General features: G+C 38.8%; 2 protein-coding genes across 3 annotated transcripts; one reads left to right on the top strand and one right to left on the bottom strand.

Annotated features, from left to right (window-relative positions):
* Nucleotides 1-9,083: 9,083 nt before the first annotated feature.
* On the bottom strand, nt 9,084-48,632 carry FANCB (FA complementation group B). The gene is made up of 9 exons (XM_059158085.1): nt 48,519-48,632; nt 40,579-41,596; nt 35,677-35,829; nt 30,080-30,172; nt 24,303-24,431; nt 21,658-21,821; nt 20,573-21,030; nt 20,217-20,454; nt 9,084-19,689 (listed from the first exon to the last, which is right to left on the bottom strand). Exons 2-9 carry the CDS (start codon nt 41,524-41,526, stop codon nt 19,278-19,280), a joined length of 2,595 nt encoding a protein of 864 aa, XP_059014068.1. The 5' UTR covers nt 41,527-41,596; nt 48,519-48,632; the 3' UTR covers nt 9,084-19,277.
* Nucleotides 48,633-48,805: 173 nt separating this feature from the next.
* Nucleotides 48,806-110,620, top strand: MOSPD2 (motile sperm domain containing 2). Of its 2 annotated transcripts, none has more exons than XM_059157565.1 (15): nt 48,806-49,091; nt 49,253-49,322; nt 69,066-69,221; nt 70,832-70,918; nt 72,588-72,742; nt 76,242-76,302; nt 78,988-79,026; nt 91,441-91,565; nt 94,317-94,493; nt 95,479-95,591; nt 97,674-97,770; nt 98,859-98,955; nt 99,741-99,870; nt 107,460-107,562; nt 109,667-110,620. In XM_059157565.1, the coding sequence occupies exons 1-15, from the start codon at nt 49,083-49,085 to the stop codon at nt 109,706-109,708; spliced, it is 1,461 nt and encodes a 486-aa protein (XP_059013548.1). In that variant the 5' UTR covers nt 48,806-49,082; the 3' UTR covers nt 109,709-110,620. The 2 variants fall into 2 exon arrangements, with proteins under 2 accessions (XP_059013548.1, XP_059013546.1); XM_059157563.1 differs by lacking the exon at nt 109,667-110,620 and adding an exon at nt 108,087-109,624 and having other exon boundaries at nt 48,808-49,091.
* Nucleotides 110,621-144,179: the final 33,559 nt, after the last annotated feature.

The following is a 144,179-nucleotide window of genomic DNA, read 5'->3' on the forward strand; positions in this document are numbered from 1 at the left end:
TTCTGTCTCTTGCCTGCTGTGAATAATGATGCAATGAACATAAGACCATGTTCTTCAAGATAGTGATTTTATATCATTTGGATATAAATCTCCAGAGGGATTGCTAGACTATATGAATTTTAAATTTTTAATTAATTTCCATTTTTAATTTTTTGTTGACCCTCCAAACTGTCTTCCATAGTAGAAGTACTATTTATGTTCCCACCAACAGTGAACAAGATTCCCTTTTCTCTACATCCTCAACAATGCTTGTTACCTTTTATCTTTTTGGTAAAAGCCATCTTAGCAAGTCTGAGACGCTATCTCATTGTGGTCTTGATTTGGATGCCCTTGATGACTGAAGATGTTGAACACCTTTTCACGCACTTGTTAGCCATTTGTATGTCTTATTTGGAAAACTGTCTATTCAGATCCTTTGTTCATCGTTTAATCAGGTTTTTTTTTTTTTTTTTTGGCTATTGAGTGGCATGAGTTCCTTATAAATTTGTATATTAACACCTTATTGAATACATGGTTTGCAAATATTTTCATCCATTCTCTGTTAACTTTTCATTTTATGAAGGGTTTCCTTTGCTTTTCTTTTCAGTTTGATGTAGTCCTGCTGGTTTATTTTTGCTTTTGTTGCCTGTGCTTTTGATGTCAATTCCAAAAAATGATTGCTAAGACCAACGTCAAAGAACTCTTCCGAACTGTGTTTTCTTCTAGGAGATTTACAACTTCAGGTCTTACATTTAAGTCTTTAAATTTGAGTTGATGTTTATGTAGAGTTTAAGTGACCAATTTAATTCTCTTGCATATGTCTATTCAGTTTTCTCAGCACCATTTATTGAAGAAATTATCTTTTCCCTATTGTATATTTCTTGGCATCTTTGTTGAAAATGTCTGTTTTTCTGTTAGTATCATACAGTTTTGATTGTTGTGACTTTGTAATATAGTTTAAACTCAGGAAGGGTAATGCCTCTAGTTTTGTTCTTTCTCAAGATTGTTTTGGCTGTTTATGGGTGTTTTGTGGTTCCACACAAATTTTAGGATTTTTTTTCTATTTCTGTGAAAAATGCCATTGGAATTTTGATAGGGATTGCATGGATTCTGTAGATTACTTTGGGTTGAACAGAGATTTTAACATTATTAATTCTGCCTATCCAGAACACATAACACATTTCCATTTATGATTTCTTTTATTTCATTCATTGGTGTTTTATAGTTTTCAGTGTACAGATCTTTCACCTCCTTGGATAAAGTCATTCCAAAGTATTTTATTCTTTTTGTTGCTATTATAAATTGGATTTTCTTACTAATTTGATATTTCATTGTTAGTGTATAAAAAAGCAACTGATATTTGTATGTTGATTTTGTATCCTGTAACATTACTGGATTCATTTGTTAGTTTTAACAGTTTTTGGTTTTTTGTAGAGTCTTTTGTGTTTTTTATATATCACGTTATTACAAGGAGAGATAATTTGACCTTTTCCTTTTGAATTTGAATGCTATTTATTGCTTTTTCTTGCCTAATTGCTCTGGCTAGAATTTCCAATACTATCTTGAATAGAGGTAGTGACAGTGGAACTCTTACATTGTTCCTGATTTAGAGAAAAATCTTTCAGCCTTTCATTGTTGAGGATGATGTTAGCTATGACTTTGTCATGTATCTCCTTTATTACATTGAGGTCATTTATTTCTATTCATACTTTGGTGAGAGTTTTTATAATGAAAGGGTATTGAATTTTGTCAAATGCTTTCTCTGTGTCCATTCAGATAATCATGTGATTTTTATACATCATTCCATTAATGTGGCATATCACATTCATTGGTTTTCATATGCTGAACCATATATTCCTTGCTTCCGAGGAAGAAATATCCTATGGTCATGGTGTATAATCCCTTAATGTGCTGCTGAATTCATTTGCTGGTATTTTCTTGAGGATTTTTTAATTTATATTCATCAGGGACACTGGCCTGTAGTTTTCTTGTGGTGTCTTTGTCTGGCTTTGATATCAGAATAGTATTGGCTTCATAAAATGAGTTTGGAAATATTCCCTTCTCTTCAATGTTTTGGAAGAATTTAAGAATGTTTGGTGTTAATTCTTCTTTAAATATTTGGTAGAATTCACTTGTGTGGTCATGTGGTCCTGGACTTTTCTTTGTTGGGAGGGTTTTTGATTACTTAATCCTCATCGTAGCTACAGGTCTATTTGAACTTTCTATTTCTTCATGATTCAGTCTTCTTAGGTTATATATTTCCAAGAACTTACTCATTTGTTCTAAACTATCCAGATTGTTGGCATGTAATTGTTCAGAGTAGATTTTTATAATCCTTTATTTCTGTGGCATCAGTTATAATATCTTTTTTTTCATTTATCATTGTATTTGAGTCTCCTCTTTTTTTCCCTTAGTCTAGCTAAAGTTTTGCCAAGTTCATCTTTTCAAAAAACCAACTTAGTTTGATTGATCTTTTCTATTGTCTTCCTAGTCTCTATTTACCTTTGTTATTTCTTCCTTTCTACTAACTTTGGGCTTAGATTGTTTCTAAGATTCTTAGATCGTTTCTCATGGTGTAAAGTTGTTTGAGATCCTTATTTTTCTTCATAGAAACATTCATTGTTTTTTTTTTAAAGATTTATTTATTTGACAGAGAGAGAGACAGCGAGAGAGGGAATAAAAGTGGCAGGCGGGGGGCGGGGGAAGAGAAGCAGGTTTCCCGCTGAGCAGGGAGCCTGATGCAGGGCTTGATCCCAGGACCCTGGGATCATAACCTGAATGGAAGGCAGAGACTTAACAACTGAGCCATCCAGGCACCCCTAAACATTCATTGTTATAAACTTTCTTCTTAGCATCATTTCTCATGCACCCAAAAGTTTTGGAATCTTGTGCTTCCATTTTTGTTAATCTCAAAATATTTTCTGATTTTCCTTTTGATTTCTTCTTTGACCTACTGGTCGTTCAGGAATGTGTTTTTCAATCTCCACATATTTGTGAATTTTCCAGATTTCCACCTGTTACTGATTTCTAGTCATACTACTGTGGTCAAAAAAGACACGTGAGGGTGCCTGGGTGGTTCAGTGGGTTGGGCCGCTGCCTTCGGCTAAGGTCGTGATCTCAGGGTCCTGGGATTGAGTCCCCCATCGGGCTCTCTGCTCAGCAGGGAGCCTGCTTCCGTCTCTCTCTCTGTCTCCCTCTCTGTCTGCTTGTGATCTCTCTCTGTCAAATAAATAAATAAAATCTTAAAAAAAAAGACATGTGATATGATTTCATTCTTCTTAAATTTGTTAAGACTTGTTTTGTGGCCTAACATTTGATCTATCCTAAAGAATGCTCCATGAATCCTTGAGAAGAATTTTATTCTGGTCCCATCACATGGAATTTTTTTTTTAAGATTTTTATTTATTCATTTGAGAGAGAGAGAGAGAGAACAAGCAAGAGGAGAGGTGGGCAGAGGGAGAGGGAGAAGCAGGCTTCCCACTGAGCAGGGAGCCTGATGTGGGACTTGATCCCAGAACCCTGGGATCGTGACCTGAGCCTAAGGCAGATGCTTAACCTACTGAGCCACCCAAGCACCCCTGCATGGAATGTTTTGTATATGTCTGTTATGTCCATTTGATCTAAAGTGTTGTTCAGGCCCAAAGTTTGACTAATGATTTTCTATCTGTATAAACTATCAATTATTGAAAGTGGGGTACTGAAGTCCTCTACTATTATTGAATTACTCTCTATTTCTCCTTTTAGGTCTGCTAATAATTACTTTATATATTTAATTGTTCTGATGTTGGGTGCATATATATTTGCTACTGTTATTTCCTCTTGATGAATTAACCCTTTATCATTACATAATGACCTTTTTCTCTTATTATATATTTGACTTAAATTGTATTTTATCCAACATAGTTATTACTGCTCTTTTTTGGTTTCAGTTTGCACAGAGTACCTTTTTTTCCATCCATTTATTTTCAGCCTACATGTGTCTTTAGGTGAAGTTAGTCTCCTGTAGGCAGCATATAGTTGGGTCTTCTTTGTTTGTTTGTTTGTTTGTTTTTATTGATTGAGCCACTTTGTCTTTTGAGAATTTAGTCCACTTACATTTAAAATAATTATTGATAGATAAGAAGGACTTACTATTGTCATTTGCACCACTGTTTTCTGGGAGTTTTATAGATCCTTTGCTCCTTCCTCTCTTGCTTTCTTCCTTTGTGATTTGATGATTTTCTATGGTGATATGCTTCGACTCCCCCTTCTCTGTGTCTTTTTCTGTATCATAAGATTTTGCTTTTGGGTTACCATGAGGCTTATATAAAACATTTTACAACAGTCAGTTTAAAGCTTATAACAACTTAATTTGCACACAAAAGCTCAACATTTTTTACTACCCCTCTCTCAATTTATATTTTTGGTGTCACAATTTACATATTTTTATATTTTGTATCCATTAACAAATTATTGTAGCTACAGTTATTTTCAATATTTTTGTCCTTTAACCTTTATACTAGTTATTAGTGATTCGTACACCACTATTACAATATTAGTACATTCTGAATTTGATTATATATTTTTTACCAGTAAGTTTTACACTTCCATATGATATCATCTTACTAGTTAGTATCCTCTCCTTTCAACTTGAAGAACTCCCTGTAGCATTTCTTGTAAGATAGGTCTGTTAGTGGTGAATACCTTCAGTTTTTGTTTGTCTAGGAATGTAATGATCCACTTATATTTAGCCCATTTTTTCATTTGTAGTCCAAACTTTAGTTTAGTCCAAACTTTCATTTCTGAAGGATAATTTTGCTGGGTAAAGTATTCTTGGTTTTTTCCTTTTAGCCCTTTGAATATATCATCCCACTCTTTCCTGATCTGCAGAGTTGCTGCTGAGAAATCTGCCATAGGTCTTATAGGGAGGTTCCCTTAACCTGGGGCTGGGGTTCGTATGTGAGAAATTTCTTTTGCAGCTCTCAAGATGTTCTCTGTCTTTGATTTTTGACAGTTTTATTATAACGTGTCTCAGTGAATTCTTCACTTGGCTGATTGGGGACCTTGAAGCTTCCTATATTTGTATGTCCATATCTTTCCCCAGGTCTGAGAAGTTTTCAGCCATTATTTCTTTAAATAAGCTTTTTGCTCCTTTATTTTCTTTCTAGGATCCTATAATATGAATATTACTTTGCTTAAAGTTGTTTTATAGTCCCATAGGCTTTTTTCATTCTTTTCTCTTTTTTCTCTGCTGACTGGATAATTTCAAATGGTGTATCTTCTAATTCACTGATTTTTCCCCCCTTTTGCTTGAGCATGCTACTGAAGCTTTCTTTTCCATTTCTAAAATTTCAGTCATTTTATTCCTCTGCAAAATTTATTTGGTCTTTTTAGTGCTTTATCTCTTTGTTGAACTTCCCATTTTGTTACTTTATTGTTTTCCTGATTTTTTAAAAATTTCTAAGTTCTTCTGTAACTCTCTGAGCTCCTTTAGAACAATTATTTTGAATTCTTTGGAAATTTATGGCTCTCCATTTCTTTGGGATAAGTTACTGAAATCTTATTGTGTACTTGGTGTTGTCATGTTTCCCTGACTCACAGCAATCCATGTAGCCTTGTGGTATGTTGTCCGCACATTTGAAACAATCACTTCTTCCAGACTTTATGAATTGACTTTTGTTAAGAAAAACCTTTGCCTGTGGGTCAGGACACGTTGGAGCATGTTGTGGCTCTTGGTCTAGTGGTATGGGACTCCAAGTTGGGGGCATGTGGTACCTCTGGGTCTGGGGGTGTGTGTGCTGTCTTATCAGCTCAGGCAGCTGTTTTCCACAATGATAACTGTATGATCCTTTGCAGTAAGATATGCAAGGTGTCTGTGATGGCTGCAATGGGTGTTGGGGTAGAACCTTCAGGTCCAGAGGCAAGGGACCAGAGCTGACGGTGTGCACATGCTCAGCTGTGGGAAATGGCTACAGGTGCCTGTTTGGTGGCAGGGGCCAGTTGCTAGCATTTAAGCACTGGCAAGGGCCAAGGCCAATTTCAGAGGCCAGGGCCTACTGTGGACACAGAAGCATCTGTAGGTTCCCAGGGTGTTTAGCATACCCTTGCATAACTGCGGGGGCTAGCCAAATGTACACGCATGGCAGCAAGGTCAAGTAAAAGGAATTAGGGCCACTAACGTGCACGCATACATCTACAGGGGCTGGCTGCAGGCATATATGTTGATATAGGCCTGTGACAGGGTCAGGCCCAGCCCAGGCACCCAAGCAGCTTTGAGGCTCTTGATGTGCACTCATGCTACTATAGGAACTAGTCCTAGACAAACACACACACAGAAGTGAGGATCAGAGATAGGAGTTTAAGCAAGCAACATACAAGTGAACAACTACAGGGGCTAGCCACTAGTGCATGAGGTGGTGTAGGCCTATGACAGGGGTTGGGACCAGCTCCTGGCACACAAGCAGCTGTTGCTGTGCAAGCATATGGCTGCAGGGGTTAGCTGTGGGAATGTCAACTGTGCGCAATGAGCAGTGGAAAGTGGTGATAGAAATGAGGTCGGCAGCATGCAGGTGAAGGGCAGCTGTATTGCTGAAGCTTCTTAAGTGGACTCCTGAGCTCTTTTGGAGCTATTTTCACTTGCGGATAGCTGTCCAGTTGTTGTTCTTTCTGTGGGGATGGAGACTTTGGTATCCTACTCCACCATCTTGGTGATGTCATCTTATTGTTAGGCATTTAAGTTCTACAAATGATTTCAACTCAAGAATGACAATTATTGTTTTACACAATATTTATTCATATATAATTTGCTCATTGTATCTTTTCCTATGGTCTTCATTCCTTCCCACATTTTTGTTTCTATATAGTTTCATTTTGGTCCTGCCTGAAGAAATCCGTTTAATATTTTTTTTAGTATAGGCCTGCTAGCAATAAATTCTCTATGTCTTTATCTTCATTTTTGAAGCACATTTTTGCTACACATAGAATTCTAGACTCAGTTATTTTTTATAAGCAGTTTAAAAATGAAATTCCATTGCTTTCTGGTTTCAATTGTTTCAGCTGGCTGCCAGTTATACTGTTGTTCTGCTCTTAACTACTGTTAAGATTTTCTAATTGACTTTATCTTTGCTTATCAGCTATTATTCCACAATTCACATGTGGTTTCCTACTTTTTTTCCCCCTATCTGGAGTTTTTGAGTTTCTTGAATCTCTTGGTTGATATCTTTTCATCAGTTTGGAATAGATTCTCAGGTCTTTTAATAATGCATTTGTCCCAATCTCTCTTTTTCTTCTTGGAATTCAATTACATGAATTTGAGTATGTTTCATCTGTCTCTCTTCTTTTTTCCACCTTTTTTCCTCTGCTCAGTCTGAGCATTTTCTATTGGCCCATAACCCAGTTCACTAATTCCACACCCTGCTATGTCCCCTCTATTGCTAAACTCATACTTCTTAAAATTTCAGATACTGCATTTTTCAGTTCTAATCTATTTGATTATAGATTCCAGTTGTCTTACATTTTCCATCCTTTCATGTATTTTGTCTTTTTCCTGTACTTTGAGTATAGAGTTCTTAGCAGCTAACTTCAGTATCAGCAACACCTGTGGATCTGTATCTTTTTTTTCTTAATTACTATACAGTCTTGCCTCTTTGCTTATGTAGATATTATTTTATTGTGTGGCAGATAGTATGTATAGAAGAACCACAGAAGTTCCATGGAAAAGGTTTCCCTTTTATTTCATTAGGCAGTTAGGTTGAGTAGTTAATCAGCTCAATACAGTTGGAAATTGAGCTTGATCAGAGACCGGTTACAAATTTAGTAAGATTCAATCTACTTCTGGTCTGTTCTTGTTCGTAGATTCTGGAAGTACAGATCTCAGCCCTAGAAGAGATGGTTCTGACCTTCGGAACTTTATAGCTTAGCCCTTTAAGCTTCCTAGTTCGTTCAACTTCAAAACTTGGCAAATGTCTTGAAGGGGAAACCAGCCATGTCTTTGAAGCAAAGCCCCTCCCTGGAAGCAGTGTACAATTGAAAGAGATTTCAGTCTTCCTTTTAGAAGTTTTTGTGCTGGCTGCCCTCTTTCTTGTGTAGCCACAGAACTATGAAAATATCACATAATCAAAATTATGTGCGTTTAACCCTCCTTAATGTTTCAATTCATCACTATAGCACTATGCAACTCCAAAAAGACTGCTGACTTCTCTGTCCCCAAGCAGAACCCCTTTGCCTAGACCAAGCCTGATCCACAGGTAAACAAAAGGCTGGAAATATCAAGTCACTTTGAACCAACTTCCCCTTTTCTGTATTTTTAATCTATCCAGTCCTTGTTTCCACAGCTTTCTGCAACCTTTAAAATGTGATCTTTGTAATGTATCCAGTTTTGCCTAACAGGAGAGTGGGCCTGTGGCAACCTATTTCATTTCACTGTTACATGAAAGTCCAGTTTTTTCAATGCTATTTTACTTTGTGTTTTGCCCACTGTGTGAAGTTGCACATGTTGTTAAATGTTTATTTGCATTTCCTTTTCTATTAATTTCATTTTAAAGTTTCTTTGTTCCCTTTTCTATTGATGTCTTTTCTTATCATTTTTCAAGACATTTCCTCTGTATTATGAATATTCATCTTTGAGAAATGTCACAAATAATGTTTTTCCACTGCTGTCTTTTGACTTTTTTTTTTTTGAAATAAAGATGTTTTGACTTTCTTTTAATGTGAACAAATTTTAGGGCTTCTGATTTTTGTGGAATACATTGATAAGTCTTCTCCCACTCCAGGTTAACCTGGAAGGCATCCCTTGCTTTTCATACAACTTGCTTTTGTTTTCTTTCTTTATGCTTAAAACTTCGATCTGTATCAAATTAATCCTGGTAATAGGCTCATTCTCCCCTTTCACAGGTGGCTACTTGGATTTCCTAAGACCATATTTTCCTCACTGAAGTGGAATGTCATTAGTATATCCTTACCTGGCAAAACAAAAAGTTGACAAATCTATGCTGATCACTGCCATTTCTAAAATTACACCTGCTTACGTGATCAAAGTCTAGAACCACTGATTGAAGAATCTCAATGTAACATGGGAACATGGAAATCCTCCCCTCTACCACATACACACACAAACACACTCCTGGTTGGCTCTTCACTTAAATTTCTTACAACTACATTTCATTTATTTATGTTTTCTTTTTTAAAAAATTACACTAATATTAGTTAAGTACCAATTACATGCATAGTACTACGCTAGACAGGATATAAAGTTGATTGAGACAGAAAATGGACTTTGCCCGTAAGGAAGTTAAGAGTATGAGGTTTTACATTTTGGAGCTAACAGCCCTGATTTCAAACTGGAGTTAAGCACAGTACCTGCCTATAATTACTTAGTGATTAAATTATAATTACAGTCGCTGGAAAGAAATATAGTATACTACAAAATTGTATACAGGGGGACTTGACCTGGTCCTGGAGAGTTAGAGTTCATGAAGAAGCAAATTAAGAACTGAGATCTGCAGGGTGACTGAACGTGAGGTGAAGGAGAGTAAGACTGAAGAGAAAGCAGCACAGGTAATAGGAAAAGCACATGCGCAGTTTGAGGTAGAAAGCCAAATGCTGTGTTTGAAGAAACGATAGGACGTCAGTGATTAGTGTCCACAGGAACAGAAGGAGAATCCTAGCTAAGTGCATGAGGTAGGCTAGATACACCATATTCCTAACATGCCACATAGAAATTCTGAGTTTATTCTAAAAGTAACATGGGAAGCTACTGAATGAACACTGAAAGAATGGAAAGGTGATGAGGGGCTTTTCTGATCAGATTTGTACTTTGACAATTGTTTACTGTTTGGAGAACAGGATTGGAAGGAAACAAGAGTAAAACCCTGGAGTCAAGTTGGAAAGCGCTGAAATAATCCAGGTGAGAAATAATGGTAGCATGGAATGAAGGGGTAGCAATGAAAATGGAGGGGAAAAACTTAGTAAAATTAAGATTTAGGAAGACGGACTGACCAAATCTTTATCACCAACAACCATCTGCCTTTACTCCTATACAAACATCTTGCTATTTTTTCATGGCCTTCACAATGACCGATCCACCTTCCTCCAAAGTACCCATGATTTTTTTTTTTTAATTTTAAAACAAATGTAATGGATAATAAGTCTGGTATTAGTTTCTTAGAGCTGCCAAAACAAGATGTCACAAACCGAGTGGCTTAGAACAGAACATATTGTTTCACAGTTCTGGAAGTTAGAAGTCTGTAATCAAGTAGTAGGCAGGCTCATGCTCCCTCTAAAATCTGTAGAGGAGTCCTTAGCTTCTGATGGTTCACTGACAATCCTTGGAAGCCCCTGGCTTGCAGTTACATAAATCCAATCTCTGCCTATGTTGTCACACTGCATTCTTCCTATGTCTTCACATCTTGCAAGTTATAGACACCAGTTATACTGGATTAGGGACCCACCCTACTACGATCTCATCTCAACTTAACTAATCATGTCTGCAATGTGACTGCAGATGTGAAAACAAAGTCACACTCTATGGTATCAGGATGGGAGGGGAGTTAGAACGTCAATGTATCTTTTTGGGGAACACAAATTCAAGCTTTAACAAATGTTTATATAAAAACGTTTAAGTAGTAGTAAATAGTGAAATGTCTCCTTCTCATAACCCAGGCCTAAGCCAATCCATACAGGGTATTCAAATGGCCATAGACCATTGTGGGACTGAATGTGTGACTAAAGTGGGCAGTAAGTCACGAGGCAAGATTTCCCTTTCGAAAAGAAGGTTCCTTGCTCTCTGTAAGTTCTTTCTGGATAGAGTGATGTGCAGATGTATACTCTGGAAGTCTTGCAGCCTTTCTGTACTGTGTGGGGAGCCAACCTTAGAACAAAGATGAGACATCCCTGATATCCTGCTGACCTGCTAAACCAAATCAACTCAAGCCTGCATACCACCCACCAGTTATAACCAGGACATCTCTTTCACTGGTAAATTTGGTTTGAGTTGGGTATTCTTTCACTATAAGTCCTAATGAATAAGGGGTGCCCTTAGGCACTGTACAATCATCATCTTTCCATTGTTCAGTGTTCAGGGTAATTTTCACTATTAGGAATTAAAGAGAAGATATCCTTCCACAATGATTATGGACCTCAGGCATGGAAGATAATCTAAATTGGAAAATGTCAAAGAAGAAAGTAAGAGTCTTATGTATCCTTTGGTTTTCGCTTCATCATCAAAGATGCTGGAACACAGATAAGGTAAGGCAATACTTCTGCGCAGAATTTATATCAATGGAAGCACAATGCCAGCAGAGAGAGATCACTTTGTATTTAACCACTCAAAAAAACACAACAGACTGTGAGAACATATGGAATAACAACAACACTGTATTTTGAAAACTTGAATTTTCCCCAACATACAAGCCTTGACTTTGACAATAAGATAGAGTGGCTTATCACCCTCCACCACGAGTGACGTCCATGAATCAGCAGCATCAACATCATCTCTGTGCTCGTTAGACCTGTAGCGTCAGGCCCCACCCTAGACCTGCTGAACCCCAATGCAGAGTTGAACAAGATCCCCAGGTGACTTATATGTACACTAAAGCTTGAGAAACAATGGGTTATTACATTGTTAAGAGAAAGATGCACTGACAAAGAAAAATCTGTGAAGATATGCCCCCTGAAATGGTCAAGTTAATTCACTGCTTCCAGTAAAGTGGTAGCTCTCAACCCTGGATTTACATCACAATCACCTGGACTTTTACACCTTTGCCAAGGCCCAAGGCAGAACCTAGAACAACTGGATCAGAATCTTTGGGGCGGGGCATAGGATCAGCAAATTGCTCCACGAAGTCCTCAGGAGATTCCTACGTATAATAACTGCTGAGAATTATCAGTGTGGAGCAAAGGCAGAGGAGAGGAGGAGGGAGATTTAATGTTTAATGGGCACAGTTTCAGTTTTGCAATATCAAAAACTTCTAGAGATCTGTTGCACAACAATGTGCATATACTTAACACTACTAAACTGTACAATTAAAAGTGATTAAGACCATAAATTTAATGTTATTGTTTACTGCAATAAAATAGATAAAATCATTCAGATAATCAATTTAAGGAAACTATTTGCTTTAACCTACATGGATATATTATTTTAATTTTCAGAACAAACTTGTTTTGTTCCTTTTGTTTCTAAAAGGGTTTTGGAGTGGTGCCTGGGTAGCTTAGTCAGTTAAGCAACCAACTCTTGATTTCAATTCAGGTCATGATCTCCAGGTTGTGGGATCGAGCCCTACCTGGGGCTCTGCACTCAGTGGGGAGTCTGCTTGAGATTCTCTCTCCTCTTCCTTTCCCCCATTCACCGCCCCCCGCCCCACTAGCGCTCACTCCCGCTCTCTCATTCAAATAAATAAATAAATAAATAAATCTTTAAAAAAATTAAAATAAAAAACGGTTTGGGATATAATTATTTTATGGGTTCACCGATAAGGCCAGTTTTTCAATCAATAAGAATTTCGAAACTGCATGATTTAAGTTACTTTAGACCCCTTTGCACTGAACCAAGTGCTCTGGTTTGAACTTCTTCACATATACGTTTCTCTCTGCACCTTCCTTTATGGGGTATGAACAGGTCTAGCAGATGATCCCTGATTCAGGCAAAATTCTGTTATGTTACAACAACACTTTAATCCACAGCTACCTCCAACATGAACACCTTCAGTTTTTAATCAGATTCCCAAAAGTCCTGCTCCCCTAAACTAAGAACTCTTGCTCTCAGACGGTGCCCCTCAAGGGCACACTGCCTTACAGGGCTATTCCCATGGAACCCTGGGTATACTTGTAGGAATTATCTCAGTGTAACATGCGACTCTATGTCACTGTCCCTCCAATTAAGTTTGCAAGCTCTTTAAAACCTAAAAAGGCTGGGGCGCCTAGGTGGCTCAGTGGGTTAAGCCACTGCCTTCGGCTCAGGTCATGATCCCAGGGTCCTGGGATCGAGTCCCGCATCGGGCTCTCTGCTCAGCCTCTCTCTCTCTCTCTCTCTCTCTCTCTCTGCCTGCCTGTCTACTTGTGATTTCTCTCTGTCAAATAAATAAATAAAATCTTTGAAAAAAAAAACAAACCTAAAAAGGTTTCGTGTTCATCTTTATATACTCAGCACCTGCTTATACACCTGGGCATGACAATGTATTCAATAAAAATGTCAATAAACACATGACTGAATGAAAATCTCTATATCCTCTTCCACTTCATACACCACTGATATTTTGAAAGAGGTGAAATGTTTTCTAATTGGCACATCATTTGGAAGGATTAAAGCATGGCAACAATTAAAAAAGAAAATAGAATCCCACTCCTTTTCTTCTTAAGTGATGTAGTAGTCATACGGAACAAAGACCTAAGTTTTCTAGGCTAGAAAGCTTACAACTTTTCCTGCAATTCCACTCTCCACCACAGTGATTCCCTGCCAACAATAAACAGAGAATTTTAAGACCTTCTAGAGATAGCTCAAAAAGAAGTTACTTACGGATTATTTAAAGAACTGACACTTTCACTTAAGGAACCCCCAAATATGACGGAGCAATGGTAAATTGCAATATTTCTGGAGAGCGATGGTTCTAACAAAGACAACTGAAAGGAACTAGGAAAGAGAGACTCGGGTATTAGATATAATTGGAGGGAAGCAGCCAAAAGATAAAACTCAGCGAGGGCCATCAATTAACTCTAAGAACTTGTCCATCACAGGACTGAAGATAACATGGACCACATTTTGCCTGATATTTCAATTATATGAACAAATTTATATTTTTGTTGTATTGTGCATTTCTTATAATCTTTTCTTCCTCAGAGATAATTTCAATGTGATCTTCAAATCTTTTTTTTAACAATAGTTGTGTTTTGTTCATATAAAACTGTCAGAGGACATGGCACTGTTCTATTACAAACTGACTTTATAAACCATATAAGTTAGAATTATTTTTCCTACTATTTATAGTTGCAGGCTAATTCTTTTCCCTTCCAGGTGACACCAGCTATAGGAAACACCAGACCATCTGCACACCAAACCCCACCTCCCCTATTCTGGCTCGACACATGTACTACCTGTTCACTTTCTCTGAGAATTTTGCAGATTATCAAGAATACATTTGGTCCTGGCTCCCTTCAGGTACTATTGCCTGCCCCAACTCCCAAAGATTTTACACATTTACCAGAATCTTTCAAGTGTGAGAGCATATTTGTTTCCTGTTGGGATAACTGATAAGAGGATTTTATTATTGCACTTGGCATAAATAAATTACGTAGTAATTCTAAACCTTAAAACATTTCATTGGGCTTACAAAAACTACACTAAAAATTCACATGGTTTTGTTGTTGTTGTTATGAGGTTGAAATGAATGATGTTAGAAAGGGTTATCTTCTGTTCCTTAGCATATGTTAAAAGGCAACTGTTCATGTTCTAGTACATTTATTTGTTACCTTTGAAAAAGGTACAAGCTCTAAATTAGTAATGCTGTGCATCTATTTGGTATAGTAGTACTACTCTGTTTCCAAAACAGTCCTATCATATCAAATCTGTTTTTCCTAGCACAAAGACTCTTAGAAAGTCAAAATTGATGAAGACTATTCTCTTCCTACTGGAGAGGATACAGCTAGGATTATAAACACACTAGATATGGTCCTTACATGTATAATCTTACCTTCTTGTCCACTACAGTTCAATTAAAAGTTTTCTACAAATTAAAAATAAAAAGCAAAATTTGATTAAAATAAAACAGGAAACATGAACAAAGGTTAAATAATCTGACACAAATCTCTAATCCACTGAGGAAGGCATCATTGAGCAAGTGGCCTGGTGTAATACCAGAGGGAAGCTCAGCTAAGGAAGAGAGAAAAGATAAACAATTTTTTAAAAATTAAAGCCTATCTGAGTGAAATAAGTAAAGCAGAGAGAGAGTCGGTTATCATATGGTTTCACTTATTTGTGGAGCATAACAAATATCATGGAGAACAAGGGGAGTTAGAGAGGAGAAGGGAGTTGGGGGAGATTGGAAGGGGAGATGAATCACGAGAGACTATGGACTCTGAAAAACAATCTGAGAGGTTTGAAGGGGCGGGGGGTGGGAGGTTGGGGTACCAGGTGGTGGGTATTAGAGAGGGCACGGATTGCATGGAGCACTGGGTGTGGTGAAAAAAATAGTGAATACTGTTTTTCTGAAAGTAAATAAATCAATTTAATAAAAAAAAATTAAAGCCTATCTCAGATATAAACTACTATCAGGTACAGACCAAAATGAGTTAAACTAAAAAAAATCGAAAAGGAAGGCCAGGGAGCCACTGCCCAGAAAGGAAAGGAATAGGAAGCTCTTTCCCACTCTTCTTTCAGCAAGCCCAAGCATCCTGTTGCTGCAGTAACCTGTTCCTGTCCTGGGAGTCCACAGGTCCAACAGTCAATTCTGTTCTCTGGCATTCTTTTCCCCATGTCTAGCAGCGAGAAATGTTTTCAAGTGCAGTTAACCAAAACCTTGATTTGTGTTAGAGGGGATTTTTTTTTTCTGAAGTAATAAGTGGTCCCAGGAAAGGGTGGGATTTAGGTTTGATTCAGCAGCACAATAAAACAATTTTGCAGGCTGTAATATCAGATTAATTCTAAGCCTAATTTCCTGTGATTTTTAAATTAGGGCCACCCACTTCCCCACAGGACTGAAAAGCTGCTTCCTCTCCCAAAACCCAAATTGTTTTAGGCCCTCAGTTCAATTAGGCCTAATTTAGGTCTTGAGCTCACCCCAGAGCAGTCACAGTTGCCAGGCAAATATCTTACATTAACTGGCTTATACTCTTCAGGACTAACCTCTGCAACTGGGGGTAGGGTCTACTTTCCCAGTCAGATGAGCTGTAGAAAGAAGTTTCTTGCACAAAATGAGAGTTCCGATACAAGAAAAGGAAGAAATCAATGTGGAAAAGGCAATCAACAGTGCACCTTACACTTCCTTCCCATTCCTGACTGACTGACTGGACATCTAGTGCTAAATGTTCTAGCTGGTTACTAATGGCATGATTTACCGGCCCGTAACACCGCTTGTACTTCTGCGGTAAGTGACAGCTGCTGTGAGGACTTGGATAACTAAAGATAAAGCTTAAGATGCTAGGGGCGCTGGGTGGCTCAGTGGGTTAAGCCTCTGCCTTCGGCTCAGGTCATGATCTCAGGATCCTGGGATTGAGTCTCTGCTTGGCAGAGAGCCTACTTCCTCCTCTCCCTCTTTGCCTGCCTCTCTGCCTACTTGTGATCTCTCTCTATCAAATAAATAAATAAAAATAAAATCTTTTAAAAAAAAAAAAGCTCAGATGCTAAATAATTTGCCTAGCAGAACTCAGGACCATTACATTGGTTTTGATTATGCACAAAAAATGGGGCCAGTGAGGGCAGAGTAGGTTTCTGACTTTCTGCCCTTATGACCACTCACTGTCTGATAATGCCTGTTACCCTACTCAATAAAAAGGCAAGTCAGGATTATTGAAAGAAGATCCCAGAAAGGGGCCGGACCAATGGCACAGTGAAGATATTCAACATGGCAGGATTTTATAGGAGAGGGTTATTTTGCTGAGGCAGAAAGCAACTCAAGTAACAGATCCAGGCAACTCAAAAAGGGAAAACAGAACGAACCAAAGGATTCAATTAAATACAGTTTCTGGATCAGCATTCTTTCTGTTACACCATACTGGCTCTGGAAGCAGAAGCCTAACTTTGTCCAGATGGGGTTACCTAAGGAATAGTTTTCACTCTCAAATTCTTAGAATGGAAAATAATGTTCCGCAAGTTTGAATATAAGGAAGAGAAAGGATACCTCTCAATATTTGGAACTGTCCAAGTTTTAGGCAAGAGAGAAAGCATCACATAGGTTCCTAATCTGGACAGCTGACTCTGCCTTTATCAGAAAGAGCAGGAAGAGAAGTAAGTTCATTAGATCTCTTTTAAATCTGTGAAAACTGAGTATATATAGTATAAAGAGATGTTATCAGGACAATAAAAGATTCACTTATATAGTTTTAGAATTCTAAAAGGATCTGCTCATTTTGAAAATCTTTATAACAAGGGTATATAGCATTAACTTGCTTGCGTGAACCCTCTTAATTTGGTCTAACATTTTGTTCATACTGGAGACAATACTAGTAATTACACTTTATGGGCTGCTGTACGGGTGGAGCCATACGTATGTATGGGTATGGACATTTGCATGTATGTGTGTCTCAAGCTTACTACTGTCTGGCATATAGTTGAAATTAATAAATGTTACATTTCTTCCTCCACCCTCGACCTACTCACCGAACAGAATAACATCATACCTAAGCTGGCTTGCATGCATTCCTTAGTTAAGAGATCAGGGGGACAACAGAAAGTTTTGTGTCCGAAAACTGTGATGTGCTCTTGTTCTAAAACAACTCATTTTCACTTGAGTGTGGATTTGGGAGAAGCATGTTTTTGAGGGGAAACTCAGAATCACGATGAGGACAGTGGTCAGAGGAATGTGCCTACGGGTACGCGCAAACACTACTGAATCACGAGAGAGTGGCAAGGGCAACATTCCCTCAAACTTTGGCTGTTCTTGTTGGTAGTAAACAGGAAAAATATACCGGAGTACAAAACTCACTTGCAAAGAGGTTATTTGCTGTATATAGATGACTACTTTTTGGTTGCTTTTATAGATAAAAAATCAGCAACATACTTTTTTGTGTTATCCTAACTTTCCTACAGATAAACTATTACAATTAAGTTTTGTGTACTTTTTGACAACCTCCATTTTTCAATTTAGTTCCTATATTTCATACATGGTTGTTGTTTCAGAATATGTCACAGGTGGTTTCAATGTACCTACTGACACATACTGCTTCCAGATCTCCATAATTAATCCTGAAATTATACCATTTCCAGAAAGTCTGAAATCTTTTCTGTTGACGTTTCAAAGAACTAGAGCTATAAGGTTCTATCTCCATCTATAATGGACTACTAAAACAAGAGGTAGCATATTATAAAGACAATCATAAAAAGCAAGACAGGAAAATAATAACCTATATTTCCTAAACCCCATCTGCAACACCAGATCATTAAGTATGAGCATTTTGAAGGCATGGCGGGAATCAGCACTTCAGAGCTGTGAGCATGAAATGCCACTTTCTATAATTATCTGTTTCTTTCAACTCAGATCAAAACTTCCATCTCACTTAAGGATTTTAGAGCAAAAATAATCAGAAACATTCCTCTTGGACCTATCCTTTTGTGTCTTCCCCTCTACTGATACCCTCTTATAACTCCAGCATTCTTATTTTTCAAAAAAAAGAATAGGTTACATTTTTACCCCTTTGAAATATTTCACTGGACCCCTTAACAATCACTTTTTAACTGTTAAGTGAATTTCCACTTATTTTTAAATTTCTCAGTCTCTAAGGAGCATCAGATTCTTTAAGTTATTTTAGTTAGAATTCTATATTTTAGCTTTGCCCAGAGTTGAAATTACAAATGGCTTAAAGGCATTTTCATTTTTTTTCAAATAGCGGCCCATGTGGTATGCTTAGCTTTTTGAAAGAAATGTGCTTTTCAGAGAAATGCCCTAAAACTTTCATATTCCTATAGACTTACACAATTTCAGAGAAGCTCTCTAACAAAATTTAAGTTACCAAGGGGTTCAAAGATTTTCATTTTAACGGTCTCACCCACTCTGCAATTTCAATTTCCACAGGAGCTTGGTGTTTACAGAAACTTGTGAATCCTTCTAACCTTGTTTATCTGTTTGAAGCTAATTTTTATATGCTAGGTTTTTACTAAACAGGACACAATAAAAGGACTATTTAAGTTGTTTGAAGATTTAGACCAAAGTACTGTTAGATCACTTCTGCCTTCACTCAAGTGGTAACTCTAAGGCAGGACTTCTCAACCTTGGCATTACTGGCATTTTGGGTAGGATCCTTCTTTGCTCTGGGAGCTTCCCAGGGCCCAGTAGAATATTTAGCAGCATCCCTGGTCTCCAACTACTAGATGCGAATAGCACCCCAACCTCACCCTCCCTACCCCCAATTACTTCTCACGACCCAAAACAAATGTCTCCAGATCCCGCCAAATGCCCCTGGGTAGGGAGAGTGGAAAGAAGAAAGCAAAATGGCCCCAGTTGAGAACTGCTGCACTGAGGCATGCTATTTCTTGCATCAGTACCTACAATTCTACAGGCCTCAATCTTTATTTTTGCAGAGGAGGCATATAATGTAAAATGAAAACAAATTTGGAACCAAAATGTCCTGATAGAGAAAACATATTTTAAAATATAATCAAATTAAGACTATAATTATAAACCAGCCAGTTTCTGTGCAGCAAGGTCTGATCTCAGCTGAACCTCAGCTAACTTCAAAGTCATTTCTCTATAAAGGGCACCACTCACTTTTAGGTCTGTCCCCAACGTTCGCTTCTTTTCTCTCTGTAGTTCTTTTCTGTAGGGATGGACGTTTTCCTCTCTGTCTGATAAAGCCGCCACACCACTACTCTTTTCTTTGCTTGCTTCACAACTTTGCACCAAGTTGTTTTCAACCTTAACTAAGGCAGAAGAAAGAGAACGATGGGTAACCAATTCCTTCTCCAAAGTTAACGCCAAGTGATTAATTAGGAAATCGACACTTCCAAATTTTAGATTTTTGAAGAAACAGTTTATAGGGAGAGCTCTGATGAGATTATGAAGGCACTGGAACAAAACTGTTTGATTCCTGGAATAAAAAACCAAACACAATATTACAAAACTTGGGACAGCATGTAGCAGTTGTATACAACTTACTGTAGTAATTAATACTCATTTATAAATACTCTCATGATGAATAGAACCAATAATGCCTGCATGAGAACTCTGACATAATTCAGTCTGTAGCAATCAAATATACATATCCTATACCAAGTCAGTTAATGTTTATCACTTGCTTCCTGATTATTTTTTTTCTCTGAGTAATAAGATTAATATTAGGTTTTTTAAAATGTCACTGAAGGGGAAAGGTAAGTGGAAATCATCTTAAAAGAACTACCAGGCCCTAATCAACCAAAAAAAAAAAAAAAGCCAAAAACAAACATCAGGATAAAACAGCTTTAGTTTCCACATGAGGCCACCTGTCTACTGAGGCTATACCAGGCAATGACCTGGACATGTCCCACAATGACAAAGATCTCTACTGTGGAAATGGCTCTTGGACCACACGGATATGCACTAACTTCTCTGGATGTATTCCAATTTGGTATGCATTACCTGGAATAGATGATTAAAATCCCTTCAAATGGTGTTTTTTGTTTCCACTGGAAGAGTGTCCCATAGAAACTCCCTGGCATCTTGCAAAAGCAAATTTCTGGAAATTCTTTGATATCTTCACATTTCATGTATTCCTGGAGCCACGTCTTCATTGAATTCAGAGAATAGTTGGATGATGTGATTTGAAAACAAGTTTTTTTAAACACTGTGAGAAGTGCAAACAGATCTTCCATGTGTTCTACAAGGAAAACACGTCACAAGCTCTGTCATTGAACTGTCCATTATCACATAAAAAGAGTTCTTAAAATTTTCTAATTCAATTAGACATATGATTAAGAAGTACCAACAAAAATTACCTATAGGTTTCTTCTTTGGAAATATCAGCAGGTATTGCCTACTTGAAAGGTCTTCTAGGCTTAAAAAAAGTCTGCCACACTGAATGTAACGAGCTTCAGAAGAGTTACCGTTTTCCCTCTCCCTAATTTGTAGCAGCACAGTACAACAAAAACTACCGAACACTAAAAGTGGTGAAAGAGATGTTACAGCAGTAATGACCTGTACACACTCTTTCTCAGATGACTGTTCACAAACAAAGCTTTCCTCTTCCTTTTCCTCTTCCTCTCCCTCTTCCTCCTCACTGTCAACAGTCAACTTGATCCTTTTTGCATGTGATCCTGTTTCACATGGCAGTGAGCATGGTACTGGGAAAAAATCCCTACTCAATTTGATCACCCTATTTTGACACTTAATAAGCCGACAGCTGAAGCTATGAGCTTGATCCAATAACAGTGATAAAGCCACATGATTCAGGGACCTGTAAAAAATCCAGAGTTGAGTTGAGTCTAAAAGCTCATTCTTTAAAATCAAAAAGATCATTAAATGTTACACAAACAATAACAAAATTTCTCTCTTTTCCTAGGAAACATTGTAAAACTATATCAGAAAATCAAGTATATAAACCAAACACATTTTTAAAGATCCTGCAATAGCACTTTTCTTGAAATAGGAAAGTAGAAACACTGTAAATATGTTGAACTGTAGGAAAATAATTTTCTCAAGAGGAAGGAATGGTAAAATAATGCTGGATTTTATTTTTGAGGGAGGTTCCCCCTTTTCTTTTTAAACAAGAAAAAAAGTACTCATTTTTTAAGAGTTTATCTTGGTAATAGTTTAGAAGGCAAATAAATCTAAAGTAAAACCTGCATTCTATACTCCCCTAAATAATTTGAATAAAATCTGCTTTTTAATATAGAACACTGTGTATTCCTCAGCAATGATACTGTTTGGGATACAATATTGTGAAAATTAATTTCACCCGTTTCTATTTACTTTTTTTAATATGGCTAATTAGAGCATTTAAAATTACTTCTGCGGCTTATATTGTATTTCTGTTGGGTAGTGCTGTTCTAGACCATCAAGATAATGTTATCATGATACTTACAGCTTCAAAGATGGGGTATTCACTCCAACAACTAAGCTGTCATCTATTACACGATACCATATCTTCTCTACTAGCTGTTCTGAATCTTGAAAATTGTCTGGTATCTTTTCATCAAAGGTACAGACAGGATTTTCTTCTTGACCACAAAGAGTAAAAAGATGTGCCTTATAGAAAAATATGTTAAATAACTGATTACCAAAAATACTACCACATGTGGCAAAACTACAAAAATAATGTAAGTCACTTTGTAGTTAGGTCTTATAGCTTATGTATCTTAAACTAAACTGCCTTCTATAGTATTTTACATTGCAGATTATATATAAATCACTAAAACGAAATCTATACACGTTATATGTAATTAACTATCTACTCAGATCAGGAAGCATGGCCTGATTGGAAATAAGATGAGGTATCCAGGGGCGCCTGGGTGGCTCAGTGGTTTGGGCTGCTGCCTTCTGCTCGGGTCATGATCTCAGGGTCCTGGGATCGAGCCCCGCATCGGGCTCTCTGCTCCGCAGGAAGCCTGCTTCCCTCTCTCTCTCTCTCTCTCTCTCTGCCTGCCTCTCTGCCTACTTGGGATCTCTGTCTGTCAAATAAATAAATAAAATCTTAAAAAAAAAAAAAAGATGAGGTATCCAACACAGAGCCAGGAAAGACATAAACTTGGAATCCATTTCGAAAAAAAATATGACAGTTTGTGTCCCAGGCATGCTGAAAAAAATCCAATCATTATTAAAGTGACTTGTACTAAACCTAAAACTGTATAATTTTGTACAAATAAAACTGGTTCTCTTTGGACTGATGATCAATTACGGCTAAAATTGTATCCTTAAAGTCCAGGCCATACTCATTCATTTCCATGCACGGATGGATTTGTAGTAACAATTGAAATGGTGGGAGGAGGAGGAGTAATAATCATGATAATTCACAAAACTTACTGAATGCTTAGTATGTGTCAGGCACTGTTCTCAATGCCGTTCATGTTTCAACTTGCTTAACCTGTACAAAAAAACCCCTCTAGTACCCTAGGGTTGGTATTATTATCTACACTTTTCAGATAAGGAAAACAAGACACAAGGAAGCTAAGTACCTTGCCCAAAGTCACACAGCTAGCAAGTGGCAGAGCTGGGATTTGAACGAAAACAAACTGGTTCCAGAGCCCATGCTCTATCTTAACCACTACTCTGTATTGCTCCTCTAAGTGGGCAGCAATTACTGAAAAGATAAGAGCACTTACATTCTAGTGGACAAAACAACTTCCTAGGAATCTGATGCTTCAGCTGGTCACTGTGACCTGAGGCAGGCCTTTCATCTGAAACCTGGGGAAATTTTTGCTACCTGCCAGTATTGTTCTTAAAATTAAACACATAAACAGCCCCAAATGGTGCCTTGCAGACAGAAGTTTCAGTGCAGTAACTTCTAAACATTTCTTCCTCTTTTCTAATATTGGCAAAGTCAGGGAGTCTGGGTGGCTTAGTCGGTTAAGCATCCAACTCATGATTTTGGCTTAGGTCATGATCTCAGGGCTGTGAAATCAAGCCCCATGCTGGGCTATGCACTAGGCATGAGTCTGCTTAAGATTCTCTCCCACTCCCTTTGCCCTTCCTCTCTCTCTCCTGCTCAATAAAACTAATAACAACAATAATAATAATGTTGGCAAAAGAGTTGGGCTAAGTTAGTGAAGGGACAGGAGACTTCAAAAATGACTTTCATGAGCTTTCCCAAAAGACTGGAACTGTGACACAGAAAAGCAACATGATGTGCTTCTGTTATGATTCTTACATTAACGGAATCATATTTTGGACCCAAGTCCTCACATTGTTAAGACTGAAATACAGACACACGGGGTAGACTACTATGAAGGAAATCAGAGCTAGGCACTAAGCTCTTGACTTGAGGGAAAGAAACTTACCGGAGTAAGTCTCTCAATGCTAGCTTTTCTTGATTTAAATGTAACTTTGCTATGCTGTCTTTCTCTGTACGGAATTAATGTGCATAAATACTATTTTTTTTATGAAGTCAAGGGAGCTTTTGCTAACTTTCTACATTACTGTACTGATATAAGCAAATGCAAGGTACTTAAAGAGGTTCCTACCCTGACAACCACAAGGAAAATGAGAGTAAAATTATAAAAAGCAGAAATAAACACTAAAAAAGCAGAGCAATTTAGGGGCATTAACCAGAGGAATAAATACCCTTAGAAATGAACATTGCAACAGACAAAAAGAACAATTAGAATACTGATGAAATTATGTATTCATTAATGAAAGGCTGAATAATACTCTGCATATTCTGTTTAAGGAGTGAGAAAATACATAATTCACTTACGGGTAATTTCTATGCAAATCATACAAATAAAAAAGTTTAATAAAATCGTTTGAACAGGAGGATTTGTTCCCCAAGGTTCCCGATAACTGAGATTTTAATAGCCTACAGAATAATTAGCAAATTGGTAAAATATTAGCTCATTAATCAAATATTTTCAAGTCACAGAAGTCTAGCATTATAATGCCTGCCACTTTGCTTCTTGGATCATTGAATGGCATTTTCTAATATATCCAAATATTCCAATTAAAGCAACACTTCAATAGCTTGCAGATTTTTTAATTCATAAAATGATAAAATGGTCACGTGATTAATTTTACCTTCTCTGCACTTGATGTACTATCATCTTTCCCTTGAACCAGGTTTATTAAACTTTTGTAAGATTTTGAAATAATTTTTTCCTTAAGCAAGAGATGCTGCTGCAATTCCTGAATACAAGTGAAACCAACCTGTAAAGTAGAAAGAAAACCCATTGTCAGAGACATTTCAAATGAAATCTGACAATACCATTAATCCAGAAAGTACTTTCTCCAAATTTGCTTATTAAATTCATTTTTCTGTAGAAAAGCAGAGAATACTTCTCAGAGCAAAACTATTTTCTTCACAAATGTTAAGTAATTATAAAGGAAACGAACACGGCCAGAAACTGCAATAGAGTTTATGTACCCAACTGGGAGAATGCCAACATGTTAGCATGCATTTCCCCACTGAATTAAGTAATCAATCGATATAAATATGGATGCCTAATCAATAGGACTAAAAATCAAGGGCTACCAACACTCCTACCCCCACAGGTAAACTATTTTTCTTGTTGTTGAAATAGTTATTGCTTCAAAAGGCACAGACATCATTATGAGTAGAAATGGTCACTTTTGATACTATTTAATCCTGTTCATATAACATTTAGAGCAAATTTTAAAGATAACACATAGCTCCCAAACTGTCACAAGTTTATTTTTGTGCTAATAAACTCAGCATTAAGGTGGGCTCTTAACTACAGGAAACAAAGATTGGCTCTCAACTGGGCAGGGAGCAATCCATTGTTTTTACTACACCAGATCAAGAGATTTCACTACCAAGGACAAAACATTCATGAAATGTATTTTGCTACTGAAAATATAGTCATGTCACTGAACTAATACAAGCGATTTCATTTCAGATGGATATCTGAAACTGTTCAAGTATTAGTCCAGCTTTTAATCTAACATGATTTTCTAGATTGAAAACACAAAACACATCCTGTTTCTTAATCCCTTTCTTTCAAATTACAGTTTCAGTCAGGTAAATTCCTTTTCTTTTTATTGGTGAACAGAAGCATGAAAATGAAGACTGAATTATATCTTATCTCATTGCCCAAAACATGTAAAGTATCTAACTAGCATTTTAAAACTTCACCTGTTGACCTATTTCTGCGGGCTCCCCATTACTCACACTCATTCGCTGAGTAATTTATGACTTAGGGAAGGGAGCTGTACATATCAGAGGGGGAGAGCCAAATGGGAGAATCCTGGAGGGGCAGGGAGTAGAAGAGAGGAATATGTGGGCAAACTGACAGTGGAGGCACCCTCAAAAATAATCTGTGTTCTCTCTTCCCTACTCTCCTCAAAATACCCCCTGCCCCATTCCAGGACTGAACGGTGAATCACCAGACTACGTAAATATTCTATGCTGTGAAGTTTTGTTATAAAACTATAAAAATAACCATATGATGAAACATTTAAACAGCATAAAAATACTTCTCAACTTCTCTTTCTAGACCCTCAATTCCATTTGCATAGCCAACAGATTGTTTACCTTTCCAGAACCTTTCTGTGTAGGTTAAGGAATCCTTGCTTTCTTCTCATGACAAACAAGCAAATAAAACCTATCCCAAACCAAATACAGGAGCATACTGCACTGCAGGACAACAAACCTTGTTTTTTTGGTCTTTTTTACTGTGATCTCTCTCATACACACAGAAAAGGCATAATACAAAAAAAAAAAAAAAAAAGAGTTTACAAACTACCCAGGGAGTTACCCAGGTAACCATATGTAGTCAGCTGCCCATGGGCGCTGACCAGTCAGGGACTTCTCTTGTTTCGATGGAGGCAACACTACCCTAGCCTTTTATTTTTTTCAGTGGGAATAAAGTTTTATTGGAACACAGCCACACTCATTCATTTGCATTATTTTAGGTGGGGGAGTTGTGACAGAGACTATGTGGGCTGCAAAGCCTGAGATATTTACTATCTGGCCCCTCACAGGAAAAGTTTGTTAACCCCTGGTCTAGACCCTTATCACACTCTGTACCCCATTCTTCACCTTCTCCAACTCATGTGACAAATACCTCCACAATAGTCGACTCCTCTCCCCACCTGGTGGGACTCTAGGCTTCTGCCTACCCACACTAATGCCCTGCCCCAGGGCAGAGAGGGTCTAATAGGACCCTGACTGGCCCACAGCTGTGCCGCCAGCCCTGCCAACAATGAGAATGGCTCAAGGACAGGGTGTGAGCTTTTACCCTAGCCTTTTAAGGTAACTTTCTAGTATGTCTTCATAATTTTGCCATTACTATATCTCCTAAAGAATATTTTTAGGTTTTTGTGGTTTGCTTTGGAAACTTTTATGAATGAAGTCATTCTGTATGTGCTAGGTTTTTAGTCATCCCATTTGTCACTAGTAGCTGTAGTCTGTGACTTTCACTGCTCTGTAGCATAATATCATTATGACCACACCAGCTCGCTTTTCCATTCTCCTGCTGATGGACATCTGGATTATGTCCAGGCATGCATGGACTATTACAAACAGGGCTGCCGTGAACATTCCTGTACATGTGCACAAATTTCTCTAAGGTCCTGGTTTCCCCTTTTCCTCTCCAACTGGTTCCCTTCCAACTTGCTGGAAAACAAATTCCATAAGGGAAACAACAGTGAAACAGACACTGGTTCTAGCTCTGCCTGTCCCTTAACCTTTCTGGTTATTTGTTTCCTAATATGTAAAATGGGGGAGGAGGGGTAGACTTGTTAATCCCTAAAAGACCATCCAGGAGTGCCTGGTGGCGCAGTTGGTTAAGCATCTGCCTTCAGCTCAAGTCATGATCTCCAGGTCCTAGGACTGAGTCCCATGTCGGGCTCCCTGCTCAGTGGGGATTCTGCTTCTCCCTCTCCCTCTACCCACCCCCCAACCTGTTCTCAAATAAACAAATATCTTTAAAAATAAAATAAAAATAAAATAAAAGGGCTACTAATGTTTGGAAATATTTTTATGCAAATTGGGAGCTAGTGATAACATGTGGATGGATACTTGAAACAAAACGGACATGAAATTCTCACTTACCCCTTCCATATGCTCCTGCCTTCTCTCTGTGTTCCTTTCTTATTTTACTTCTATGAGTCTGTGCTACTTCCTGAGTACTTTTTTGGGGATTTTAATTTATCTTTATTTTTTTGTTATGCTCAGTTAGCCATCGTATAGTACATCATTAGCTTTTGATACAGTATTTAATTATTCATTAGCTGCATGTAACAACCAGTGCTCATCTCAGCACATGCACTCCTAGTAATTTTTGTAACACAGTTTGATTTGCTTCTTTGCTCTGAATCTCTTTGAGTGAACTCTTACAACTCAGCTGATGAGACTTTTTTATTTCAATGTATTTTTCGTTCATAGATAGGCTATTTGGTTATTTCCTGGGGATAACTGCTCACAATGTCTTATTTATGTGCTTAGTTATTCTGTGAGTGGTTCATTTTCTTTGAAAAATTACTAAGAGGCCTAGGATAAAATGTGTATTTTGAGAAAGGATTGTATGTTTGTTTCTGCCAGCTGTCTAGAGTACTACTGCTTTCAGTTAAACACAAATGCTCCCAGGGCAAAAGTATTAATAGTGTTCTCTGGTTCTCTCTGGGTTCCAGCCTCTACAGATTGGCCTGATAATTTATTCTTATATTTTCAGCATTTCGAAGCTTTTAGGGGAAATTTTAAAAACATATTTCAACTAATATTTTAACTGGTTTTTATCAGAATACTTGGTCTAAATAAATTAGGTAACACATTACCTAATTTACCTCTACATTACCTCTACATTAGTAGAGGTAGAATTTCTGAAAGTCATACTTCATAAATGATTTTGGCAACATTCCTAAATCAGTATAAAGATCTACTGTTTTTTGACAGCCGCATGCTATTCCATACTTCAAGTATATTATAACTGATCTACCAAACACCTAATGATGGATATTTAAAATAACTGCATTTTGTCATCCTTAAATACTATGTAAACTTTCCTAAAAAATCGTCTTTGTTCATTGTACAAGTATATCCTTAGAACAGATTTCTAGAAGTAAAACTGCGAGCGTAAAAAGATATGTCCAATTCACATTTTAATTAGCAATAATAAAATGTTGAGGTTGAGCCACTTTACATTCTTGAGAATACTATTTCAGAACGCATATCTACATTACGGAAGTCCATCCTTTGTCTCTTGTTACAATTTCTATTTACACAACTTGTCTTTTTATATGATTTATTTTGTCCAGAGAATCAAAGTTTTTAATGTATTGGTCTTTTCCTTTATGGTTCTATGCCCACTATGATATCTTACTATCTATTGACCACATTAATATTTCTGTTTAATAAGCATTTAGTAAATTCACTTTCATAATTAAAATAGTTGCAAAAAATTTCTTACAGAACCCTACAAAGTACAAATATTTACTATCTGGCCCTTTACAAAAAAAGTTTGCCTGGGATAGAGGAAAAAGTTAAATGACATACAAGGAAACAGACAAATCCACAAAAAGGGACAATTGGCCTGGCCTCCTCATTAGTATCATCGTAAGAAAGTGGGGAAAGGCATTATTCTAGATAAAAAGACCAAGAAGACATATAATAATCAAGTGCAGGTGTAAACTTTGACTAGATCCTGAAAAAAAGCATCTGTAAAAAACATTTTTGTGGTAATTAAAGATGTCGGAATATGGAAAGAGTAAATAAGAGTAAGAGATTATTATTAATTTTCTAACTGTAATAATAGTATGGTGTGTTTACATAAATGAATGTCCTTATTTTTTAGGCAATCCCTGCTAAAATACATAGGAGTGAAGTTATGATATTTGCAATTTTCAAATGGTTCTGCAAAAATGTACATACACACATGCATATGCATATAAAGCACAGATGAGAAAGATAGAATTTTTTTCAAAAGTACAAATAGTTAAATCCACATGAGGACTAGAGATAACTACAGTGTTGTTCTTTGAACTTTTCAGAATACTTAAAAATTTTCATGAAAGGGGTGCCTGAGTGGCTCAGTTGTTAAGCGTCTACCTTTGGCTGAGGTCATGATCCCAGAGTCCTGGGATCAGGCCCAGAGTCGGGCTCCCTGCTCAGCAGGGAATCTACTTCTCCCTCTGCCCCTGCTCGTGTTCCCTTTACTGCTGTCTGTCAAATAAATAAACAAAACCTTTTAAAAATATTTTATGAATGAAAAAAGGCAGGTTACAAAAGAACGTGGATCTTATAATCACATTTCTATGTAAATTTGCATATGTTCATTAAAAAATCTACAAGAATATACATGTCAAAGTTGTTAAAATGGGTTATATCTCAGTAGTGGACTCATAAGTAATTATTAGCTTCTTTTAAATATTTCTTTGTACAGTCTGAGTATTCTACAGGGACTATACATTACCTTCATACACTTTGAAAAAACCAAAAGCTCTTTTTCAGAGAGCTTTGTATGGAAAATTTGAGGGCAAACTGTTCATGTTTGGGACATGTTATGAGTCACTATATTTGATGCTCCTTTAAGAAATACTATGAATGTTAAGACCAGAAAGAAATATATTTTCAAAAGCGAGCTTCATATATTTTATGAGTATTATGAAATTTAGAATCCTACTACAAAAAGGTATCATTTTTAGATAATACATTTATAAGTAATGTCATAATACTTTTTACAGAGGTATTAAAAAGGCAATGATCCTTTGAATTATCATTTTTTTCTCAATCACTGTGTTGTTTACACATTAAGATCCTTTCTTTCAAGGTTCTTTGCATCTTTTAGAATAGCACTAACCCAAAAAAGCAAAAACAAAAAGCAAACATAGATACTAACTTTCAATCCTCTTTCCAGAGGTGGAACCATCATATAACGATTCCGTTCTTTGTCTTCAAATGACTCATCTTCATTGCAATCCAATGTTTTGTTCTAAGAAATTAAAAAAAAAACACTAAAATGAAATTTGGAAATAAATTGAAAATTTATAAGATTAACAAAATACAATTAAAGTTTATCCAAAGGGCAGTTTTTCCCCATCACTTCTTGTAACTAGAAAAAACTACTAGTACTATTACCACCGACCTAACATTTATATACTGCTTCAAAAAGAACCAGCTTCCTTTCTGATCTACCACTTGTAGGCTCTCTCTTTGCTTAGAGGACCCCTTTCAATATTTCCTGTAGAGCTGGTTTGGTATTTGCAAATTCTTTCAGTTGTTGTTTGTCCTGGAAGCTTTTAATCTCTCCTTCTATTTTCAATGATAGCCTAGCTGGATATAGTATTCTTGGCTGCATGTTTTTCTCGTTTAGTGCTCTGAAAATATCATGCCAGCTCTTTCTGGCCTGCCAGGTCTCTGTGGATAAGTCAGCTGCCAATCTAATATTTTTACCATTGTATGTTACAGACTTCTTTTCCCGGGCTGCTTTCAGGATTTTCTCTTTGTCATTGAGACTTGTAAATTTTACTATTAGGTGACGGGGTGTGGGCCTATTCTTATTGATTTTGAGGGGCGTTCTCTGAACCTCCTGAATTTTGATGCTCGTTCCCTTTGCCATATTGGGGAAATTCTCCCCAATAATTCTCTCCAGTATACCTTCTGCTCCCCTCTCATTTTCTTCTTCTTCTGGAATCCCAATTATTCTAATGTTGTTTCGTCTTATGGTGTCACTTATCTCTCGAATTCTCCCCTCGGAGACCATATACAGTAACAGTCACCTTACAGGCAATACAATGGCACTAAATTCATATCTCTCAATACTTACCCTGAATGTGAATGGGCTAAATGACCCTGTCAAAAGACACAGGGTATCAGAATGGATAAAAAAACAAAACCCATCTATATGTTGCCTCCAAGAAACACATTTTAAGCCCGAAGACACCTCCAGATTTAAAGTGAGGGGGTGGAAAAGAATTTACCATGCTAATGGACATCAGAAGAAAGCAGGAGTGGCAATCCTTATATCAGATCAATTAGATTTTAAGCCAAAGACTATAATAAGAGATGAGGAAGGACATTATATCATACTCAAAGGGTCTGTCCAACAAGAAGATTTAACAATTTTAAATATCTATGCCCCTAATGTGGGAGCAGCCAACTATATAAACCAATTAATAACAAAATCAAAGAAACACATCAACAATAATACAATAATAGTAGGGGACTTTAACACTCCCCTCACTGAAATAGACAGGTCATCCAAGCAAAAGATCAGCAAGGAAATAAAGGCCTTAAACGACACACTGGACCAGATGGACATCACAGATATATTCAGAACATTTCATCCCAAAGCAACAGAATACACATTCTTCTCTAGTGCACATGGAACATTCTCCAGAATAGATCACATCCTCGGTCCTAAATCAGGACTCAACCGGTATCAAAAGATTGGGATCATTCCCTGCATATTTTCAGACCACAATGCTCTAAAGCTAGAACTCAACCACAAAAGGAAGTTTGGAAAGAACCCAAATACATGGAGACTAAACAGCATCCTTCTAAAGAATGAATGGGTCAACCGGGAAATTAAAGAAGAATTGAAAAAAATCATGGAAACAAATGATAATGAAAATACAACGGTTCAAAATCTGTGGGACACAACAAAGGCAGTCCTGAGAGGAAAATATATAGCGGTACAAGCCTTTCTCAAGAAACAAGAAAGGTCTCAGGTACACAACCTATCCCTACACCTAAAGGAGCTGGAGAAAGAACAAGAAAGAAACCCTAAGCCCAGCAGGAGAAGAGAAATCATAAAGATCAGAGCAGAAATCAATGAAATAGAAACCAAAAAAATAATAGAACAAATCAACGAAACTAGGAGCTGGTTCTTTGAAAGAATTAATAAAATTGATAAACCCCTGGCCCGACTTATCAAAAAGAAAAGAGAAAGGACCCAAATAAATAAAATCATGAATGAAAGAGGAGAGATCACAACTAACACCAAAGAAATACAAACTATTATAAGAACATACTATGAGCAACTCTATGGCAATAAATTTGACAATCTGGAAGAAATGGATGCATTCCTAGAAACATATAAACTACCACAACTGAACCAGGAAGAAATAGAAAGCCTGAACAGACCCATAACCAGTAAGGAGATTGAAACAGTCATTAAGAATCTCCAAACAAACAAAAGCCCAGGGCCAGACGGCTTCCCGGGGGAATTCTACCAAACATTTAAAGAAGAACTAATTCCTATTCTCCTGAAACTGTTCCAAAAAATAGAAATGGAAGGAAAACTTCCAAACTCATTTTATGAAGCCAGCATCACCTTGATCCCAAAACCAGACAAGGATCCCACCAAAAAAGAGAGCTATAGACCGATATCCTTGATGAACACAGATGCGAAAATACTCAACAAAATACTAGCCAATAGGATTCAACAGTACATTAAAAAGATTATTCACCACGACCAAGTGGGATTTATTCCAGGGCTGCAAGGTTGGTTCAACATCCGCAAATCAGTCAATGTGATACAACACATCAATAAAAGAAAGAACAAGAACCATATGATACTCTCAATAGATGCTGAAAAAGCATTTGACAAAGTACAACATCCCTTCCTGATCAAAACTCTTCAAAGTGTAGGGATAGAGGGCACATACCTCAATATCATCAAAGCCATCTATGAAAAACCCACCGCAAATATCATTCTCAATGGAGAAAAACTGAAAGCTTTTCCGCTAAGGTCAGGAACACGGCAGGGATGTCCATTATCACCACTGCTATTCAACATCGTACTAGAGGTCCTAGCCTCAGCAATCAGACAACAAAAGGAAATTAAAGGCATCCAAATCGGCAAAGAAGAAGTCAAATTATCACTTTTCGCAGATGATATGATACTATATGTGGAAAACCCAAAAGACTCCACTCCAAAACTGCTAGAACTTATACAGGAATTCAGTAAAGTGTCAGGATATAAAATCAATGCACAGAAATCAGTTGCATTTCTCTACACCAACAGCAAGACAGAAGAAAGAGATATTAAGGAGTCAATCCCATTTACAATTGCATCCAAAACCATAAGATACCTAGGAATAAACCTAACCAAAGAGACACAGAATCTATACTCAGAAAACTATAAAGTACTCATGAAAGAAATTGAGGAAGACACAAAGAAATGGAAAAATGTTCCATGCTCCTGGATTGGAAGAATAAATATTGTGAAAATGTCTATGCTACCTAAAGCAATCTACACATTTAATGCAATTCCTATCAAAGTACCATCCATCTTTTTCAAAGAAATGGAACAAATAATGCTAAAATTTATATGGAACCAGAAAAGACCTCGAATAGCCAAAGGGATATTGAAAAAGAAAGCCAACGTTGGTGGCATCACAATTCCGGACTTCAAGCTCTATTACAAAGCTGTCATCATCAAGACAGCATGGTACTGGCACAAAAACAGACACATAGATCAATGGAACAGAATAGAGAGCCCAGAAATAGACCCTCAACTCTATGGTCAACTAATCTTCGACAAAGCAGGAAAGAATGTCCAATGGAAAAAAGACAGCCTTTTCAATAAATGGTGCTGGGAAAATTGGACAGCCACATGCAGAAAAATGAAATTGGACCATTTCCTTACACCACACACAAAAATAGACTCAAAATGGATGAAGGACCTCAATGTACGAAAGGAATCCATCAAAATCCTTGAGGAGAACACGGGCAGCAACCTCTTCGACCTCTGCCGCAGCAACATCTTCCTAGGAACAACGCAAAAGGCAAGGGAAGCAAGGGAAAAAATGAACTACTGGGATTTCATCAAGATCAAAAGCTTTTGCACAGCAAAGGAAACAGTTAACAAAATCAAAAGACAACTGACAGAATGGGAGAAGATATTTGCAAACGACATATCAGATAAAGGACTAGTGTCCAGAATCTATAAAGAACTTAGCAAACTCAACACCCAAAGAACAAATAATCCAATCAAGAAATGGGCAGAGGACATGAACAGACATTTCTGCAAAGAAGACATCCAGATGGCCAACAGACACATGAAAAAGTGCTCCATATCACTCGGCATCAGGGAAATACAAATCAAAACCACAATGAGATATCACCTCACACCAGTCAGAATGGCTAAAATCAACAAGTCAGGAAATGACAGATGCTGGCGAGGGTGCGGAGAAAGGGGAACCCTCCTACACTGTTGGTGGGAATGCAAGCTGGTGCAGCCACTCTGGAAAACAGCATGGAGGTTCCTCAAAATGTTGAAAATAGAACTGCCCTATGACCCAGCAATTGCACTATTGGGTATTTACCCTAAAGATACAAATGTAGTGATCCAAAGGGGCACGTGCACCCGAATGTTTATAGCAGCAATGTCCACAATAGCCAAACTATGGAAAGAACCTAGATGTCCATCAACAGATGAATGGATCAAGAAGATGTGGTATATATACACAATGGAATACTATGCAGCCATCAAAAGAAATGAAATCTTGCCATTTGCAACAACATGGATGGAACTAGAGCGTATCATGCTTAGCGAAATAAGTCAAGCAGAGAAAGACAACTATCATATGATCTCCCTGATATGAGGAAGTGGTGATACAACATGGAGGCTTAAGTGGGTAGAAGAAGAATAAATGAAACAAGATGGGATTGGGAGGGAGACAAACCATAAGTGACTCTTAAACTCACAAAACAAACTGAGGGTTGCCGGGGGGAGGGGGTTTGGGAGAAGGGGTTGGGATTATGGACATTGGGGAGGGCATGTGATTTGGTGAGTGCTGTGAAGTGTGTAAACCTGGTGATTCACAGACCTGTACCCCTGGGGATAAAAATATATGTTTATAAAAAATTAAAAAAAAAAAATTAAAAAATTAAAAAAAAAAAAAACTTAAAGTGAAAAAAAAAAAATAAATCACTATACCTTGAAAAAAAAAAAAAAAAAAAACAAAAAGAACCAGCTTACTACATTTTTATAAAAAATCCCACAACTAAAGAAAGTAAGAATGATCTTCATTTTATTAAGGAAAAACACAGACTCAGATTATTTTATGCAGATCTGAAACTCCAGGGGTATTATTTCCCTTCTGTCCAAGATCTTAAGATATTATGAACTATTACTTCTTTTAATAAAGCAGGTTCATTTCATTTGACTCCTTAATTAATCCAATGTACCAGTGTTTATTGGTATAAAATGTGATTTTCAAAGCAATAATAAGTTAATTTACAATGTTACTATCACTATATTCCAAATTTACATCAAAAGCATAATTGTATAACATTTCCTGAAAGGGGATTCGATATATAATTTTAAAAATTCAATCTATGTATTTCTAAAGTTCAAAATGTTTACTGTAAGTATGAAATTATAAACATTGACACAGTGGGTCAAAAGCTTTAAAGCTTCAACTTTCTAAAATGGTTCTTTAAAAAAATCATTCTTAAAGTAATATATATTAAGTATACAGAACTTACTGAATAGTTCACGTAGCCAAGATCTGTTATTGTAAATGAACTCAGGCAATCTGAATTCAAGGACTCTTGAAAAAGTAGCAGTACTTGTTCACTTCCAGTTCCTATAAAGTCATCTATCAGTACTGATCTAATTTTTTCCCACTTAGCAGCAACCTGAAAGAAAGAGAGTAGAAAAGAAAAACAAAACCAGACGTGAAATAAACTGAATCCTTTTGGTGCATGTAGGTGTAATGTGTCCTCTTCACTCTTATAAACAGTAATGAAAATGGTAAACATTAAAAACTAAAGATATTGGGACACCTGGGTGGCTCAGTTGGTTAAGCAGCTGCCTTCGGCTCGGGTCATGATCCCAGCGTCCTGGGATCGAGTCCCACATAGGGCTCCTTGCTCGGCGGGGAGCCTGCTTCTCCCTCTGCCTCTGCCTGCCATTCTGTCTGCCTGTGCGCTCTCTCTCTCTCTCTCTCTCTCTGATAAATAAATAAAATCTTAAAAAAAACCCTAAAGATATTGGGGGATCGGACAACATAAAGAGTTATAACAGTTTTACAAACAGCAAGATACTGAAATTTAATGTTCTGTCAATGTTTGTCCAGGGTCTGTCATATTTCTGCTTTCTATATTAAGATTTTATTATGATTTATAAATTCTAAACTTCTCATGACTATTTTGGAAACTTTAGGTAATTAGAAGGTAGTGGTAAACACTCACAAATCCTCAAAGCAGAATAACTTTTCTTAATACACTAAACTCTGTTAGAAGAAAACAAAGCCGATATTAGGGACACAGGATGGGAGGGATCCTATTAGTGAGGCACCTAGAACCATCCTAGTCAATTGGAATGATTTGATCAGTTTATACCAGAACATGAGACCCCAAGTTTAAAACAGAAGACAACTTCGTAAAGGTCCATGAAGCTGAAAGCCTCCACATTGGTCCCCTGGAGAACTAACACCATGGGGATTAGCTACTCCTTCTCCCTTAGACAGAAAAGCTAAAACTCCCACTTAGAATCCTGGCAGTAGCACAGATAGATGATAGCGGGTGGCATGTATTAGAGCAAGACTGTAAGTAAGACTTCAATCTATATAACCAAATACTAATCTTTCCTATATCAGGCTGATTTGCAAAGCCAGGATGTTTTATGCATGCAGGGAGAAAGCTTATTTGTATACCCATCTCCTCCCTTCCTCCTACCCCCACCCCCACTCCCACCACGAGGATCAGGAACACAGTGAACTATGTGAAGACATTAGAGGTATGAAATGTACTCAACAGGGGCACTTGGATGGCTCGGTTGGCTGAACGCCCAACTCTTGATTTTGGCTTAAGTCATGATTTCGGGGTCATGAGATGGAGCCTGGCATCAGCTCTGCACTCAGTGGGGAGTATGTCTGAGATTTCTTTCCCTCTACTCCTCACCCCACTCTAATAAATTTTTTTTAAGAAGAATGTGCTTGACAAGCAAACATGATAGAGCTATGTACTCATGTAAGCACACACACACACATTTATAATCTATAGCTCTAGAATAGTGCTGTCCAGAATATAGGAGAGAGACAATGTAAGGCATATATATTTAAATTTTCCAGTAGCCAATAAAAGAAAATTCTCTAGCAGCACTGAAAAGAAAAAAGGTGAAATTTTATATTTAATTTGATGTGCTATATCCAAAAATTGCATCATTTCAATGTAATGTTATCAATAAAATTATTAGATATTTTCCTATCATTTTTTACTAAGCCTGTAAATCTGGTGTGTATTTGACACCTATAGCACATTCCAATTCAGACCTGCCACATTTCAAATGTTGAATAACTACATGTGGCTAGATGCTATCATATTAGACAGCACACCCCTAGAACATACAAACCACTATCTGCAACATACCAATATCTGTTTTAGGTATACTTGACAATGATTCAGTTTCGAAATACCTACTACATAGATTCTGGTCAAAACTTACAGAGACAATTTCTACTCGAGAGAGAAAGCCTAAGAGAAAAGTTAATCATGCATTTGTCTAACTCAGCTCTGTTTCAAGTTCTATCACTCTCTATCAAGTTCTATTAAACATTATACCTGGGGCTTTTATGAAAGGCTGATCTGAGAACATGCTAACCTTGATTTTTAGTATTTATTCTAATTTATGTTTGTTTGCACTTTACCTGTCTTTTAAGCTGCCTTAATTCTTTTATAGAACGAGGTAGTAAAAGGATGGTTGGATGAATCCATAGCCAACCCAAAGTAAGATTGTATCTATTGTTTTTTCCCATTTGGGAGCAAAACTGCTATCAGAGACACCATTTTATTATTCAATAATGTATTCACTTTATTATTCAAAACCTCTTACATAATACCACAAACAGTAAATCCCTCTCAGAACTCAATGTTAGAAAAAAACTTCCCCTTGACAGTATGTTTCAATCAGTTGTAAAACCTGCTAAATTTGTTTTTTTGTCCTAACTACTAAACTAAGTATAATTCCTCAAAGAAAATCACTTCCCTTAACCCAGGTTTTCTGACATGGTCATCTCTCCTCCTCCTTAGTTTGTAGATTCTTAGCCTTTATTTCTGTTTTTAAAGTAACTGCATATTTTACCTTAATATATTTCTTAAGTAGGTGAATATAAATTTAACACCAAGGTTAAGGCAAGAGCTGCAAAATTCCCAGAGTAGCAAGGTTACCAAAGGAATTTATGAGCACTTAATTTGTGGATATCAGGGTGTAATTCCAGAGCTTTTGATACAGGGCATTTGAAAACAGCTTAGACATACAGAATCCCTGAAGAAGTAGCTTAAGAGGTGTGTCAGTAGGGACTTAGGTAAGTAACTTGTGCAAAGGATGATGGTGCGCTGTAGAGAAAGAAACCTAGAACACAGTTTCAAGGCAGGAAAGCCAACAGTATACAGGCTCACTTACAGAGTGGCACAGTATCCCTCTTTGGGTAATGTGTTAGCAGCAGAGCTTTACAGCGTCCAAGCAGGCGACTCACTTACAGTGTATAAGGACAATATTACACTGAATTAATGAGGCACAAGGGGACTGTTTTTCCTTATCCGGGTGAATAAGGGACTTCAAAGGTCCAAGTCAATGACAACAGTCCTAGCCCTTGTATAACATAATAGCTACTTACTGAGCTTCTCCTGTGTGCCAAGCACTGTGCAAGACACTTTACAATGTCATTTTCTTTAATTCTCTGCTCTCAGAGACAGGAAAGGAGTTCACAAAAATTCAACACATTCCTTAAGGTAAGACAAGTAAGTGGCTCAGTTGGGATTTAAACCCAGGTTAAGTGAGCTCTTTCCATTACCCGGACCCCAATAAGGATTATAGGCCATGCTAGATGTTTCCCTGCTACCATTTTGGGAAAGGAAAAGAGAGTAGAGAAAGACAGAAAATGTTACTTTCCAAATAACCTTCAAATAAAAGTACAATATGCTTTTAAAAGATCGCTTTCGGGGCGCCTGGGTGGCTCAATGGGTTAAGCCTCTGCCTTCGGCTCAGGTCCTGGGATCGAGCCCCACATCGGGCTCTCTGCTCAGTAGAAAGCCTGCTTCCTCCTCTCTCTGCCTGCCTCTCTGCCTACATGTAATGTCTGTCTGTCAAATAAATAAAATCTAAAAAAAAAAAAAAAAGATCGCTTTCAAAATAAAATAGGGTACTTTTAAATTACTTTTCTTTGAAAAATTTAAATTTACTTATTTCTTTTAGAAAGAGAGAGCAAGTGCACACAGGGAGAAGAGCAGTGGGAGAGGAGAGAGAATCTTTTAAGCAGGCAGAGCCAGCGCAGAGCCTAACCCAGGGCTCAATGAGATAATGACCTGAGCCTAAATCAAGAGCTGCATGCTTAACTGACTAAGCCACCCAGGCACTCCTTTTGAGAATTTAAGTTCTGTATGTATCACAGAGGTTAAATATGGTTACATAACCCCTATAAACACAAAGGTGATTTACAAGGCAAAGCCTGATAAAACACAATTTCAACCTGATACTTTCATACACACAAACAGAAACACACAAAGTAATGATTCACCTAAAAAATGGATGGCCTGGTTGGTTAAGAGTCCAACTCTTGATTTTGGCTCTGGTCATGATCTCAGGGTCATGAGACAGAGGCTGGCATTGGATTCCACACTCAGCACGAAGTCTGCTTGAGATTCTCTCTCTCCCTTGCCCTCTGTCCCTCCCTCCACTCACACACTCTAACTAAATAAAATCTTGGGGTGCCTGGGTGGCTCAGTCAGTTTAGTGTCTGCCTTCGGCTCAGGTCATGATCCCGGGGTCCTGGGATCAAGCAGTGAGTCAGTCTCCCTACTCAGTGGAGAGGCTGCTTCTCCCTCTCCCTCTGCCTGCCACTCTACGTGCTTGTGAGCTCTCTCTCTCAAATAAATAAACAAAATCTTTAAACAATAGAAATAGTTATATTAAAACAAATAAATATATAATAATTGTAGCTATATATTTATATATTTCTAAACAACTCAAAGTTTTTATGACTCAAAATGGCAAGGCAAAACCTTCATCAGGTAGTATTCAGATAACTTAAAGAAATAAGAATGATGCAATATATATGATTTTAAGTGCAGCACTAAAAATTGATTTGGATAATAAGACTCCAGGATAGGGGTGCATGGGTGACTCAAGTCATTTAAGTGTCTGCCTTCAGCTCAGGTCATGATCCTAGGGTCCTGGGACTGAGCCCCACACTGGGCTCCCCGCTCAGCAGGGAGTCTGCTTCACCCTTCCCCACCCCCACCCCACTGGTGCTTTCTCTTGCCATCTCTCTCCCCCAAAAAGAAACATTTTTTAAAAAGACTCCAGGATACACTCTCTGAAACATATAAATGTGTAAAAGGTCTAAGGCTACACCAATGGAATGATTTTAAGAATAAGTACTCTACCTGAAAGTTCTTTTTCCAAACGGCACAAGCATCACCAGACCTAAAGGATACGATGAAAAAGTCTCCTCTGCCTGAATCCATAAGTTGAACTGCACAAGGATCTCCAAATGGAAGCTGGCACACGCTTTTAGGAGTCCCATTTTGAAATAAAATCAGCTGATTCTTTCGAGTAAGGGCAATCAGAGACATTCTTAACTGATTGTTGACAATCTCAGTTGCACAGACATGCACATAAGTTATTACACTGGTATAAGCAGGAGGGATAATGTATGCATCACTTACTACTTCTTCATTTTCAAGGGAGTATACACAAAATTTGGTATTCCAAATTGCATAATCTGATTTTGAAAGCTTTTGAGTGGATCCTTCTTCAGATAAAAAACATGTCTTCGGTCCTAATAAAACCATACCTAGATTTTCAATCTCCCCTGCCCACTCAACAGAGGAAAAATTAAGAGACACAGTAATAACTTTGCCTGTTTGGGAAGAGATAGAGTAGAACGTTTTGACATGTCTCCATAAAACTAATGGACCATTAAGGACCCTTACACCATCCTTCAACTCATGGCTTAGTCTAAAGCTCAAACGCTTTTCAAATTTATTGGTACTGTGAAGAAATAGAAGAAAATATGTGAAGATGTTATTGTTTTTATTGCATTGTATCATGATATAAGGGAGATTAATTCCAGTTCTGAAATCGGACACACAGTTGCAACACATAATTTTTAAATCAGAGTTTTCTTCCTTTAACATAAAGGATCCAGTGGACTTCTGAACAAATGCTCTTGTTCTTCTGTCAAACACCATTCTCCTGACATGTAATACAGGTGTTTTTGCAGGCCCTTTACCTGCAAAATGTCCCTGAGACAGCTGAAAAATAAGGACTTCCCCATTATAACACAAAAGCATTTCTTGTTCCTTAGATGACACGGCTTGTTTGCTAGACATTCCACAATATCAAATCTTTGTGTTGGTCCAATTTTCGAATGCAAATGGATTCCAGTTGATGCTTTTAAACCTAAAAATGTAATGAGAAAAACTACCATCAAGAAGGCAGTTGAAAACACACTTCTGCTAGAGAACTATTAAGTTTTATGAACATTTTAAAGCTTTTTATGCTATCTTAATAATGTTATACTTATCAAAAAAACTACATCCTAAATATCATCTTTGTACAGTTAAAAAACAGAGTTTACAAACAATGCAAATAACCACATCACAAAAGGTAACTGAATGTGTTAACAGCATCTATTAAAAGTTGTGGGTGGTCTGCTGAAAGTGCCTGAAGACGTTTTTCTGGTTTAGGGAATTTCTTAAGGGTTCCATTTCTGTCTCTCTTTCAAACCTAGCAACCTAATCTAATTTTCCCATTTTCTTCCAACCTCACCCCTCTGCCATTTTTTACCCTGTTGACTCAAACCTGGCTTTTTTTTCTCTCACCCTTACACCCTCCACAATGACAACTGAGTAGTCAACAGCTCAGATTGACTGCTACCACAGCCCAGGCACTTGGGGTCCTGCTTTCCTGAAACAGGAGCTCATACAGACTCTGTGGCCAAAGTAAATGAAAGAAAAACAAAGGATTCTATGCTCTAGTTTTAAAAAAATCTCCATAGGAGTAATAGAAATAAATATTAAATCATACTCCACAAAAACAGTGCAGCTTTGGGACATTAAGTCATTATTCCTCTTACTAGAGGTATGACTTTGGCCAAGTTACTTAGTCCCTCTATGCCTCATATCCACCTATAATGGGGTGAAGTACTACCCCCACAAGGTATTGAAATTAACTAACTCACTTAAAATAGAACCTCACACACACATACACACACACACATACATATACATATATATATATATATATATATATATATATATATATATATAGTGCTTGATAAAGCTTAGCTGCTACAGTTGTCCTTATCATCACCATGACCAGCTCTGGTTTATACAGTACCCAGCCTTTGAAACGTCAGTACAGTTGCATACTTAAGTTTGTGAATGCTGAAAGGTCCCTCTCCACTATAGATAACTCTAACTCATATTCCTTCTTTTCTCCCACTTGTGGATCATTTACACCAGAAAATTCAACTATTTCAGAAAACTACATCATTTGTAATTAAGTAATGTTTTCCTCTGCTGAATGAGAAACAAACTGCAAAGGCTTAGGTTTTGTTCTTTTATTATAAAAATCTACCAAGAGTCCAATTAGAAAAAAGTTACCACTGAACCATCTACAAATTTAACTTAATGTAGCGTTTTGTAGAAATGACTTTAATTTAGAGGCAATTCTATTAAAATGCAGACTTGATTAGTCAGCATCTACTTTCAAACTGGAGATTCTGTGGCTTATTGTCTAATTTCCAAATACATCATTTGTTGCGTTTTTTTAATTAAGATTTTTTATTTATTTGACAGCGAGAGAGGGAACACGAGCAGGGGGAGTGAGAGAGGGACAAGCAGGCTTTCTGCTGGGCAGGGAGACCGATGTGGGGCTCGATCCTAGGACGTGGGACCATGACCTGAGCAGACGCTTAACGACTGAGCCACCCAGATGCCCCCATTTGTTGTAGTTTTAAACGATGTTCACAAATTCTTTGAAATTCCTTCCATCAATTAATTCTTCTCTCCTTGAATGAGGGCTGGTCATTATGATTCACTTCTAGCCAACAGAATATGGCAGAAGGGACAACGTGAGACTTCCAAGACTGGGTCATAGAACATTGTGGCTTCCTTGTTGACTTGATCCTTGGATCACCTGCAAGAAAGGAAGCCACCTGCCGTATTATTAAGACACTCAGGCAGGCCCATGGAGATGTGTACACAGCAAGGAACTATAGCTTCCTGCCAATGGTCAGAAAGAGACTGGGGCCTTTTAACAACAGCCATGTGAGGGAGACTTCTTGGGATCAGATCTTCGATCTCCAGTCAAGCCCCTGGAGAGCTCCTGAATCAGAAGAACCAAGCTAAGCTGCTCCCAAATTCTTGATCCTCGGTAATTTTGAGATATGTTTGTTGTTTTAAGCTGCTAAATTTGGGAATTATTTGTTATACAGTAACAGATAAATACATTTCTCTATGGTAATTTGTTTAAGTTGATGATACTGTTTTTGAGAATTTCACGAAACCTATTACTTGAAGCAACTGGAGAAACTGTATAATACAAACTAGCAGAAGTCACTGGCTTACTGGTTTGTTGTTAGGCAATTAATGCAAAGATCTGGGACAACAGGTATCATAAAGTAGTTTCAGCTTAAGGAGTAAAGAAGATAAGTAGGTAAATCAAAGGTGTGGCTTTTACTTATGAAACTATCTTTTAGTTTAAAGGTAATATTGTATTACAACAAAATGTATGAATAATAATTTATTTAAAATTTCCCACAGATATGTCAGGTCTCTCAGATTTTTAAAAGAAATTTCCTTTTTCAGCATTAAATGATACATGGTTCTTTTAGCATTAAAATGATATAATCTGGGGCATCTGGGAGGCTCAGTCAATTGAGAGTTTGTCTTCGGCCCAGGTCATGATCCCAGGGTCCTGGATTGAGCACCGCATGGGGCTCCCTGTTCAGCAGGGATCCTGCTTCTATCTGTGCCCCTCCCCCTGCCCGTGCTTTCTCTCTCTAATAAATAAAGAAAAATCTTAAATAAAATTATATAATCTGAGGTAAGTGTATAAGAACGTGTCTTTTACTACCTATTTGCATGAAAAGATTTTCATATTTCTTAAGTACTAAAAACAACCAAAAGTAACCTCTATACAGAAAAGGATTTTGGGAGAAATGTGTGACACCCTTAATAGAGAGATAAAGAATAACATTACAGAGATAAAGGGCTCAATAAACGAGATGAGAAACACACCTGACAAAATAAACAGCAGGCTGGAAGAAGCAGAGGAAAGAGTTAGTGGGCAGAGTAGAAGGCAGAGTAATGGAAATTAATCAAGCTAAACAAAAGAAAGAAAAAAGAATTCTGCAAAACAAGAACAGACTTGGGGAACTCAGTGACCCCCATCAAACATAATAACATTTGTTATTTTACTATTAAATGTCACAACTAATGTTTAATCAACGCAATGCTCTGGTTCTCCAGTATCTGAATATGACAGGAGAATCTGATTGCTAAAAGGTCAGCACAATATCCCCCTTTACTAAAATCTAGAGTATGTATTGTTGCACCTTGATAAAGTTATGACTTAAGAAAATCAGACCTCTAACACTCTCTTCTTTCAATGCTACCAGCAAATAACTTAGAAACTACTATCTTCACTCTGTTCCAACTACCACTACAGTACTTCAGGCTTTCAACTCTCACTTAGGCTGATGTAAAAGCTTCTTAAATTGATCTTCCTTTCTCTAGGCTCTCCCCTCCAACTTAGCAATTTATTTATGCGACCTCACTTACTGTTCTAAAACACAAACTTGATCTGGAAACTGTCCCCTTCCTCAAAAACCTTGCATGGACCCTCTCCCCCTTCTCAACAGATATATATGTGAATTACTTCCTGGAAAGATTAGATGCTAAACACTGTGAACTGAACATACGAATGACACAGAGACAAAAGACTGCAACCCACTGTTATAAAGTTTATCATGGCATTCAAAGCCCTGTTATAATCCTAACCCATACTTGCAGCATGAGCTCTAGGCAAAATGCAAACTTATTCTCATGGATTTAGATTCAAATAGATTTAAATGACTGTTTTATGAAAGGTCTTTATTATTGTTTTTTTAAATTTTATTTATTTATTTGACAGACAGAGATCACAAGTAGGCAGAGAGGCAGGCAGAGAGAGAGAGAGAGAGAGGAAGGGAAGCAGGCTCCCTGCTGAGCAGAGAGCCTGATGTGGGGCTCGATCCCAGGACCCTGAGACCATAACCCGAGCCGAAGGCAGAAGCTTAACCCACTGAGCCACCCAGGCGCCCCGAAAGGTCTTTATTTTTAAATACTAGTGCAAAACCATGCACATTTTAAATATAAGTTATTTAAAATTGATCACCTTCAGAGTTAAAAATTAGAAGTCATTAATATATTTACCTACTAAGAAAAATTTTTTTCCTCAAACTTTCTATAATCTCAAGGCTTACTGAATTTGCATACCTGTGTACATTTTATTTTATACTGATGCAACATCTGTTTTAAGAGTAAGAGTTTGTAGCATATGTTCATTAAAAAAACCTTTGAGCATATGGAATAAATGCTGATTTTAAAAAACAGTATGGAAACAAATGAGACTAAGGTCAATTTAGAGGTTCTAAGACCACCATAAACAAGCCCTGATTAATCAAACCCTGATTATCAGGGCACCAGACTTACTATTCCAGCCTGTTGGTCATCTGACTTTTTACTTATCCTTACAACAGTGGCTTACACCTTTACGACAGAAAACAAACAAACAAACAGGTAACTCAAACCGGTTAAGTTTTACCTCCTATTGTAGCTAATGGGGTGGGGAAGGGGTTGGAAGATTATTTATAAAATACTACATAATTAAATTGAGTTTTTCCTGTTCTGTATTACCATACATCATAGGTGATTGTATATATTTTGTACATAAAAAGACAATAGATGAGTATACTGGGGAAATAATACATGCTGAGAGAAATACAGTAGATTGGCAATAGATTATCACTCTAATCCACTCTTCCCTACCAGCAGATAAAATCTAAAAATGTCTCTAAGAAACTGTATCAAGCATGGCAATAGAAAGTATCTTTGGAAAAAAAGGTAGAATTAAGATACTCAAATAAAAATTTCAAAAAAACCTAAGACCTCAAAACCTCAAAAGAAAACCCAAGAATACTAAACATTTTATAAGCATAATACGGATAGATGGACTTTTCACAACCTTTAGGACCTTATTTACCTAAGTAAATTAACTTGGCTACAGAGTAGGTCTGCTGTTAAAAACGTTTTTCTACCTATATAACTGGAAATCATTTGTTGGAACCTACCCATAATCAAGCTCCATTTTCCCTTTTCCAACAACGCTTAGGGTATCTGAGAAGTAGGTGAACACAGGGGAATGGTGAGGCACTAAGAGAATTAGGAAAGACTACGTTAAAGGTTTTCTGTGTCAACCTAAGGACTTCTCACTTTATCTGAACAGTGATACATCACTGAAAGATTTCAAAGACAGAAATCACAGGACTGTACTTCTGAATGACAAAGATCCTGGTGACAGTATTGAAGATGGGGGTAAGGTGAGAAGGGAGGCAGAGCCCATCAATTAGGAGATAATTATGAGTTCTTAATTAAAAGATGTGCCTTTGGAAGGCAACTTGGCAAGTCACCTGAAATACATATATCCAGCAATTTCATTTCTAGATATGAACCCAGAGAAACAATCTTACATACTAATGTACAAAGACATTGCTCTAGAATATTCATTGTGCTATTGTTTGTAACAGCAAAAAAGAAACTTCAATGACCATCAATAGAGGAATGAACAAATACAAATGGAATATCATACTACAGTTAAAAATGAATCAGATTGGGGCACCTGGGTGGCTCAGTGGGTTAAGCCTCTGCCTTCAGCTCAGGTCATGATCTCAGGGTCCTGGGATCGAGCCCCACATCAGGCTCTTCGCTCAGGAGGGAGCCTGCTACCCCCTCTCTCTCTGCCTGCCTCTCTGCCTACTGGTGATCTCTGTCAAATAAATGAATATAAATCTTAAAAAAAATGAATCAGATCTATGTATATACCACCATGGCTCAATTTCAAAAATCAAATAAAAAAAAAACTGAGTTGCAGAAAAATGTATTCTGTGGTACATTATGTATCTAAATCAAAACACAAAAACGACATTATGTATTTTCTGTTTACCTACAAAGGCTACATTCCCTGAGTGCTTCTCTGCCAGGTACCATTCTAAGCACTTTGGACTCATTTATTTCTCACTACATTCTTATGCTATAGGCACTGTTATCCCATTCTACAGATGGGGAAATTGAGGCATGGAGTTTAAGAATCTTCTCAAAGGCCTAAAAATAGGAAGTGACAGAGCCAGGATTCAAACCCAGGCAGCCCTGTCCAAAACTTAAAGAGCAAAGATTCTGTAAAGATTCATGCTAAATTCCAATGACTATTTATTCTGGAGAAGGGGAGAGATATCAGGTAGGGGAGTGGAGCCAGAAGGAGACTTCAGCTAGAGCTGCAATGTTGTTTTTTAACAATGTATTCAATTATTTTTAAACAATATGTCCATTTCCCCCCATAAAAATCTGTAGCATATTAAAAAAAAGTCTCGGTCAAAGATGCTAAAGTGTCAAACACGGTTGACTGTAGATGGTGAAAATATGGGGACTTTTCTTCCTGCAATTTCTCTGTAGTTTTTATTATCTTCCTTTTTTTTTTTAAGCCCTGTATTGAATCGTTTGAATGCAAAACGACTTCCTTTCACTACTTTAGCCAACAACTACAGAATTGTTCCAGTGCCTTATAAACCTAAATCTTTCTGAAGTTTGGCACTTAATGTCATTGCACTGGATAACTGTCAGAGGGGCCCCCCTGTGCGTTGCAGGCTATTTAGCGATACCTACTAGTTGCCAGTATCAGGCCCCATCCGGGTTGTGCCAACCAAAAACATCTCCAGACACTGCTAAATGTCCCCTGCGAGACAAAATGCCCCAAGTTGAGAACTACCCCAGTTCATAAACTTTTAAGATGCTTTGCACCTTTTAAGTTTATATAACTGCTTTAGTTTAAGGATTTCAAAAACATGATCCTTGTTAAGTTTCTCACACTCCAAGTGGGAAAGATGCGGCGAGGGTGAAGAAAGCTTCAAGCGAAATCATCCTATACAGCAAGGACATGATGCACATAGGCCGCGGCACACTCGTTTCCATCCCCTTAATCCACAAAGACGGGAACCAACCCAGCTCTGCCGCCCAGCCCCGCGAAGGCCAGGTAGGGATAAGGGACGACTGGCCAGCCCTACCTCACTGCGCGAGGCCCTGCGTCCCAGAGCCGCCACTTTCCCGACTCCCTACGCGGGCGCGGGGTCCCTCGGCTCCAAACCTCCCGCCCGCGCGCTGCATCCTGGGAGATCCCGGCTGGAGGCTGCGCCGAAAGCGGAGGAGGCGGAGCCTGCCGCACCTTCCCGGAGACGGTTGCCAAGGGAGGCTAAGGGGGCGGGGCCTCCAGGGAGTGTTGTGAAAGCGAAGGGCAGGCGGGGCTTGTTAGGGCGGAGCTCCGCGCGGGAAGCTCCCGTGACCCGGCGGTAGGCGGAGGCGGGCCCGCAGTGCAGGGGACGTCGGGGGAGCGGAGCCCAAAGGAGAAGCTAATGGAAAGCCCGGCTGGGGCCTGGTTCCGCCTCCAGACCCAGGCGGCCACAGTGGATTGGACAACGCAGCGACGCTTCCGCCCGCCTCCCGGTGTCACGCGACCGTCCCCACCTCCCGCCCTTCTCTCTTTACCTCCCGGCCCGCCTGGCCAGTGATGAGATATTCGGACAGGTGGAGAAGTGGACACGGCGATCGAAATCACGTCCACGACCGCGACCATGACCGAGGTGAGGAGGCACCCACGCCGCTGCCGGCCCTCCCGGCAGACCCGGAAGCTTCCTCTGAAGCCCGGGGGCTCTGCGCCCAGGTGTAGGTGGGTTGGGCAGGGCTGAAGGGAAGCGGGGTGGTGCGCGTGGTGTCTAAGCGTCCCTTCGTGTCTCCCTTTCAGTATCACGCCCAGAATAAAGCCAAGCTCATTTCTGAGACCCGACGGAGATTCGAAGCCGAATACGTGACAGGTGGGTACCGCGTTCTCGCTGTTGAGGCAGGTGTGCATGAGCGTCCCCAACTTTCCAATTTCCAAAGGTGTTTGCAGGTGTCTTTGGGAGGCTTTAGGAACCATTTCGACCCTCACTGTAATGATGCCCTGCACGTTTCCAAGGTTTTCTTTAACATAACACGCCATGCACACTGCTCCCAACTGGTCAGGTGATACGCCCGTTGCTTCCTAAAGGGTTAATGTAAGCTGGAAATTGGTCAGTTTCTAGCATCTCGAGTTCGTGGAACTTGAAGGACACTTTCAAGGCCCATGGTACAGGTGACACTGCCCAGTGCACGGTTTTCTGCTGACCTTTCACCAGCAACAATAGAGAAAAAGAATCTGGAAACCGCCATAATGCTATTCACGTGTACTTAATTGGGGATACAAATTCCTTGGATATTTTACATAATTCCTCTTCATACAACCCAGTATGCTACCCACGGAGTAGGCTTTTCCAGGGCTGGAACAAGTTCTCATTCATCCCACACTGTACCTAGACAAAGTACCTGTGAGTCCAGAATTGATTTATTGGTTGAACATTATGTGTTCATATGGTTGAACAGATGTCCCACATACTTGAAACTGATGATTTAATCCTTGTACAGTAATTTTTAAAACCTGCAGGATGATTTTATCATAAATATGAAATATTGAATCCTGGCCCTGCCACTTAATAGCTTAGTTGTCTTTTCTAAGCCCTGTTTCCTTATCTGTGAAATATGAATAATTAGGTTAAGAGGAGTAACTGAAAAAACACAGATCAAACTTTCTAGCATGGGGTTAACGTATTGTAGGCTCTCAATGAATATTTTGTCCCAAGTTGATTTGGTTGCTGTGGAAGGGTTTAAGCTTCTGCATCTTAAATTCAGTGCCCTGTAGAGATTCTCTGCAACTTTAAACTGCCCTAGATTAAATGTCAATGATGACCTAGAACAAGTAAGGAAATGTGTTCCAAGTAACCTGGTCAGTAAATCTGTTCATCCTGTCAGTTTTCTTCCCATCCCAAACTTTGCACCAGAGAGTTGCAAAAGCACTTGATTCACGTTTAGCCCAGAGATCTCATTTAAATAATATAGGTGGTTCCAGTAAAAAGATTGCTTTCTATAGAAATGTTCTTATACTTACATGGTTTATAGTATTTTAAGAACCCAGAACCTGACCTAATGGGCTAGTGTCTTCCCATTAGTCAGGTACTCATGCCCAATGGAGGAAGCAGGATATACGTATACGTGTGTGTGTGTAGTTATGCAAGTTTAGCAATAGATAAGATCTTAAAAGTTATCTTGGTCCAGCCTTCTCCTCTTTAAAATGAAGAAAGTAAGATCTAGAGAGATTAAGTGATTCACTCTGAATCCTTGGTGTTAATGGCTAGGACTTGGGCTAGTTTTCTGAATTTTGCTGTAGGGAAAATCTTTTGGCAACACCATCCTGTTGCCTTAGATCATGTCACTCCCCAACTTAAAACTCTTCAATACATTCCCACTGTGTTTAGAATAAAAATCTCAATTCTTAAAAATTTTTTTAAGGATTTTATTTATTTGACAGAGATCACAAGTAGGCAGAGAGGCAGGCAGAGAGAGAGAGAGAGAGGAGGAAGCAGGCTCCCTGCCTAGCAGAGAGCCCGATGCGGGATTCGATCGCAGGACTCTGAGATCTTGAGCTGAGTCGAAGGCAGAGGCTTAACCCAGTAAGCCACCCAGGCGCCCAAAAATCTCAATTCTTTATGGTGGCCTACAGTGCAGGGCCATATATGCTGAAGCTCATGCCCGCCCTTACATCCTAATTTGTAACCACTCTCTTCGCTTAGTACAGATTTCACCACTGCCCACAGTAAGAAACACATCACACATTACAACACATAGCAATCCCTCACATACTTACACATGCACACATAACTGGAACAAAAGTTCCTTAAAGAATATTTATTCAGAAAACCCATGACCCCTGTTGTAGTGACCCACAAAATTGACATCACATCCTATATGACCCAGGGTTTGAAAAACATGACCAGCCACACTGCTTCTTTTATGTTCTCCAAACAGAGTGAATCTGTTTTTATCTTGGGACCTTTCCACTTCTCTTTGTTTGGGAGGCTCTTGCCCAGATAGTGTTCATGGCTAGGTCCTTTTTTTCTTTTTCCATCTTGGTTTTAATGTATCTCAGAGGCCTTTGCTGATTACTGAATAGCCTCCCTTTCTTGTTTGTTTTGTCCCCTTTACAGCTCTTACCATAACCGGTAATTATTGTGTTCATTTGTTTACTTATTGTTCATTTCCTCCAGTAAAATGTATATGGGTCTGGGGAAGCCAGGGCAAGGACTGACTCACTTCTGTATACTTAGCACAGTTTTCAATATAAACTTAATATAGCAATGCTTAAATATATACATAGGAAGATTAATCTGAGTCTGCCTTATGAGTTGTCCTAATTGGTTCCCCATCCCATTTCCCCACCCCCCGCAAAGTCTGGCAAAGAGCAGCCCTCGCAATATGTTTCATAAAGACAAGCATTATTTCCAAGTAGAGCACTCTATGGCATTAGCTATAGAAAGGGTTTTGTTGTTAAATATACACACATGGGTTCATGTGAATGGGTTACCTGCACAGCTGTTGTAAATACTAATTTAATTAATTTAAAGACTTGAATGGGAAAGGAGAAACCTGCAAAGACTTTTCTACCTTGTTTCCTGAGATACTGCATCAGGTAAAGGTAAAGTAGGCAAGGGGTAAAAAAGGATTTTTGGTCTGCCTGTATTCACCCTTTCAAGTTTACTTTTTAGAAATTGACTCAAGTGCTTAGAGAACCTGCACTTTCCTGATTCCTCTTTCATTTCACCCTTTCTGTTGTCACTAACAATATTTTGTTTCAAAAGACGCGTAAGGCTGACTTAAGCAAACAAACATGACGTTTTTCCTAAAAGAAAATATTATCTGCAAATACATCACTTTAAGCACTAGCTATACTCCAGAAACTTTTTTGGAGGTAGGTACTTGGGAATTCCAAGCACATTTTTGTTTCCATAGGAATTAAGTTGCCAATTATGGATAGATCTGTAGCTGTCAGAAAGAATAAAAGTTCATAATTGTTTTATGCATTACAAGTGGTCCTTTTTTCCCTCACTGTTTCTGTGAGAAATTCCATGCTGAGTCTCAAATGAGAAACATTTCCCATTCTCTCTTCCTCCTTCTGGTGGCCAAGGCAAGAGACTACTCCCTTGTGACAGTAATTTATTTGGTTCCTCAAATACTCATTATGTGCTTAATTCTGGAAGTAGTGTGTCCTTACTAGAGAAAGAACTGAAGAAGGATAGAGCCCCTTCCTGAACTACTACACTCTAGTAGAGGCATTAAGACAGAGCTAACTGTTAGAATTCAGGAAAATTGTATCAAGAGGAATAAGTGCTAAAATCATTTTTGTAGAAGTCAAAGACAAGGAAAAAAATCACACGTGGTTGGGGTGATTGGGTTAGCACCAAGTGAGAAAACAGAAAAGGTGGAACTTTGGAAAATGGTAGAACTTGGGAAGGTAGAGAATGTGATCCAGATGGATCAAAAAGTCTGAGCTAAGGCGCTGTAGTGAGCAGGTACAGGGCATGTTCAGGAAGCCATGGGAAGTCCGCTTTGATGAGCTCTAAGAGGAGGGTAAGCACACCTGCTGAAAACAGTGGGAATGCAGTGTAGAGAGCTTTGAACAAAAACGATGTTTGTACTTCAGTGAGTTTGGAGAGCAGTTGAGGGATTGGTGTGTTTTCTTATTTTAGGTTTGTTTCTTGACTTTACAAGTGTATGAATTCATTTGAATAAATTTGGATGATACCAGAAAAGCCAGAAAAGTCTCCCATAAGCTAACCATCCAGAGATAGCTCTGCTAACAATGGAGGCATTTTTTTTTTCCATTTGGTTTTTGGTTTTATTCTTAATGGGCTCCACACCCAGCATTCAGCCCAGCAGGGGGCTTGAACTCACGATCTTGTGACTGAGACCTGAGTTGACATCCAGCTGGGACACTTAACCAACTGAGCCCCCAGGTGCCCTCTATATGTTTTTTTTTCCCTGTATGTTAAAAAGTACTTAAAAGACTATCGTGTATGTAATTTTAGGGCTTGCATTTTATACTTGACATGATCAAGTTTATTTTCCCTAGATTGATGAAGTAAATAGTGTTTTTACATTACTGTTTAATACTCAGCTCTGTAAAAAGAGCATTTTCTTTTAAATACTTCCTATTTGGATATTTATATTCCTTCCAGTTTTTTGTGCAGTAGTTCAGATTGTTTCCTTAAGATTCATGTCTAGAACCAGAATTATTGGTTTCAAGAGTATGAATATTTTTAAGACACTTCATGTATGTGCTACCTTTTCCTCCCCAGAAGTTGCACCAAGCTTCATTCCCACCAGCACATGTGATAGTGTTAGTCTTACCACAGCCTTACCCACGTGCGGTGTCATTACTCCTTAACTGATGGTTCTTTGTTTTAGTTTGCATCCTGGTTGCTAGTGAGAGTAAATTTCTTTTCAGATACTTACATCGGTTTGTAGTTCACATTTTTTTTTCATTACTATGGCTTTTTAAATTGGTTTGGGCTTTTCTTATTTATGTCACTTTCACTTTTTTCATTTCTAAAAATTTTTTTTATTGTGTGATGTTAATCGCTGTAAAATACATCATTAGTTTTCAATGCAGTGTTCCAAGATTCATTGTTTATGTACAACACCCAGTGCTCCATGCAATCCGCACCCTCCTTAATACCCATCACCGGGCTCACCCATCACCCCACTCCCCTCCCCTCTAAAACCCTCAGTTTGTTTCTCAGAGTCCACAGTCTGTCATGCTTTGTCTCTCCCTCCAATTTCGCCCAATTCACTTTTCCTTTCCTTCTCCTAAAGTCCTCCATGTTATTCCTTATGTTCCACAAATAAGTCAAACCATATGATCATTGACTTTTCTCTTCTTGACTTATTTCACTCAGCATATCTCCTCCAGTCCCATCATGTTGATACAAAAATTGGGTATTCATTCTTTCTGATGGCTGAGTAATATTTCATTGTATATATGGACCATATATTCTTTATCCATTCATCTGTTGAAGGGCATCTCAGCTCTTTCCACAGTTTGGCTATTGTGGACATTGCTGCTATGAACACTGGGGTACATATGGCCCTTCTTTTCACTCTATCTGCATCTTTGGGGTAGATTACCCAGTAGTGCAATTGCAGGGTCATAGGGTAGCTCTGTTTTTATTTTTTTGAAGAATCTCCACACTGTTTTCCAAAGTGGCTGCAACGACTTGCATTCTCACCAACAGTGTAAGAGGGTTTTTCTTTCTCCACATCCTCTCCAACATTTGTTGTTTCCTGCCTTGTTCATCTTTGCCATTCTAATGCCTGGTGTAAGGTGGCATCTCAGTGTGGTTTTGATTTGAATCTCTCTGACAGCTAATGATTTTGAACATTTTTTCGTGTGTCTGTTAGCCATTTGTTTATCTTCATTGGAGAAGTGTCTGTTCATGTCTTTTGCCCATTTTTGACATGATTATCTGTTTTTTGGGTGTTGAGTTTGAGAAGTTCTATATAGATCTTGAATAACAGCCCTTTGTCTGTAGTGTCATTTGCAGATATCCCTTCCCATTCTGTGGGTTGCCTCTTTGTTTTGTTGACTGTCGTTTGCTGTGCAGAAGCTTTTGATCTTGATGAAGTCCCAAAAGTTCATTTATGCTTTTGTTTCCTTTGCCTTTGGAGACATGTCTTGAAAGTTTTTTCATGTTTCCAATTTATTCAAAACTACTCATTCCTTTGTGGTTTCTTTCATTGCCATTAAATAATTTTCTCTCATTTGATAATTTCCTTTTAATTTTTGCTTTTTCTTGGTTTATTATTTTTTACAATTTGAAATATCTTTTAAGTACAGATTATATGAAATATTAATAAAGTGAACATCCATGTACTTAACACTGCCATTCAGGAGCATTTGTGTCCTGCATTTGGTGTTACTCATTCTCTTGCTTTTCATTAGCTTTACTGTCTATGATGTATTCTTCACCAGTACTTTATTAAGTTTAGCTGTTTTTGAACTTTAAGTGAAAGCTGAATGTAGGAGCACCTGGATAGCTCAGTGGGTTAAGTCTCTGCTTTCGGCTCAGGTCATGGTCTCAGGATCCTAGGATGGAGCCCTGCATCAAGCTCTCTGCTTAGCAGGAAGTCTGCTTCCCCCTCTGTATCTCTGCCTGCCTCTCTGCCTGCTTATGATCTCTCTCTCTCAAATAAATAAATGAAATCTTTAAAAAAAAAAAAAGCTGGGGTGCCTGGGTGGCTCAGTGGGTTAAGCCTCTGCCTTCAGCTCAGGTCATGGTCTCAGGGTCCTGGGATCGAGCCCCACATCAGGCTCTCTGCTCAGCAGGGAGCCTGCTTCCCCCCCTCTCTCTGTCTGCCTCTCTGCCTACTTGTGATCTCTCTGTCAAATAAATAAAATCTTAAAAAAAAAAAAGCTGAATGTATTTTCCATGACTTGATTCTGCTACTCAAGAGTCATTTGTATTGTCTAACATAAGTATAATTGATTGCTTTTGATAGCTGCATAGTAGTGCATGGAATGAAAATATTGGCTGGTGAATTTGGGGTTGTTTCTAGGCTTTGCTATTATGTGCAGTGCAGCTACAAACATTTTTAAACATGTCTGGTGCCTAGACTTCCTCTAGGGCAGTGGTTCTCAAAGTTGGTCCAGGAACTGTAGTTCCTTCATACCATTTCAAGGAGCTTGAGCTGTCAAAACAACTTTTATAACACCAAAGCATCATTTTCCTTTTTCACTGTCATTCTCTCACAAGCATACAATAGCGTTTTCCAGAGGTTGCATGGCATGTGGTGATGTCCTTGCTCTGACAGCCATTAGATATGTGCTTATGTGTTCTCATGTTTAAAACTTTTCTCAGTTCCAATACCCAATAGAATAACTACTGGTAAATATAACCCATATAAACAAACAAAAACCCTTTGGAGTCTTCAGTTATTTTTAAGAGTGTAAAAGGGGTCCTGAGACAAGAAGTTTTGAGGACTGCTGCTCTAGGGTTTGCACCCAACAGTGAAATGTGTGGGTCATTGATGAGGCACATGTTCAACTTTACTAGGTAATGCTGAACTGGTTCCCAAAGTGATTATTCCAGCTTTCATTTTAACCAGTGGTCCTTGTTTTTCCACTCTCTAAAATTTGGTGGTGGTGGTGGTGTTTTTTTTTTTTTTTTTTTTTAATTTTCGCCCATCTGATTAAGGTGTAGGGATAACTCATTATGGTTTTAATTTGCATTGCTTTGAGTACCAGCGAGACTGAGCATTTCTTCTTATCTTTATGGGCCATTTGGCTTCTGCTTCCGTGAAAATCACTCCTTCAACAGGCTATTGGCCTCTTGTTCCTCCATATAAATTACAGGATCAGCTTCTTATGGTTCTGCAAAAAACCAGCTGTTGTTGGAATTTTGAATGGAATTGTATTAAATTAGAAGACGACTTCTGGGAGGCTTGACATCATCAGGGCTGTGTCTTCCTAACCAAGAATCTGGGATATCTTGCTAAACTCTTATAGAAAGATTTATAGTTTTCTCCATAAAGTTTAACTCACTTTTGTTAAATTCATTCCCAGGTACTTACATATTTTATTTTTGTGGTGGTTTAAATGGTATCTGTTCAGAAATTATTTTCTGATTGTTCATGGTTAACAAAGTACATTTGACTCTTTTACATTAATATTGAATCAAAAACCTTACCAGCTCTTACTAATTTTGACAATTTATCTCTAGATTAGTTTGGAATTTCTCTGCAGGTACGGACATCAGCTTGAAATAATGACATTTTCTATCTTCCCAGTTCTTACAACTTTAAATGCTTTTACTTTATACTGGCTGGACTTTAGAACACTGTTGAATTGAAGCAGTAAGAAAAGCCTACTTGTTTTGTTCCTGATCTTAGAAAGATAGCCCCAAACATGTCACCATCAAGTATAATCTCTGTAGATATCCTTTATGAAAATGAAGAAGTTTCCATCTACTTATGATTTGTTCGTTTGGGTTTTTGTTTATTGTTTTGTTCCCATCGCTACTGATGGTTGAATTTTATTTACTAAATGTATTTTCTTCATCTGTTGAACACATTTATTGTATCTGATGAGACATTCACTTGTTTTTTTTCTTTTTTAATCTGTTAATATGGCAGCCTCTATTAATCAGGTTTTTAAAATACATTTTTGTTTTCAGTTAGCTGACATTTTATCTAGGAGTTTTACATCTGTATTCATAAATTAACCTGTAATTTTCCTTTCTTATACTTCTCTTGTGCAACTTTGACATTAAGATCATGCAGTCTTCATAAAATGAGTTAAGAGTGTTTCCTCTTTTCTACTCCATGAAAAATAGTCATTGTGTAGTTCTGACCTATTCTCCATGGTCACCTCTACCCCCATTTCTTACGGTTTTATATTTCATCTGAAATATAACCTTTAGGTTATTCTTTAATGTCTTTCTTCTGTCTTCCTTCTTTTTTTCCCCATTAAGCAATTAACCTTGAAGAGTGCCTTCATTTTATTAGGATGGAGGAGACAAAGTGATTAGAGAAGTAGAAGAACCAGGATGATCTCAGAGAATTTCAGGGACAGGATGATTAGCAGTGATGGGAGGGAACCTCTGTAGGTAAAGGGTGCATAAAACGGGGATTGTCCTTATCAACTGCCCTCTCTGGAGAGGAAGAATATATTTTTAAAAATCTTAATTTCATTCTACCTCAAGACAGTAATGTAGAAAGGTTGAAAATAAGGAGATGGAAAAAAGTGTACAAAACAAAGTGTACTAACCAAAAGTGATAAAGGAAAATGACATTTAAAGTGTAACTACACTATTGAATGTTTTACATAAGTTCTCTGGATCCACTCAGGCTTTATTCCTCTTTGTATCTGCAATACCTGTATCCATTTTGAGCTAGCCTATAGTGGGAGATCGTAAGTTAGTCCTCAAAGCTAATGAGTTATGTACTATCCCTCAATAGTGGAAGCCTTTAAAAGATAGGTCAACAGACACTTGCATTTTCTTAAATTTTCTTCCATCTTTAACATTCTCACAGTTAACCTTTTAAAGTTGTCATGATCAGAGCAAGAGGAAGAGATTTTAGGAGTTTATCAATTTTTGTCCTTTTTTAACCTATCTAAAAATACCAGCCCTCTGTCATAGAGACTATAAGGTTATAACTTTTTGATACTATATTTTATTTTTTATTTAAATTCCATTACTTAACATAGAGTGTATTATTAGTTTCAGAGGTAGAGTTCAGTGATCTGTCAGTATGATACCCACTGCTTATCACATCACCTGGGTACCCTATTTACCCCCTCCCCTCCAGCAACCCTCATTTGTTTCCTATGATTAAGAGTCTCCTATGTTTTGTCTCCCACTCTGATTTTGTCTTGTTTTATTTTTCCCTCCCTTCCTCTATGATCTTTTGTTTTGTTTCTTTAATTCCACAGTTGAGTGAGATCATATGATCATTGTCTTTCCCTGATTGACTTATTTTGCTTAGCATAATACCCTCTATTTCCTCCATGACATTGCAGATGGTAAGATTTTCTTTTTGATGGTTGAATAGTATTCCGTTGTGTATATATACCACATCTTCTTTATCCATTCGTGTAAGATTGTAACTTTACCTGGTGACTTGAGTGGTAAATTGGTGATGGGATAGAGAATTGATAGACCTGCTTATTTTTGAATCTTTATTCTCAGTAATGACTTTTATCAGTGCCTGGCAAATATTTTTTTTACTTACCTCTTTAAATTGTTGATACCTATTCTTCATATATGTTCATCCTGAATGTTAACTGAGATATGCAACTTTAAAGAGTCTGTCACTAGTATACTGTCACTTGTTAGGATATCAGCTTGTATTTAGTGAAATGTTATTTAAATACAATGGAATATTACTCCGCCATCAAAAAGAATGAAATCTTGCCATTTACTACAATGTGGATGAAACTAGAGTGTATTATGCTGAGTGAAATAAGTCAAAGATAAATATCATATGATTTCGCTCATATATGGAATTTAAGAAACAAAACAGATGGGAGCACTTAGGGGGCTCAGTCAGTTAAGTATCTGCCTTCAGCTGACGTCATAATCCCAGAATCCTGGGATTGAGTTTACCATAAATATGGACAAATTTAATACTTATTAACAGAACAGATTTTTAAAAATCTTAATTGCATTCTACCTACAAGACACTAATGTAGAAAGGTTGAAAATAAGGAGATGGAAAAAAGTGTACAAAACAAAGTGTACTAACCAAAAGTGATAAATATCTTGGCTGCACTTTTGTTAGACAAAATATTTAGAGCGAAAAACAGTACATTTAAAAAGGAATTCTCTGGGACGCCTGGGTGGCTCAGTTGGTTGGACAACTGGCTTCAGCTCAGGTCATGATCCCGGTGTCCCAGGATCGATTCCCACATCCGGCTCCCAGCTCCATGGGGAGTCTGCTTCGCTCTCTGACCTTCTCCTCGCTCATGCTCTCTTTCACTGTCTCTCTCTCAAATAAATAAAAAATCTTTAAAAAAAAAAAAGGAATTCTGTTGATTAATGGAACTCTGAAAAGGTATAACATTTAGAACTAACAACATAAGTATCTCACAGTATAGCCTTCACATATATAAAGCAAAAGCTCCCAAAATTATGAGAGAAATTCCAGAAGTACACAAACATGTTGAGGATTTTAACAGACCTCTTTCAGAAATAGATAGAGCAAGCAGGCAAGAGATCCTTAAAATTTTAAGTAAACTCTACCCCCAACATAGGGCTCAGACTCAGGACCCTGAGATCAAGAGTCTCCTGCTCTATGACTGAACCAACCAGGCTTCCCAAGATTTTAGATTCTAACACAATGAACAGAGTTGATCAAAGATATATATATATATATATATGAATGTATAGTCCCTTCTCAACAAATTGGGAATATATATACTTTAGAAAATATATTTGTGCTCTTGGAGCTTTTGCAAACTTTCACCACATTATTAAGTCATAAAAGAAGTCTCAGAAATTCCAGAGCAGCTACATCATACAAACATGTTTTCACACCATTAAGCAACCATATTAAAGTCACAATCCCGAGTTTTGGCACCAAAAAACAAAAACAAAAACAAGTCTACCAGGTACTTAAATCAAATGTTAGGAAACTAAAATAACACACCTCTGAATAAGCCACAGGTTAACAACTTCCTTGTATTGTGTGTAATTCTTAGCTCTGCTAAATAACAATTGGGTTAAAGAGGATATCACAATGGAAATTACTCGTTAAAGCTGAGCAACAGAATATCTGTGGTTTTACATTCGTTGATTAGAAAACAAGGCCCAAATTAAAATCAGCTAGAGATTGAATTCAAGGAGCTGCAAAATGAGCATAAGTAAATACAGAGAAAGTAGAAGGAAACAAATAGGAGCGGGTATTCATGATATAGGAAAGAAGCTACTCAATGTAATAAACATAAACTGGTTTTTTGAAAGAACTAGTGAAACAGACAAGCCTAGGATGACTGATTAAGTGCAAAGGAAAAAACGCAAAGACACAAGGAGCAAAAAAGCAGACATAATTAAAGATGTGGTAGAGATTATAAAAATCATAAAAGAATACAATCACCAGCTTTATCACAGTAAGTTATAAAGCTTAGATTAAGTGGAAAACTTAATGGAGAAGAGAAAAATCATCTCACATTGTCTCAATAAGAAGTAAAAAGCCTACTTGGATCAGTAACCATTAAAGAGGCTGAGTCGGCAGCCTTAGGTCCCTACCACTGGCCCTGTTGCAGAAAGACGTGCACACAAATAAGGCCCAGGCAGTTGGCTAGTCCCAGGACACAAAAATGATAATCAGAAAATGTAGCAGAGGAGCTTACTACCTTGATAACATGCTTCTCAATGACCTTTCTGAATAGGTCTGATTCAATAATCAAAGCCACATACAAAAAGTAAACACTGAGAAGTCTTTCATCTCATGTGCCTCTTCTGCCCCTTCTCTTTTCTCTTTAGCTAACCATATTTGTTTTCTCTTTCTTTTTTCTATACTTAATTGAGCAAATAGAAATATATATGCATTAACAAAATTAAATGAGGAAAAGCTTTTATTTCAATGAGGAAACCACACTGGCTATAATTCAACGTTGTGCAAAGCAAACAAAACTTGGCGCAAACAAGGAAATCTTTCTTTGCTCTAAGTAGATCTTCTAAAAACTTACAACAAATGGTATGTCTAACTGAAACTTCAAAATAACTCCCATAAAGTCAAGGGAAAGACAGTGATCTCCACTATCATTTCTAAAATTCTACAGTATATTGTCGCAGCTGGTGCGACAAATCGACCAGGAACGTGAGGGTAAGAGGATGAAGGAAAGAACTCGAGAAGCAAAGAGATGGGGGCAGGAGGAGCACTGAAGAGGATGTCCAACAGTGCTAAGTTTATTCAAAGCATTAAGGCTGTATATATAGTGATAGGAGAAGCAATACACCTGTGTCTAGTTAAACAACCACAAGTTCCCATAATAAGTTTCACATTTAACTATAAGCAGACCTGTGATGCCAAACAGCTGATGCCAGTACAATTGTTCTGTATTGATACAGCAAACCTGAAAGTAATTTATGGGCTGTACTAGGGCAGCAAAGACCAGCAATGAACTTTTGACCCCAACCGAATTGTTCTCATTTAACAAGCATGTGGGAAGTCACGTAGGTGAGCGCACAACACATAGCACAGACCCTTTCTCAGTGCTACTCAACTTTTCCCGTCCTAAACCTTTTGTTAGGTTATTCGGACTTTAAAGGAGGCACAAGTCAGGGCCTGGTTTGGTCCTTGTCTCAAGCCTTATTGCAGCCTCCCACAGTATATAAAATAACCTAGTTACCAATATGGCAAGGAAAATAAGAGGTATAAGGTCAGTCACTCATGTTATTATTGGCTCATATAGCAACACAATCTCTAAACTGCTTCAATCTAATAGAAGAAATTTACAACATTTTTTTTCTTTTATCAAGACAGTTGTGTTCCTAAAGAACATCGAAAGAAGACCTGTATAAGTAAATGGAGATACATATCATCTAAGATAGAAAGCACCTCCCTTCTCTAAACAAATCATAGGTCAGCAAAGTTTTCTTCTTGTACAGCCCTTGTACTAAGAATGGTTTTTGTATTTTTAAAGGATGACTTAAAAAAAAGAAGACTCAACAACGGCATCCATCTTTGCCTTCAAAGTCTAAGATATTTAGATATTTACCATCTGGCCCCTTGCGGAAAGTTTTTCAACACCTGTAATAGACCGGTGGATCTCTAAGTATGATCCCTGGACCAGCACCCATCAACATCCTGTAGGAGCTTGTCACAAATGCAGATTTTTGGTTCCCATCCATGAATTAAGCACTCTGGAAGTGGGGTTGTGTAATCCCCTTTTAAACAAGCCCTCCTGGTGATTTTAACAGGTGCTCAAGTTCGAGAATCACTGCTGTAGCCTAGTGGCTTCATCCCATCTCAAAAGAGCACCAACCTCTTACTCTTTCACCAGATGACTTCACAGGAAAGTGGAGGTTTAGGGTAGGTTGTGGCCTACTACCATTCCCTTAAGGATGTCCTTAAGGGAATGTTTCCTTATTTCAGCCTGATCACTCCTGACAGTAATACAGTCCAGCCGATAGAAATGGTCCAGCCGGTACAGATGCTCTTCCAGGGCCCTGCCAGGACTTGAAGTGGATCAGTGCTCAAAGTCCTGGAGAAATAAGAGGGTTTAGGAGGTTTTAAATTACTATAATGTTTGACAGTTGTATATTTGCTGCTTTTGAACATCACTACATTGTCTAGTTAGGAACTGTTCTCTAGTTTTCATTATCAGAATACTTGTGTATTTTTTCCAAACTTGATCTGAATTTTATTTAGGCACATTTATAACTACAGTATACTTCTAAGATTTTCTCAACGGATTAGTAGGTCAATTAGAATTTAATCTTACATTCATGGATAGCATTCTACCTTATGTTAATGAAAATTTATTTATATAGTATTTAAAATTTTCAGAATGTTCTTGATCTTCATAAGGCTACGGGTAGGCAGACCTTATCTTCATTTTACAGAGAAGAGAATCAGGCCTAGAGTGACTTGCTCAGTCCCTGTAGATAGTAGCATGGGTCTTCTGATTCCATCACTCTGTCCCATATCCTGAATTTGGCTAGACGTTTTTTCATATTCATTACCTTTAAAATACAGTTCTGACCTGTCGGTAATTTCACCAGCCGACAAATATGGGGAAGAAAAAGTTAATAGTAAAATTCACCATTTTACAAATAAAAACTGTATTTATCCTGCAAACCTTAAAAAGTTTTTGGAGTGTATATGTGAGAGACAGTATGAAGGGGTGCAAGTGAGGGTGTGTGTGTTTGTGTGCGTGCGTGCGCGCGCGCATACACACAAAAGAGATGAGAAGCTGAGAAAGAGAAGTCATCTTTACCCTGAAACATGTAGTACTGTCTTTCTGAGAGCTCAGCCTCCATTGCCATTTATCTTTAGTTCTTTCTCTGTCAAATTCTAAACTTGTTTGGTAGTGATCCACTGTATAAGTATAGGACCTATCTACACAGCAAAATTCATATAAGAAATAAATAATGGAAAGACACAGTGAACCATAAGTGAACCATTAAGGTTTCTTACAAAGGAGTGGCCAAAATGAGCGTTGAGCTCTTTGGGAGAGCTGCAAAGTTCAGGCTTAAAAAGCCATTACTTGATTGTGGAGCATAACAAATAGCATGGAGGACAAGGGGAGATGGAGAGGAGAAGGGAGGTGGGGGAAATTGAAAGGGGAGGGGAACCGTGAGAGACTGTGGACTCTGAAAAACAACCTGAGGGTCTTGAAGGGGCGGGGCGTGGGAGGTTGGGGGAACCAGGTGATGCGTATTAGGGAGGGCAAGGATTGCATGGAGCATTGGGTGTGGTGCAAAAACAATGAATACTGTTACGCTGAAAAGAAATAAAAAATTTTTAAAAATAAATAAAATCTTTAAAAAAAAAGCCATTACTTGAGATTAATGTTGGTTTGCGATGAAGTTTTCACTGGTTTTCCGCAAGACAAAAGTAGTGAGGATAAGGTATTAAGAGAATGTAGGCACAGGGATGCCTGGGTGACTCAGTTGGTTGGACGACTGCCTTCGGCTCAGGTCATGATTTTGGAGTCCTGGGATCGAGTCCCACATCGGGCTCCCAGCTCCACGGGGAGTCTGCTTCTCTCTCTGACCTTCTCTTCACTCATGATCTCTCTCACTGTCTCTCTCTCAAATAAATAAATAAATAATCTTAAAAATTAAAAAAAAAAACATTTATAAAGAGAATGTAGGCACATAAATACCTGATCCCGTCCTTGTTTTTACGCTTTAATTATTGGAGAGGTAAAGTCTTTCAAAGTGATTTCTTGAGTAGGTGGGAAGGGCAGAGGTGTACGTGCACAAATGTGTGTTTGAAAGCTCTGGTTACCTTTCGCGTGTACCTCTTTAGTTTATTCCTATGATATCTGCATTTACCAGAGGACCGGTTTTCTGAAGACCACCTCACACTTTTGAGGGTTGCCTGGGGGCCGTGCTTGAAAGCAGCAAATTGTGTTTTCGTTGGCCAAGCTTTCCTTTCCTGGAATGTTCAGTTGACTCTCTCTGTCTCTGTCTCTGTCCCTTTCTCCCCCCTCTCCTCCCCTCTGCCCCTCCTCTCCCCCCTTCAGCCCTCCTCTCTGTCCTGACTTCTTCCTGCCTCCCTCCCTCCCCACCACCATACACACTCCTCTCCAATCCTCTCCTCTTTTTCCCGCTCTCTCTTTCCCTGTCTCTGTGTAGAGGGGTAAATGTTGAACAGGCATTTCATATATAAGCACAGGTCCTGACAATAACAGTAAGTAGTCATTTTGATACAAATGGAGATTTCTAATTTCAAAGACTTGCATCCTTAAAAGCTATCCAAAAGCAGTTCGCTTTACATGTCGTAGTAACAGGCACTGTCTCTTTTATGGTATCCCTAGCGGTAATACCAGCAGTGGTTATAATGATAGTAACAACAGTCATGGTTTGTTCGTCTTACTATGGCTAATATTTATTTTTTACCACTTGCCATACCTTGTTCTAGGTAAGTTGTTCTGAGTTTCGTCTTTGGACCCTGGGGGTTGCCCAGGATTCTGCAGGAGCCCGTGAGGTCAAAACTATTTTTATAATAATGCTAAGAAGCCATTTGCCTTTTTTTTTTTTAAATAATGCTGATGTTTGAGCTGATCAGAAACCAGGATGGGCAAAGCTGCCAGCTCATCAGCCCAAATCAAGGCCAGTGGTCATAGTAGTCTTCACTGTGGCCACTCTCAGTTTAAAACAACAAAAAAAGAAGCCTGTTTTATTTTAGAAAGCCCCTGATGAAGCAGTAAATTAGTCACGTTCTTCGTAGCCAGCAAACTGCGCTTATTCAGACTTTGGCATTTGGCAGAAATGTTCTTGAAAATGAGGGAGTCTAGCCTGTAAGTCCCAAGGACAGCGCTGTATCGGCGGAGCGGAGAGTGGCCGGACTGGAGGTGCTTTCCCGGGGCTCAGGTGCTCTCAGGGGCCTCCTGATGGGAAACAGTGTCCGCTCGTTCCTATCCAACTCCTGTTTAGAAATTAAAGAAAATTTGTACTTTGCATATGTACTTTTGAGGAACAGAGCCAAAAAACATTTTCCAGGGTTTACCTGCTATAGAATCAGTCATCATATAGATTAGAAATTAGAGCCCAGATATCCAAGGTAACACAATACCAGATGCACGATTCATGGTTTAATCTTTTATTTGATGATGCTTTAAACTTCCAAGTACTTTCATATATATCTTCCATATATACATTTTCATCTGATCTTCACACAGCCCTGTGATTATCTAAAGCAGTTTAAAGATAAGGAAATTGAGGCTCAATGAGGTATCTTTGCAGTTTCTATTTTCCTGCCTTTTTGGCTGTTATCTCTGATGGATTGAAATAAGGCAGAGCAAATAGGAGATAAAATCTATAAAACTTGGCATCTAACAAGATGCAAAAAAAAAAGAGAGAGAGAAAGGAGCCAGGGAATTTTCTAAAGTTCCCACTTGGGCCCCTGGGAGGGTAGCATTAACTGAGAAAATGAAAATAGAGAAGGATTAGATTCAGTGATCCTGCAAGCCTTTTCACTGGCACTAGTATAACCTGCATTGAAGGAATCCTACATTGTATGTAGGCTGTGCTGTTACACATTGTCCCTACATGGGAAGTTCGGGCACTCTGATTGAAGGGAGGACACGTGAAGTGCCTTAAGAAAGGCTTAGTTTATGTCCTGTAGCTGGTCACAGGAGGGAAGGAATTCCTTCTGGGCTGAGGGGAATTTTTGTGGAAGAGGAAGCATTTGAAATAAGTCTTACATAATGGTAGAATTTGGATGTGCAGGGGTGCTTGTGACAAAACCAAGATCACTTACAGAAAAATAAAGCAACATGTGGAAAGAAGAGTATCAAGTACCATAGCTTATATGTAAGCAGATAAGAAATTACTCTCGGAAACAGTTATTCCAATAAGTTATGGGAAATATTAACTGCTACACACATGGTCAGTTTTCCATTTTGTATTTCATTTTTTTTTCTTTTCTTTTCTTTTTTTTTTTCTTTTTAATTTCCTTTCAGCGTAACAGAATTCATTATTTTTGCACCACACCCAGTGCTCCATGCAATACGTGCCCTCCATAATACCCACCGCCTGGCTTCCCCAACCTCCCACCCCCTGCCCCTTCAAAACCCTCAGGTTGTTTTTCAGAGTCCATAGTCTTTCATGGTTCACCTCCCCTTCCAATTTCCCCCAACTCCCTTCTCCTCTCCATCTTCCCATGTCCTCCGTGTTATTTGTTATGCTCCGCAAATAACTGAAACCATATGATAATTGACTCTCTCTGCTTGACTTATTTCACTCAGCATAATCTCTTCCAGTCCCGTCCATGTTGCTACAGTATTCGTCCTTTCTGATGGAGGCATAATACTCCATAGTGTATATGGACCACATCTTCCTTATCCATTTGTCTGTTGAAGGGCATCTTGGTTCTTTCCATAGTTTGGCGACCGTGGCCATTGCTGCTATGAACATTGGGGTACAGATGGCCCTTCTTTTCACTACATCTGTATCTTTGGGGTAAATACCCAGTAGTGCAATGGCAGGGTCATAGGGAAGCTCTATTTTTAATTTCTTGAGGAATCTCCACACCGTTTTCCAAATTGGCTGCACCAACTTGTATTCCCACCAATAGTGTAAGAGGGTTCCCCTTTCTCCACATCCTCTCCAACACACGTTGTTTTCTGACTTGCTAATTTTGGCCATTCTAACTGGTGTAAGGTGGTATCTCAATGTGGTTTTAATTTGAATCTCCCTGAGGGCTAGTGATGATGAACATTTTTTCATGTGTCTGATAGCCATTTGTATGTCTTCATTGGAGAAGTGTCTGTTCATGTCTTCTGCACATTTTTTGATATGATTATCTGTTTTGTACGTGTTGAGTTAGAGAAGTTCTTTATACATCCTGGATATCAACGTTTTGTCTGTACTGTCATTTGCAAATATCTTCTCCCATTCCGTGGGTTGCCTCTTTGTTTTGTTGACTATTTCCTTTGCTGTACAGAAGCTTATATTTCATTTTTTTAAAATGACCTTGCCAGGGGCACCTGGGTGGCACATTCAGTTGAGCCTCCAACTCTTGGTTTTGGTTCAAGGTCATGAGATTGAGCCCCAGGTCAGGCTCTGCGCTCAGTGCAGAGTCTGCTTAAGACTCTCCCTGCTCCTTGCTCCTAAAATAATTAAATAAATCTTTTTTTTTTTTAATTAAGACGATTTTGCCAAACAGATGTCTTAAGTACAGCTTTTTTCTTTACATATAAAACTTCATTTTTTTTTGTGGACCAAGGTAAGGATTTCCAGTTGAGGCAACACAATTCTTCCTAGATGTTGGTTTATAGTTTTAGTTAGGGTCATACAAAATATTCTACTGTGGTCTTGGCCTGCCTGGGTGGTGGCTCACATGGTTAAGTGTCTGCCTTTGGCTCAGGTTGTGATCTCCTGGTCCTAGAGTCAAGCCCCACATGGTAGGACTCCCAGCTCAGTGGGAAGTCTGCTTCTCCCTCTCCCTCTGCTCCTCCACCATGTTCATGCTCGTGCTCACTCTGTCTCTCTCAAATAAACAAATAAAAAGATTTTAAAAATATTTTTAAATTTATTTGACAGAGATCACAAGTAGGCAGAGAGGCAGGCAGAGAGAGAGTGGGGAAAACAGGCTCCCTGCTGAGCAGAGAGCCCAATGCAGGGCTCAATCCCAGGACCCTGAGATCATGACCTGAGCCGAAGACAGGGTTTAACCCACTGAGCCACCCAGGAGCCCCTAAACAAATAAAAATTTAAAAAAATATTTTACTGTGGTCTTATGTTTTAATTTTACTGTGGCTTATTCAAAGTAAGCCTGCCATCCTTGGGTGACTTCTCCTCTCAGTTAGAAATCCCATCAGTCCTTTACACTATTTTCGTCTGAACTGCATCCTTCAAGTAACTCTCTTCTGTAGCTTCACTTTGTCTTGTCTGAATTTTTCTCTCCCGGCATTGGTGTTACTGATCACTGCAGAATTTATCTGACCTGGCTGTTTATTACTGTTTTCCCCCCAGATAAGCCAGATAAATATGATCCACGTGATGTTGAAAGGCTACAACAAGATGATAACTGGGTTGAAAGTTACTTAGTTTGGAGACATAATATTGTCGATGAAACCCTGAAGATGCTTGATGAGAGTTTTCAGTGGAGGAAAGAAATGTGTGTCAATGGTAAGACGTTCAATTTAACCTTGACAGTGTACGGTCCCTTGCATAAATGTTAGCTTTACATTTATCAAATAGCGTGTTTGCAGATATTCTTGGTAATCGTCATAAGTACCAAAATATAATGTTTTATAAAAACCCACTAACCCTTTGAAAGGACCATCTTACAAATATCTTCAAAGTGATACCATTCTTAGGGAAATGAGATCACCAGGGAGCAGAACTACATTCAGACTTTCACTCAGAGCAGTCTCTAATCTGTGCATGCTTAGTTCAGTACCATTAAGCCATACCAAGACTGCATCATCTCTACTTGTTTTGTTTTTCAGTTGTTGCCGTATGTCTTTCTCTCTCCCCAGAGTTCCTTGTGCTCATAGGTGCCCCCTGGAGCATTACAAAATAATCAGGGTCCCTAAAAAAGTAGGCTTATCCCCAAGGATGCCTACAGCAGCCTCTGCTTAACTTACTGATTTCAAGACCCAATTCTAGATTGACATTTTCCCCCAAAATGGGAGTTTTAAATCTTGGAAGTGTTTTTTTTTTTTTTTAATAGTCTTCAAGTATATGAAGAACCCTTGACAGGAAAGATTACCCATTATCTCTCTCCTAAATATTTAACAGGCGGAATCTGGCGTAACTACTGGTTTTGATGAAGTACAAAGAAGGATTTCTTGACTTTGAGGGTTACAAACCCTGGAGTGAGTGAGTCTGGAGACTTAAGACAAAAAAGTCAACAAATAAATCCAGAGCAGATACTCTCCCCAGTCTTCATACTTAGAGAAAGAATCCATGAGAAGGGGAGTATTTAAGAGATAATTTGATTGAAAATATAAAAACCATAGATCATTTCAACAAATGGTGAAACATTTATTAATCAAGCAAAGAAATGTAAATCATTGAACTAGAGAATGAACTTTAAAGCTCAACAGTAGTTTTTCCTTATATGGAATTGCTAGTTTCCAGTGACACATGGCCAAGATACGGTAAAGGGGTGGTGCAGAAAGGTAGAGTCTTTGAAAGTTCTCGGGGAACTACTGGTGAATGAAACAAAAGCCTTGGCATTTGCTGCCTTGCTGTCTTCTCACTAGAGACTGGGCAGACCCTTGTTTTGTTCCTCCTGCTAAAGGATCTAACTTTTTTTTTTTTAAGTATTTTCCACTTGCCCCAAGATTATAAAATGTGTTAGACTCTATTGGATATCAGTCTTCGTAGAAAAATACTTTACTAGAGAAACCGTAAGTGATTTTTAAATCAATCCTGAGGTTGTAATGTGAATATTTACTAGCACGTTATCTTGAAATTGTCCAATAGTGATAGTATTTGTTGAAAGTCACTATGTGAAACACAACCAAGACATAGGAATGTGTCCGCATAATAATAGCTGATGTGTCACGGGAAATGGATTTTATTCTCATTTCTTTCATCCATGTCTTTATGTAATATGTTTACTTAGTAAGAAACACCATTTTTTTATTGCCAGAGGTTCTTTCCAGATATTTGAATGAGCTTATCTTTTTTAATATCAGACCTACTATATAACATCACCTTTCCACTGTAAGTGTTCTTTTTAAAAGGCCTCGAAGTTACAACCACTCATCACGTTTATCCTTTTTTAGACCTGACTGAATCCTCCATTCCCAGATGGTTATTGGAAATTGGTGGTATTTATCTCCACGGTTATGACAAAGAAGGCAACAAGTTGTGTAAGTATATTTAATTGATGTACTGGCTATTCAAGATTTTGAGATGCATTTATCTCAGCTGAATTAATAATAGGCAGAACCTTCTTCATATGTGCCACACATCAAGTTTCCCATAATTGGGGACCATTAGGACCATGTTGATGGAGTGTCAGACACTCAGTTGTATGTACTGTTCGCATTCTGATAAAGTAGGCCGTGAAGGCAAGTGCCGCATCCTATCACATAGCCGAGGTAATGTCATTCAGAGCAGTTATCTTCTTGGTCATTTAGTGATACTAAAATTCAACACAATATTCTCATGGAAAATCTTTTCAACGGTTGCTAAGGGTTTTTCAAGTGCAAAGTCTGTCCCTGTCCTGTCCGTGACCCCCTAACCCCGACCAGTCTTCTCCCCTTAGCTTCTTGTGAAATCTGTCATAGCAGAAGGGCTATCGTAGGCAACCGTCCCTACGATTCTGATGACTACCGTGTTATTCCTTCTCTCCCCTTTGTCCAGAATCCAGCTTGGTTTGTACCAAGGCTGTGACTGGGCAGGAGTGTGTGATCCGTACCCCGAGCGCTTGCTGGCCTGCCCGCCTGCTCTGCAGCTTGTGCTCCATTCCCTTTTGAACAGCGTTCTCCCAGCATTTCCCGCTGTCACCGGCTCTCTTTCCCAGTCTTCATTTCCATCTTTCCTCTTGTTCCCCGTCCCTTACATGCGCTTCCCAGGCTTCCTTCCTTTCTTGGCTTGCTTCCCAGCTGATAGGATCCCCTTGGGTGATCTCAAGGACCTTGCCTCCCCACAGACGGTGATGACTCCACACGGTTCCCAGGGGACGTGCATCTATATACCCCGCTACCCTCTTGACCGGTCCCACTGGACTGATTGCCGGCCACCTTCCCCACAAAAGCCCCACGGGGCCGCATCCACCGCCGGCCCTCCTTCCGCGCCACTCAGCTCAGGCCCACAGCCTCTGTCCCTTCCGCACCTCCTCTCCCGCCACAGCTTCAGTGGAGCCCCTTCCCCGCTTCGGTCATCACTTCCTTAGGTCAGACGCTAACGGCCTTCCCGGGGCACAGCCTGTTGGGTTTCCTTCTTCGTCTCTTCCTTTCTCCCGTCTGTGCTGCTGCCCCCGAGGGATGTCTGAAGTAGGAAGAGCACACCTTAGCGTAGGACTTGGACTCTTTCCAGCCCAGCCCTTGTCTCTTGAGCTTCTTGTCTCAGCACTGGCCACATTTAGCCCTAGGTGCCCTGCGCTGCGCTTTGTGGCACTCTGCCCGCCCAGACTCGTGCCACTCTCGTGCCTCTGTCCGGGCTGCTTCTCCGCATGGGATGTTGTTCTGGTCTTCTCAGAACCTCTGGCTTGCTTTCTGGTCACGCACAGTGAACAGTACTGATAGGTTATTACCAAATATTGTTTGTTCACCTGTATTTTCTTTTCCCTCTTACTCACTAGAGAAGTTTGCTTCTTTTCCAGGGTGGGGGAGAAGACTTTTCCCCTTCTACCCCTCTCTCAGTTCCCACGTGCACACCATTTCTTATTTAAAAGAAGGAAGAGATGTTTTTATTCTGAGCAAGCAAATGAATTGTAAATGAAGAAAAATGTCAAGGGAAAGGAATGGTCTGTGTGTATAATCATACTCTAATGACAGATATTTTTCTTATTTTTATCCTGTGTTCTGTTAAAAGTCTGGATCAGGGTGAAGTATCACGTAAAAGACCATAAAACCATGTTGGACAAAAAGAAGCTTATCGCATTCTGGCTGGAACGTTATGCTAAAAGAGAAAATGGGAAACCCGTAACAGTGATGTTCGACCTGTCAGAAACTGGCATAAATAGCATAGTAAGCATTTCTTTAATTCGCAAGCATTATTGATCGTCATGTCCTCCCCGGCCCTCCTCCCAACCAAATACTGCTGTATGTTTGAGCTGACCAAGGTGTGCTTGGGATTTGTTTTCCTTGTGTATTGGGAGTCAAGTCGGACATCAGATAGGATTGCAAAGAAAGAAATTTGCTTCGGTAGTTGGCATGGATAACTGTGTGTTTCCTAGAAATGTTCTTCATGTGACATACAAAATGTCAGTGTGGGCCGTGGAAGCAGGCAGGGTAATGAGTAGCTGTGGTAACACTGAACTCTTCTGTCAGAACTAATATCCCGCAGCACCTAGCCCCATGCCTGGCACAGAGTAGTGGCTCAGGAGACACTCGGGGAAGTGATGCCTGCTCTCTGTAGTACCGTTAGACTCATACCTACCGTGTTTGGCAATCATGAGATGTTCGCCTGATTTCTGCACCTACAGCACTTGGTCATTTTTTTTTTTAAGATTTTATTTATTTATTTGACAGACAGAGACCACAAGCAGTCAGAGTCAGGCAGAGAAAGAGGAGGAAGCAGGCTCCCCGCTGAGCAGAGAGCCCGATGCGGGACTCGATCCCAGGATCCCGGGATCATGGCCTGAGCCAAAGGCAGAGGCTTTAACCCACTGAGCCTCCCAGGTGCCCCCACTTGGTCATTTTTTGGGTGATTTTTGTTTGCTTGATTTGGTTAGTACTGGAAACCAGCTTTCTTCAGGTAATTTTGTCCAGCTTAAAATATAAGGAAAACCCAGCAGACTTTAATTTGGGCCCTCATGACCTCAGTAACTACAAACCCCTCAGCAGCGATGGGGATCCTTTGGCGCACTGATTACAGCTGTTGTCTCTTACAGTCAGACCTTAGCTACTTCTGGTGGCAGTGAAGTGGCCTTCACGCACCTGCCTGGGGCAGTAATGAAACCTTTTTGCAGAGCCCCTCAGCAACATATGTTAAGAATCTTAAGGTGTCCGAATCCATATTCGTTGACCTGGTAATGAAGTTCTGGAAATCTCTTTTAAAGAAACAATCTGGAGTACAGAAAAAAGCATTGTGTGCCAAGCGTTTTTTTCAGAGTATCATTTATAAAATAGTGAAAACTTGGAAAAAAAATTTTTAAAAATAAGATCGGGAAAACTTAGAAAAAAACGTACATGTCAGCATGGCCAAATGGTAAATTATTGTGTATTAATTGATAGAGTATATGTAGCTATATAAAATGATGTTTATAAATAAGTTCTAGTAATATTGGAAAATACCTTTTTTTTAGATGAATAAAGAGCAGCACTCGGTGTTTTATGCAAACAATGAATCATGGAACACTGCATCAAAAAAATTTAAAAATTTAAAAAATAAAAATGAATAGTGAAAAAGGGGACAGGGTTCTATGCTAGTGATACCTAGCCTCCAAGAAAGGAACTCTTAAACATCAACAAAAACAACAACAACAACCTAGACAGAACAAGAGGTTATTTTGGGTGGTGGAAGCACACATTTTTATTTTCATCTTTATCTCTAAGTATATTTTAGGAGTCCATTACCCTGGATCTTTTCAATCTTGTTTCCATTTCAGTGAGTTGTAAATACAGAGTAAATTGTTTTATACCCAAAGTCTAAATCAAAATACCTAGATAAATAGGTATTCCATAAAAATCATGATTCTGTCATCCTTTGTATATGATAGTTTCTAATTATTAACCTGGAATCATAAACAAATGCTAATGTTTTTTATTGCCAAACATAGGGGCAAGGAATTGACTTGAATGGTCTGATTTTTTTTTTCAAACTACTTATATGCTGTCTCTTTATCTTTAATTTATAAATAAGGTTATTTGCATTACTGTTTAAATCATTATTAATGTTTTAAAATACTGAATCCTAATTGAGTTATTTTTATATATGACTCCCTCATGATTCACAGAGGATTTAAGTTGGCTTCTAAATAGTATGCAGAATTGTAAGGCAAAAAAAAAAATTAAAAGCTGTTTGTTAAGAGTTGGGCCACTAATTGGAGTCCAATCTTTCATCTGCTTGCCTGAAAGAAATGGAATCATTTAAAATTATTTCAGTGGCCATACTTTAAAACCAATATCTTAGGAGAACTTTATTCATTCCTGATACTTGAACTAGAGAGAAAAGTATTTCATGTGTCCCCAAAGGGAGGACATTTTACATTATACTAAGTAGTCCTTGAAGACATCCTCACAGATTGCACAGCAATAGGTTTCATGGAGCTTTTTCTTATAGTACCCACTGATATACTTAAAACCAGTGGTATCCTATCAAATCCACTTGAATTAGCAGTAACTTGGGATTTGATAAGTAAGGCTATTCAGTTAAATGATGAAAACAAGAATATTGGATGAAGACTTTTTGGGCAAAGTCTCTGGGGACCACAGATCTTATACTGAGTAACCAAATTTTTATACATCTAGATATTATGAGATATTTCTTTGACTCTTAAATTATTAAACTCGGTGCACAGTGGATATAATGATTAGTTGTAAAGGTACTATTATATGCTAGGATTTATTCCATAAAAAATACTTAAGACAATTAAGGATGCTTACTTTCAGTTTACTGAAATTAAAGATGCTCAACTCGTGTCCTGGAAATGACTTCATAGATTCATCTCTGGACAACTCACCTTTCAGTAATTGATGGGTTTAAGTTTGCATGATTATCTTTCATCCTACAGTCCATATAAGACGGCTGATCAGGATTAGTAAATCGGCTTGCAGCCATGGAGTAACAGGGAGTGAAATGATCCATGTGAATGAATAGTGGCCCTCATAACCTAATTTCATTTTGCTGTGTTCAGTGCGGTAGAACCAACAGATAGTTATGTTCATAAAGTTTCCCAGGAATTGGGCTCAATGAACAACACTCAGATACAAACTAAAAAATTCTTACCCTAATTCGAGGTCCCTAAATAAGAGGGAAGAAGCTAAAAGTGAAGTAGATACAGCACACCAGTATGTTCAGATTAGATGTTGCGGAAAAGATTGATAAAACATACTTTATCATAACTGTTACAAGTTGTAGAAATCATGTTTCAAAAGCAAGTATACCAGGATTGATGTTACATGTATTATCATTCCAAGTAGTGAGATTGGAAACTGTATACATGTTTCAGTAATTCCTCAACTGTTTAACAGATTTTTAGAATTTCTCTATAGGCATTGCTCTTAGCTCCACTTTGTAATGTCATGTTACTTAAGCAGCCTAAAGTATCTCACAAGTTAGAGGTAACGGAATGATGTTTAAGCATCTGATTTCTTTTACTTGATTTTAGGACTGATTGTTGTAAGTAGCTTAATGACTTAAAACTTTAATCCCTGGCAATATAGAGAGGTATTTAAATATGAGCTTATTTTTTAAAGAATTGTCTCATTTGTATTTAATAGTTTATCACCTTTAGAAATGTGCAATATAAAATTCTCTAATGTACATAGTCTTAAAGATTTAAATGTATAATCTTTGTTTTAGGACATGGACTTTGTACGCTTTATCATCAACTGCTTTAAGGTTTATTATCCTAAATACCTCTGTAAGTAACTTACTCCTTCATAAAAATACAATATATAGAAGCTATAAGCAATGGCTGAGATTGCTTTATATTATTATAGACTTTAATTCATGAAGTGTTATTTTCTGATGAGGAGCTTAAATGGGTGCATATAAGTTTAAGTGTGTTATCCTAGTAGCTATAAAGGAAATTTTTCATAATCCTTGTCCTTTATAGTTTTAAGAAGTTAAGTTCTAAACTGCATCGATGGCATCCTTTAATACACACACACATACAAGTACATAAAAATACCTTTATTTCGAAGATTATTCCATTTTTACTCAACTCATTTAAAATAATATTTATTATATGGAACTTCTTAAGTTCTTCCATGGAAGAAACAGGAAAGCAGTATTGATAAAATATGCCTTGTGGTAAGCAGTACTCATATATAAAATAAACTGTGTTACTAATTGTTATTTTAAAATTGTCATTAAGAAAACATTAGACTTGGGTGCCTGGGTAGCTCAGTGGGTTAAGCATTTGCCTTTGGCTCAGGTCATGATCCCAGGGTCCTGGGATCGAGTCCCACATCAAGCTTCCTGCTCAATGGGGAGTCTGCTTCTCCCTTTCCCTCTGCCCTCCCCCTGCACATGCACACACACTCTCTCAAATAAATAAATAAAATATTTTAAAAAAATTAGACTAGCATACACTACATTTAAATCTGGCATTTAGAGCTTTTTTTTTTTTTTTTAAGATTTTATTTATTTATTTGACAGAGACACAGCAAGAGGGAACACAAGCAGGGGGAGTGAGAAAAGCAGAAGCAGGCTTCCACTGAGCAGGGAGCCTGATGCAGGGCTCGATCCCAGGATTCTGGGATCATGACCTGAGCCAAAGACAGACACTTAACGACTGAGCCACCCAGGCGCCCCTTAGAGCTTATTTTTAATTGATTCTTGCATTAATTACCTGAATGAAGAACTCCTAAATCTTACGTATTCATTTTTGATTTATTGGATTTATATGATGGTTTCCCAGTGGAGAAGTCAAGATGCTGTCCCACATATTAAAAAGTCATATATTTTAACTCCAGTGGACTAAAAGTGAAAAAAGACAACAGGGATATCAGAAAATGGAAACTCACAGGTCTGCCTGGGCACAGCCCTGGCCAATACCACAATTAGGGTCTTTTCAGACTCCTGACTTGGGTGATATTAAAGCTTAAAATCCCTAACTCCTCTTACTTTAGCATGCTTTTACATTATTATTCATGTGAAGTAAGGAATAGAGAGCACGCATGCTGGATTTCAAGAATCAGTGCATTTGCTACCCCTGTGCTCTCATGTCTTCAGAGGGCGTACTCATGAACCTTTTTAGGTAAAGAGAATGTCTGGTTGGGAAACCTGGAGGATCCACTGTTCTTCTGAATTCATCCTGGATCCACCATGTACCCTGATTCATTAAGTTTTATAGTACCAGTCAAGTGGCCAGTAGGGAATCTCAACCCCTTATTACTAGCTTGTTTCTTTTATATACGAAATGAAAATAAAATATCCACTTGTTTATTGAAATATCTAAAAGTTTGTGAAGAGCCATTTATAACTAGTATAGATATCATTATTACCTTATAAAACATATCTAAGATTCTTTTGAGAGAACTATTAATACATTCATGGGTCTATATAAAGATGAATTAGAACCCTATTCATTCCAGTGAACTAGAGGTCATGTGACTATATCCTGCCTACATAATGCAGTTTTGCAGACATTAAATTTGTAGAATCTTAAACTGATTTTGCTTCAGAATCTGTCCTGAAACAACCATTATTTCATAAAACCTTAAGTCCACATCTTTTTAGGCATATCATAGATGAAAACTGAGGCCTTAAGCACCAGGCTACCTCTGTGAAGATACCTTGTTTCTTATGCATACTTTATTTGCCCTACATTAATATAATCATTCTAGGAGGTTCTCTGCTCAGGGCAGAATGAAATTACATTTTGATTCATTTGGAGTAGAACAATGAACTGGATATTAAAACTTCCTTTGTGATTTCTGGTTCTTTCTCATAATTGTTAATAGGGCTATTCAATTCTTCATCTAAATATGCAAATAATACTTCTGTATACTTGGGAATTATTGTCTTCCTGGGGCTTGTAGTATGAAGAAAAGTATAAATTCTGTTTCTTAAAAACATAATAGTGTATTAAAGTTGGGATCAGGGGAAAATATGCGAGTGGTTTAACAATATAATCTCTAGAAAATGATCAAAACCAATAAATTAGACATTGAAATCATTTTTAAAATTTTTTAAATTTAAATTCAATTAACATAGAGACATTGAAATCATTTTAAAGTTCATGGAGCTTCAGCACTAATATGACATGCCACATCCAAAGACACCACTTACCCATTTAACTGTTTTCTTTTGTACCTTTCTGCAAATGGCAAAAGCAATAATTGAAAAAGAGAATAGACTATTTGCCAAAGGACAGTGATAAGGCAGTGGTCATTTCCAAAAAGCTGCTCTGGTTGGGCCCCTCATCAGTGTGAGAAGTTAACTTGGTTCAAGCACCACTCACACTTCACCGAATTAGAACGGAGTCAACTAGCTCAGTTTTGAGTTAGTTTTAGATCACCAGCTTTTTCTAGACCAGGTATAAGTGTGATACTACTATATTGTACTAAATCACATTCAATGAACTTTTTTTGTCTTTCAGCAAAAATGGTGATCTTTGATATGCCTTGGATAATGAATGGTGAGTGTATTACTTATAATTTGCTAAAACAAAATCGGCTTCCTTTTTTCCAATTTAGTCATATTTCTGTGGTGGTTTAAAAAAATGTTTATGTTGTGCTTGGTGTGTCCTCTTAAGAGGCTGGAGCTAGAACACTCAAAGGCTGTTCCTAAACAAACCCAGTTGACATTCTACCCCTGGTTCTGGACAGGACATGCATTAGCCTTCTCTGAAAACAGTGTCAAGATGTTCAGCCCATTCAGGTACAACTAGAGCTGGATGCCTTAGCTTGTCGCCCACAGATGGCCATGTCACAGAACGTAGGCATTGGCTAGATTTTCTCAAGGGCTTCTGGTGTTGAGGAAGGTGGGATGAATCTAAAATTTACTCCAAATCTGTGTAGTCACATTATCCTTCCAGAAGACAGTCATGATACATTTTTTTGGTAAAAAAAAAAAAAAAATCATTGAAGGAGTGGAAAAACACTCTCTACCGGCTTTAACATGATCATACATTTAATGTTATTTTCAGAACGTACATTTTTATGTGTGTTTGCCAGAGTTAATTGTTATATAGAAAGCAGTAGAGAAAACCGGTGAAACTAAACCTTGGTTCTTTGAAAAGTTAAATAAAATTGACAAAACTTTAGCTAAGCCGATAAAGGACAAAAAGATTCCAGTGATGAAAACCAGGAATGAAATAAGATACATCACTGCTGACCTTACAGAAATTAAAAGGATTATAAGGAAATACTGTAAACGTTTGTATGCCAAGAACTTAGATGATATAGATGAAATGGACAACTTCCTAGAAAGACAATATACAGAAATAATTCAAGAAAAATCTGAATAGAAATATAACGAAAGACCTTGAATTAGTAATCAAAAAACTTCCCACAAGAAAAGTCCAGGCCTAAATGACTTCACCAGTAAATTCTAGCAAACATATAAAGAAGAATCAACACCAAACCTTGACAAACTTACAAAAGATAGAAGAGGGACCACTCCCCAACTTGTCTCATGAGGCAAGTATATTCTAGTAACAGCACAGAAAAAGAAAACTAGAGACCATTGTTCCTTAAGAATACAGGTGGACCGACCCACAATAAAGTACTCACTGAGCCTAGCAGCATATAAAAAGGATTATACACCATGACCAAGCACGATTTATCTCAGGAATACAAAGTTGGTTCAAGATATGAAAATCAACCCATGTGACTGAGCGTATTCATAGACTAGAGGAAAGAAAGCACGTGATCATCTCAGACACAGGAAAAGCATTTGACAAAACCTAGTACATTTCCATGATAAAAGCACTCAAGAAACTAGGAATAAAAGGTGTAAAGTGTTGTAATATCTGCAGAGTTAGGGAGACCACAGTTGTCCACGCAAGACTCCTCTCACTTCTGACACCTGTAAGTTCAAGGGGTTTCCCAAATCACCCTCAAGTCCACTAGAATTACTCATAGACCTCACAGAAAGCTGTTAATACTCTCAGTTAAGGTTTACTGCAGGAAAAGGATTCGGATTTGAATTAGCCAAGGGAAGAAAAACAGAGGATGGAGTGCAGGGAAGTACCACATGTGGAACACATTCGTTTCCCAGCATTGCCAACCAGGGAAGCTCACCCAGACCCGCAGTTCAGAGTTTGTATTAGGGCCCAGTACGTAGACCTGACTGATTAATCACATGCTTGAGGTCAGTCTCCATTCACTCCAGAGTTCTACTCATACTGTGTGACCGAAGTCCCCACCCTAAATCATACTGTGATTTAGGGTGACCCGAAGCCCTCAGGGAAACAAGGACACTCCTGTCAGGCCTGAAGATGACCTTCCAAAAGCTGAGGGCAAAGGGCAGACCTCTCTTTGGGTAGAGTTAATTCTTGAATATATAGAAGAGAACTTTCTCAGCCTGATAAAGGGCATTTATATAAAACGTGCATCTGTGGAAACTCAGAGCTAACATCATACATAGCAATGAAAGAAGGAATGATTTCCCCCCCACAAGATCAAGAACAAGACAGAGCAGTCTGCTCTCACCACTTACATTACCAGGGCACTTAGACCAGAAAGTGAAATAAAAGGTATCCATATTGGAAAAGAAGTAATGCTTTTTATATTTCCAGGTGACATAGTCTTGTATATGGACAATTTTAAGGAATACACACCAAAAAAATACACACCAAAAAAAAAAATCCCTATTAGAAGAACTAGTAAGTTCAGCAAGATGGCATGATACAAATCAATATACAGACTCAACTATATTTCTATTCATTAGAAATGAATAATCCAAAAATGAAATTAGGGAAAAAAAAATCCATCTATAATAGCATCACAAAGCATACTTAGATTACTAAGTAATCTAATTTAGTAAAATACTAAAAATTAATAAAAGAAGTTCAAGACTCATACATTGAAAACTACAAAACACCATTGAAGGAAATTCAAGACCTCGGTAATCAGACATCTCTTGTTCATGGACTGGAAGACGAAATATGGTTAAGATGGCAGTACTTCCTGAATTGATCTACCAATTCACTGCAGTCCCTGTCAAAATCCCAGCTGCTTTTTTTTTTTTTTTTTACAGAAATTGACAAGCTTGTTCTTAAGTGCACATGGATGTGTAGGAGACCAAGAGTAGTAAAGATAGTCTTGAAAAAGAACAATGAAATTAAAGAACTGACACTTCTTAGTTTCAAAACTCAGTACAAAGCTATAGTAATTAAGATGTGGTATAGACATAAGGATAAATGTATAGATCAGTAAAATAGTGTTGGGAATCCAGAAATAAACCCTAATATTTATGCATAATTGCTTTTTTTTTGACAATAGTACCAAGACATTTTACTGGAGACAGAACAGTCTTCTTTCAGTTTTTATTTTAATCAGGCAGTGCTCATCATGACAAGTGCATACCTTAATCCCCATCACCTATTTAACCCACTCTCTCCCCTCTGGTAACCATCAGTTCTCTATAATTAAGAATGTTTCTTGATTTGACTCATTTTTTTCCCCTTTGTTCATTTGTTTCTTAAATTCCACATAGGAGTGAAATCATATAGTATTTGTCTTTCTCTGACTCACTTCACTTAGCATAATACTCTTCCAGCTCTATCCATGTCATTGCACATGGCAAGATTTCATTATTTCTCATGGCTGCGTAATATTCCGGGGTGTGTGCGTGCGTGCGTGTGTGTGTGTGCGCGCTCACGCGCGCCACACGTTCTCTATTCATTCGTTAATTGATGGACGCTTGGACCGCTTCCATAACTTGGCTGTTGTAAATAATGCTGCTCTCAACATAAGGGTGAATGTATCCTGTTGAATTAGCAATTTTGTATTCTTTGGGTAAATACCCAGTAGTGCAGTTGCTGGATCATAGTGTAGTTTTATTTTTAACCTTTTGAAGAACCTCCATACTGTTTTTTTTTTTTTTCCAGTGGCTGCACCCGTTTTCATTCCCACCAATGGTGCATGAGGGTTCCCCCTCTCTAACGCATCCACGCCAATTCCTGTTGTTTCTTGTGTTGTTGATCTTAGCCATTCTGACGGGTTTGAAGTGATGTCTCATTGTAGTTTTGATTTCCATTTCCCTGATGATGAGTGATGATGGGCATCTTTTCATGTGTCAGTTGGCCATTTGGATGTCTTCTTTGGAGAAATGTCTATTCGTGTCTTCTGCCTATTTTTAGTTATTTTTTGGGTGTTGAGTTTTAGAAGTTCTTTATATATTTTGGATGCTAACCCTTTATCAGATAATCATTTGCAGGGTGCCTGGGTGGCTCAATTAAGTGTCCAACTCTTGATTTCAGCTCTGGTCATGATATCAAGCCCCGAGTTGGGCACCATGCTCAGCAGGGAGTCTGCATGAAGTTCTCCCTCTCCCTTTCCCTCTGCCCCTCCCCCAACATGTTCTGTCACACATTCTTTCCCTTCCTTCCTCCCTCTCCCTCTCTCTCTCTCAAATCTTTAAAAAAAGATAATGTCATTTGCAAATATCTTCTCCCATTCATTACGTTGCCTTTCAGTTTTATTGATTGTTTCCTTCACTCTGAAGAAGATTTTTTTTTTTTTTTTTGGCTGTAGTCTTAGTGGTTTATTTTTTCTTCTCTTTCCCTTGCCTCTGCGGGACCTATCTAGAAAAAAGTTGTTACAGACAGTGTCAGAGACGGTACTACCTGTACTCTATTCTAGAATTCTTATGCTTCCAAGTCTCACATTTAAGTCTTAAATCCACTTTGAATTTATTCTTGTGTGTGGTCTTAGAAAGTGATCCCCTTTCATTCTTCTGCATGTTTCCCAGCACCATTTGTTGAGGAGACCATCTTTTTCCCATTGGATATTCTTTCCTGGTTTGTCAAAGATTAACTCTGACCATATAATTGTGGGTTTATTTCTGAATTTTCTGTTCTGTTGTGTAGTGTTTGTGTTTTTATGCCAGTACTCTACTGTTTTGATCACGTATCTTTTGTAATATAGCTTGAAGCCTGCAATTATGATGCCCTCCACCTTTGGCTTTTCTTTTTTGAGATTGCTTTGGCTATTCGGGGCCTTTTGTCATTCCACACAAATGTAGTAGTATTTGTTCTAGTTCTGTGAAAAATGCTTTTGGTACTTTGTTTAGGGATTGCATTAATTGTGTAGATTGCTTTGGGTAGTATAGACATTTTAACAGTATTTCTTCTTCCAGTCCATGAGCATGGAATGTCTTTCCATTTCTTTGTGTTGTCTTTAATTTCTTCCATCAGTGTTTTTATAGTTTTCAGGGTACAGGTCTTTCACCTCCTTGGTTAAGCTTATTCCTAGTTATCATATTATTTTTGGTGTAAATTGTAAATGGGAGTGTTACCTTTAATTTCTCTTTCTGCTGATTCATTATTGGTATATTAATTGCAACAGATTTGTCTATGTTGATTTTGTATCCTGCGACTTTACTGAATTCGTTTCTTAGTCCTAGCAGTTTTTGTGGAGTCTTTCAGGTTTTCTACATGTAGTATCATGTCATCTGCAAATAGTGAAAGTTTTACTTTTTCCTTGCCACTTTGGATGCCTTTTATTTCTTTTAGATGTCTGATTGCATGTGGCTAGGGCTTCTAGTACTGTGTCGAGTAAAAGTGGTAAGAGTGGACATCCTTGTCTTGTTCCCAACCTTAGGGAAAAGGCTCTTCCCCACTGAGGATGATGTTAGCTGTGGGTTTCCAAATATGGCCTTTATTATGTTGAAGTGTTCTCTCTAAACCTACTGTGCTGAGGATTTTTATCATGAATGGATGTTGTACCTTGTCAAGCACTTCTCCTGCATCTATTGAAATGATCCCATGGTTCTGTTCTTTTCTCTTATTGATGTATCTCATTGATTTGCAAACATAGAACCACCCTTGCAACCCAAGAATAAATCCCACTTGATTGTGGTGAATGGTTTTTTTAATGCATTGTTGAATTTGGTTTGCTAGTGTTTTGTTGAGATTTTTGCATCTATGTTCATCAGAGATATTGGACTATAGTTCTCTTTTTTGTGGTATCTTTATCTGGTTTTGGAATCTGGGGAAATACTGGCTTCATAGGATGAATTTGGAAGTTTTCTTTCTTCTGTTTTTTGGAATAGGTTGAGAAGAATATGTATTAACTCTTCTTTAAATGTTTGGTAGGATTTGCCTGTGCAGCTTTCTGGTCCTGGACTTTTGTTTATTGGGAGTTTTTGATTACTGATTCAATTTCTTTGCTGATAATTGGTCTGTTCACATTTTTATTCCTGTTTGAGGCTTGTTCATTTATATGTTTCTAGGCATGTTCTTCTGGGATGTCCAATTTGTTGACATGTAGTTTTTATAATATTCTCTTACAATTGTTTATTTCTGTGGTGTTTGTTGTTATTTCTCCTCTTTTATTTGTGATTTTATTTATTTGGGTCCTTTCTCTTTTCTTTTTGATAAGTCTGGCTATTTTATGGGTTTTCTCCAAGAACCAGCTTCTGGTTTCATTGACTGTTCTGCTTCTTTAATTTCTATATCATTTGTTTCTGCTCTGATCTTTATTATTTCCTTCCTTCTGTTGGTTTTAGGTTTTGTTTATTCTTTTTCTAGCTCCTTTAGGTGTAAGGTCAGGTTGTTTATTTGTGATTTTTCTTGCTTCTTGAGGTGGGCCTGTATGGCTATAAACTTCCCTCTTAGAAATGCTTCTGCTGCGTCCCAGTGGTATTGAATCATTGTGTTTTCATTTTCATTTGTTTCCACATACTTTGTTTCTTTGATTTCTTGGTTGACCCATTCGTTGTTTAGTATCATGTTATTTGACTTCCATGTATTTGTGCTCTTTCCAGATTTTTTTCTTGTGGTTGACTTCTGGTTTCATAGCATTGTGGTTAGAAAAGATGCATAATATGACTTTGATCTTTTTAAATTTGTTGAGTCGTGTTTTGTGGCCTAATATGTGATCTGTTCTGGAGACTGTTCCGTGCGCATTTAACAAAAAATGTGTATTCTGCTGTCTTTGGATGGAATGTTCTGAATATATCTGTTCAATTCATCTGGTCCAGTGTGTCACTCAAAGCCATTGTTTCCTTGTTTATTATCTGTTTGAGTGATCTGTCCATTGATGTAAAGAGGTGTTAAAGTCTTACACTATTGTATTAATTAGTTCCTTTATGTTTCTTCTTAACTTTTTTGTGTATTTGGGTGCTCCCATGCTGGGTGCATAAATATTTACAATTGTTATTTCTTCCAATTGTTATTTCTACCAATTGTTATTTCCTCCTTTGTGATTAGTGTCCTACTTTGTCTCTTGTTAATCTTTGTTTTAAAGTCAAGTTTGCCCAATATAAGTATTGCTACTCTGGCTTTTTTTTTTGGACAACCATTTGCATGATAAATATTTCTGCATCACCTCACTTTCAATCTGCAGGTGTCTTTAGATCTAAAATGAGTCTCTTATAGGCAGCATATGCTCTTTATTCATTCTGTCACCCTTTGTCTTTAGATTGGAGCATTTAGTCCATTTAATAAGAGTAATTACTGATAGATATGTATTTATTGCCATTTTATTACTTGTTTTGTGGTTGCTTCTGAAGATTTTCTCCAATCCTTTTTTTTGTCTTTCATGGTTTGTTGATTTTCTTTAGTGATATACTTGGATTTCTTTGTCTTTATTCTTTTGCATTAGTGGTTTTTGATTTGTGGTTACCATTATGTTTATATGTAAATAACATTTTCTGCATGTAGCAGTCTATTAAGTTGATGGTCTTTTAAGTTTGAACCCATTCTTTGTTCCTTTATCCCCTCATTTTAAGTGTAGGGTGTCATATTTTACATCCTTTTATTTGGTGCATTCCTTGACTGATTTCTTACAGAAATACTCATTTTTACTGCTTCACTGTTTCCTACCTTTTACTATCACTTTTGGTCTCTCCTTTCCACTTAGGATCCCCTTTAATATTTCTCCCAGGGCTGGGTTATTAGTAGTCTTGACTCCTTTAGTTTTTGTCTGGGAAGCTCTTTATTTCTCCTTCTATTCTGAATGATAGCCTTGCTGGATAGAGTATTCTTGCCTTCAGGTTATTCCCATTTTGCATTTTGAATATATCATACCATTCATTTCTGGCTTATAAAGTTTCTGCTAAAACATCCACTGATAGCCTTATGGGGTTCCCTTTGTATGTAACTGTCTTCTTTTGTCTTGCTGCTTTTTATATTTTTTCTTTAATCACCATATTTTGCCATCTTAATTAAAAATATGTCTTTTCTTAAAGATTTTATTTATTTGAGAGTGGGGGAGAGGGACAAGCACCTCTGCAAAGTGCAGAGTCTGATGTGGGGCTTAGTCTCATGACCCTGAGATCATGACCTGAGCCAAAACTAAGAGTTGACTGCTTAACTGATAGAGCCACTCAGGCACCCCTACAATATATCTTGATGTGGATCTGCTTTTGTTAATTTTGTTAGGGGTTCTCTGTGCCACCTGACTCTGGGTATCTTTTTCCTTCCCAGATTAGGAAAGTTTTCAGCCACTATTTCTTCAAATAAATTCTCTGCCCCCTTTCCTCTTTATTCTTCTTCTGGGACTCCTGTAATATGAATGTTACTATGTTTGATAGAGCCACTGAGTTCCCTAAATCTGTTCTCATTTTGCATAGTTCTTTTTTCTCTCTTTTGTTCATCTTGATTATTTTCCATTTCTGTCCGAGGTCACTAATTCATTCCTTTGCTTCTTTCTGTCAAGTGTGTTTCTCATTTTGTTTATTGAGCCCTTTGTCTCTGCTTTGTTATTCCTTATCTCTGTGTTAATGGTCTCATGGATGCCTTCCACTCTTTTCTTAAGTCCAGTGAGTATCCTTGTGATCATTGCTTTAAATTCTCCATTGGGGGCGCCTGGATGGCTCAGTCAGTTGAGCATCTGACTCTTGGTTTCTGCTTGGATTGTGGCCTCAAGGTCATGGGATCAAGCCCCTTGTTGGGTTCCACGCTTGGCATGGAGTCTGCTAGGATTCTCTCTCTCTCTCTCTCCCCCTCCCTCCCTCTGCTCCTACCCTTGCTCACACTGTCTCTCTAAAATAAATAAATCTTTTTAAAAAATAAAAATAATTAAATAAAAATAAATTCTCCACTGGACATGTTACTTGTATCTGTTTCACTTAGATCTCTGGCCTGGGCCTTGTCCTAGTCCTTCATTTGGGGCAAATTCCTCTGTCTCCTTTTTTCCACGTCCTCTATGCCCATTTCTGTATGTTAGGAGAGGCAGCTTCATCTCCTGTTCTTGAGGGTAATGGCTTTGTGAAGAAGAGGTCCTGCAGTGGCCTGCTGTATAGTATCTCCTGTTCCCCAGGGTCTGGCACTTCTGGGAGTGTCTCCAGTTTGTGCTGTGTGGGCTCCGCTCTTGTGTCCTGTCCACTTTACCCTTCAGGCCAGTCATCTGCAGAGGCTCTTTTTGCCTGCTATGGGCCGTGTTTGGTGCCTGGCCTTAATGTAGCCCATTGTAACTAGTCATGCTCTGGTCTGTTTGTGAAGTGAGACCTGTTGGTGCTGCCACAGGATCTGAGGCCTCACAAAACTCCTGGGTCAGGAGATGCAGTGTTGGCAAGTGTTTGGGCCAGTCTTCTCGAGGAGGGAGCCTGCAGACCTGGGGCTAAGGCAGCTGTGACTGGGAAGGGCCTTTCTTCTAGAGCGTATGGGTGTGGAGGAGCTTGGGTGTAAGCAAGTTAGGTAGCAGGTGTCCCTGCTATGCTGGTTCCTGCAGGTGGCCCTGGGTTTATGCTGAGGGGTGGGCAAGTGAAATAGTATCAGCCAGTTTCTTTGTTACCTGAGGGGTCTCTCCATGAATGCTGCCTGTCTGGGACTTGCTCCCAAGGTGAGCAAATAACCTCCATACTGTGTGCCCCAGGCGTTCTTGAGATCTCTGTTTCTACACTGTGTATCAGTGGGCTGTTGGTCCTTCCTTCTCCCCAAGAGCAGCCCCAGTGTCCTCTGAGCTCTCCCAGAGCCAAGCACACTGACATTTAAAACTCTAGGCTTTGGGGCACCTGCATGGCACAGTCATTAAGCATCTGCCTTTGGTTCAGGTCATGATCCCAGGGTTCTGGGATTGAGCCCCAGATCAGGCTCTCTGCTCTGTGGGAAGCCTGCTTCTCCCTCGCCCACTCCCCCTGCTTGTGCTCCCTCTCTTGCAGTGTCTTTCTCTGTCAAATAAATAAGTAAAATCTTAAAAAAAAATTAAACTCTAGGCTTTAAGTCTTACTGATTGCAAGAACTCGAGAAATTCAGACCCTCTCGCTTTCCAAGCCAGTTGCTAGGGGGGTTTTATTGTCCCCGCATGCGTCCCTATGTGCTAGTCTGTCTCTTGCCTTTCTCCATGACCAAGGCTCCATCCCCACTGTGGCAGCCATAATCTGTTTCTTTCCCAAGCCAAGTCTCTGTATTGCCTACCTTCTTCAGTGTGGCTTCTTCTCTACCTTTACTTGTGGAGTTTGTTCTACCAGTCTTCAGAGAGGTTTCTGGGGCATTTTAGGATGATTTGATAGTTATCTAGTTGTATTTGTGGGACGAGGCAAGCCTTAGGGTTCTTCTACTCTGCCACTGGTCTTCCAAGATCTCTCTTGAGAAAGAATAGTCTCTTTAATAATTGAATATCCTGGGGCGCCTGGGTGGCTCAGTGGGTTGAGCCGCTGCCTTCGGCTCAGGTCATGATCTCGGGGTCCTGGGATCAAGTCCCACATCGGGCTCTCTGCTCAGCAGGGAGCCTGCTTCCCTTCCTCTCTCTCTCTGCCTGCCTCTCTGCCTACTTGTGATCTCTCTCTCTCTCTCTCTCTCTCTCTCTGGCAAATAAATAAATAAATAAATCTTTTTTAAAAAATTGAATATCCATATTCAAAAGAATGAAGTTAGATCTCTGCCTCCCTTCATATGCAAAAAGAAGCTCGAAGTGGATCAGAGACCTGAACGTAAGGGTTAGAATTATAAAACTCAGAAGAAACCATAGGAGTAAATATTTGTGGCCTTGGATTAGGCAGTGGTTTCTTGATATGACACCAAAAAAGCACAAGCAACAAAAGAACAGATAGACTGGACTTCATTAAATTTAAAATTTTGTACTCCAAAGGACAAGGCCTCAGAATGGAATAAAATATTTACAAATCCTGCATCTGATAGGGGACTTACATCTAGAATATATAAGTAGCTTTTACAGCACAACAATAAAAAGACAAATGGCCCAATTAAAAGGGGCAAAAGATTAGAATAGACATTTTTCCAAACCCGATATGCAAATGGACAATAATCACATAAAAAGATGCTCAACATCATTAGTTATTAGAGAACTACAAGTGAAAACCAAATGAGATATTACTTCATACCAACGAGGGTGACTGTAATCAAAAAGTCAGTAACAGGTATTGAGGATATGGAGAAATTGGAATCCTCATACGTTACTGGTGAGAATGTAAAATGGTGCAGCCACTCTGGAAAGGAGTTTGGCAGTTCCTCAAAAAGTTAGAATTACTTTATAATCCAGCAATTCCATTTGTAAGTATATTCCCAAGAGAATTGAACAGATATGTCTACATAAAAACTTATACACAGATGTTCATAGCAATATCAGCCATAACAGTAAAAAGTGGAAACTGCTGAAATGTTTCTCAGCTGATGAATGGATAAACAAACGTTTTAGATCCATAAAAGGGAAAATTATTCAGCCATAAAAAGGAATTAAATACCGATACATGCAACATCATCGATGACCCGTGAAAGCATGCTGGGTGAACAAAGCCAGTAAAAAGGCCCCACATGTGGTATGATGGCATTTATGTGGAATATCCAAAATAGGCAAATCCAGAAAGTAGATTAGTGGTTGCCAGGGAATGGAGTAGGGAGGATAAGGAGAGTTTGCTGATAGGCAGGGACTTCCTTTTGGTGTTAGAAACATGTTCCAAAATTAGATCGTGGTGATGGTTATACAACCCTCTGAATATACTAAAAACCTTTGATGGGCATACTTTAAAAGGGTGAGTTTTATGATATGTAAATTATATCTCAACAAAGCTGTTATAAAAAATTTGATTTAGCACTTTGGTTAATTCAAGTAGCATAGCTTCCAACATGTCAACGCACAGACTTTTAAAATTGAAATTAATGAAAATGTAAATCTTATGTAAAATTTAAGCATAATTAGCCAAAGTAAAAATGCAGTTTTCTGAACCACTATATAATTTTTATCATACTGTTTTATTTCCTCGTTTTTTTCATTGATGCTTTTGCAAATTAATGCAGGATTCTTTTAATTTCTTTAAAATGTATTCAGAATGTCAGAATGGAAACAAGGTTTAAAGAAATTAAGTATAAATTAGAATAGCATGAAAGAACAAGATTGTTATTACTAAACAGCTGTGTTTGATAGTGGTGTATTCTTGTAGATTCCAGAAATAAGATCCTCACCGTTATATAAGCCACAGGGCTTGGGAGAAAGACTGAGAAGTTTAGGGTTAGGATGAAATCTGAGTTTAGCTCAAACCCATGAGGAGGGCTACTTCCTTCTCTTGTTGACTTCCCATTTGGGAAGGTTTTTCAGGTTGGGGGTTGATCAGGAGTATAAGGAAAAATTACTCTTTCCATTCTATTGTACAGTTATTCCTCAAACCACAGTGCTATTTGATTCCATGTCTGGGAGTCTTAGTAGTGGGGATCATTGACAGATTTGCACAGAGGCCAGAACCTTGATAAGTTTCTTGATGCACATCAAGGTAATTTCATCTTCCTGGATCTTCCTGGAGCACTTGAAACCCAAAACAGTCGCAATGTAAATGCCGACAGGGATTAGTGAATGTTAATTATCGTACCACGGAAAGATACATATTAACAGAGTTTTGCCCAAACTAATTTCAGAAGACCAACATTAGCACATGGAGTAGATTGAGAAAGAGAATGAATTTAATGAAGTGACTGTTTTTTCTTTAGCTGCTTTCAAAATTGTGAAATCCTGGCTTGGTCCGGAAGCAGTGAGTTTGTTGAAGTTTACCAGTAAAAGTGACATCCAGGACTACGTCAGTGTGGAGTACCTGCCTCCCCACATGGGTGGGACTGTAAGTATCGTCCTTGAAACGTGTTTCTAAAATAAGACTGCATCATGGCACAGTAGGCTGCCATTGGCGCATTCTTTCCTTAAGGAAAAAGAAAAAGCAGTATCCTAACATCCAGAGAAAGATCATAGATACTCCAAAATAACACCAATATAGACATTTTTATATAAGTTTTCAAGTTGTTCAGTTTTCATTTTGAGTACGTTTTGTATTTACATGAAAAATATTTGGTATTCAGTACAAATATTAGGAAACAATATTCCATAGAAAGGCTTTCTACTGCTATCCCAATCACTCTGTTCCTCTGCCCAGTTCCATGTCTTATATTTATTTCCATGAATCTGTATCGCCCATGTAAGCAATGCAGGATATATGTAATACATATAAGCAAAGATGTATGTAATTCTTCCTCCTTCCCATCTCTTTTAAACAAGCAGTGTATTTTTACACCATTGTGCATCCTCCTTTTTTCTTTACAACATGTCTTAGAGATCATTCCAGATCAGTGTGACAAACTGTTTTACTCTTCTTTATGGTGACATAGTATTCCTGGATCTAGAGATGAACCATAAATTATTTAATTGGTGACCATGAGTTACTGAATTTTTTTCATGTGCCTTTAGTTTGCTTCCATTTGTTTACTGTTGAACAGTCTTTTTAATTTAAACGATCATATATAAGTTTTTTGAAATGGTTTTGCTACTTACAAATAAGAGACCAGGAATAAGTAGGTCTATGTTAAATTTTTAATACTACATAACAGTGAAACATACGGTGATAATGATTTTTCTTCTAAACTATGAAAGCCTGTGGATTTGGTGTGCTTTGGGTTAACTTGATTGATAATATTTCAGTTGTTTGATTTTTACAATCTACTACATATACCGTCTTACCTGGTATAATTGTATTCAACCAGAATCAAGTGACTAGCAAGATAGCAAGTTTTGGTATGTCCTTTTGTCTTCTTTGATTAGAAGAAACTTGAACTAATATTTTTACTTTGAAATTTGCAACTTTCCTATTTTGAGGTTTTGTATTTTACATTTTAATAGCAGAACACAGTATGGTTCATTTCAGGTACTACCTTTAAATGAGCTAGTTGACTGATTTGTTTTTAATAATTTGCCCACAGAATTGTACCTTAAAATTAATGGCATCTAGTAAAAAATATTTTTAGAGGTAGAAAATATCTCCCTTCTCTGTCATTAATGGTGTAGTTTTTTAGGACTAATTTTTCCCCAAAGTAATACATAGACAGCATTTTTTAAAAGCAAACAGTACCAAAAGACTGAAAAGTACAACGGTGTAGTGAAAAGCATGTCTCCCTCCCCACCTTACTCCCCACTGCCACTCTCCAAAGGCAGTCATTCACTGCTTTCCAGGTTTTCTCTCCTGGAGATATTCTGTCCATTTTGTTTTCTCATGTATGTTGTTTTACTGGTTTCCCCACATCATTTGTCAGGTTATACCATACTGATTCTTAGAGGTCTCATTCTTTAAACCACTACAGACTATTCCATTACGTGGATGGAACATACTATATTTTAATCAGTTCTCTTTTAAGGGACTGGTAGTTGTTTCCTAACCTTGCCATTATTAATGATGCTGCAGTGACTAGCCTTGTAAATAACCCTTGGTACATGGGTACAGCAGTGTAAGTAGAAGACGAACTCCTGGAGGTAAAATCATTAGGTCAATGGGTATTCGTACTTTAAATTTTGTTATCTGTGGCCAGTTTCCCTCTAAAAAGATTGTGCTCACTTCCCAATAGTGTGTGGCAATGCTTGAACGACTTCCGTGCCAACATCGCATACTCTCATTTTTGTAATCTTTCCCAGTCTTGAGTGCAAAATATTGTGGCTTTACATTTCTGTTATTGTAAGTGGTGTCGAGCATTTTTTCTGATTTAAAAGCGTAGTCTGTTCTTTTTCTGTGAACTCTATCATTTATTTTTTGTTCTGTTCTGACTCTTTTCTCCTTGATTTGTATGTATTAACAAAAGCTGTCTTGTTTCTGATACATGTGGTACATAATTTTCCCAGTTTTGGCTTTAAAGAAACAAACTTGGCTTTTTAGGGGGTTTTCTTGGCAGAGGGTTGTGGGTGGCTGGTTGATTGCTGTGTTTTACTTTTTGCAATTCAGAGATGTTTCATTTTAGCGTGCTTCATTTTTATCAAAGCCTGCTAGGTTTTGTGCTATGATTAGAAAGGTCTTCGTTACTTAGGTTTTGTGTTTTGTTTTCTGTTTTTTTAAGCCTGTGTGCTGTTCTGGAGGTTTTTTTGTTTGTTTGTTTTTGTTTTTAAAGCTTACATGGGTTTTAAAAAATACACACTTTTGGAGTGCCTGGCTAGTTCCATCGGATGAGTGTGCTACTCTTGATCTCAAGGTCATGGGCTTGAGCTCCATGTTGAGGGTAGAGATTACTAAAGATAAATAAATAAACCTTAAAAAAATACACACTTCCAAGATTCTAATCCATCTGAAAATCTTCTCTTGCGAAGAATGAGCTAAAGATCCAGCTCGATGCTTTCACAGATGGCTAGCCACTTGTCCACACCACTTAACTGCTCTTTCCCTTTGTGTTGGGAAATGCTTCCTTTTTTAAAAATTTCACTAATTAAGTCTGGTTTTCTTTTCTGGTGGTTTTTTTTTTTTTTTTTTTTTTTTGGCCAGGAGAATGGATTTTAATTTTACTTAGAGAATTTTTTCTCTGCCCACCTCTTAGCAGGCTGTTACAAAATTCCTTTCCCTTAGGATCCTTTCAAGTATAGCTATCCCCCACTAGTGGATGATGACTTCCAGACACCATTGTGTGAAAATGGGCCTATTGCCAGTGAGGATGAAGCTTCAAGTAAAGAAGACCTAGAAAGTGATGGCAAAGAAACCTTGGAAACAGTTTCTAATGAAGAACAAACAACTCTTCTAAAAAAGGTAATTCTAACACCACCATGGTTTCAAAACCTGCGTCCTGTCCACCACTCTGGAACTAGTTAGGTACATGATTGTGAGTAATTCATTTAACTTGCTGTCCCTCCTCGTCTTTGTGAAAAAGAGGAAGGATGGTACTAGCTAACCAGCAGTGTCATTTTGGTGGTTCAAAAGGCTGCTTTCAGGGGCGCCTGGGTGGCTCAGTCATGAAGCGTCTGCCTTTAGTTCAGGTCATGATCCCAGGGTCCTGGGATCGAGCCCCCGCACGGGACTCCCTGCTCAGCGGGAAGCCTGCTTCTCCCTCTCCCGCTTCCCCTGCTTGCGTTGCCTCTCTCACTGTCTCTCTCTCTGTCTCTGTCAAATACATAAAATCTTTTTTTAAAAAAAGGCTGATTTCATGCATTTATATAAAAATTGACAAAGTGTACTTTGAAGGAACTGTTTTATTGAAAATATTTTTGATTTATCTGAGATAAAGTCAAAGTAATTATTTTTTTTTACTCTATTAGTCACCATCCAGTACTTAGTTTTTGATGTAGTGTTCCATGATTCATTGCTGGCGTCTAACACCCAGTGCTCATTGTGATAGGTGTCCTCCTCAGTACCCCTCGCTGGACTAGAAATCAGTTTAAAACTGATTATCTTTTAAAACTTAGTTATCTTTTTCAGTCGTCAGGGGCTTGGTAAGAGGGATAAATATGTTACAACTTAGAGCCAAGTTAAGTCTTTACAAGACTGTAAAGGGAAAGACCATGTTATATTTTCTGTGGCGACTTATTTAATTAACTATGCTTTCAAATACATGTTCATGGTCATGTTAATATATGGTAAATACATAATTCAGGTATACTAAACTTATGTTAAAGATTGTAATTTGGATTGAATCACCATAATGTTAACTTTTTGAGCTAATGAACTTCCCGGCTATCAGGATGAAACTAAATTTTTTAATCTTTTCTTTCTTCATTTTTTTTTTTTTGGTCTTTAGATTAACCTAACTGAACATACTTCCAAAGCAGAAGAAAATGAAAAGGTTGATTCCAAAATGAAAGCTTTCAAAAAACCATTGAGTGTGTTTAAAGGGCCTTTATTACACATCAGGTAATCATAGTTGATTTTATTAGCTATGCTTTTATAACCTGTCTTGATTATCTTGAAGGAATTGCAAAATTAAGAAAACTCCTGTACTATTTTTCGAACTGTGGAAATACAAAATTAAAAGTTATCCAGAGACTCACCTTGGTTTCCAGTCATCGTAGATATTGTAGCTACCTTTTTGTTCTTTATTCTATTAAATGTGTTTAAAGGGCCCTCATTTCACACCAGGTAATAAAAATGAATATTCATATATTAAGGGTTAATCTGAATGACACATATTTTTTCTCATTTTACTGGTACTCTTTGGCTTGCATAGGTTCAAGGATGCCAGAAATGGCATTGAACTAACCCTTTATCAGTTTGATCTTCTAAAAGCTAAAGCTGAACTAGGAAAATAGGTGTTTTACCAAAGCCAGATTTCAGTACATCTCTATTTTTGTTTCTGGGTTACTCAATCTAAGATTCAGGGTTGTTTGTAATTAACCATTATGTAAAGATCTCTTTCTCACTACTGATTCTCTTCATTGGTAAATCTGTATGGCTTTGTGTTAATACTGCTATAACCAACTTTTCTTAGTGATGATCTAATGTATCATTTCCCATCCATTACTTGAAATCTCTGTGTTTTAAGTATGACTCTTACAAACAGTACAGCTAGACTTTTTAAAAACCTAAAATTCTAATTGAGAAATCTGGTTTGTTTACACATTTTTGATTACTGTTATATTTGGATTTATCTCTACCATCTATGTGTGTTTATGGGGAGTGACGAGGAGGGGGACAACGTATGCATATTCTGCTGGTCCTGGTTTTTCTTTGCCAGTTTCCCCCCTGTGAAATTTGTTTTCCATTTTTCCCTTTACTGGTTGAGGAATTACACACTGTTTTTCCATTGGAAGCCTGTCAAAACCATAGGTCTCAGCTTACCAGTGTGAAGGGTTGGCTGGAAGAGCTGCCTAGGGAGAAAGCCAGAGTAGAGCCAGAGTAGGGCTGCAGGTCACAGCACTTCTCCTGCACCGGCACATGGACCCACCTCCACCAGCATCTGTCTCCCCACTATGTCTCAAGACTTTTGAGCTGGTTACTGAGAGCGGTTTTGAGATTCGTGACCTTCTTCTCTTTTCTGTGGTCTATTTCCGATTGGGTTCTAAAAGGAAGGAAGCCAGCATGCTAATTTGTCTTGTCCAGAGTTGGGCAAAGCCCTCCTCAGAAAACACATCTTTAAAAATGTGTGTCCTCCAGATGAATGGCTCTGATATATGTAGACATTCCTGATATAAAACAAATCTACTTAAATATATAGTTTGAAGTGAAGGCCAGTCTAAAGAATTCACCTTCTTATCTAAAACAAAAAAACAGTTCTGCCCATTGTTTGGAGGCACCGGATATATAGTTCGACTAATGTAATTAAACTACACAAAATTTGCTTCAGTCTTTTAGTTTTTCTTTTAGGTCGTGAGTACTACCAGGGCCAGTAATAGTAAAATTTGCATTTTGACAAAGGTTCACTGATTTTACTGCTTAACCATTACTTCCCACCCCAAATTTTATTTTTGGGTTTTTTGTATTCCATAATACTTAGAAAAAGCTGTTTTTATTAAGTAATTACATAAGGAATTATTCTGTGACTTAAATACATCTCTAATGATCTTCCGTTTTAAGTTACGCTTTTCTCTGTTGGAGTAGAAAATTATGCCCCCATCTAATCTCTTTATAATTAAAGTTGCAGCAGCAGTTTCTTCTTTGTTTTGATTATCTGTAACCTTCGGAAGAGTTTAAATGCACCTTAAGATGGTGCTGATTATAGGCTAATTTATAATATTCCTAATTCTCTCTCCTTTCCTTTTCCTAGTTTGCTTTTGATTCTTGGGGGAAACCACAGGACTTTTAAATAGCATGCAATCAATTAGTAAGATTAAAACACAAAATAGATCAGGTAGTTGCTTTGTAATCTTTTCTTTCTTGATGAAATCTCTTTATACAAATGAGCAGCAAATATTAACCAAATACTTTCCTTCCAGCTAATGATTAGATTGTCGTTTGTTCTGAATAATACAAATGCCTTGTATTTTTGTCACCACCTAGCCCAGCAGAAGAACTGTATTTTGGAAGTACAGAATCTGGAGAGAAGAAAACTTTAATAGTGTTGACAAATGTAACAAAAAACATCGTAGCTTTTAAGGTAAATATCAGAAGGATATAAATTCTATGTGGAAATCTGATCTGGGAAGTGATTTCAGACAGTTTAATTGAACAATTGAGAATTTTTTAATTTGCACAGTGTTTTAATGACATTTTTTTTTTTTTTAAAGATTTTATTTATTCGACAGAGAAAGATCACAAGTAGGCAGAGAGGCAGGCAGAGAGAGAGGAGGAAGCAGGCTCCCAGCTGAGCAGAGAGCCCGATGCGGGGCTCGATCCCAGGACCCCAGGATCATGACCTGAGCCGAAAGCAGAGGCTTTAACCCACTGAGCCACCCAGGCGCCCCTTTTAATGACATTTTTAGGCATGTTATACTGCCTTCTTTTAGGCATGTTATACTGCCTTCTAGTTTTAACCACATGGCATAGCTTATCTACAGTTTTCCCCTGGATATGTATCTCAATCTTTAATGAGCTGTAATAGGCTAATGTCCAAATTAATTCCAGGCCTTAATGTTTGTGGTAAATAAAAAGCCAAGGAAAATCACTCATTATATAGATAATTCATATTAACGGTGAAAAATAAAACTCTAAAATCAAAAGTGCATTTTCCCCCGAGTGTGATATAGTTTGGAATGTACTTTATACTAGATACTAACCCAATGATTGAGTTTACCACTGCCCCATAATGTAAGTGTTATTTCCTTAAATCTTTTTAATTTAACCACTAAGATGTTCTGGATGTTCTTTGAATATCTAATGTGTTTTAATGTATGAATGCTATTAACACATGTCCTTGTCCACAGGTTTTTTTAATTTTTAATTTGCATTAAAGTTAAGAAATCACCAGACACAAGATATTTCATAGATTTTTTTTTTTTTTAATTTAAAAGGAAGGCTAAGTGAGACTAGACTGAGATACTGTTTTCCTGTTGATGGGGAAAGATCCATTCTATGCCTAACCACCGTGGTTGTTTTGTAGACTTTTATTAACTGTTAACTTTTTCCATCTCATTTTTAAGCCATTTACCCCCAAGAAGCACTTTTCTTATGTTACTAGTTACTATAGGACTAGTATAATTGTAATTATAAATGCATAATTGTAAATATAATTGTAATTACAAACAGGTGAGAACAACTGCTCCAGAAAAATACAGAGTCAAGCCGAGCAACAGCAGCTGTGACCCTGGTGCATCAGTTGATATAGTTGTGTCTCCCCACGGGGGTGAGTGGTGGCCTGATGGCCTCAGAGGGTGTGCGGGGGGGGGGGGGGGTACCTGGGCTGGGGGGATTAGTAGAGCCAGACTAGAATCTAGAAATCAGCTGTCAACAAGTCACCTCATTGCACTCTAGGCATCTCTTTTCTCATGTGTAAAATGAGATAGGTCCATGGGTCTCGTTAAAATTTTTGTAAATACTGTATTTCTCTGACAGAGAGAGCAAGCATAAGCAGGGGGAGCAGCAGGTAGAGAGAGGGAGAAACAGGGAGCCCAGTGCAGGACTGGATCCCAGAACCCTGAGATCGTGACCTGAGCCAATGGCAGATGCTTATCCAACTGACACCACCCCCCTGTGCCCCTAAAGTTGTTTATTGAAACTGATGCCAGTTTAAATTGAATTTTTTAGAAAGTCCCCCTTTCTAGAAAAATATTTTCTTTAAGGTACTTCCACACTATTTTTCCATTGTGTTCAAGAATATAATGCCTTGGGGCGCCTGGGTGGCTCAGTGGGTTAAGCCGCTGCCTTCGGCTCAGGTCATGATCTCAGGGTCCTGGGATCGAGTCCCGCATCAGGCTCTCTGCTCAGCAGGGAGCCTGCTTCCCTCTCTCTCTCTCTCTGCCTGCCTCTCCATCTACTTGTGATTTCTCTCTGTCAAATAAATAAATAAAATCTTTAAAAAAAAAAAAAAAAAAAAAAAGAATATAATGCCTTAAACCCTGTGTCCAACCCTTTGTAAACGTTCTTGTTTATATAATAAGTTATATAGTAAGTTATCCTTTTGGAATACAGGTTTAACAGTCTCTGCCCAAGACCGTTTTTTGATAATGGCTGCAGAAATGGAACAGTCATCCGGCACGGGCCCAGCAGAATTGACTCAGTTCTGGAAAGAAGTTCCCAGAAACAAAGTGATGGAGCATAGGTATGCTTTTCACTCACAGACTCTCAAATGTGATGGGAAGAATCAGAGAGAGAGAACTGCCTGCATGGACAGGCAGGGGTCTCTTTCTTCTCACATTTGGCAGACATTTAGGCTTCTGGGGTGACCTCAAGCTCTACAGAGCTCTGGGGTGCCCAGGTGAAGGTGAGTGCAGTTTCTCCAGGAGCTCGCTAATAGACTTGCTTCCAGGCCAGTCCAAGAATCTGGATGTGTCAGAATTACAAACCTAGATCGCTCTGTCCCAGCAGTTCCTTTGTAGGCACACTTGTCTTGGGTACTAGAATGTGTGTGTTGCAGCATTGTTTGTACTAGTGAAAAATGGGAAAGAACGAACCTAATGACCCCCAGTAAAGTAACAGGAAAATGCACTTGAATCTGTAGCTATACAAAATAGTGTGGTAAATCCATATGTCATGCAATGGAAAAATTCCTTCGATACATTAGGAGGAAAAGCCTGTGAGGTGGTTTTATTTTGGAGTGTACCCATTCTGCCTCCCAGGGGGCCACTCTTCAGTGTTTGGGAATGCTGTTCATGATCACAGTTGGGCACTGGGGGACTGTGGCATCCAGCAGTTAGAGACCAGAGACGCTGCTAAACATCCCCCAAGACAAGGAACTGGCTCAAAATGTCAATAGTGCCTAGATAGAGGATTCTCGATGGTGGGTAGTTTTTGTAGGACCTGAAGGGTACGAGAGAGTAAGCCACATCAATAACCGGAAAAAGTGCTTTCCATGTAGAAGGAACCACAACTGAAACAGGAATGTGCTTGGCCTGTGTAAGTTCCAGCAAGGAGGTAAATGTAGCTTGAATCTAGTCAGGGGGGCTGAGGGAGACAGTGTGGAGATGAGGTCAAAGAAGCAGTAGGTAACCAGAGTGAGGACGTCTGATTTTGAGAGGAAAATCTATCAGTTGGTAATAAGCAGAGTCAGGAAGTGATTTGGCTTTTTCTTTTTTTAAGGGCTTATTCGGGGGGCCGTGTTGAAAACAGACTCTAGGCAGAGGTGAAAGCGTGATATTGAGTTAACACGCATAGCTCGTGCTGCCAGCCTGCGCCGTTCTAAGTGCTTTACTCTGATTTATTCACTCCGTCATTCAAATGACCCTAGGAGGTAGGTAGTTCTTTGTCCTCCTTGATAAATGAGAAGCTGGGAAACCTTGTAATGGTCGTGGCCGAGTGAATTCTTCAAAAGGAATTTTAAAAATGCAGATGCAGCTGGCACACACAGGTGAAAGGATCCAGGGTAAGAAGAAAGCTGGAGAGGCAGGCAGGGCCCAGAGGAGGAGCTCGGTCGCCATGGTGAGACCCACGGGAGAGCGGCAGCCGGACCCGATTCACCTTTGTCAGGATCACTGCAGGCTTGTTCACAGACCGGAGGAGGATAGGCGTGGGCCTGGGAAGACCAGTTTCATTTCAGTTACCCCAGCCTGGAGGTATAGTTGGTGGCCAGAGGAAGACGGTCGAGCAGGGACTCAGGAGGGAAACCGGTAGGTGAGCTGTGTTCTCCAAGTCTAGGAAGAGACCAGTGCCAGTAAGTACTGCCATCCTGCCAAGAGGGAGGAGGTGTGAGCAGTGGCCATTGGTGACCTCACAGAGGCCATCACTGACAGCAGAGGGAGCATTTTCAGTTGGCAGGAGCCAGGTTTTCAAGAAATCAGTGCGAGGAGACGATCCTAGAGGTTTGGCTTCTTGGCGGAAGGAAGAATGTGGTGTTGACAAAGGGTCTCTTTGGCGCAGGTCTGTCAATGACGGGTCCTGTCCCTTCAGCTTTCTCGGGAGTTTCACTCAAGCCAAGGTAGGGATCAGTTTTAGTCCAGAAAAAGGAAGGAACACAGATACACATTAAGGCTCGTGGTGGGCTTGACTTGTTTTTAGATGGAATAGTTACATATCTACATGTCCATATCGTAACAGGGTCTACTTACCCCTTATCAAGAGTTCTTTTTTCTCAAAGTCATGGCTATGAAAACAAATGGAAAGAATAAGTAAGTAACACTGGTATAAAAGACAGATATTACTTTGAAGTTCTTATCAGACAGTCCCTCAGAAGCGGGTTTGGGTTTTTTTTTTTTTTTTTTTTTTTTTAATCCATTCCTCCTGGTTTGGTCTTCTGTAAGTCAGGAGAGGGTGACTTATCTCACAGAGGGAGCCTCGGTGGTTTGGTACGGAAGGCCCAGATACAGCACCGATTCCCATCTAGAAAGGGTGGTTTCCTTCAAGTAGTAAGATGCGATGAAGTCTACGGAACACAAAAAAAAATGGCCCTGAGTTATGGAGCGGTATCTATAATTGCTTGTGTTATTATACATACATTAAGAAGAAGAGGTAGGGAAGGGAAAATAATTTTGTCTCTTCCCACCTTAAATACCATCTCCAGCAAAAGACAAAAGAAAAGTGGCAGGGGACAGGGGAGCCAGTTAGGAGAGGTTATCAAGAAAAGCTCAGTAAACAAGGGTAAGGTTATTACCTTACGGTCTTCCTGTCTTCTCGAAGACCCTGAGCCGGCCAAGGTAAGAGACCTACCTTACTCACCTGGTAAGGCTGTCCAAAATCCTATAAGCAAGGTTGCGGGTCCATTTTTCCTTTCCAAGTCAACCTTAGTTCCTTAAAGTTGGCTGGTCATACTTGGTTTTATGCGTATTATTTTCAAATATGACATTACAGTCAAAGCCTTGGTAATACAACCATGCTTCCAGTTGTGTCCTAATACAACAAGAACAGGTGCTTATGCAAAAACAAAACAACTGTTTCCACGAAAGAATACTAAGTTTCTGAATTTTGGAGGAAGTTTCAGTTCTGCTCATAAATGTATAGTTTACGAAATTGCGGTCAATCATAGATAGCTTAGGAGAAAAGAAAAAACATAGATAGCTTAAATCTGGGAAAAAACCAAACATTAAAGAACCATCAGTAAAAAAAAAAAAAGTACAGTCATCAGTTCATTCAACTGCATGTTATTCATTCCTGGTCTGTTTGAATCCTCCTTTTTTATTAGTTCTGGAAGTTCTTGCCCAGTTCAGTTTTATGATCTGAAAGTTATTAGAAACCTGTTCTCTGGAGTACTTGTCAGAGTCCTTTCCATGAATCTCTGAACATGAAGCACATTTGCAAAAGGATCGGAGTCAAACCATAGCTTCTCTTAAGTGACAAAAAGGCTTAAAAATGGCCATTGTTACAGCTCTGATGAGAGTTCATTGTAATGCTTCTAACAAGGAAATTTGTTTATTTCTGTGACATACAGCAGTGTAGATACTAACTGGAGTTACAAACCATAACGTTATTCCAGGATATATCCGATTTCTAGGAATTTTATACAATTTCTGGAACACTTACGATAATAATATATCTATACAAATATAATCTGAAGAAGGTATGTAGTATCACTTATCTGACAGTGCTACCCATGTAATTTAACACAGCAAATAAGTCTAATGAGTTTTATATCTCTTTTTATAAGAAGAGAGAACAAATCTTTGTACATGTTCCAGTGGCCCTTGGAAAAATTTCAGAGATAGATCAAGGTCAAAAAAGTCTTCATTTAGAATTTGAGCTGGGGGTTGTCAAAAACATCAGAAGGTTTTAGACAACTGACTAAATGGGATCATCATCATGAAATAATACTTGTCCATTTAACCATAGTGACGATAAAATATCAAAGGCAAATACAGAAAGTTGCAGAGTTGTGAGTAAAACATGGGGAAATCGTCTTCTAAAGATTCAAAGAGCTGAGCTATTGATGAAGATAACGTTGAGCACAGGAAATTATTCTCATAAAACACCCCATCTTTGCTTTCTAGGCAGATTACTTAAAAGCTACCAAGAAAAGCCTTTTGCAATCTCTTATCAGTAGCTGACTGATAGTCGAAGAAAAGGTTGTCCTTTTAGCAGATGAAATTAATTTTTAGTTTTACATAAGTACACTACTGATACGGAAGCTTATTTGTATAACCTTTATAACAAATTCATTCCGTTTTAGCCAGCTCAACTACACAAAGTAAAATTTTCTTTCTTTCCAACTGCCTATATGCATTTAGTTTGTCCTTTATTATCTTCCCTATTCTGAAATAACCAGCTTTGATGTAGGAGAAAATTACTTTCATTCCACTTAACGAAAATACATGTCCGTATTTCATACCTTTCCTCGGCCAAAAACACATTCTATTTTCGCTGCACATGGAGTTAGTTGTTTCTATTATTTCTAGTAATTACATACATGAATTAGAATTCTTAACCCTTAGAACCCATCGTTTCTAGTGACAACTAAGTGGTAAGCAATTGTGATCTGTTAACACCAGCATTCTGTAGATTGGTAAATCTATGAATATGTAATTTCTAGAAGCATATCCTTCCCCACAGTACAGTTTTTCAGTGTGGCACAAGATATGTTTACTAACTGACTCAGTATTTGTAGTTCCTCTGTAGTAAGAAGCCAAAAGTAGATAAACCAATGTTCAGTAATTAATGTTTCAGTATTTCATCTTACTTGGAAACAATCTAGTCAGTCCGTGAATTTCCCGTTTAACTTAGCAAAACTAAAGTTTCGAGTTACCAAGCAGATTGGAGAACCTGTTTTTAAGTAGACTTCACCTAAAAACGTTTACCAGCTTATGTCTAAATCACTTGCTTCCAACAATTATGCTTGAATACTCATGCCAGCTTCGTGAAACATCGGTCAGCCAGCATCCCAGGCTGTTTTTCATGCTGGCAAATTACGTAACCGACATAACATGAATCTTTTAGAGCAGGTAAACGCCAGAAGAAAAAAAGTTGCCTGTCTACATTACATCTAATACTGATAACTTTGAAGACATGCCTATTTTAATTAAACCAAGAAACTTAGCTTTTATTTTACCTAGGATTAATCTATATCACATGAACTTGAAAGACACTTAGGTTAGTTTCTATATTTCTAAGAGGTTTAGGAATACTTAGTTTGATAAATGCTTATTTTCCTTTAAGCCAGTCAAAGAGCACTTTTACAAATTCGTTTCTGCAATACCATCCCGCATTGGAAAAATATTACACGGCTATAACATACATATGTAGACACACACAAACATGCAGACAGAGACCTTTTAGCTATAGCTCTAAAATTTTAGCCATTAATCAGGCACAATAACATAAAACCCACTAGTTTATATAAAAGAACATTTAGGTTTAGATTGTGTTTCTCTGGCAGTTGGAATCCGTTTACTCGCTCAGGTGACTAAAAGCTTGTTTTGTTTTTTCATTTGCCAAAATACCAAATTAACTCCCTTTTCTCCTTCCAGTGAAAATCCCTTCCCTAACATCTGTATTTAAGAGAGGTAGCAGTCAGGTCCTAGAGAAGATAGGGTAGAAAATCTGTCCCTCAAAGGCACAGAGTAAGTGTCCAGGATTTTTTTTTTCCTAGGAATTCCGGGGATATCTATTTGCCTATCATCAGATGTCTAAAGTAATTTGTTTGTGTTCCTTCTTTTTTCTTAAGCACAGGACAGTTCTGTTTCCAACATCCTGAGCTTTTACAGTACCTACAGGTATTTTGAGAAGACTGGGGGAGGTTTCAGCTTTGGTAAGGTTACATGGACTTTGAATGGCTTCAGTGTTGCATTTAAAAAGTTTTTTTTCCCCCCTTAAAGGCCTTTGTGGAATACTTGATATAAACTTTTTAAAAGTATTCCACAAAGGCCTTTAAGAGGGGAGGGAACCTGTACTATTGCTTCTAACAGCTCCCAAACATGGGCCTTCAGCCAGTCTATTTCCTGAACATTTGTAGGAGGGCCTAGGAGAAATTCTGCTCATGTTGTCAGTGAGGACAGTCTTCCACAGGGGAGCTAATTGGCTTGTCTGACAACTACAGTGTAATCATGGGTGGGAAGAACAACCCTTCGCGGCCAGTCGCGGTCCCTGTGAGTGGTGAGTGAGTGGCTACTCATCCGTGTACCTCTTCTCTATGTTTGGTACCGATCTTCTGAACATGGAGGTGAAAAGAACTTCATAATGTCCTCTAAGGGAGGCCCTCAGGCTAGGGGCCAGACTCCTTCATATTCTCCTTTCAACTTGGTATTTCCAGAGATAGCAGTAAGACCGTTGTTGAGGGTGAGGGCTCTCTCAGAGTGTTTTTGAGAAGCTCTTCCAACTCAAAAGATCCATCATGTGGCATTGACAAGTAGGCTCTTCTATTAATCTCTCTCGTGACTCAAGCCAATAGGCCATTCTGTGGTTTAACCACAGACACAAGAGGCATCCCCAGAGATGGTGCCAAAGCTGCCAAAGATGCCAACGTCACAGGACCCCCGGAGTTAGCATAAGAAAGCAAAGACCTCCCTTGCCCCAAGTAGTAAGAATGGTCCAGCGAAGATGCTAATCTCCAGTTTTCCACAAGAATGTGAGAGGCCTGAGACCCTCTTATCTGCATCATCAGGGAAGGACTTACTGGATTGGACTTTTCCAGACCTAGTGACCACAAAAGCTGAGAGGACTGGGGCCCCTAAGGACAAACTGCCCTGAGAGCTGGCACAGCCGGACGGAGAGGATGCTGCCTGTCCCTTAGTGCCTCAGATCCCCGGCCTGTTCTACTCGCTGCCACACACCTGTGTACATATGCACCCTCCAGCTGACAGAGACCAAAAAGAATATTCTCGCTGTTCCCAAAGCCAAGCTCTCAAGACCCAGAGCAAGACGAAAGGAAGACCTCATTTGACCTATTTTCTTCTGCTCATCTAAATTTGGAAAGGAAGGGACAAGGTCAAATTTTGACCCTTCTCTCTCCACCTGGCACCAGAGAGTAGATCCAGGAAAGCGGGCTTAGGTAAGAATTCTTACCTTCGCCGGCCTCTGCCAGTTTTCCAGGCTCCAATCTGTAGGCTCCCAGGCGAGTACGGTGTCCCAGCAGGTCCCAGCATAGGCTGCCAAAATAGAGGAGAGGAAAAAGAGTGTTTCGTCTCCCGTGCTCGGTTCTTGGCTGAGGCCCCACCCCCTGTAATAAAAGATTAATAGAAAAGCAGAAGTTTAATACCAGGTGTACCTCCTGTATATATGGGAGAGACCTAGGAATACAGGAAAAATCCCCAAAGTGGCCCAAGACACCACCTTAAATACCATCTCCAGCTCAAGACAAGAGGTTGGGGGTAAGGGAGTGCGTTATGGGGGGCTGTCAGGAAGATCACGGTCAGCAAGGGTAAGGTGGTTGGGATGTTAATTGGTCCCTTCTCCATTAAGAGTTCTTAGAGATCTCGGTCATCCCCTCGTCCTGGCAGGGAGAGGAAGACACCTTACAGGGGGACATTTACTTCCCTTATTGAGGTCAAGGACCCTGACAAAAGGTTTTCAAAACGTTCTCCGGCCTGCTGTTTCTTAAACAATAAGCAGCCCCAGATAATCCTTAAGTCAGGGAAGCGTATTTGGGGGCGGCTAGCCAGGCTCCCCTTCTGAGGTAGGTCCACTAGACGTGTGTCTGGGGCAGAAGCAGGAGTACTTTCATCTCGGTTCCATCAACTTCTGTGTTTGACTTCTCTCACATTATAGTTTACTTTAATAAAAAAAATTTCATTAAAAATTTTAATAAGTTCTGTGTCCTTTGGATTTTCATAGGTTAAGATGCCATATTGTCGAGAGCAGTAAACCAACCACTCTGACATTGAAAGACGGTGCCCTTGCCATGTCCGATAAAATCAGTGAAGATCTTTATCTACAAGTAAGTGTTCTTTCTCCCTAACTAAAACAGAGTTGGTAATGCTAACCGGTGTTAGAAATCCACTTTTTCCCCACCGATATAAGGAAGATCTCTGGCATAGTGGTGAGTTCCTTTTGGAGATGCATTAACTTTTGAAAAGCTCTGGCCATTTTAATTTGGACAAGGTGTATGGTGCCTTGGGGGGCGCCAAAGAATCGGAGCTCATGAGAGGGGTACCATTTCAACTTGAAAAAGATGGAGGGGCTCTTTTTCTGCGTAGCTGGTTTCAGAGCCTCCAGAAAAGGACTTGCTTTGCTTGCTCCTTCTCCACTGGAAAAGCCGACCTTTCCCAAACAAGAGTAAGCAGGCACACAGCTGTTCACCAAACAAATGTAACCCCTCGTTGCGTTTCCAGCTCCCAGCTGCTTAGAACAGATGGACCCCATCCTGTAAATGTTTGGATTTCTAATATTCCTGTTTGTCATGCCCATGATTCATGTGCTGTTTTACTGATACCAATCTCTCATCCTTTTTTCCCTCCGTAGCTCAATCGTTTACTAGAAAGCAATAGGAAGCTTGAAGACCAAGTTCAGCGTTGTATCTGGTTCCAGCAGCTGCTGCTTTCCTTAACAATGCTCTTGCTTGCTTTCGTCATCTCTTTCTTCTATTTGTTGTACAGTTAAAGAAGTGGCACTCAAGTAGGAAACATGGCTCTCTCGATCATTAGCTGGAAAAAGACCCAGAACTTCATGCTACTGAAAGTGTCGCACATCTGTGCTTCCTGAAAGGAAATGTGCAACACTTAGAGGGGGACAAATACGTATCTTCAAAATAAAGTCTGTTCGAATAAGGAAACACTGGAGACATTTGTTAGGAGAGACTACAGCTAGAGGCAGCCCAGTCAAGGCACAGCCGTGTGTAAATTAATACATTAGATATAATTTATTTTTTCCCTTTGAAGACTTCTAAAGTTTTGTTATATATATACATTAGCTGAACTCAAAAGTGTACGTAGCAAGCTTTGTCGCAGCCAATAAATGTCATCTGCTTTTTTTTAAATGACAAAATCATTATAGCTGAGCCGACTTACTAGCTTTTCTATACTATGTATATAGAACATGTATATTGAAAAAAACCATACTTATACAGAGTAATTTCTGTAAACATGACTTTGTAATTTTGAAAATTACTTCCAGATGCTAGTCAATATTCTTCGGGTATGTAAAACTATTTAATGCCAAACCACCTGTAGCCTTTGTTTCTTATCTGTCTTCCTTAACTTAAAGTCTGCCTTTTATTAATCTCGGACTTTTTAATGAACACTCACATTTAGGTAGAATTTGGGAAACTAAGTCGGGTTGGGTTTTCCTTGCATTCTGTCGGCGGCATGGAGAAGTAAAGTCCTTTTGGTCGCACTTCCCAGTCTTTTTTACTCGGTGTCACCTTGCTTACGGTGGCTGGACACTGACCCGTTTGCTTCAGTTGTTAGAAAGGCCTACTCCCAACCCTGAACCACCTACACCCTCTTTTCTAAGCAAGTTAAAATTTCTTTGAAAAGTTAGTTTTTGAGAGGCAAACCAAGTTCATTTACATTTCAGTTCCTTGGTAGAATCAGCCACAAGAAGGAAACTTGACAAAGACTAGAGGACCTAGAAGCGTTGAGGGGGAAAAAATTGAAACTCAACTGTCAAGTGTCCATTTCTGAGTGAAAAGTAGAATCATGGTCCACTTGGATCACCTCCAGAGTGGGGCTGATGGGCTTGCTGGATCCTCTCCCCTTGTCACGGTAATCCCAGGGGTAATCCCTGAGAGGATACAGCTCGCAGGACTGCAGAGGTGGAGGAAATTAGTTGGTTTTCTCATTCATGCAGCCAGTTTCAGTCCGTGTTGGTTCACTTGTAAAATCTACTTGCTATGAAAGAAAAAATGAGTCTGCCTGTTAAATAAATGTTGAGTTTTGATGGAGCCATGCTTGGAGAATGTTCTCTTCTAAAGTGTGGTGTGGGCAGCTTTCATCTGGAGAAGCGGAGGATTCCAGAGAGTCCCCTCAAAAATGGCCTAGAAATAAAACCTTAAAAGGACACTGGTCTGATGCTTTGTCTTAATTTGGGTTTTTCTGTTGCAGTTTGCCAACTCCAGACGTGAAAGTGACTTCAGTACACCCTAAGTACTGGCCATAGTATCTTTCTGTGTGTGTGCACAGTGGTGTCCCCTTCTGTGTCACATCCCCGGCCTGCCTAGCTTCTAACCCCAAAGTATCTGTGTATGTTTTCTGTTCCTCAGCAAAGACATGAGGAACTCACTGGTCAGAATTGGAAGCGTGCTGTCCTAACAGTGTCCCTTTAATGTTTCCAGTGAAAATGACATTAACTCACTAAGTTGTTCTTCCCCGATGTCTGGCAGGTTCAATTGAATAACCTATCTTGTTAATGTTTGTGTGTCAATTCAGTGTGATTATGCAAGATGACTGAAAATTAACCATAAAATCAAAGGCTTCTAAACTTTTGGTCTTGTCTTAACTAATCACATATTTACATTCGATTTTCTTCTGTCTCTTATTTCATCACACTTTGTACGATTATTACTAAGGACTCTGATGATAATTTTATTTTTTTATCTTGTCATTGGCTATTCATGAGCAAATTACCAAGGATCAACACCGAGATTTAGATTGTTTTCACTTGAGAATGGAAATTAATAGACTTTCCACAAAAACATTAATAAATTATCATTAGCTTGATCTGAAAGTAGCCTAAAAATGCAGTTGCGGTTAAACCTAGCCTCAAATTTCATAATAATACCATAACTGTTTTTATATCTTGCCACTAATTTTGACTGGATTTAATAGCACTTTATTGTACAATTGCAAAAAAAAAAAAAAAATATTCCTAGAATTGTTGCCAGTGTAATTTCTCTAATATTCTGGTGCTTTTCATATATTTTCAGTATTTTTATTACTATATTGGTATTTTCTTTGTATAATTGATCAAAAGAACATGTTTTCTATTTTAATATGTTTTAGAAAAATAATTACATTTATGAAATAAATATCATCAGGAAAAACCTCTGGTCTCTAATTGATAAAGCATCTTAAAATCAATGTTCAGGCACACTCTGACCTTTCAAATATCACATTAATTTCTTTTGGACCTGCTTTGCATTTTTATAAGGACAGTGCCGTGAGCTTCCAGAATTACAGTTGTGTTATCGGGTGAACCTGTCCTTCGGGTGTCCCATTTCTCCTCAACCCGGGTCAGGATCAGGCTACTCTTCAGTAGAGCTCTCTGTAACACTGGACTCAATGTCAGGACCACAAGCTCTGTCATGGAACCTTCTCTAGGCTGCCCCACATGAGCCAGAACCACCCAACGTCCTCTCAGTCCTAGTACACCTTCCTGCCTGACAGGAACCAGCAGGAAGCAGGCTGTGGAGAGACAGCCCTACCTGGCTCCTGGGTCTCGTGGATGTGGTTAGGGGGGCCCTGAGGATTATTGGTGGGGTCCCCTCCCCCCTGGAAGATAACCCCCACGTGGCCGCTACCACTCCATAAAAAAATAGAATGAATAGGACAGACCCATCTTCTAAACTGAAAAGGAAGTGAAAACACAAAATGATGAGAGAAATTCAGAACAGAACTACAACAAAGACAAAATGGTGACCTACAAGAAGGAGCACATCTACCTAGGACTGTGAGGACATGCCCTGCTTTCCTAAAAGATACAATTTTCTAGGAAACAAAAGCTCCCACGAGGAAAGTTCCAGCTAAGGAAGGGCTGGTTCCTTTACAACCATCGTCTGCTTTGTTCCCTAAGTTTTCACCAACAAGTCAAAGTCCTTGATGTCTGAACAAAATCAGCCCCCAGAAGCACTGGGCTCCCTTTCTCTCCCCACCCGGGGAAGACAGAATGGAAGGTGTCCCATCTGTTGCACTGGAGGCCAAGGTGGTTAGGAGCGAGGGCTCCGCAGTCAGGCTAGCTGGGTGCAGCTGCCCTCTGTGCCACCTGCTGCCTCACAGCAATGGGGATTGGCTTCCTTGGGCCTCAGTTTCCTGGTCTCTGAGGCTGATAAGCCTAGTGCCACTCTGCAGGACGAGTGTGACAAGGAGGGAAAAGAATGCACTTAAAGCAGCCCTGGAAAGGCTGGCCTTGCTTTTGCTGCTCTTGCCCCTACCACCTTCCATCCCATCTTCCTAGAACCTTCCACACTTGGGTTGATCTTACTGAATATCCCACCTCGTTCAAAGACAATCATCAGTTCTCCAAACGTTTTCCTCCTCTGTACTCCTACCCTTGCCTTCTTGCTACCCCACTCTTAATTCTAGTGCCCAGGTCAAGGGGCACGCTTTAGAAGGGTAATGATGACTGGCGGCTTTGAATCCTCTGAAGGAGTATCCCTTCCAAAAAATACTTCAGATGTTTCCTTCCACCACATCACCCACACCCCTTCAAAACAACACACACACACACACACACACACGGAACTGATCTTGCAATAGTCCATCCCTAAGTTTCCCTTGAATTTGTAACAATTCAATAAAAATATTACATACTCTTCCACATCTTTGTAATTTTGTCCTTCCACGAATAAAATTACCTCCCTGTATTGTCTAAAGATTCTCTTCCTGTCCGTACCCACTGGTGTCCCCTGCCATGCAAAAAATATATATATATATATATGATGATCTACACATGTCAAAGTATTTGAGACAACAGGCAAGAATATTGAGGAACATCTCCTTGATCCAGAGGGGCAAAATAGGTGCACATTTCCAAGTCTTTCTAAAGGGAGAATTTGAGTGGTTCTTGAAACTCTAGCAGCTGGTCCACACTCCTTGTCCTCAGCAGTCTGGGAATACAAAATAAGGTCTTCTGTTTTACACAGAAGGAAACCCAGGGCCAGAGAAATAGTTCTCTGGCCCAAGGTCATGTGGCTAGTTGCCTTCAAAGCCAAGAGCCTGAACTAGTCCCCCAGGTCTAATGCCTATCTGTTGTACAACCACCCAGAGCCTGTCCGAGTAATAGCTTAAAATGTTCAGAGAATAGATCTGAGAACTTTACCAAACAGCAGGACGGGAAAGGAGAACATAAACTACTTAAAGAGAAGCAGAGATGACAAGACACAATTGCCGCTCAAGACCCTTGGCTGGAAAAGTAAGTTTCTTGGTTCTAAGCTACGGACCATACCTTGAAAAAGGTTCGAAACCTACAGGTCAATGTACTATTTACCTGGATGGAGGGTTCTGGCTTGTACCGTCAGCCTTGTCAGAGGTTTATCTAGCATTCCAGAGAAGGGCCTCTCCTACCCGTGTGGCTCACAGTTGTCTCAGCCAGTCTAGTGACCTCAAGGAGTCTTGTGTTCAATTAAATCAGAGCATTTAAGTTTTCTGTTTCCATGTAACAAATGACCACAAATCTACCATCTGAAAACCAACACAAATTATCTCATGGTTTGCGTGTGTCAAGCCTGGCACAGCAGGGCTGTGTTGTTCTTGGCTCAAGGTCTTACAACACTACAACGATGCTGTCACCCAACTGCATCCTCCCTGGAGGCTCAACTGGATCAAGATCTACTTCCAGGTGCCTTCAGGTTGTTGGCAGAATCCCTTTTCCGGGGGCTGTACTAGGGTCCTCAAGTTTTTGCTGGCTATCAGCCATGGATTGCTCTCAACTCCTAGAGTCACTCCCACGTCTTTGCTTAATAGTAAGTTCACAACATGGCTGTTCTCACTTCAAATCTCTTCTTTCAGGGAGGGCCCAGCCCAGTTAAGGGCTCACCTGATTAGGTTAGGCCCACCAAGGACAATCTCCCTCCTGATGAGCTCAGAGGTAACTAATGAAGAATCTTAATGACATCTGCAAGATCCCTTCTGCTCTATAAGATAACTTGGATTCTGAGAGTGCTATCCCATCATACACTAGCTCTGCCCCCCACTCAAGGGGGGAAGGTTACACAGGGTGTGTTGGGTAGGATCTGCAAGCACATCCAATCTGCCCCCCCATTTTGCAGATCAGGAGACAGAGGCTCAGAAAGCTAAACCAACCCTACCCAGCCTGACTAACTGCTCTGAATTCAGATTCCTGCACATGGAAAAAAAAATAGCCTCGAATTGTGTTAGGCACCAAATGACAGGCATGGGGACAGGAGGCCTCTATCCCAGCTGGCTTTCTCCGATCTCACAGCTTCAGTGCACACACATATTAAGGAAAAGTATGTAACCAGTATTTTCTACATTTGTTCATTATACACCCCAGATACACTCTTACAATGGATTAACATGCTAGGCCAAAGGGGACTTCCGGTAATTGTGTGCTTCTGTAAACACAGCTCTAGTGAAAAATGGTTTTTCAACTTTCCCTTTCGGAATATCCCACTCACTTCAATTAGTTTAATTACATTAGTTTTCTTGGACATAAATATGCTCTGTGAAGGTAGCTACAAGAGAAGGTTTAAAACTAAGAAAGGGGGAAAATTCTTTTCTTACAGAAACTTAACATCATGACTCCCAGCATTTGTACTGTCCAACTGACTTTGGATCAAATTTCAGGACACTGAATTCTACTATTCCAGAAAGTTCCCTGCAAATTTCCAGGTCACACTAGAGGTGTGTGTGTGTTGAAAAATCTCACTAGTTTTTAGAAGTCCTCCAGAACAATCCTGCATTGACTCACTATTGCCTCAAAATTCAGAGTTGCTCTCCCCTTCTCTCTATGTAGGACTTCTTGTTTCTGACTGCAAGAATCCACCAAACTCGTAATATTATGCCTGTCCCCTGTTGCTGGAACTGGAACAATGACAAGGGAATCATTTGTCTTTCCCACTCCAATAATCCTCTACTTTTTCGGCACCAGGTCCTTGCTCTAATATTAGCATACAGACTCAATCAGTACGATTACTATCTGTAGTTCAATTTGCCCTGAATTGCTTTTGCCCGCTGATAGGCAAATGTGCTTGAACAACTTGAGTCAAATACCAAATCACTCTTCTCTGTCATAAACTAAATGTCAAAAATGTGTTTGGGGCACTTTTCCAATATTCTGGCTCTATGACTCAAGCTGCTTCCTTTTAAGGGAGTGAAGAGGGATGAGGTTATTATTGGGAACGATAACAAAAGTATGACAGTCGAGCAAAATTTAACTTTTTTTTTTTTAATGTGGCTGAACTAGTAAGTTGCTAAAAAGGTAAGGTAAAAGGAAATGGATATAAAAAGCAAAGCTACCTTTCAAATATTTACTACTCTGGGATCACTTAACCTACTTAAGAGCTTAGTCATTAAAGGTAAGGGTGTATCTTATAGAGGAATTCAGATTTAAAGTTATATCTAAATTCTGAGTATACTCAGAATTTCCCCCTGAGAATTCATTAGAAAGTTTCCACAAGAGAGATGGAGATAGTTAACTCTTACCTTGGTGAGTCCGAACCCTCATTTTAATACCACATAAAGTATTTAGTTGGCTTCATTTGGGAAGGGGATAGAATACCATAAATACACATACTGTGTCTTCAAAGCTAGAACCACCATCAAGAGTGCCTTAAGAGGCACAAGAAAAATGAGAATGAACAAGGGAAAAAAAATAACATCTATCATGCTACATTGAGTGGAACAGACCCCCCTTGATTCTCTGAGTTGAGGGCCAGATAAAAGTGAGGTTGATCCCAAAGGTGAGACCAAAATCAGAACTGGAATCTGGCCTCGCTCTTCAACAACCATCTTTAGGAAGTGTCCTCACCACATCTCCACTTCCCTTTACTCCCTGTGATGTGACTCCATTTTAGTGTCTATTCCCATCACTCCAGAAAAACAGTACTTGCTAAGTTCCAACAATGACCTCCTTGTCACTTCATCCAACGGACCTGCTTTAGTTGGAATTTGAAGTGAGTTCTTCCAAAGCAGCATTTGGCTATACCAACTACCAGGTTTCTGCTTTTTCTTCTCGCATTAACACTCTTCAATGTCCTTTACTGGCTTATCTTCCTCCACCAGGTCTTTAAGATGTTAATATAGACCTGGGTTCCTTTCCCTTTGTCCTCACAGGTGATCTCCTTAATACCCAGGGCTGCAATTAGCATTGGTAAGCCATTAACCCTTGGACATTCTAACTAGATGAACCTCCTATTTTAAGTCTAGACATATGTATCCTTTGCCAGCTTAGCAGTTCCAAATGTCCCTCACCAAACGTCAAAACCAACTCCTGATCTTCCCCTAGACCTGGTCTTCCAGACCGCTTCTCAATGAATGGCACCACTCTCCGTTCATTTATACCAGTTATAAACTTGACCTTTACCCTTGACCCCACAGGGCCCCTCTACTCTCCACTTCTCTCTCCATCTCCACTGCCACCTCCCTTCTTTAATCCATAGCATCTCTCATTTGACTTCTCCAACAATCGCAGGCAGTATCTGGACATCCACTTTGACTCTCTATAGTCCAGGGATATTCAAGGACTCACTGAAAATGCATATCCTATCATACCACTCCCCAGATCAAAACCTTCAAATGGCTTCCATGGCTCAGCCCATGATTACAGCTCCTAATTTGGCCTACCAGCTCCTAGAAGAGCTGGCCCTTGTCCAACTTCACACCCTCACCTTCCCTCGTCTTCCTCCCTCTTTATGGTTTGGTTCTGTATGAACCAGACTAATGCCATCTTGATCAAATCCTCCAGGATGACCACTCAGACCTAAAACCTTCTAGAGAGAAGCCCCACTCCCACATTCTTTCCTTTATTTATCCACATCATTAAGTATATCCTTGGGGCATAATGTCCTTGATCTACCCTGAAGATATGACTAAGACACTCACATATTCTCAAACATTCTCCTCCTGTGTGGTCTCTGAGCACCTACTCCACAGCTTCTAGCACTATAAAAGCAGGTCTTATGGGAGGTAAGGCAGTGGAGATCTACCTGTCTTGCTGCCACCCAAGACAGGCTTCTATCTATAATTCTCCTTAGTAAACCATTTCTTGTCAAGCTGGACTTTCTGGCCTTTTTCTTCAGTCTTACTGCTCCTTCAGCCTTTGGAGGTCATTTTGCACATAGCTCTCTTTCATGGAACAGAGCCCATCTCTGCCTCCAATTCTCTATCCCAACCTTCCCATCGCACCTCCTCACAGTGACTCTCTGCTCATCATTTGGTCCGAAAATTTCTCTCTCAGGGGTGTCTGGGTAGCTCAGTTAAGCATCCCACTCTTGTTTTCACTCAGGTCATGGTCTCAGGGTCATGAGATTGGCTGGTGTTGGATGTGGAGCCTGCTTAAGATTCTCTCTCTCTCTCTCTCCATCTGCACCCCCTCCCCCACCCGTAGACACATGCACGCGCGCGCGCGCTCTCTCTCTCTCTCTCTCTCTCTCTCTCTCTCAAAAAAAGGGAGGGCGCCTGGGTGGCTCAGTGGGTTAAAAAAAAAGGGGGGGTTATCTCTCCGTCCACTCTTGTCACTTTCATTCAACATAGCATTTTAAGTCCTAGCCAGAGCGAGAAAGAAAGAAAAGCAAGGAAAAAAGTAAAGGGTATCCAAATTGGAAAGGAAGAAGTAAAAGGGTTACTATTTGTAGACATGACAGTGTGTCTGCATATGACATTATATACAGAAAGCCTGAAAGACTTCATTAAAACTGTTGGACTGATCAACAAATTTAATAAAGTTGCAGGATACAAAATCAATATACAGAAATCTGTTGTGTTTTTATACACTGGTAATGAACTATCAGAAAGAGAAATGAGAACAACTGCATTTACAACTGCATCACAAAAATACCTAGGAAAAAACCTAACCAAGGAAGCGAAAAACCCACACACTAATAACTATAAGGCATTAATGAAAAAAAAAAATCAAAGATGCAAGTAAATGAAAGCATGTTGTATTCATCATTTGGAAGAATTGTGTTAAGATGCTGATACTACCCAAAGCAATCTACAGATTGAATGCAACTCCTACCAAAACCCCAATGGCATTTTTTCATAGAACAAACAATCCTAAAATTTGTGTGGAACCACAAAGGACACTGAATAACCAAACCAATCCTGAGAAAGAAGAACGAAAGCTGGAGGCACCAGGCTTTTGATTCCAAACTGTATTACAAAGCTATAGCAATCAAATCTCTATGGTACTGGTATAAAAACAGACATATAAATCAATGACACAGACTAGATAGCCCAGAAATAAACACACACACTGACCATCAATTAAGTTACAACAAAGGAGCCAAGAACAAAAAATGAGGAAAGAACAGTCTTGTCTTTCAAATGGTGCTGGGAATGCCATATATAAAAATTGACTAAAAATGGATTAATGACTGGAATGTAAGACTTGAAATCATAAAACCCCTAGAAAAAACCATAGGCAGTAAGTTTCTAGACATTGGTGTCGGCAGTGATTTTTCTTTTGGATTTGACACCAAAGGTAAAAATACCCAAAGTGGGACTACAGCAAACTAAGAATCTTCTGCACAGCAAAAAAAGCCATCGACAAAATGAAAAGGCAACCTACAGAAAGGGAGAAAACATTTGCAAATAGTGTATCAGGTAAGGAGCAAATATCCAAAATAGATGAAGAACTTATACAACTCAACAGCAAAACAAACAAACAAAAAACAAACCCCAAACCATCAGATTTTAAAAATAGACAAGAAATGTCTATTCGGATTGTCTATTTTTTGTTTCAAAAAAGTATACAGATGCCCAATAGGTACATAAAAATGTGCTCAACAACACCCATCATCAGGGAAATGCAAATCACAACCATAATGATACCACCTGATACCTGATCGAATAGCTAGTATCAAAAAGATAAGAGATAACAAGCATTGGCAAGGATGCGGAAATAAGGGAACCCTTGTTCACTCTTGGTAGAAATGTAACATGGTGTAGCCACTACGGAAAGCAGTATACAGGTTCCTCAAAAAATCAAAAATAGAACTACTGTTTGATGCAGCAATTCCACCTCTGGGTATTTATGTAAAGAAAACACAAACACTAATTTGGAAAGATAGCTGCCCCCCTGTGTTTCACTGCAGCACTATTAACAATAGCCAAGACAATGGAAACAGCCTGAACATCCATCAACAGAAGAATGTGGTGGATATATAATGCAATATTATCCAGCTGTAAAATAACAGAAATGAAATCTTGCAATTTACGGCAACATGGCTGGACCTCGAGAGCCTTATTCTAAGTGCAATAAGTCAGACAAAGACAAATACCCCAAGATCTCACTTATGTGTGGAATCTAAAAACAAAACAGAAGGAGAAAACAGAGAAAAACTGACCTCATAGATACAGAGCACAAACTCTGTGGTTGCCAGAGGTGGATGACCCAGGGGAGGGGGGTGGTTTGAAAGGTACAAATTTCCAGTTATAAAATAGATATCACGGGGATATAATATAGCACAGTGACTATACTTGATAACACTGAACTGTAGATTTGAAAGCCACTAAAAGAACCCTTGAAACAAATACTATATTATGTTAATTTTAAAAAATAAATTTTTAAAAGTTACTGAGAGAGAAAATCATAAAAGTACTCATCACAAGAAAATAAATTGTAACTGTGTGATAATCTTAACCAGACTTACTGCGGTGATCATTTTGCTATATACACAAATATGAAATCACTATATTTTATACCTGAAACTATTATGTTTTATGTCAATTATACATCAATAAAAAATTGACAAACTTCTAGGCTAGCCTTCCCCTCTCTCATTTCTCAATTTGTACCCTATACAGATCAATGAATTAACACTTACCAAATATACCTTAGGCAAAGCAAATAACCCGATGCTATCAGGAAAATATCAAATAAGAGACGGTGACAGTTCACAAAGAACCCCGAATACCAGGTCTGCAGCCCTGCTGGGAACTGTACGTCAGACAAACTATGGAAAGAACCAAGATGCCCTTCAACAGACAAATGGATAAGGAAGATGTGGTCCATATACACTATAGAGTATGATGCCTCCATCAGAAAGGACGAATCCCCAACTTTTGTAGCAACATGGACAGGACTGGAAGAGATTATGCTGAGTGAAATAAGTCAAGCAGAGAGAGTCAATTATCATATGGTTTCACTTATTTGTGGAGCATAACAAATAGCATGGAGGACATGGGGAGTTAGAGAGGAGAAGGGAGTTGGGGGAGATTGGAAGGGGAAGTGAATCATGAGAGACTATGGACTCTGAAAAACAACCTGAGGGTTTTGAAAGGGGTGGGGGGTGGGAGGTTGGGGGAACCAGCTGGTGGGTATTACAGAGGGCACAGATTGCATGGAGCACTAGGTGTGGTGAAAAAATAATGAATACTGTTATGCTGAAAATAAATAACTTTAATTTTTTTTTAAAAAAGGGCCATTTTCTCTTCCAGCCTCACAAAGACATTCCTTCTGTCATTTTCCATGGACTCATTGGAGCAGGATAGTGTTTGGGATCACCCAAATGTTGATGAGGGAGGGAGCTTCCCCCAGCTTTTCTTACCCGACTTACATCACAGCCAAGAAGACTACAGCTCTATGAATACCAGTGGTTCTCGGGTGCTGTTCTCAAGGTCTACAGCTCTGCATTTCCCCAAGGAGATCCCTTTACACTACTCATTCCACCATTTACTTTGGGCCAAAAGGTCTCCATCATCTTATAATCTTGAGAAACGCTGCATTAAACAAAACCAGGGTTTTCCTCCTTAGAATTTCTCAATCGTCAGTGTACTAAGGTGCATAACAAATCTATTTCCCAAATTTTTGAAGCCAATGGAATCCTCTTTTCAAGCAATATATTTTGGGACTCAGTAAAGAACACAATTTGGGAAACACTGTGCTTGGAGTTTTAACAGACATTGCACAGACTGCAAGTGAAATTGCAGTTGGATCCAAAGGTGAGGTTTCAAAGTTAAAATGCCATGACACTTGTAAATAAAGGAGGGGACATTTTTTGGTAAAGCCCCAGTATAGCTCCTCATATTCTCACTTTCTAACTTCTATTTGTAAAGTTAATTAAACATGGCGGAGTGTGCACTGTAACTAAAAGCTGCCTTCAATCTCAGAGACCTTTCAGTGGATTTACATTTTCACATTCCATTTTAGTCTTTACAGCTAGTTTATACTTTACTCATGGCCAGATTGCATAGGTCTGATTCTCCCTTCCTTCTTACCCCTATCTGCACCAATATTTGCCTGTTACCTTTCTGTAGATCAGTTAAGGATGTGAAACGTGTTTGCAACTCACTCAGATGGAAGCTCGCGAGAGCCTGCCAGCTCTCTGCTCAGCAGAATTTTAGCCAACCCATGCACAGCTTTGGATCTAGCTCATGACCCATCAGCAGTTATCACCTCCAGGAAATACATCTGCCTTTGTTGGCTTTCCCTCACTAAGGGTAAATCCAAGAAGACCTCAAGGGCATTAGGAGAATCCTAATTTAGGGGAGTCTATTATAGACATTAAATGTAAGTATGATTAAAATTAATGGCACTTCCTAAGTGCTGGCAGACTTGGAGAGAAGTGCATATAATCCTTTTCATCTCAGCCTGCTTCTCTGTATTAATGGCATTGCCTTTTTGAGTCTTCTTTTCCATCTTGATGTTTCTCTGAAGACAGAAATTCTACAGAGTATCTCACTTCATGCCAGTAGCATTTTCTTCCTCACTTACATCTTTGAATTTCAGTGGTGCTAGTACTGGTTTTTGGCAACTTGTACCTATTAACCCTTCCATTGCATGGCTTAAAATCAATACACATTTTTGTCAAAGGTTCTCAGGGGACAGAAAAAGAGGTGACTCTGTGAGTTACCTATATGTAAATGCATTTTATTTACTCCTCTGACATCTTTCTATAACTACTGAATCTAGTATTTTGACTTCATTATAGGCGAAATTTCCACATTCCTTTCCTTGTCCACAGGATTCATTATTCAGAATTGTATTTTCCTGCCCTCCACTAAACAACATGCATAATTGTATTAGACTATTTACCAGGCAGTCACTAAACAAACATGGCTTGAGTCAAATGGATTGGAAGTTCAAAGTTTGATGGTTACAGAAAGGTACAAGGGATAGAAATCTGCTTGGCTGCCCCTTAGCAATGAGCTTAGAAAAGCCAGTTGATTATGATGGAGACATAGAGGCACCAGAAAAAATACCACTTCTGAAGTAGAGCCTGGAAACCTTAGGGGGAAATCAATAAATAGTCGTTGGAGCTTTTCAAAGAGTATGTTCAAAGGAATCAGGAATCTGATGAAAAAGGAGCCAAAATCTGGTTAGGAAAGGCTGGGGCAGGACCAAAGATTCTGCATTTCAAACAGCCTAGGTCATGCTGATACTGCAATGCCCAGACCATACAGTTCAGCTAACAAGACTTTAGGAATGTTGGAAAAGACCATCTCAAGTTCCATCCTAGATTTGCTGCCTCAGAAGTTGCATGTAGACAAGTTCCCTGGTCCCCAGGTGATTCATAGGCACATTAAAGTTTCAAAAGCCCTGATCTAAAGGACTCCTGCCTTTTATCCCAAAGTCCTTTTTCCTAAGGGCCTCCCCATTTTTACTGACTATTCACCATCCCTTTGGCTCCAACAGTTGTGATCAGGAGCTGTATGATCTTTTCGGATTTTTGTACATAACTGGCTTGTGGCCATTTGTGTTATGTATGTATATTCTTTAACATGAATTAAATATGTACTGAGTGTTCTCCAGGCGCCATACACTGTGCTGGGTACCATGTTACAAAGAGGAATAAGATGTGCTCTCTAGACTCAAGGACTCATAGCTTTCAATGGGGGTAGCCCTGGCCCAGACTATTATACACAAAGCATCACTTACACTAAAGGAGATAGTTTTGTCACGAAACTTCATTTTATGCTTGGATAAAGTAAAAAGATAATATGGATAAGTAAAAAGATAATATGGACATTTTCTAGCTGATCATGTCCCAGAAATCCATAAATTCCCGATACAGTTACCGGAAGTAATCCTACATGAATCTGGTACATCCTGATAAAAACATTCCATAGGTAAGGACTCCCCGTTAGCCAACACCATCAAGAATTCCAACTAGCAAATCTATAAGATTTGCTCAGGTCATTTCTCCTTGATGAGTCCCCAGGATGGGAAAAGCTGGATTGCAGATCAGCTGATCAGACTTTTCCTCCCACTTGCATAGACAGGTCACGTTCCGAGCTGGCTGATGAAGCACACTGTTTCAAGTATGGGCTTTTCAGACTTGAGATGATAGGGGAGACAAATTTCTAAGAGGCTTCTGTGGAATATAACCGATATTCTAACAAAACTCATCCTGGAAATGTAGCATCTGAAGCAGGGGAGGCACTCAATAAATATTTGTTAAATAAATGAAAAAGCAAATATGCCTAAGGGCAAACAGCTTCCAACACTAACCATTAACACATCCCTACATGGGTCTTGAAGACATTAATGATTAACCCACTTCCATCCTGGTGGGAGCATACCCCTGTGCAGGATTCATCTTCCACACTCAAAAATGCAGGGTCTAGCCCTCACCTGTACTTGGCAGAGTTCGGTTGGTAGAACTGCTGGTGTGATCCATAGTAATAAGTGGCTCTATGTTTATCCTCATTTCAAAAATCACTTTGATATTTAGCTTTGCAAAACTAATTCAGATGTTTTAAAGCTCCACCAAGAATTAACGGATTCACTTAATGTTTGAAACCCATTAACAAGAGAGAGTTTATTCTGGGGACCAATTATTCAACATCCTGAGGCTTTCCAGAGCACATACAAAAAAGACACTTCAACAGGTACTGTTTATAGGATGATCCTTGGAAACCGAAAATACTACCCAAACTCTCCCCCAGCAATCATTCCTGTTAAGTGAGTAAGTTTCATTTGGGTGTGAATTAAATGGATTTTGTTTTGTTGGATTTGTGAAATCACTGTTTTTTTGTTTAGCTCCTTTAGATAAACCATGGCTCTACTATAACTTTTTTTTTAATAGAAACTAGAAGAAAACAAGACTCTTAAAACTAGGGCTAACTACCAAGTATTCCCAGGATGGGAGAAAAGGGCAAGGCTTAGAGATTATGAATGGGCCCCAAAAAATGTCACTGGGAAGCAGATGGGGAAAGAAGAGTTGTTTTGTGTAGTGTAACAACTTTGCCTGCCATTCGTAGAGTGAGAGTAAAAGGGCAAGTGTGCATCTACAAATAGGTTCTACAAATAGTCACTAAACAAAGGCAGCAACCCTCGGGCTCTGCTGCCAACACAAAGATTAGATTCCCTCTTCTCAAATGACAAAAGTACTGGGTTGTGCTGGAAAGGCCTCTTGGCTCAAAAAGCCCTTTGATTCGACAGTACAGAATATTATGTCAGAAATTCATCTGTTCAGATGAGAAAATACGGGACCTTTGAAATTCACACACGCCTGCAAATCCACACATCTCCCCAAAATACTCAGAATGGTTTTGAACTGTTAAAAATAAGACAACAGAACCAAAATGGAGTTACTCATGCTAAGCCCCAAATAACCAAACCAAGACTTGTAATTACAACTTGGATTCTCCCAGAAATGGAATCTTAAACCGGGTAATCAGGAATTGCCTGATCAGCACTAGGTAGGTAAACTTCCTGACAGACACCTCTGTCATCCCATAAAGGAAAGTGAACTTGCAATAACCAATCCACTTTTTCACCTAGTATAACTTCCTGTTCCTACTCCTGTCACCAGCTAGACCCCAAAACCTGACCTTTACTGCCCACTGGCTTACACTCACCGACCTTTGCCACACATTTTTCCTTAAGCTCTTTTTTTTACAACTTCTCTCTTAAAACAGGCAAATGGAAATCAAAACAACCCCACAAGCAACAGCGAAATGCTCTGACAAAGATCTCCAGTTGGCCCAGACCAACTAGACCAGTTTGAGTGAGACCCGTGAACCCGTGACTAAATAGATGGACCATGGAGTGACGTCTAGAATGACCAACAATTACCTTTACCCCATTATAATTCTAAAATCACCACCCAATGAGGAGCACAAGTCTCATTTACATAATATGCAATGTATCTATAGGTATGTTTCCTTAAGGCACATGTGCAACCTTATGCCTGCCTCTACATACGATGACAAGGACTCCCCGTTTAGTCATCCATCCTAACCCTAAATAAATGGAACCCGTCCACTGCTGCTGAGGGAGTCATTGCTTTGGAAGCTATTGCCAGTAATCTCCTTATTTGCTGCAAATAAAGTTTACTTTGTGCCACAACTCTGGTATATCTGTGACTCACCACGGAACCCACTCATGTTGGTTCAGTAACCAATTCCATGACCCCGATGAGACTGTTGTCCTCCTGGGGTTCTGACCCCTGGTTTTCAATGGCTGGAGCAATGGGCAATGGCAGCTTACCCAGGCTATCCCATTCAGGCTAATGGGGCTAGGGGCACATTCTTCGGAAGAAACACTCCCTTCTTGGTACTTCTGATTGCCAGCTTGGCATTCTGTCCTCACTTGAAATCCCAAGGCCACTTTGATTACTTTCACTCAGAAGGATTTCTGTTGGGATAAGTTATGCCAGGTCTGTGGCACAGCTTTTGGAGGTAAAACTAGAGTTGTCTAATAAAGTCTAGGCAAGTTGGCATTACCGAACACTCTGGAGAATTTACAGGGCCTCTGGTAAACACTCTGGGGGACAGAACACTCAATTAGAGTCAGATCTAGACATCCTCAGGTGATGGAAGGATCCGGCTATTCAGAGGCTTGGATGCTCCAATCTGGCGAAATGGGAGTGACCTAACAGAGATGAGTCTAGGGTGTGGGAGACTGAAAGAAATCTTTTCACCTGGTTGTTTGGTCTGTTTGTTGTTGTTCCTGCTTTAAATCTCCGCCCTGGCTGGTTGGCCATTGTGCATCTCCTCCTTCCCTTACAACCCTGGACAAAGGAGGCAGCAGCAATTTGGGTCAATGAAAGCATGTACCAGAAGCAGACAAGACCTCTACTTAAATGTAGCTTGTAAAAACTGGTCATTCTAAAAATGAGAAATATAAAAACTAGCCCTAGTGTTTCTCAAGTTCACATGATCTGGGATAATCTTTGGTAAATTAAAATAGACATGTCATTTGGAGTTACCAACATCAAATATACTAGTAAATTTTTATTCCACCTGAATTTATTAATTACATTCATATAATATCTACTATAATTTTTCAGCAAAAGTGACTAAAAAGGATGGTTGATTTTGTCTGTCTCATGAAGTTTTCATCGGTAATTGTTAAGAACAAGTACGTGGAATAGATAAAAAGGTTTATAGGTAAACTTCTAAATAGCTTTCAAAATCTTTGGCAATCTGAGACTGTGAAGTTTTGCTAAGTAAAATGATATATTGGTTTGATTTCATTGGATACTTAAGTCTTCTCCAAATAAGACAGCATTGATGGAGTGACGGACTGAATGGAAGTTTGTCTGCTTCTGGCTTCTTGTTGGAGAGAAATGGAGGATACTTGATTTTCTCAGTGCACTTATACTTCATTGAAAGTTGCCGTATAGAAAAAACATGTTTCTAGAAATTGTAAAATACGTTCTTATATTCGTCAATCTAAAGAATTCTGGTGCAACAGGCAGTTCACAATTGGTTACTACTTAGTTTTCACTTGAAACTGAGGTTTCTAGAAGTAAAAATTCCGACAAATGTAATTTAGACTGCTACAAATAAGGGAAGCAACTCTGTATGTAAGAAAAGTAAGAGGTCTTTTTGATAAGATATAAGGGAATACATTTTTGTTGAGGGAAAAGAACATAATTTTGTCCTACAATGAAAATGATTTCTTAGACAAAGGAGGCTTAAGACAAAATCTAAATGGAAAAAGAAAGTAGTAGTTTTGTGAACAAAAAACTTTAGAAAAGAATTTTATGTGTGGTCAGGACTAAGATTGAAGTGAATGGATTTTAAAAGTATGCTGGTATAAGATTGAAATTTGTCTCTTCTCTTTATTAAAAAGATAAAGTTTTCTTGGACTACTGGTGTGCCCTTAATAAGAAATTGTAAAGAAAGTTTTCCTTTTTCCTATTCATTATCTGCCCAGAAAGCCAAAGTTTCTATGCTTTGTCTTTATCAGGTCTTTGATTACTTAAGAAAACTGAAACTTTTTAATATCAAAAGGAGCTGCTTTGCTAACAACTATGTAACCTTCTATAATACCTCTTATTGCCATCTTGATTAAGTATAAAGTTTATGATACCCTTTAATCCTATTTAGGCATTCCCTTTAAAACTTTCTGAGGTCTTTAATGAACTTCCCAAGATTTGAATTCAAAATCAAGTTTTTTGACAGTTCTAAGAGGGAAGTTTATAGCAATACAGGCCTACCTCAAGAAGCAAGAAAAAATGTCAAATATACAACCTAACCTTATACCAGAAGAGCTAGAAAAAGAACAACAAACAAAATCCCCAAAACCAGCAGAAGGAAGAAAATAGTAAAAATTAGAGCCTAAATAAATGATATAGGAACTAAAAAACCAATAGAACAGATCAATGAAACCAGAAGCTGGTTCTTTAAAAAGATCAACAAAACAGATAAATCCCTAACTAGAGTCTTGAGAAAGAGAGAGAGAGAATAAAGACCCAAATAAACAAAATCACAAATGAGAGAGAAGAAATAACAACTGACACCACAGAAATACAATTATGAGAGTATTATGAAAAATTACATGCCAACAAACTGGACAACCTGGAAGAAATGAATTCCTAGAAACAAATAACCAATCAAAACTAAAACAGAAAGAAATAGAACATTTGAACAGACCAATTACCAGGAATGAGATTGAATCAGTCATCCAAAAAATCCCAACAAACAAAACTCCGGGACAGACAGCTTCACAGGTGATTTCTACCAAATATTTAAGGAAGTGTCAATACCCATTCTTTTTAAACTATTTCAAAAAATAGAAAAGGAAGGAAAACTTCCAAATTCATTCCATGAAGCCAGTATCACCCTGACACCAAAACCAGATAAGGACACCACGAAAAAAAGCGGGGGGAGAACTAAAGGCCAATATTTCTGAGGAATATACACGCAAAAATCCTCAACAAAATATTAGCAAACCAAATTCATTAATACCTTAAATAAATAATTCACCATGATCAAGTGGGATTTATTCTCAGGATACAAGTATGGTTCAATATTCACAAATCAATCAATGTGAATCACTACATCAATAAGGGTAAAAACCATATGATCATGTGAAGAGAAGCAGAAAAAGCATTTGACAAAGTACAACTTCCATTCATGATCAAAACCCTCAACCAAGTAGGTCTAGAGGGAACATACCTCAACATAATTAAGACCTTATATGAAATATCCACAGCAAAATCATACTCAATGGCCAAAAACTGAGAAGTCTTCCCCTAATGGCAGGAACAAGACAATGATGTTCACTCTCAACACTTTTATTCAACAAGTACTGGAAGTCCTAGCCACAGGAATCAAACAAAAAGAAATAAAAGGAATCCAAATTGGCAAGGAAAAAGTAAAACTTTCACTATTTGCCAATGACATGATACTACGTATAGAAATTCCTAAAGACTCCACCAGAAAACTACTAATAGAACTAATAAATAAATGCAGTACATTTGCAGGATACAAAATCAATGTACATGAATCCGCTGCAGTCCTATACACTAATAATCAAGCAGCACAAAGAGAAATTAAGAAGCAATCCCATTTACAGTTGCACCAAAAATAATAAAATATCTAGGAATAAACTTCCAGCCAAAGAGGTGAAAGACCTGTACTCTGAAAACTATAAAACATTTGATGAGGGGCGTCTGGGTGGCTCAGTGAGTTAAGCCTCTGCCTTCAGCTCATGATCTCAAGGTCCTGGGATTGAGCCTCACATTGGGCTCTCTGTTCAGCAGGGAGCCCGCTTCCCCCTCTCTCTCTGCCTGCCTCTCTGCCTATTTGTGATCTCTCTCTCTCTGTGTCAAATAAATAAAATATTTAAAAAGAATTTTAAAAATTGATGAAAGAAATTCAAGACATTACAAAGAAATGGAAAGACATTCTGTGCTCATGGATTGGAATAACAAATATTGTTAAAATGTCTATACTCTCCAAAGCAATCTACAGCTTTAATGCAATCGTCATCAAAATACCATCAGCTTTTTTTTTTTTTTACAGACTAGAATAAACACTCAATATCTGCATCAAACCACAAAAGACCCTGAATAGCCAAAGCAATCTTGAAAAAGAAAACCAAAACTGGAGGCATCACAATTCCAGACTTTAAGTTACATAATAAAGCTGTATTAATCAAAACAGTACCATACTGGCATAAAAATAGACACATAGGATAGAGCATGTGACTCATGGTTTCAGAGTTAGGAGTTTGAGCCCCACTTAGGGTGCAGAGAGATTACTTAAGAAAAATTTTAAAAATAGACACATGGATCAATGGAACAGAATGGAAAACCCAGAAATAAACCCACAATTTTATGGTCAATTAATCTCTGACAAACAAGGAAAAGATACAAAATGGGGAAAAGTCTCTTCAGCAAATGGTGTCAGGAATACTGGGCAACTACATGCAAAAGAATGAAGCTGGACCACTTCCTCACACCATATGCAAAAATGAACTTAAAATGGATTAAAGAACTAAGTGTGAGACCTGAAACTATAAAAATCCTAGAAGACAGCAGAGGCAGTAATTTTTTTTTATATCAGCCATAGCAACATTTTTCTAGATCTCCTGAAGAAAGGGAAACAAAAGCAAAAGTAAACTATCAGGACTACACCAAAATAAAAAGCTCTGTATAGCAAAATAATCAACAAAACTAAAAGGCAAGCAACCTACTAGATGGGAGAACATATCTGCAAATGACATATGTGATAAAAGGTTACTATGCAAAATATATAAAGAACTGATACAAACAATAAATATAATAAATAATATACTATAATTATTTATTATAATAAACAATCCTAAAATTTATATGGAACCAGAAAAGACCCCAAATAGCCAGAGGAATGTTCCAAAAGGAAGCCAAATTTGGTGGTATCACAATTCCAGACTTCAAACTCTATTATAAAGCTGTCATCATCAAGACAGTATGGTACTGGCACAAAAACAGATACATAGATCCATGGAACAGAATAGAGAGCCCAGAAATGGACCCTCAATTCCATGGTCTACTAATCTTCGACAAAGCAGGAACAAAGTCCAATGGAAAAAAATACAGTCTCTTCAATAAATGGTGTTGGGAAAATTGGACAGCCACATGCAGAAGAATGAAACTGGACCATTTCCTTACACCACACACAAAACTAGACTCAAAATGGATGAAAGTGGGCGCCTGGGTGGCTCAGTGGGTTAAGCCGCTGCCTTCGGCTCAGGTCATGATCTCAGGGTCCTGGGATCGAGTCCCGCATCGGGCTCTCTGCTCAGCAGGGAGCCTGCTTCCTCCCCTCTCTCTCTCTCTGCCTGCCTCTCTGCCTACTTGTGATCTCTCTCTGTCAAATAAATAAATAAAATATTTTAAAAAAAATGGATGAAAGACCTCAATGTGAGACAGGAATCCATCCAAATCCTTGAGAAGAACACAGGCAGCAATGTTTTTTTACCTCAGCCGCAGCAACTTCTTCCTAGAAACATTGCCAAAGGCAAGGGAAGCAAGTGCAAAAATGAACTACTGGGACTTCATCAAGATCGAAAGCTTTTGTACAACAAGGAAACAGTCAACAAAACCAAAACACAACTGACAGAATGGGAGAAGACATTCACAAATGACATATCAGATAAAGGGCTAGTATCCAAAATCTATAAAGAACTCAACACCCAAAGAACAAATAATCCAATGAAAAAATGGGCAGAAGACATGAACAGACATTTGTCCAAAGACAACATACAGATGGTCAACAGACACATGAAGAGATGCTCAACATCACTCAGTGTCAGGGAAATGCAAATAGAAACTACACTGAGTTATCACCCCACACCTCTCAGAATGACTAAAATTAAAAATGCAAGAAATAAGTGTCGACAAGGATGTGGAGAAAAAGAAAGCTTTGTGAATTGTTGGTGGGAATGCAAATGGGTGCAGCCACTGTGGAAAATGGCATGGAGTCTCCTCAAAAAATTAAAAATAGAACTACTCTATGATCCAGTAATCACACTAATGGGTATTTACCCCTTCAAAAAAATACAAAAACACTAATTCAAAGGGATACATGCACTCCTATGTTTATAGCAGCATTATTTGCAATAGCTAAACTATGGGAGCAGCCCTAGTATCCACTGATAGATGAACAGATAAAGATGATGTGGTGTATATACACAATGGAATATAGTTCAGCCGTTAGAATGAAATCTTGCCATTTGCAACAATATGGATGGAGCTAGAGAGTATAACAGAAAAGGAAGTAAGTCAGAGAAAGACAAACATAATATGATTTCATTCCTATGTAGAATTTAAGAAACGAAGCAAATGAGCAAAAGAAGAAAAAAATGGACCAAGAAACAGACTCTTAACTCTAGAAAACAAACTGATGGTTATCAGCGGGAAGGTGGGTGGGGGGTATGGGTGAAATAGGTGATGGGGATGAAGAGTGAACTTATCATGATGAGCACTGAGAAATGTATAGCATTGTTGAATCACTACTCTGTACACCGGAGACTAATATAACGCTATGTTTTAACTACACTGGAATTAAAATTAAAAACTTAATAAAAAATGGAAAAAATAAATGAAATCTTTTGACTAGGCTTGTCTACTTGGTATGGTAGATTACATGGGAATCATTGTCAAATAATGATATGCCTTAGGTTGTCCTGTCTGGGTAAATGCTATAACTATTCCAGAAACTATATGAAATCGCTAAAGTTTTAATATGTTCTGGTATAAAGCCATCACTTGACACTCTAATTATTGAAATGTTGTATGTCACAGATGCAACTGGATTTCCTTGTCAACTGCATTATAATGAATTCTCATCAGATCTTTAACCATGTCCATTTTTGAGTTTTTCTTTGCCATTTATAATTATTGTTCTGATGCTCTTACAAAATGTGTTCTGTCGTCCATGAGATTCATGAAAAGAACTTTGTAACAAACACATGTTTTTTATATCTTTAAGATCATAAAACTAAGTAAGAATTTTCAGAACTAATGGAAAAGCTGCATTCAAATGGAACAAGAATTAGCAACATGGGACTGACTGAATTGAGGAAGATGATTACAGTTCTTATGACTTATCTGAAACACTGCTGGTACTCTAATGCTTGCCCTTCCAGATTTAAGGAAGTTTTCTCATAAGATAGCTATGATTTAAAGAAATATTGACCAAATATTCCTCTGTGAATAAGTGGAAACATTTAACTTTGCTCCCTACCTGAACCCTCCAGAATTCTGAAACTCTCAGTCAGTATTCTTCCTTTGATGGCAATTACAATTATTTGCATCAATTCAATGAGAATCTGTTCTTCTTTTGAAGGAAATCATTGGAAACAGATTATATTACCAAAATTTTGACAGAAATATCATATTTGACAGATATGCATAGATTCAGATATGACCAAACAGCTTTAAGGAACTAAGGTTGACTTTATGGAGCCAATAAAGTTCCTTGGAACGGTTGGCCTGATACCTTGCTTCCAGAGTTCCCAGCAGCCCTACCAAGTGAGTAAAGAATGTCAGTTCCTAGCAAGTACGGAAAACTCACAATATCTTGGGGACCCTGAGAAGAGGAATTTACCCAAATCTACAGCTACTGTAGGCAAATCTGATGGGCAGGTATTTAGCTTGGCTTCTAGACTTGAGCTTATTACATGTTCAATCTGAAATTCCTTATAAAAGTTCCAGCAGGGGGCACCTGGAGGGCTCAGTCAGTTAAGCATCTGCCTTCAGCTCAGGTCCTGGGATCGAGTCCCACATTGGGCTCCTTGCTCAGCGGGGAGCCTACTTCTCCCTCTGCCTGCAGCTCTCCCTGCTTGTGCTCACTCTCTGTCAAATAAATAAATAAAATCTTTTTTAAAAAAGTTTCAGCAAAGCAGATTAGGAAAGCATATATGGTCAATCACTACTCTTGCTGAGCATATGCCAATAACTAGGCTATGTTTGCTAAGACTGGACTTGTTTTACCAACAAATTAGTCTTGATCTGGCTATCTTTGATGGAAATGAGGGTGATTTTAGAGAAAAATTATGTTTCAGTAACATGTCTTAGTGGATGTTAGATTCTAGTTCTGAATGTTTGTTATTTGCCTATGAAACTGGGCTAGAGCCTGAATTCTTCTGGCTTCCTTGAGTATCTAACCATGACTCCCCAGACGAAGGTTTCTAATTTTCTTTCATTTTCTTGACTTGGAATCATTGGGAACTAAAACTGCCCTTTTTCCTGAAGTCCTGCAACCTGAAGCTGGGCAAAGTAATTCTTTACATACGAAGGCTCCAGCCTTAGCATTACCTGATTTTGATAAGCTATCTGGTTTCTACGTACAGGAAAGGCAAGAAGAGGTGTAGTCATGTTAACCCAAATGCTGAGGCCCTGAAAAACCATGGCAGCTTATTTTTCTAAACAACTGAACTTGGACATGGTGTCTAAAGGTTGAGACAACCTATGACTATTTGGACCCCACATCAGATTTGTAGTTTTCTGGAAACCTAGGGACATCTGTGACGATCCCAAAACAGTGTTACAACATCAGGTCATGCTGATAGGTACCTATCGGATATAGCTGCCATCCTGTTCCCCAATTGTGAAACACTTGATTGGATTTACTCTAGCAGGAAAGATCTCCAGAGCAAACTTTTGTCCAATGCAGAAGCTTTCTGACTTCTAGATGGAAGCAGTTTTATAGGAAATGGACTAAAAAGGGCAACGAATGCAGTAGCATCCCTAGATGCTCTTGTAAAGGTTAAAAGACTGGCCCCAGGCACCCCAGCCAAAAAAGGCAGAAATAACTGTACCAACCAGAGTGTTAAAATTGGGTAAAGACAAGGCATTAACCATTTACCCAGATTCTAAATATGTCTTCTCTATAATTCATGCCCATGGAGCCACATGGAGGGAAAGAGTACTGCTAAATAGCAAGAATAAGAGAAATTAAATATGGCAAGGGAATCCACAAGCTACTAGAAGCTGTACAGAAGCCTAAAGAAGTGGTCGTGGTTCATTTTAGAGGCCATTAAAAAGGAAATGCAAAAGTAACAAAGGGAAATAATCTGATGCAGTCGCAAAAAGCACTGCCAAGTCTGGGGAGATTTTGTAATTACCAGTAATACACTCTCTACCACTCTGTAAGTTTATTCATTTTACTCCCAGGAGGAGATAGCAGAGGCTGTAAAATTGGGCTATCCATGGTCTCTGGTAATCAGAGATTGGATGATAAACAACAATGGGTTCCTAATTCAAACTGCACACGACTCAACGCATTATGGTAAAGAAGCTTTATACCTATGGTTAATAAGGATTATGAGCACCCCAGGGATGAAGAAATTATTGAGAAAATGACAAACCAGTGTGCCTTTTGCCAGATAAATATTGTACAAACCAGACCTCCATTACCCCCTCTGGTTAGAGTAACTCAAATCCAGGGAACAAGGCCAGGGGAGGATTGGTTAAAGTTATTGCCAACAGCTCTTACGAGAATGAGAGCTGCCTCAAAGGGCAAACTAAAAGCTCAGCCCATTTGAAATGACTTATGTGAGGCCCTTTACAAAAGTCTCTGACTCCTTCTTACCTCCACAGATTTCTCTAACATCAAGCATATATTAATCTCCAACAAGGGGTGGGTACACTCACAAATATGAACATGTTTTGCCTTCTGAAATTAAGCTTCACCTATATGGACATGGGGATTGGGTGTCCAGTGAAATTTGGAAAAATGGATCACCCCAGGATCAACTATACCCTGCGTGGACAGGGCCCTACCTAGTACTACTAACTACACACTCTTCCTTAAAATTACAGAGAATCGTAGCCTGGATCCACAGACTGGAGTAAAAAGGCATAAGCACCAGGGGTCCAGGAAGAAATGCCACCGCTACCAGGTGACAACAAATATTCCTGAGCCACTCACTGACCTGAAAATTCTGTTTCAGACATTCACAAGGTAAGTAGAGCCTCATTAAGTAAGTGTTCTCAAATTTAAATTACAATAATCTTTATCTGTAGAATACTAGTTCTGCTCTTCTGGTCTTATCATTTCTTCTGCCTTATTGTTTGCTGCCAGGCCCCTTAAATATATTAAATCATTCTCTCTGACTTTTCAGTAATAAATGCCACAGCTTATTGTTAGTATATGGCAAAATAGATAATGTTCTAATCTCTACCTTGGTCTGATTTTAAAATGAAAACCTTCTTGGGGCACGTGGGTGGCTCAGTCAGTTGAGCGTCCAACTCTTGGTTTTGGCTCAGGTCATGGTCTCAGAGTCCTGGGATGGAGCCCCGTGTCAGGTTCTGCGCTCAAGGAGGAGTCTGTTCAAGGATTCTCAGTCTCCTTCTCCCTCTCCCCTGTGCTCACTCACCCTCTCCTTAAAAGAAATAAATCTTTAAATTAAAAAGAGTAAAAACAAACACCTTCTTGATAATCACTATTATCCTAGAGATGTGAGAAACTATAAACACATTAAAGCATCCCTGGAAGCTAAATTCCCTGGTAAATATCAGTAGGATCATAGCAAAGCAACAAACTCAAGAACTGTTGGATATGTCACCAGCACCTACAAACCAAAACTGGGCGGCCTATATTCCATCTGATGCAAAATGACCATAGCATTAACTGCATGTTGAGCTTCCCTAAATCCTTTGAAAACTCCCCTTCCATAACTATCTAAATAAGCCATTCCCAGAGAGAAATTCAGTGGGTCCACCTTACTCTAGTTATTAATGATAAAGAGGAAAAGAATAGGATGATTAAATTGCACCTCAAAGCAAAAGCCGTTCTATCCATGCACTCCTGAGATGGGGAATGATAGACAAGACCCAACTCCTATAATTCCTCTTACATTTAATAATAATGATAATTTCTCTCCAAATGAAACTCATCTGTATCCAGTAAAGAAACGCCACAATACTTCTGAGACGTGGAAAAAATCAATGTAGCGCATGAACGGGACTGGTCAAACTTAGGGGATACTGAAAGCTGTTTGACTTACCATTCAAAGAATTCAGAAAGATGGCCTGGGGTCAAGTAAATGGCACAGTTATATGGAATGGACCCTTGTCTCCTGCATGCAAAGACACTCCAAGCCGGGGTCCCACACTACTTAACTGGCTCAATTCAAAATACGCCCACATAGCCTGTGCTCCACCAGGGTATGTTCTTTACTTGTGGATCACCCCATTGTAAACCCCGAAGGGACTCCTACCCCAGCTGGAACTTTTCTTTCCCCACTTCTTGTGACTCGTGTATTCATTGATAATGTCCAGTTTGTTCGACAATGCATTTTGGGTCTAATGAGCCCCAGAGGAACTGCCACAGATAATCATACTCAGTCTTTCCATCAAGAAATAAGAGCCCTAAGACTGATTCTAGCTGGTGTTGGATTGGCTGTGGGACCAGCTGCCCCTTAGGGAGGTTTTGCGTATCATAGAGTCACTCTAAGGAACCTAACTGATGCCAGAGAAACTTCAGCTAAGAATATGGGAAATGCTCTCAAAACCTTCAAAATTTCCCAAAATCTTTAGCCAACACAGTGCTATACAACTCATTAGCTCTCGACTACCTATTAGCAGAATAAGGAGGGGTATGTGCAGTAATGAATACTTCATGCCACAACTGGATTAATACTTGAAATGAAATGGAAATAGATATTTAAAAAGTCTTCAACCACAAAGCATGGCTATATACATTCAACCAAAACAGAAGATCCCCTGATGAGGTCTAGCAGGATATTAAAACAGTCGTACCTAGTATTACATGGTTTCTCCCCTTCCTGGACCCACTAATAACCTGCTGCTCTTATTGCCATCTGGACCTTATGAATTGTACCAGACAGTTAAGCATGCATGTATCATGTATCCAAATCCACGGAGGCTATAAAATGACAAATGGTAGTAACACAAGGATATGAGCAGCTTGGGGTTAAACCTGGTAACCCACAGACATCTAAAACTAGCTGAGGTAAAATTCTGACCTCATTCGATCCCTATGACTATGCCCATGTCCAGCAGGAAGTACTTACAGAAGACAGACCTTCATGCTATGCCCCATGAGAATGAGACCAATAAAAAACTAGAGGTTGGATTTGTCACCAGCTAGACTTCAAGACCTGACCTGTATTGTCCTCCTGCTTACATTCCCTGACTTTTGTCTCATATTCTTCTGTAAACTTTCCTTCACAGCTTCTCTCTTCACTCAAGCAAATGAAAACCACCTGTCAAGCCATAGTGACTACTATGACAAGACCTCCAGCCAGCCCAGACCACCCAGACTGGTTTGAGCATAATACCCAACTGCAGAGATGGACCATGGGGTGACCTCAAGAATGACTGACAATTACCTTCACCCCATTATAATACTAAAATCTTGGATAGAGGAGTTAATATGGCCAAGTAGCAGGGGGATCTTATGTTTGCTTCATCCCTTGAACACAGCTAGATAAGTATCAAATCATTCTGAACACCCAAGAAGTCAATCTGAGGGCTGAGAGAACAAACTGCCCAACTAGAAGGAAAAAAAAGAGGCAACATCATGGAAGGTAGGAGGTGCAGAGACATAATGTGGGGGAGAACAGAACTGCAGGTGCTATGGAGGGGGCCCTGATCATGGAGAGAGGAGAGGGGGAGAGCAAGAGAATGCGGCAGCAGCACACAGGGGCTTGCACAAGAAAAACACTTCTCCAAAACCACTTCCTGGGGAAAAGAGAGGGACTGATTATTGCGAGTTTCTACAAGCAATGGAACCCAAAGACTGAAGCTTTAAAAGTCTGCACTAAGGTAGGTGTGGGGCTTGACAGACACAGCAGTGTCTCCTGTGGAGAAAGGGCAGAGGCTTGGGAGCAGACAGCTTGGTCTGAGGATTCCCTGGGTTGCGCTGGGAGAGACAGTTCCCATTCTTGGAGTGCATCTGGGAGAGGTGGTACTGTCTCTCCTGAGACAGAAGAGCTAGCAAACACCATTGTTCTGCCCTGTTCACTAGCATGGTGGACACTGGCTTTTTTCCATGTTTTTCTATGAACTCCAAGTCCTTGCATGTTTGTGCAACCTCCCTTCTGGGACAAATCAGCACCAGACACAGTATGGCAAGATCCTCCCCAGAGGATCAGCACAGGTCTGTGCTGCACCAGGTCCCCAAAATTTGGAATATTGAAACTCAGCTGGCATGCCTGAGATAAAACACACGAGCACTGTGCTGCCGAGTGGGAAGACAGCCCAGACACAGGGTGAAAGCAGGAATCTGAGGGATGCCTGGGACACACGAGGGGAGATTGTTTGCTCTCCTGTGAGGGCTTCCTGGACAGCGATGGGTACAAACTCCCCTCTTCAGGGAAGGAAGAGTGGGCTTACACCATTTTAATCCCCTACTCATTAGCAAAGACAGACTTCAGTGAGTAGCACAGTGCCCCATTGGAGGTTTCAGCCACTTACACCAAGCCCCGCCCCCCCCCCTTTGCTCTGCAGGTGCTTTTTTTTTTTTTTTTTAAACTAGGGCAAGTGTGCCTGAGAGCCAAAGTTAGCAACAGGCCCCTCTCCCAGAAGACCAGCGCAAACTCCACACACGCACCAAGTCTACTGACCATAGATTGTTGTAAAGCTTCAGTACTAGTGGAAACAGGATCTGGCTTCTTTTCACAAGCAGACCAAAGCACACTTACTTAAAGCTTGCCACACACTTTACAAGGTCCAAACACTTCCCACTGCAGGCAAGGAGAAACTTTGCAGAGGACTGACCTGAGACAAAGAACAGCCAAAACACAATAGCAGAGCCCACACAGCATATACCAGAACACTTTCTCAAGTGCCAGGTCCTGGACAGCATATGACCTCTTCTTAATAAAGCCATTACTCTTAGAAGCCACGAAACATAACATGCCTTCCTAACACAAAGAAGACAGAGACCCAGAAAAAATACCAAGATGGAGGAATTCGTCCTAAAAGGAAGAACAAGAAAAGGTCATGGCCAAGGATTTAATCAAAACAGATTTAAGTAATATGCTTATCCAGGATTTAAAACAACAATCATAAGGATACTAGCTGGGCTAAAGAAAAGCATAGAAGACACCAGGGAATCCTTTACTGCAAAGAAAAGACCTAAAAACTAGTCAGGCTAAAATAAAAAAATGCTGTAACTGAGATGTGAAACCAACTGATATAATAACCACAGGATGGAAGAAGTAGAACAAATAAGGAATATAGAAAACAACATTATGGAAAATAACAAAGCTGAAAAGAAGAGGGAAAAAATTGGATCACAAAGGTAGACCTAGGGAACTCCGCATCTCTGTAAAGCATAATAACATTTGTATCATAGAAGTCTCAGAAGAGAGGGAAAAGGGGGCAGAAGGTTTATTTGAGCAAATTATAGCTGAAAACCTCCTTAATTTGAAGAAGGAACCACTCATACAAATCCAGGAATCACAGAAAATTCCCATTAAATTCAACAAAAGCCAGCCAACACCAAGACATAGTGTAGTAAAATTTGCAAGTTATAGAGATAAGGGGAAAAAATCCTAAAAACCAGCAAGGGAAAAGAAATTCCTAACTTAGAAGGAAAGGTAACTAAGGTTAGCAACAGATCTATTCACAGAAATTTGGCAGGCCAGAGAAAGTGGCATGATATATTCAATGTTGCAAGTGGGAAAAATACGCAACCAAGAATACTTTATCCAGTGAGGCTGTCACTCAGAATAGGAGAGATAAAAAGATTCCCAGACAACCAAAAACTAAAGGAGTTTGTGAGCACAAAACCAGCCCTGCAAGAAATACTAAAGGGAACTCTGAGTGGGAAAGAAAGACCAAAAGCAACAAAGACTGGAAAGGAAAAAGACCAGAAATAAATAATATAGAAACAACAACAAAGGGGCCCCTGGGTGGCTCATTCAGTTAAGTGGATAACTCCTGATTTTGGCTTATGTCATGATCTCAGGGTCCTGGGATTGAACACTGCATCAGGCTCTGCACTCAATGGAGTCTGCTTCAGGATTCTCTCTCTCCCCCTGACCCTCTCCCTGCTATCTCTCTAAAATAAATAAATCAATATTTTTGAAAGAAATAACAATAAAAACACCAAAACAAAAAACCCCAGTAGAACATATCAATGAAACTAGGAGCTGGTTCTTTGAAAGAGTAAATTGAAAAACCCCTGGCCAGACTTATCAAAAAGAAAAGAGAAAAGACCGAAATAAAATCATGAATGAGAGTGATCACAACCAACACCACAGAAATACAAACAATTATGAGGATATTATGAAAAACTATACACCAACAAATTTGGCAATCTGGAAGAAATAGGTAAATACCTAAAAACATATAAACAATCAAAACTGAAAAAGGAAGAAATAGAAAATTTGAACAAACCCATAACCAGCAAAGACAATGAATCAATAGTCAAAAATTTCCCAACAAACAAAAATCCAGAGCCAGATGGCTTCCCAGGGGAGTTCTATCAAACAATTAAAGAATTAATACCTATTCTTCTCAAACTGTTCCAAAAAATAGAAATGGAAGGAAAACTCCCGAAATCATTCTACAAGGCCAACATTACCTTGATTCCAAAACCAGACAAAGATCCCACAACAAAGGAGAATTATAGGCCAATATGCCAGATAAACATGGATGCAAATATTCTAAACAAGATACTAGCATAGAATATAGTAAAAGAATTATTCACCATTATCAAATGGGATTTCTTCCTGGGCTGCAGGGGTGGTTCAAGATTTGCAAATCAATCAATGTGACATACTACGTTAATAAAAGATTGATCTATTGATCAATTGATCCTCTCAATAGATGCAGAAAAAACATTTGACAAAATACAGCATCCATTCTTGATTTAAAAAAAAAAAAAAAAGCCCTCAACAAAGTAGGCACAGAGGGAAAACACCTAAACATCATAAAGGCCACATACAAAAGACCCACAGCTAATATCAATGCAGAAGAACTGAGAATTTTCCCTCTATGATCCAGAACAAGACAGGGATGTCCACTCTTACCATTGTTATTTAACATAGTACTAGAAGTCCTAGCCTCAGGAATCAGACAACAAAAAGAAATAAAAGGCATCCAACTTGGCAAGGAATAGATCAAGCTTTCACTTTTTGCAGATGACATGATACTCTATGTAGAAAATCCAAAAGATTCCACCAAAAAAATTGCTAGAACTAATGCATGAATTCAGTAAAGTCACAGGGTACAAAATCAATGTACATAAATCTTGCATTTCTCTACAACAATAATGAAGCAACAAAGAAATCATGGAATTGACCCCATTTATAGTTTCACCCCAAACCATAAGATATCTAGGAATAAACCTAACTAAAGAGGTAAAAGACCTGTACACTGAAAACTACAGAACACTTATGAAAGAAATTGAAGATACAAAGAGATGAAAAGCATTCCATGCTCATGGATGAAAATAAATATTGTAAAAATGTCTATACTACTCATGGCAGTCCACACACTGAATGCAATCCCTATCAAAATACCACCAGTATTCTTCACAGAAGTAGAATCAACAGTTCCTTAAATTTATATGGAACCTCAAAAGACCCCAAATAGCCAAAGCAATCTTGAAAAAGAAAAGAAAAGCTGGAAGCATCACAATTCTGGACCTCAAACTATATGACAAATCTGTAGTCATCAAGACAGTATGGTATAGGCACAAAAACCAGACACATAGATCAATGGCACACAATAGAAAACCCAGACATGAACCCACAACTATATGGTCAAATAATCCTCAACAGAGGAGGAAGAACAGCCAATGGAAAAATAGTCTCTTTAAAAACTGGTGTTGGGAAACTGGACAGTGACATGCAGAAGAATGAAAACTGGACCGCTTTATTACACCATACACAAAAATAAATTCTAAATGGATCAAAGACTTAAATATGAGGCAGGAAACCATCAAAATCCTAGAAGAAAACACAGCCAGAAACCTCTAATGCTATAAACATCAGGGTGCATGTATACCTTTGAATCAGTATTTTTGTATCCTCTGAATACCTAATAGTGGAATTTCTGGGTCATAGGGTAGCTCTAAGTTGCCATAGCAACTTATTGCTAGACACATCTCCAGAGGCAAGGGAAACAAAAGCAAAAACTGAACTACTAGGACTTGATCAAGATAAAATTCTTTGGCACAGTGAAGGAAACAAGCAAGAAAACTAAAAGGCAACCTATGGAATGGGAGAAGCCATTTGCAAATGACATTATCTGATAAAGGGTTAGTATCCAAAATATAAAGAACTTATCAAATTTAACCCCCCAAAACCAAATAATCCAGTTCTAGATGGGCAGAAGACATGAATAAACATTCTTGCAAGAAGACATCCAGATGGAAGAGGCACAAAAGAAGATGCTCAACATCACTGATCATCAGGGAAATACACATCACAACTACAACAACATTACCTCACACCTGACAGAATTGCTGAAATTAACAACACAGGACAACAGATGTTGGCAAGAATGTGGAGACAGGGAAACCCTCTTACACTGTTGGTGGGAATGGAAACTGGTGCAGCCACTCTGAAGAACAGTATGGAGGTTCCTCAAAAAGTTAAAAATAGAGCTATCCTATGACCCAGAAATTCCACTATTAGGTATTTATGCAAAGGATACAAAAATACTGATTCAAAGGTATACATGCACCCTGATGTTTATAGCATCATTATCAACAATAGCCAAATTACAGAAAGAGGGGGCACCTGGGTGGCTCAGTGGGTTAAAGCCTCTGCCTTCAGCTCAGGTCATGATCCCAGGGTCCTGGGATCAAGCCCGCATCAGGCTCTCTGCTCTGCGGGGAGCCTGCTTTCTCCTCTCTCTCTGCCTGCCTCTCTACCTGTGATCTCTGTCAAATAAATTTTTAAAAATTACAGAAAGAGCCCAGATGTCCATCCACTGATGAATGCATAAAGATGTGGTAAATATATACAATGTACTATTACTCAGCCATCAATAAGAACCAAATCTTGCCATTTGCCACAGTGTGGATGGATCTGGACTGTACTATTGCTAAGTGAAGTAAATCTGTCAGAGAAAGATAAATACCATATGATTTCACTCATATGTGGAATTTAAGAAACAAAATGGGTGAATATAGAGGAAAGGGAACAGGAAAAAAAAAGAAAAGGAGGCAAACCATAAGAGATTATTAACTATAGAGAAAAAACTGAGGGTTGCCAGCAGGGAGATGGGAAGTTATTCCCAGTGATCTCCTTATTTGCTGCGAGTAAAGTTTACTTCGTGTACCACCCCACCTGGCGAATCTGTGACTCACCAAAGAGGGAAGTCACCTTGGTTCAGTTATACTCCCGTCTGCTTGTAAAATTCTTTCATTTTGTACAGCTCCTCAGAGCTCTTTTCTATCTACTAGACTGGATGCTGCCATTCATCAGTCATTGAAAAAAGCCAATAACATCTTTAAAATTTAGTCAGTTGAATTTTTTTTTTTTTAAGATTTATTTGACAGAGAGAGAGAGATCACAGGTAGGCAGAGAGGCAGGCACAGAGAGAGGAGGAAGCAGGCTCCCCGCTGAGCAGAGAGCCCGATGCGGGGCTCGATCCCAGGACCCTGAGTTCATGACCTGAGCCGAAGGCAGAGGCTTAACCCACTGAGCCACCCAGGCGCCTCCAGTTGAATTTTTTTTTTAACAAAACCCCAAATGACACAACAAACACATAGTTAGAAAAAACTGTGATATATTTGAGTGAAAAAGCAGTAAATATGAGTATGTGAAAAATACAGTTTATAAGTTAATGCTTAATGTTTTGGGGCAAGGGAAGGGGACAAAAAAAAGATACACTGAATTAATAGCAATTGTATTTAATAGGAAAATATGGCTTTTTCCCATTTTTTCTTTTTCCAATTTTTAAAAATGAATTTATGAGATCTCTGAAATGTTTTAATTAAAAACTTTTATAAAGACAGGATGCCTGCGTAGCTCAGTCAGTTAAGCCTCTGCCTTCAGCTCAGGTCATGATCCCAGTGTCCTTGGATCAAGTCCCACATCGGGCTCCCTGCGCAGCGGGGAACCTGCTTCTCCCTCGTTTCTGCTCTCTCTCTCCTTCTCTCTCTGACAAATACATAAGTAAAATCTTTAAAGAAATTTAATATAAAGGTACAAAACAAAATTAAAACAATTATAACTTATGTTACATAATTTCACTTGATACCTTAAAATTATGTGTAACCACCAGACATCAAAAATCAAACTAAAATGAACTGTGTTGGGCTATTAACAAGTAGCCTAAATATACTTCTAGCACACTATCTGATATGTTATAGACACAACATTTCCATGTTCACTCTCTTCCCTTTTCAGATGGACACCGGTGCCCTTTCATTTTTATTCATCAAAGCCAAGATCTCAAAACCTGAATTATTGTTTCTGGTTCTTTAGTTCGTGGACTACAAATAATGATAAACCTTAAATCTCTCAGAAACACTCCTATATAAAGTTGTATTTGCTAAAAGCAAACAATTTAGACTACATCCAACTGAGAAGCTTCTGCACACTGAAGAAAAGTGTCAACAA

The sequence above is a fragment of the Mustela lutreola genome, chromosome X (genome assembly GCF_030435805.1).
Source record: "Mustela lutreola isolate mMusLut2 chromosome X, mMusLut2.pri, whole genome shotgun sequence".
Lineage (NCBI taxonomy): Eukaryota > Metazoa > Chordata > Mammalia > Carnivora > Mustelidae > Mustela > Mustela lutreola.

Coding starts and splice junctions, on each gene's coding strand:
- MOSPD2 (XM_059157563.1), top strand. Junction 94,494..95,478: donor AAACAACTCTTCTAAAAAAG/GTAATTCTAACA, acceptor TTTGGTCTTTAG/ATTAACCTAACTGAACATAC. Junction 107,563..108,086: donor GTGAAGATCTTTATCTACAA/GTAAGTGTTCTT, acceptor TTCCCTCCGTAG/CTCAATCGTTTACTAGAAAG.
- FANCB (XM_059158085.1), bottom strand. CDS start 41,526: ATGTCTAGCAAACAAGCCGTGTCATCTAAGGAACAAGAAATGCTTTTG. Junction 35,830..40,578: donor TTTGGAAAAAGAACTTTCAG/GTAGAGTACTTA, acceptor TCTTTCTTTCAG/GTTGCTGCTAAGTGGGAAAA. Junction 20,455..20,572: donor TCCAAAGAAGAAACCTATAG/GTAATTTTTGTT, acceptor TTTTCCTTGTAG/AACACATGGAAGATCTGTTT.